General features: G+C 45.7%; 1 protein-coding gene and 1 long non-coding RNA gene across 6 annotated transcripts in view; one reads left to right on the top strand and one right to left on the bottom strand.

The window, feature by feature from the left end:
- Positions 1-53796, top strand: part of LOC143302461 (uncharacterized) — a 95071-nt gene extending 41275 nt beyond the window's left edge. The window contains exons 1-5 of one of the 2 annotated variants that reach the window (XR_013057991.1): positions 23825-24358; positions 24427-24523; positions 24643-24920; positions 44246-44346; positions 52745-53796. This is a non-coding gene — a long non-coding RNA (uncharacterized LOC143302461). Of the gene's footprint in view, positions 1-23824; positions 24359-24426; positions 24524-24642; positions 24921-44245; positions 44347-52744 lie in introns of those variants that run through there. The other variant, XR_013057990.1, reaches the window with a different exon arrangement.
- A 28017-nt stretch (positions 53797-81813) lies between these two features.
- Positions 81814-139453, bottom strand: LOC117154093 (transcription factor hamlet). Of its 4 annotated transcripts, none has more exons than XM_033328773.2 (8): positions 137334-139453; positions 105067-105450; positions 104528-104724; positions 92823-92954; positions 91406-91532; positions 86913-87012; positions 84950-85106; positions 81814-84868 (listed from the first exon to the last, which is right to left on the bottom strand). In XM_033328773.2, exons 1-8 carry the CDS (start codon positions 137368-137370, stop codon positions 82865-82867), a joined length of 3138 nt encoding a protein of 1045 aa, XP_033184664.1. In that variant the 5' UTR covers positions 137371-139453; the 3' UTR covers positions 81814-82864. The 4 variants fall into 4 exon arrangements, with proteins under 4 accessions (XP_033184664.1, XP_033184663.1, XP_033184665.1 ...); XM_033328772.2 differs by lacking the exon at positions 137334-139453 and adding an exon at positions 108772-109180; XM_033328774.2 differs by lacking the exon at positions 137334-139453 and adding an exon at positions 108772-109180 and having other exon boundaries at positions 81814-84853.
- Between the last annotated feature and the right edge of the window lie 4726 nt (positions 139454-144179).

The following is a 144179-nucleotide window of genomic DNA, read 5'->3' as shown; positions in this document are numbered from 1 at the left end:
GAGATAGGTTAGTTACAGATACGGTCGCTCCCTCGAGTGACCACGAACCTTTTATCCCTCACTGTCAAAATAATCTTTCCTCGGCGATCTCTGGACGCCGATGGAAGAGTAATTGGTGGCCCATTCACGATCCCGGCTAAATTGTTTTCGGAGCGTGAACACGCTCCGCCTCGTGGGGTATCGAACGCGCACACAGCAAACACCGATATCCTGCCGGCATCTATCGGTTTCTAGGCAGGGTATATCGGCGCTCTCTCGTATATAAGTATGTTCCGCAACGGCGGCAAGTTGCACGTTGCATCGGTTGCGTTTCACGTTGCCCGGAGCAAGCGAAGCCGAGTGGAGCCTGGCTAGGGCGAGCGTTGCATTGTACGGCGTGTCGCTGCTCGTAAGGCGTGGCTCTCTCTCTCTCTCTCTCTCTTTCTCTGATTCTCTCCTCTTCGGTTGTCCGCCCGTGTCGGAGAAGCACCGATACGGCCGTCGTGATATCGCCACGCTAGAGAGAAAGAGAAGAGTTTTAACTCGCTCCCCTTCTCGTCGTCTCCTTTAAGGCGCTATCGTAACCACCGCTGCACCGGTGCGCCCGCTAGAACGTTCAGCAAGGACGGTCCCCGGCTCTCTGGGCTTCTCTCCTTTTACCGTCGGCGACAATGTCGCCATGATTCTATATAGCTGTCCTTTTATCGGGCATCCGCGTTCGCGGAGCCTTGGACATACGCTCGATCGCTATTAATAATCGCTGGTTCGACAGCCGGAATTCGCTGCGTCTCGATCGAGGCACCTGTAGCTCGTTAATTACTCACTGAGTCATCGTCGCGAAAAATCTCAGACGAATAATAATTGCGAAGCGACGAACGTTAACTGCCGATGACATCTCCGCGTGGACTATTTATAACGGAAGCGAAATGTTAAGAAACTGAATGCTATGTAAAACGTGGAGAGGTCGTTTCCTTGTTCGTTTGGCTATCGTGACGTTCACAACGTTCGTGGCTGTGCCGCGAGATCTGAAAAATTAGCCGAGACAAGCATCAAAGTCCATTGGTAGCGGAGTTAATTCGACTCAATAACGATCGTCTTACGATTACTGGTCGTGCAGAGGCAATGCATTGTGTGTTGCGTGGACACAAGGCGTGGGGAAGCGTTCGATAGTACGTCGGTGATACGGCCACGCGAACTCCTTTCCAACTCGACCAAGCTGCTCGAGTTGTCCCATGCCAGCGACGTATTCCTTCGACGACCAGACACGACGCGATATACTGTTGGCCAGAATTATTTATACGTTATATTCGATGGTATTGTTCCGGGAAAAAGGGGCGAAACGTTTGTTGTCATTAAGCTCCGTTTCTTCTTGGCTGAAGTGGAGAAAGCGACGAGGGGGACGAAGAAGAATGGACAAGGAGAAAGTGAAAAAAGTAATAGAGCGGACAGGTCGAGTGTTTCCTCGCAACAGCATCGAGCGTCCAGTAAATTAACAATGACACACGGAGTACGTGTCTCGCCGCGACTGACTTTCTTTCCGCTAGATCCAGTTATCTCTCCCATATGTTCCAACAGAATGGTGCAATAGGAAAAACGTTCGCTATGAAACTACAAGCCATACTTCTTCCTCGTACGTAGGAAAAATACGATGGAACACGATGGACGGATAGAACGTTTCTCTCCTATGACACCCTTGGCTGAATCTCGAGCAGGGGTGTAGGTCGAAAAATGCCGGATGACGCGATAACGCGGCGGAACCGGTGTCCTCGCTCGCGTCTACTGGTTCGTCCATCTTCGCTATCTCTAACTGTAGTTGTAAAATAAGCCGCACGCTATCGTTGACCCGCCACGCAAGTCCCCGCGTGTCTCTACTCCTCGTCCCGGAAACCGAAGAACGAACGCTGCCGGTTCGACGACATCCTCGACGATCCGTCCTCGGATATTCTCTCGTTCTCTCCTTCTCTACTCGACCTCATGAGGGAACCACGATAGAGGAGCGCACTACGTGTCCTTTGATGTATTCACCGGCGTCTGATAGAAGCGGCCGCGTCTTCTTCGCCGCGGCGTGGCTGCTCCATCGACCGTTTCGATTCTCACGTCGAGACCTTCGAACCCGAACGCGCTCGGTTCTTCCTGCTTCGTCTAAAATCATGCACACGTGAGCACAGGGATCGCTTTGTTCGGTTCCCATGACGGGCCGGGGCGCTTTCGAACGCCGCCTTCCTGCTACGAGCCTCCATACCTCTCCATACTTCTCCATACCTCTCGATAGCTCGATAGTTCAGCGATTTTAACAGCTTCGGAAAATACTCGTACGTAGAAAGCGATTTTAGTTCGCTGAGAAAATCCTTGACAATGTCCACGATTCGTAGCGTTTTTCTTCTTAACAGTTCTTCGCAGAAGTATCGTGTTGCATAAAACGTGGTTCCAGCTCAAAAGCGGCTAATCATTCGGGCGGAGGTTTTCACGTACGAGCTCGTGCACGCCATTATGTCTCGTTATTAAATCGCTCCTACTTGTTAAGACCATATATTGCTGACAATCCCCTGGCACCTATAACCGTCCATTACAGGATAGCGATATCCCGTATGGGATATCCGTGTATTATAGGTACTTCAAAGAAATTAGTTTCCCGATTATGTCTGCGATTTAATTCGCAACAAAGTTGCACGAAGAACCTGATCCCATCGGACGTTCAACGTAAGTACGTACAGTCGTTTCGTCATTTCGTTCAACTTGATCCCGCCGAATTCTTGTCGGATCTGCGAAACTTCTCTCGCAATCAGTGATCAGATGCCAAGTCCGAATTGATCGCGTATCGATTCAACGGATCGGTTGCAACACGCGGCGCGAACTTTTTGCTCGTGTTTCGCAAAACGTCCAACGCTATAACTGGTCACGTCGATGATCGCGTTACGATTAGCCGTGCTATCGCAATAATGCGTTCCTTCGCGCGATCAGCCGCGATCGACGTTATTCCGCCGCTTTTTCTCCCCTCGATTACACACACCCAAGTTAATATCGACACCAGATGATTCACGCGTCACACCATCGTTCCCCGAGCTTCTTTATTTCTTCTAACGGGTTGATAAAGCTTGTCGCTCGTCTTCTCTTTGCCGGCCCAGTTCTCACGCGTCCACGTACCCAGCTCCCATGCCGGGATTCTATCTGAAAACTGTATCTAGCCCCGACGAGACTCGCACTCGTCCGGCGACTTGTTCTTCCGTTGCTACGAACGCGTATCTCGTATAACGCTCTACCGCTCCTTTTGGTCGATTCGACATCGATTCCGAATTTGCGGAGGTCAGGCTCTCACGTTGATCATTCGCGTTGATGTATCGACATCATAGAGACTTTCTATCTGCCCACCGATGGACATTAAAATATGAAGCGAGGACAATGGTCGATGGTTTCAAGTACGTTTAACACGCCGCACAGTAAACTGTAAATAGCGTAAACTGTATGTAACAGTTTAGATATAGCTGGCATAGGCAGAAACAAAAACTAAGGAAGGAGTCGGAGTTTCGGAGCACTCAGTAGGGCGATACGATTTCACTCGTTGGCTCTCCACGTCGATCACGTACTCTTCCCCAGGAGCAAGAAAACCTACCAACTATCGTTTCGAGCGTTGGTAGGATGTTACGCACCACTCGAAAGCGATCGTGATTTCTCGTTCCGATATTTCTAGATTTTTTAGAGAGTCGGATCGTACGTTTCAGCTTCTTTGGAACAGGCCCCCGTGCAGGCTAATACTCTCGTAATCGGTCCTGTCGTAAATTTCCTCGCAGTTTCGCGAGCACAATGCATCCGGTTGGCCGATACTTACGTAATACGAATTCGAGCCAACGTGCCGCTCGAAGTGCTCGTTCCTAGAGCTGTCGCTGTCGGGAAAACCAACTGCGGAAAGAAAAAAGAACGAATGGAAGAAAGAAAAGGGTGAAATCCGACGTCCGCCGGTTCGCCTTTTGCTCGACCAGTCTCCGTAGCAACGCTCCTTCTCTTCCTTCGTTCGCTCGTGGGAATGCAATCTCGCGCCGATATTAATATATCCGGTGAATTTTTAAGGACACGTGGAAACGCGAAGGAAACGCTAACCTTAAACCAGTGCTGGCTCGTCGACGAGTTTTTCACCTCGTTACCATAATATGTTTATACTGTCGTGTTTTTCTACGCTTATAGTCAGTACGTGCTATTGGCGCGTAAGCTGCGATTGGTCAGCTTGAGAATAATAGAGAAGTCTACTAGATCGAGAGGTTTCGTCCTGGTGTAAGAAGAGCGAACGTATCAAAGGCAAAAAGAAGACAAGATTTTCTTTAAACGTCGATGGGTTTCACCGGATTCAATTTCCCTTCGGTAGAAAAACGAAGAGTATCTCGAAAGGAACAGTACATATTTCTTCGACTCGTTCGTTTTTCCACTCGGCCACCTCTATGGACTTTATTTACATTTCGTCGTTCTAGTTTCTCCTCGTTCTTCCCCATAGCGAACGTCTCTGTCCACGGAGGGTGAAATGAAAACGCGTGTGATCCGATAAAAATGGTTGGAGGAAAATCGTCGAAGAAAGAGATTACTAGAGAATCGGAGGGCTAGAGGGGAACAAGCTAGAGGGGTCAGACGAAGGCGGTAAGTTGGTTGGTTAGCAAAGTCGAGGCTGCCAGGGCACGACTTGACACCGGTGACCCGTGCCGTTTCACGATACATGAAGAGGTCGCTGAGGAACGTCGAGATCGCTACTTGAACGAGCGTACCGGCCGTTAAGTAGGCGGCACGAACGATCCGCGATGGATTAATCACGGAAAGTGTGAAGCGATCCGAACCGCACGGTCAGCCAATCCGGCAGTGAGCCGTTACTAATTCGTAACCGACCGGTTTGTCCGTGCAAGATTACTTCGTTCCATAGATTTCGTCTACGAAATCCATGTCCATGAAATTTTTGCGAAAACAATTTCTCTTTTTAACGTCGATCGTTGGATCGATCGAACTAAGATTAGGTGCTACTTGCTTTGCCATTTTTATCGAACCAGACATACATATACGCTGCATCTGAAGCGTAAAAAGTCTCGCCAAAGACCCCGACGCGTAAACTGCCAAGATAAGGAAGTCAATTTACCGCGATTCAAGGATACCAGCGATCTATCACTCTTGTTTTATTCGGCAGGATGATTACAGGTTTCAAGATGCTGCGCGTCTGGTTAATCAGGGGAACCGTTGCAACTCGAAAAATAAAGTGCGAAAACACGGCTGCGAATCGATCGGGTTCGGTCGGTAGAAAGCAACGAAGCGCGGCGAATTCGTGTTTGTGCAACAATGTCGGTGTATACTGGTAGTCTGGGATCGTTAGCGTGATCGAAAGTGCATCCACGGGATTTAATCTGAACGACGTGTAATCGAATCTCGGCCTCGTCAGCTGGCAATCTTCATAATGCGGAAACTCGTACGATTAATAGAAGCTAAACGTAGCCGAGTTCAGGGTACTCGAGGAAATCGAATTTTAAATCGAAATTTATTTTCGGATCCAGAGCTATTTTTGGTTCGTGCACGTATATCTATAGCTTCGTACGTCTACCTATGTTACTTGCATTATCAGCTTCTTCGGCTTCTCTGCTCGTTTATTCTCGTAAAATGTTCGAGATTACTTTAGCAGCGTGTATTAAGCTTATACTCAAAATATCGAATAATATCGATAAAAAGTTCAACGTATTACACCGTGTTAAGCGTGGAATGTGTTATGTACACTGATATATTTTTTTAACGGCATACTAAATTTCGTTTCGAGAGAAAATACCGTAATACCGAACATTGCGATAACGTGAAACCAGCGTCGATTAAAATCAACGTTCGTTCGTTTCTCGAACGAGAGCGCAGGGAATCCGGTGAAATTCGGTGAACCGAGACCGAAACCACCGCTGATTTGTGGGGCGTTACGCGCGTTCTCGCTGCCGCCTTCACCTGGAAGAGTGGACATCCTTGAAGACCTCTCGCTCCCTTTCTTTTTCTCTTTTTCCCGACGACGTGTCAATTATCCCGCACCGGTGGACTCTCGTGGCTCGAGCTAATTTGCGATCGATTTAATTCTCGACGTACGACCACAGCCAGGAAGAACGAAAACGAGTTGCTACAGTCTCACCGTTAGAACATCTCGATCGTAAATTATCAATTATGCTCGTCTTCTTCCGTGAACGACAAATCACCAAGCGCTTCTATCTTCGAGCTTTCATCTTCGATATGATACCGTGGAAAATTAGAATTTTACGCTGCCATCACTGAGAAAATTTAATCGAACGATACGAACGTATCGAGATTTCGTAATTACGGTTGCCGATCCAGAGAAAGGTTGGTAGATTCATCGAGAAGAGAGTAGAAAAATATTTAGCGTAACGTTTCACCGTCGACTTTCGGTTGCTAATTATTGGGCCACGCTCTTCACCGATTGTCCCCGCGACTTTTTTTCTTACCAACATTTTCACTACGCGTTCCTTTGCTTTTCGTTTCAATCCGGTCTCGCGAGGCGCTTCGAGACGTCAAGTCACGAAGGCCGGAACGGCGAGTCTCGAGTGACGTCGTTGACCTCGTTAGTCCTCTTTTCGAGTTCCTCACCGTGCTGTTTTTCTGCCGTCTTTGTGCAATCGTAACGAGATCAACTGCCTGTAATGCATAAATTATTATCCGCACGCGAAGACGAGCTTACCATCCAGTTCCAACCTGTTCAGTCAACAAACTCCTCTCTTTCTATGAATGTCGAGGCGTTTCTATGAAATCCAAGCGAGGAATGTTTTTCTCCTATCTACGTATCGAAAAATGGTTAAGACGTAAAGTGCGTAAAAATGTTTCAGATTTTTACGCGATATTTAACGATTTCTCTGGCAAGGCAGATCGTTTTCACTTCGTACGGACGTTCTATTTGAAATGAAAACGTCCGAACGTTCGATCGCGTATTCGAGAGCACCTGCTAGTTAATCGAATGCTGGTCTGGCTGCGATTAATTCCGCGAGTCCTCTTTCCTTTTGCTTCTTCTCAATTTCACTGCTAAGGAAAGCGGCAGCGGCGGCGGTGGCGGCGGTCTCTTCTTTTTGGAGGACGAGCCTAATGTCGTCGTTCCTAATAGAAAGTTCACCGCCGTGGTTTCGTTAAACGCGATACATTTCAAATTCTTCGAGCATCGTCGGCTCACGACGTCCACTCTAATCGTTTCCGTCTTCCTAAAACGAGATTTCAGATCTCTAGCCGAGAAAGCAAAGTGTACGTCGATCCAGCTTCTACGTCCACGTTACACATATAACGCAGAAGACCGACGATTAACGTATCCAGGAGTAAAGTCCGAAACGAGGAACGGAGTTCAGTTGGAGAGCTCAATCAGCGCTACCTGAGATCCGGAGACATCAATGCCCGAAGGAAGGGACGGGCAGCTCGTAAATCATTCGCTGGATCTGGCTACTTTTCTCCTGGATCCTTGGCTGTTTAATTGGTCGAAGACCGCTCGGCTGTCAGCGCGGACATCCATTATTGATTTCGCGATAAAGAATTCTCGCAAACGTTATTTGGAGAACGGAGTTGTACGTGGCATTAATAACAATTACGCCCACTGAATATCGTTCGTAACTAAACGCGTTGCAAACGAGTTTCGAACAAACGTTTCAATGATTTCTAGAGTGGAGATGAGAAATCGACGATTAATACGAAAAGTTTCAAGAAAATTCGCGGAGGAGAAAGACGACGAAGGAACGCCTTAACGCGAGTAAGCCACTTTTCTCCGTGGTTTCTCGATACGTTCACCGATCGCCGCGCAGATCCTTTTTCTAGACGAACGCTGGTCCTGCGGATAGGACTGGTAAGGCTTGGACGACTGTTCCTTTCGAGAAAACCTGCAACGCCCTCGTACGTGCGTTTATGCCAAGGAGAGAACCGCGATAAGCGTCGACAAGCCGCACGATGCAATTACCGATACACGGCCGGCTGCGCGGACACCGCGGTGCGAGCTGCGTTTTTGCAACCAGCTCGATCATAATCGATCGGTTTATCGATCCTCCCCCTACCGATCCGTTTCTTTTGTCGGTAGAGCGCTTGAGAAATCCATACCGTACGCAACGCAAACCGGGGAGAAAATCGACGCCCGGCGTCGGGTGTGGGGTCTCGCCTTTGTTCCGGATTCCATCGCGAGGCATTCGCTCTTTCTTGCTTTTTATTCGATCTTCGATCGTCGTCTATGAATTTGTAACTATCGTTGAAATTACAACGGGAAGCAAAGAACTAGAAATCTTTAAGACTAGATCTCATCTGCTTTTTATCGAGATAAGTACGTAGGTACTTGTTTCAGCGTCAAAGGATCGAGTGAATCGATTACAAGAAAACAGGTTGATGTTTACAATGACGAGGACTTTGCCCTATTCTGTCAAAGACCGGAAACCCGTTCCTTGATACGATTACGCGACTACGGTGTCGCGTGCAAAAGGTCGCGGCACCGCGGCTCGAATCTTTCGCAATCGCGGTGACCGTACCACCACTGCGTGGCTGTATAGCACGCGGAATTTACGGTCATTCGCGCCACTTATCGTCGAACCTGTGAGAACCGTTTCGTTTTCGTAACTGTCCGACCAGCGCGGCGACTGAACGATAAAACGTCGCCGGCGCGTTAATGAAATCACTCCGGTTTCGCGTTTCCGTCGATGCAGTCGGAATAAATTAGAGTTACCGCTTGATTTCAATCGATCGACCGCGTATCGTTGTGCAACCGTTGAAAAACCGCGTGGAAGAAGTCGAGACTCGTCGAGGCTCGTCGGGGCTCTTACCTTTTCGAGATTGGTGGACATTAGTGGAGTCGTTCGATTGACTGTTTCACCGACCCGGAAACGAGACGGTTTTGACTGTGTTTACGAAAGTTATGAATATTAATAACGGCCATTTAGCCGCGAGTGAAAAACGGCTCGCAACCTGAAGAACGCCCACGTAAATCTTCGATCAGTTGCTCGAAGACGCGACGAGCAACCTTCTCCTTCTTCGAAACATCCTTCGATGTTACCGCAAATCATGGACAAATTTGGCGATTGTTTTAAGAAAGAAAAGAAGGCACGAAACACCCGCTACGACGAATAATCGTGCACAAGCGTGTGTCGCGTACGGGTGAAAAAGAAACGATCGAAATTAATCGGTCGGCTTTGAATTTCGTTTTTTTTTTTTTTTTTGCCTGGTAGAAAAAGAAGACTCTGAGAGAAGAAGAAGAGAGAGGAAGAAGAGAGGAACGGAACGTGGGATCGCAGCACGAGTTACATATATCTGCCGCGTTATCGCGCTGTTTATCCAGCTTTTTACGGATGCGACGCGCGCCTCCGAAGGTGAGAGGTTAAGAAACCCTCGGATCTGTAATGTCGCCACGAAATAATTAATCTGCCGCTCGTTCGGTGCGACTCTTTTTACGGGGGAACGGGATCCGCGCGCTTTTTACGCGTCGTTCACGAGCGTCCTCGGTCCAGAATTAATCGGCTCCGCAACCTTGCGAATATTTATACGCGCGTGGAAAAAATTCGGCGAATAGCAGCAGGAAAAAAAAAGCGAGGAGGATATCGTTCAGGGTCTTCCGACTCGATAAAGTAAATGGGCCTGTCGCGGAACGAGCTCCCTATGGTCGAGGATGTGTCGGCAGGAAGATATGCCGCGAAGTACATAATGCGATTTTCTGCTCCTTTGCCAACCGAACGACACATCGCTTATTCGTTGTTGCTCGACAGCGATCCTCGAAGCTGTTCGCAAGGCTGCGGAATTTGGATTACCTTGCCCCCGGCGGTCGCAGGCCTTGTTGAGTCTTCTTGTCCTCCCTGCGGAGACTTTCGAAGCCACCAACAGTTCCTCCAATCGCTTTGACCTCTCGCAGTTACGTTTCTTAAGCGGTTCAAATTCTCTCCCCCTTTATTGCCATGGAAAACACAAATACGAGACAGTGACAAATTCGTGAATTTAATCAATTCGATAATTTTATTGGCGGATCACTTCGAAATAGCAATAAGAAATCCGCGTCGAAGTTTCGTCTGAATTTTTACGTTCTTTACCTCGCGAGGACCATAAAATCCGAGGTTGACTAGTAGATCTTATTCAAGCTTATCATTACCGTCGATGCTGACCTAACGTAACTAAAGAATCAAGCCCATTGATTAACTGGTCGCATCGTTTTCTTAATTTCCCTTTACGATCGCCGCAATTGCTAATAATAAGGAAAAGAAAGAAAGAAAGAAAGAAAATAGAAATACGCCAAGACCGAGCAAAAAGCGATGGAATTTAACCAGCCTTCCCTCGATTTCGTCTCGAGCGGAATTAGCGTATTGAAGCGCTTTCTACCTTAAACGCTGGCGTAAATATCGAACAGACGGAGACGTTTTAATTCGTCGACGTAAAAAAGTATGCGACCGAACGAGGTCTGACTGGTATTGTTGAGAAGATATATAGCCTACCGATGGGATCTGTTTTCGCGCACAAGGACGACTCGTTAGGCAGAAAAACGCCGCCGCATTCTCGAGATTTACGCTCGAATTTCGGACTAACGAAGCGACGTTTTTCGACCGTGTCGCAACGTAACACCTCGCCCTGGCGATTTACCATCCCAGACCCAGGCAAATCGTCGATTGTTTTTCAGAGGTGAAATTACACCGCTGCCGTCTACTCCGCGCTGGAATTCTCCTCGCGCAGTTTTCTCTTTGCTTTTTTCATTTCTTTGGTATCGACGCCTCGTTTCGTAACATCGGTATTCCTGAGGATTACGTTATAGCACCAAGTCCTGCCTTTTGCTGCTTTGATCGCATCTGATGCGACGACTCAAACCGAAAAATTGATATCGTACGGTATTCTCTCTATTAGCCGTGCAATGTATCAGAATTGAATTGAACAATTTGAGAGGAAAGTTGCCGTGACATAACAAATAAGTCCGCGTAGAAGCGAAACTCTGTAGCTACAGAGCTCGTGACACGCGTAAAATCCGAGTCGATTTGATTGTGGCGCGAATTCGCCAGACAGTCTGCAACGATCAACCCGCTGGGTGTCCCGTTGATTTGTCGCAGTATTTGTAAATACGGCGAAAAGCCAGTCGGAGCTGTTAACATAGTCGAGTTCGAGGTAACACCGTAGTACGTGCGCCGTGAGATCTATCCGTCGATCATGTTCGATCGGTTCAGCCAAGGTCGATCGTGATCTGCACCCGTGAAATATTATCCCATTGTGCTCATTTTTTTTTCGCTATCCTTCGACCTGTTAGAGGCGCCTCTGGCCTCCCCACAACATTGACACGCGCTTGATCGCGCGTCGTGGGCGCGTTCGACGAACGGCAAAGAAATGAGATTACGAAACCGCCTTCCTCTTTCACCGGAATCACGTTCTCACGGAGTCTTCGCTTGATTAGCGATTCGCGGATAACGAAGCGAAATGCAGCTCGCCAACGAACTAGTGCTACGTGGCGAGATTAATTTTGCAATAGTATAGATTCTGCCGCGGAGCCAGGATAATGCTAGGTTCCGCAGTGTAGGCTCAGGTAAGCCAAGTGTAACCTGAACTTACCATAACTGATGCCTACGGTGTTCTCTGTTTGCTATAACTTAGCTTCATCGTGTCATGCTGAAACTCGACATTAGCACTCTCCGATAAACACGCCTTACTATAATCGATGCCGTTTACATCCATTAGAGCGATCCGATGCCAAACGAAGCAAACTGCCGCTATAAAAGTTACATGCTAAATGCAATCGAAGAAACATCGATCCCGTCTGTTGTCGGTAATTACCGATTGAAACAAGCCTCGTCTATAACGCGGGCAGACTCGCGTCACGGCGGACTTTCCACTTCCTGTTTGCAAATTAGCGTTCGTTGGGTTCACGAAAGCCGCGCGTAAGCACGCGAGTTGTCAACCGGTGTGGCGCGCGATGCAGATATGCACGTACACGCGGAGTTGGCGGACAGTTGGTGCAGGGGTGTGCGATACGTGCGCGCCGCGGCGCAGCGGTTTGACATCCGCTATACGTTCACTATTGCACAAGCAATAGATACCTCCTTGCACCGGTATCGCTGTCTCGTGCAGAGCGAATTCTTCGTTCTACGGACTCTGCACACGCCTTGGTACACACCCTCGCGAGTAGGTGAACACCACGTCTGACTCTCTTCGATCTCTCTGCTCCCATCTTGCTTGCGCACGCGGCCAGATCGCGAGAGACGGAGGACGCACGAGAAGGAGAACGAGACAGAATTTTTTGCCTCGTGTGTTGTACCAGCGAGCCGAACGGAGAGAAGTTCAGCGACGTGTGCTACACCAAGCACGAAGGTGCCGGGATTTATGCAACACGGGATTTATTCCTGCCACGAAATTGCACTTCGAACTTTCGGTATCGGAAACTGCACGTGAGCCCTGCACGCACGCCCAGACTCGTCTCGCTTCGAGTCTTCCGTGGTGTTACTTTTTCTTCGAGAAGATGAATTTTCCTGATACCGAGTCGCAAGCTTGTGTACTCGCGCCATAAAACAGAGTAGACTTTAGACGGATTTAAGACATTGTAATTTTCTGGTTCAAAGACTTTACGCGACTTTGCGTTTCTACAGAGATATCGGTAACCGGCATTATCAAGGAAACGGATGAATCGGGAGCACGCTCCTTTCCCAACACTCGTTTCGCGTCTGACCCTGAAATATTTCGAGGCCCGGTAACGAGGGTAATCAACCTAAATACATTCTCCTGTCTCCGGTTAATTTCTTCGAGTATCTCGAAGCTTCATCCTCTAATGGTAGATCCATTAAGGAACATCGATCGAAAAGTCAGGATATGCTCGAGATCCATTAAGCGAACCGGCGCTACCACGTCCGTCAAATTACATTTTACATTGTCTGGTCGCCGAAAGGAGACAAATTCATCGTAATCGTACGTAAAACGTCGATCAAAATTTATCGCGACATGGTGCGAAACAATTGCTGTATCGACATTTCCTTATCAGGATCGTAAGATCGTCGTGTTGCGTAGAAATGCCAGTTATCGTAATATACGAAAAGCGTGCAACAACGTACGACGTCGATGGCGTGACATCGTCGAACGCCATCTCACGAAGGACGAAGAAACAGGATCTCTGTTCGATTCGTCAAAATTCAGCGGCTGTTCGGAACGAAAGGTCAGATCGCTGCGCGGACAAGAGCGTTATCAGCCAGCGGGGAAAAAGTCAGACACGCCCAACGGTAAATTTTATGGACCCCGTATATCGGGGCACGGATTTTCTCGCGTACGTCAGCCAAGTGAAACCCCAGAAAGGTAAAAACGAAAGCGATCCTCCCGCTCGTAAAACACGGTCCGCAACGGTCGTTACTTTTTGCAAAACGCCGTCCACTTGTGATGCACGCGCCATTACGCGAATCCGTCGCACAACGCGGTTAATTACAGCGCACCGGGGTCGTTCGTTTCCTGCGTCATCGTGCACGCTGCCTCTGGTTTACGACACTTTCTTTTCCTGAACGCGCGATCATTCCGCGCAAACTGGCTCGCGATTATCTCGCTATATCGTGCGTGCAGCGACGCCAACGTCCCCGAGCGTTCGCGTTTTTCGAATCCGCTTCCGGAACCTGCTGACCACCTGTGCGCGCATCAACAGCAGCAGCGTTCCAAGTTTTCGAATCGGCCGCAAAGTGAAACTGGGTTATCTTAGAATCATCGGCTGCTCGTTGAGTTTCTGCATTCGTAACGAGGTGAGAAAGTTTCGAAAGATCGACGTTAAAGACCGCTTCGCGAGAATCGACGATGAAGTTATTCATTTTCTTTCGTCAGAAACGAAGGATATGTAAATATGGCAAACTACCGTTGTTAACCTTTCTTGCGTATGGATCGAGTTTCTTCTATCGACAATTTCATTCAGCGTCCAAGTTATAGCGCCGTTTTATTATACAAAGCTGTCATCGATGACACCGTAAATCCGCGCACATTCCGCGGCTAACGGCCGAGTTTAACGCGCGAGTCACCCGGTCAATTTACATAAACTATAACGAATTCTGCGCGGTGGTAGGTACGGTACTGTGTAACGCGATACGCACTGTATATTGTAAGGAAATCAGATCTTACACACGAGGAAGGAAAGGATAACAGGGCCAATGTGCACCGTCGTCACACCCATATATCGATCGGCCGCGATCCAAGAATTCGCCGGTTCTCGCCATAGAACGATACGAAATCTATGCTCGTATCGTCTTATCTGCGCGACTTCGATTCGAAACCGATCCGCTGCTATGAAATTTATATTCCTATTCTTACTGAAACCGTTGTTTCTCCGAGCTACGTCATCCACCGTGCTTTTCGGTGATCTCGTAACGTTCCTCTTCGTCATCGGTGCATCGTCCTAATTGCACCACGTCGCGTACACGTCTGACACGTTTCAGATCTTTCCGGAATGTCCGTTTACAAACTTTTGTACACGGTACGCATCTATAGGGCTTCTGCACGCGTTGCGCGTCAATGGGTCTTTATCTCGTCTATACGAGACAGGTAGACGAATAAATAAATAAACGAATAAATAACTTGGATCTTCGACGAAGGAACGGGTCATGAAAATTTCGCGATTTTCCACGGAAGAACGACGCGACCGCGCCCCTATGACTTCCAACACCGACTTTTTTACCTCTGCTCGTTCGTTACATGTTTATCTCTAGAACTAGATCTTCGTTACGATCGTGATCGTTCCATATGCGGAGCAGCGTTCGTGATCTTCGCTTCTGGGTTATTGCCCAATTATCCGTTTACATGGCCGCCTTAACGATCCGATACTAATCATTTCTCTACGCTCGATTCATCTCGCTCCATCTCCCACCCGGTCGCGCATCCCGCTCGAGGAGATTTCGCACGGATGTCTATATATCCCTTTTTTCCTCTTCTTCTCCTCTACACGGTCCTAGCACCATTATTTCGCTTTCTATCACTTTCACTGAGCCGATCGGGACAGGGGGCGCTCGTTAAAATCGTATCAGCGCGCACCTTGCGTTGCTTTGACCCCGGTCTAACGGGCCGGTGTTGCGACATTTTCACACCTGCCTGGTAATTATTGATGACTTTTAAACGAAATCAGCGCAAGAAATTAATGATTCGCTGTACCGACTGGAAGCACTTAGTCTAATTTGAAATAAACGTCATAAACTCGATTACCATCGGCTCCTCTAATACTCTCGTTACCCTAAATTATCTCTACCAAACACATTTTTCACGAATCAGGACTTACCGATACTTTCACGCGGCTATAATTATCGGTTTCAAAGAACTAGTAGTGGAACGGATCGCGCTCGCTACGTCGAACAATTCTGATGAATCAACGATGGACAGAATCGATGGATGGACGATAGAGGCGTGTCAGTGGGTGTAATGGCGAGGCAAACTCGAGGCCCGATTTACAAGAGAACCGCGATGCAAGGGAGTGTAACGGCTTCAAGGACGACCGTACATACACGTCGGCTCTCCCAGGAAACTGCTAACCGACATCCGCGAGGACACAGTCGCGCGCATCTGACTCTCTTGACTCGGTTGCATCGGCAAAAACCAGTTGGCGAGCTGCGCGGCCGAGTGGCGATGGCCATTCGATACGATTTCTCGCCGCCATCCGAACCAATCGATCTACGAACAGACTTTGAATCATTCTTGAAAGCGTTTTAGATCTATCCTGAATCATATCCTGAGATTCAACGGCCTTCCGGAGTGAACAAGTCCACGGAAACGAGTGAGAAATTATTGAAATTTAGCTTTGCGCGTAACTCGCAGTACTTGCGAAAGATCTTAACTCCACGTGGTTTATTCGTAAACTTCCTAATTTTATTAGATCGTTAAATCGCCGTTGAAATCAAGGTAAAATACTTCCATAAATAATTTAGATTCGTCATGGGACAAAGGTGGCTGGAAACGTGTCGTTTCCGTCCTTAGAAGCGACACGAATGGTCGATTAAAAAGCGGAGAGGAGCGATCGAGGAAGACCTTGGTGTCGCGCGGACGAAGAGGGATGAGGGATAAGCCAGTCGCGTTCCTGACCTAAAAAGCATCTTCCTTTTTGTCGAACCGATGTACGCACGCGAGCACTCGTTCCGCGAATTGCTTGAAATTACGTGAGCTGAATATGCGTGTTTACGACGGTGTTGAAGTACGGAGTAGCGATAAATGTCCACGATGTTTCCTCGCGTTCTATTTTATAACGCTAAACCATGACGTAACTCCGTCATTGTTACGTATCCCTTTCCTGCGTTTTTCACAGATATCGAGAAGCGTGTTCGACCGATCGACTAACGATCTCTCGAAATCACCGTCGAAGCGTTGTCGATCGCAATATTCCAGCCACGTTCGCTGAATCGTAATCGTTTCTAAGGAAACGGCCAGACGAAGGAAGCTAGTCGAGAGACAACTTTTCGCGACGTCCTCTCCCTCCGCGTGGTTTCAGCTTACCACGAAACGAAAGGCGAGTGCCGAATGGAATCGTTACGTTCGCCGTTAACCGTTGTCGTTCAGGGAAGAAGCCATAAAATTCGTTCCAGTTCTCTTTTTCTGTCGGAGAGAGAACGTGCTCGTGGTGGAGGATCAATTAGCGGGGTTTGTTACCAGACGTTTTCATTACCGGTGGAAAGAGAGGTAAGAAGATACGACGGGAGAAAGCGCGCTGTAAGTTCCAAGAGATTGCAGTAGGTGAGTTATGATTAAACGAAAAATAAAAATGATCGTTGAACTATGGCGCGGTAATGATCTTTAGAGTTGCGCGATAGGCGTACTACGTTTAGTAGTAGCTGCCTTTTCGTCGTGTATACATCGTGTCGTGCTAAGAAACAATTCATTGATGCAACGAGGTCGGCTAGGACTTACCTTCCTCCATTGTAATGTTCTCAAATCAGTGGCGCAGTGGCGATTCTTTTTCGGTTATCGATCTTTATAATTCTCTGTAAATTCCAACGATTACTCGATACCTCTGGCTACTAGAACCGGAGAAACAACGTCCAAATTCCTTCTCTAACCGCACTTACGCGATCCCACCGACAACAACGTATAACAAATACATCTGAAATTCCAACCAGTGAAATCTTCGAACACATATTTTTAGCGATATCCTTCGTTTCATAGCTTCGGAATTTAGCTAACCTATAACTCGTCAGCTTCGTCTAGCGAGCCGTGGCCATTAAATCGCCATTACGTCATTATTGAATTCCATGCTGCGGCGGTTATCGTGGCTGCATCGGTTCCAATAGAAACATCAAACATCGGCGATGGTTTGGAAGGCCGCGGGCAGCTTTCCAGCGGATTTGCTACGCCAGTGCAGCTGGCACGCAACAATCCCGACTACGGTAATTTCGTGTTTATGAGCGATCGGTTTCACGATCCTCGAGAGCGTCATGACGGACACGGCGCAGAAACAGGGACGTTCCCGGTCCCCGCGAGGCGAGATCTCGAAACGACTTCGAGAACCGCGGAATCGGCGACGTTTTCACTCGCGGCAAGGACTTTATCAGTTGCACCATCGAGCGATGCCGTGACTTTTTGCGGTTTTAGAAATCGGCCTTAAGGTCGATCGAACGGCTGGCGGTTTCGAGCGGAAGGGTTTCCTTGGACACGATGGATACGTAGCTACTGATGATTGTAACTGTCTCGTATAAAAACGTTTATACCAGGGTCCTCTTGCTCACGATTGAACTAATATTATTAGTGAAATTTGAAGTCGCAAGTTGCCAGTCATCGGTGTTAATAAAATCTCTTCTAGTTTAACAGTAACCAATTTCTACAAATTATAGCGTGATTATACACCTTTATAAATAATTTGACTGTAACATCTTCATATGATAAAAAAAAAAACTGCTTGGTGGACAGAAGTCTGCAACATACACTTGTCACTTGTCAATTTGTTAACGTTATTAGTGGTTAAATTATCGCGCAGCAGAGCTCAGAAAATTAATAAGCACGAGATACGATCATCAAACGTTACACAAACTTTTCACTTCTCGCTCGATCTGATAATAAAATAAATAACAAATTAGCGTCTGCCGTCGAACGACCAAACCCTACCAGATATTAATATCGAGCAATGCAGGAAATTAATATCCTCTCCTCATCTTCTACATTCAGCGATTTAAATCATCGCGTCACGAGGACCGATAAGTGACGCAGTTTTTAATTATGTCTTTTTAAATCGGACGTCACGATCAAGGTAAATCGGTCGGGTCCTGGACACCTTCGTCATATTCACCGTTGGTTAACGTTGTCAAAACATCTTTGGAGGTGTCGCAGTTTCTTAATACGCCGTTAAAGATAGCGTAAATCACGAGCGATCGCCTGAGAAACTAATGACCGTTGCGGCGTCCGTGTCTCGGCCAAGTCGACCAGTCAATTATTTTCGCGCGCCACGGAACCTTAAAGCTTTTGACCAAGCTCGATAGACGACCGGTTCCGAGCGGGTCGGTCAATTGTTTCGCGATCGAGCGGGCCGTTCGTGTGCAGAAGATCGGAGCTGGTCGCGCGATAGCTATCTCTTGTGTCAAAACGGAAGGGGGTCAGATATTTGCAAGAAAAAGATCGTCGATGCTCATCGCGGATCCGTTTGGACGCGTTTCTCGCGTGCTCGACCTTGCGACGACTCAATGCGCCTGAAAACGGAATTAAAATAGCATGCGCTACGTATAACGAATAAGAATGCCGAGTGACTGGTTCTATCGAGATATTCCACGTAGCTGTCAACTAATTCTAGATATTTAAATCGTAAAATAATTTGTCCAACGAGATGTTCAATTTCAACGACTCCTTGTTAGATCATCGACAGATTTCTTTCGATCGGCTACCAGCTAGTAACCGTAACTTTATGAGCGAGCGCAGCAACGTCCGTTTTTCGCGTTCAGACCCGCGGTACACAATTAATCGTAGCTCGAGGGTTCGATAAATCATCAGGGTCGGCCGCGAGTTTTTCGAAGACGTTTAATTTAACCAAGTCCGTTACACATAGCGTTACGAAGCGATCTACTTATGCACGAATGACTCTGTCGAGCTATTGCAGAAAAATTCAGTTACGCAAATGATACGATAACAATGGTCGGAGTGTCGCGGTGATCAACGAACTAGGAGACGAAGGCTACTTTTTGTCGAGCGGCTTTTTTTGCCAACGACGAGCCATTTTCAAGCGGTTCTTGCAATCGGAACTGCAACAACGTCCAGTTAAGAGAAAGAGCGTGTCCTTCGTATCACGGTCGTTACTACTCGAGATCCTCGAGCTTGAGAAGTCCTGCCTTTTTGCTAGCGTTCTTTCGTCCTGCGTTCGTAACACGGGCTGGCCTGACTTGTCTTGCATCGTCCGAGACTGTATATTAAAGTCCGCGATTCGACCCCTCGCATATCGACGCGAGACCGCTCAACGATCCATAGCGTGTTCCTCAATCGTAACTACTTGTCGTCCCACGAGAAACATCTTATCGGCCTGTCGATGCTTCCTGCCTGGACCTCCAATAATTGCTTGGAATAATTGACGGGGCTGGTTAATTAATAAGAGTGGTACACAGTCGAGTACGAGGGGCGATAAGTCGGCAGCGATAAATAAAGTCGTTCCTATTCTTGTCTGCCTACCTGTCCCATCTGGGCTATCCTCGCAAACCACGCTGATATTAATCGTATCGCTAACAGGTTTATTGCGAAATACAAAAGTTATACGTCCATATTGCAGCTATCTTAACAAAAATAGCGTTCCAAATTCCGAATGAAAATATTCAGTCACGATGCACGATATAGATCATCTTCCACTTATTTCGCAACGAGATTTTCATCCTCTTTAATTACACTGGGCTTCGTTCGAGCGACAAACGTAGACTCGACCTGTTATCGCGCAGATTGGATAAGCGTATCGTGTCGTCGAACGAAAAAGAGGAAAAGGAGGAGGAAGAAGGAGTACGGAGAACGACGAAACTCGGCCGATACCGTTCCAGGGACATCGGACTCCTACGCGCAACACACGGTACAGCGCAGCGCGGAACAGGAAGAAAAGGAAAGGAAAGGGAAAAAGAGACGGTCGGGATCGATGTAAGAACGGAGCTGGAATATATATCGACGCCAATAAAGGATCGATAACGATATAAATCGAGATATACGGATGGGTACACGGGCGGTACTTGTACGCGGAGGATCCGACATGAGCGGCCGCTTATTATGAGACTGAAGAGCAGTCCGTTGGCCGCGCAGGGTCGTAGCATGGGTGGTCTGTCTTTATGCTAATCCGCGGTATCGCGTACTTCATCGCACGGAAAATTGAGAACCTGACGGAAATTTCGACGAGATTCGTCCTTCCTCGGATCTCGTGCAAATCGGGTCGATGATCAGGCCGATGTCCTTGCATAAATTTTCTGACAGCGGCGCCCGATGAATCGCAATTTCACTAATTTGTCCGTTTAAGAGATTCGAAGGACGTGTAATGTTTTAATTAATTTCCGATGACGTGGCACAGCGGGTGTTCCCGCTGAGTTATCTCCAATAATTACAGTGCTCGGTCTTACGTTGTCTCTGTTTTTGGACGTCTCGGTGAAATTGAACGTTAAAACTGCACGCTATAGATGCTAATTGATCTCATAACTTTCGATCGCGTTTTAACTTTCCATTCATTTTTTCCCCGTCAACTCGGCGATTTCGTTTCGAACCGACTTGACTGTGGTGACCTCTCGAACATTTGATTTTCGAATTGCATCGATGCAGCCATAAGTGCACACACGCGACTCTAGTCCTATCGACTCTCTCGCATCGGCGTTTCCTGAACGCGTTCGCCTCGGCCGTTACGTAAGCAAGGCGTTTAAATGCAAATCGCAATGCGATGGGAGACGCGATTTCCAACGAGAGAAGCGGCCGCGTTGCTCCAGAATCGATGGAAAAGAATGTCGTCCCGTAGCAGCTGCTTTCGAAAGCAGCTCGGTGCCGGTCCGCGCGCGGAAAAATCGACGCGGACGAACGCATTCGTCCCTAGGCGTCGCGGACGCCGTCGTCCGGACGTCGAGAAAGTCAACGAACGTCACCGTCGTCGCGGATTCGCGTGGGGGCCCGGTCTTCGGAGAACGAGGGAAACGTCGATAATTCGCGTCCGGTGTTAAACGTGACAAATAATATCACGGTATACGACGACCGATGTATCGTATCTGAAACGCGTTTATTTATCCAGTTACTCCAACGAATCGTTACAGACTCACTCGTTGCTGCTTTCCTCGAGGCTCAGGCATAAATAACAAACTCGTAAAATCCTAAGACGTACGTAGAATACAGATACTTCGCCTGTAATCACAGCGCGGCCGCAGTTACAAGTATTTCAATGGCGATTAAAACGTCGTATGTGGAGCAGGAGAAGTTTCTCGTGTCTATTACACGACCTTAAGCGATTCTACGAGCAGATAATCCTTAATTACTTCTGATCGTCAGGAATGTTCCGTCTGACTCACGTTAGTCGTTGCGCGAACCGCGTCCTCATGATAACGAAACGATGTTTTCGCAGCGATTTAATTAAGTCGTTGATTTCATCGAGTCATCGTCAGGGTTGAACGTGGGTCGAACAAAAGGACGACGCGTCGTCTTGGAACGCGGAAGGATGTCGAAAGATCGTTCGCTCGTAGGAGGATTACCTTTGTCGTCACGCTGTAAAATAAATACACCTCTCTGCTAAAATGGTATCGTTGAAAAATACGGTCGAATCGATCGACTTATGTAAATGCTACGAGTGTACCGAATTAGACGAGGCATTATGTCATGATCGGATCTCGATAAAGCGGTGTCTGCGTCAATAGTACGAATATCCGCGAGTATTGCTGCGGACGGGCAATTTTCTGATACGAAACGATCGGTTGCGAAACAATCAGAGGTGTGTCGTCGATAGTCCACAATTTCGACACATTTCGTATTTGCGTCAAACTTCGCGCTACGCTTGGAACCGGTTCGCGCTCGCGCATTATGATATGGGCGCCCGCGCGCAAGATCCAGTCAATCCGGTGGCTCGATAAATTCATCGATATACTCATAATTACATTCACGATGTACCGTCGTCGCTCGTCCGGCTTCTGTGCAAACTCTCTTTCACTTGCACCCGTTTCCTTTTGCTTCCATTTCCTCGCGACAATCCGCGCCACCGTCTTGTCATACAGTGATTAAGTCAGTTGAACAACTTTGTTGCCGACTAATACAAATTAGCAGTCGATGGCTAGCTGGAAGGAGTCGCGCTTCCGATCGAAAACAACTTTTATATACTCTGATCGCTTCAATTTCACAACAGTCTTTTTGGAAACCTGTCCATGTTGTCAACAAAGAGCGACTCGATCGAAAGCGAGGGCTACAAGCTTTCCTTACTGGCTCGTTTTCGCTTATTTTATTGAACTGTTCCAGCATACGTCTAAACCTATGAAAGTTTCGCTGAGTATACAGTGTGCTTCGAGAGCCAGTCGCGACTATTGTAGCGATAATACATAACAATAATCTCGACTTACTATGAACTCGACTTACATTCGTACTATTGCATTTATCGTGTACAACACCGCGACAGTGAGTTGAACTGCGCATCCATTGTAAGATTAGATATATCCTGAATATCTCCGTTTAACCGGTGCCATCTTTTGCAATCAGGCTTTCCCGCTTCCTGCGACTTCCATATGCGCGCTCCGCGGATAACTAACGGGTTTGAAACGCTCTTCTCCGCCAGGCAGTATTCTGGTTCTGTCGCGAATCCCGTCTACGCACAGCTCGCGTTCCGAGGGCGGAGCAGTGACTCAGGACCGAAGGAACCGAGCACGAGCTGTCCCGGACCGGACGATAATCTCGAGTGGTCGAGGGAAAAAATGGTCAGCCCACCGTTCGTTCAGCACTAGGCGCAGCGCAGCTTGGAGATCGTGTAGGCTGCAGGCCAGGCGTTTCGATCGGTTTGGTATCGGATGCTACGGACACCGATCGTAATGTCCTGGCCTGGTAATAGAGACCGGTCGATGGAATCCTCTCGTTTCACCTTCCAAATTGTCACGTGGGTGGGAAGACGATAGGATCTCTCGATGAAGCTCGACTTACGGCTTACGGCTTACGGCTTACGGCTTCCGTCCCGTTCGACGGTGACACCATGTGTTCGACGCCCGCGTCCGTGGTCGCAGCGGCTTTCAACGGAACCTGGCATTAGCTGAAATCCTAGATCAATCGTTTGCAATCGGAGAGACTTCGCGAGCTTGTCGTAATAGGTTAATCGATCGATTCCCAACTTGGCTATCTCGGTGTAAATTTCAATCTTCCTAGCACGGTAGAACATCGATTCTTTTAACTCCATTTTAGTTAATGCTCGATCGAACGAACGTCTGTCCATTGAATTCGCTGGTCTGAACGCGAACTCTTATTGTACAAACGAAGAATCGTAAATGGCGAAGAGAATCGACGAATTTCCATCGTATAAATCTCAGATGTATCGAGTGCTTGGTTCCCAACTTTCTATCGCGTGCTTTCGAATAAAAATGTAAGGATACACGACGACACGTGCTGCGAAACGTGCTTTCGAAGTGTTTAACTCGATCAATCAAACGTACGAAGAGTTTACACCGGAATGGTTTCGATCTCGATCGAGAATTTCGAGAGACTGCAGTCCACTTGCGAAAGAATTGTTTACGAGCGTGGTCAGAGAGGCGGCTAGCTCGCAAAGGGGACTCGAAAATGGACAATGAAAATTTCGCAATCCAGGGGCGTGTAGATCGGCCAACAGCGAGCCGGGGGCGAAATCGCCCGGTGCTACGCCGCTGTGTAGTCGTTCGCCTTTTGAATCGCTTTTAATTTATAACGCCGACCGAGCCCCACCAACCGCGAGAGCAACTCGTGCTCCGTGTCACTATCACTTCTGACGGAGGCGACGAAACTCGCCCGCAGTCGCCACTGCATCTGATGTGCGCCGCACGTGCCGCCATTCCATGTGTCACCCTGCAACGTTTATCGCTCCTGACTGCCGATCTCACCAGAAAATCCTTTCATCGTATAATTGTTCTATGCAAAAGACGAATTACGAGATAGCGATGCGAACTACAAACTCGATATCACCAGCGATTTCTCTCGATCACACTAATTCTTGATTATATTGGAACGTTGGACAGAGTTAGGATTGCGAGTGTTCGAGGTCTAACTTGGGCTGAACGATACAGGGACATGTTAATCGCAAGAGACGCTAGAACTAAGTTATAGTCAGATAACATCGAGCCTAGCCTCGGACACTTCCTGGTTATACTAATCCTAGTTCATGCTAACCCAAGCATCGCCGATTCTAGCTATCTCGAGATATACATTGGACTTGTACCGATCTTAGATTGTGTTGGACCTACAGCCACAGGGATATAACGTTGGACACAAAGCGACTCGAGTTCGCATTGATTCTACGTTACACCGATCAAGCATTATAACGGTCTGTAATCGCTATCTTCGTACGAAAACCTTGCTAATTCTGATAGACTTATATTATACCACTTGCAGAGTATATCGCTTTCGAATTACGGGAGCAACCTGCAATTTCCAGTTCCACGAATCATCGACGACTTCGGTGAAACCGCTCTGTTGTCCGATAAGAACGGTGCGTATCTACCGGCGCAGACGCGCGTTTAGACGAAGCGATCGAGGCGACGCTTTCTTTCTGTCGACGAAGTCATCGTTATGCAACCGAAATTGATCGATTCTCTACTATGTGCTTAGCGTAAAAGCAGCGAAGAACGCTTACCCTTTGACATCACGGAGTTTATACACGAGCACTGCAATTAGCGCGGTTCGAGAGCTCCTCCATGACGCTGGATACGCTCCGGTATTCGCCAAGGATTCTAAGAATGAACGGTGGTATGCGCCGTTCTCGCGGCTAGGATCGTGCAAAGGAGGAACGAAGGAGGAAGCGGTAACTGGCTTGAGAAATTATTGTACAAATTGGCTGCCCAATAAGCTCGCCACTTCCGCTATTTATCGACCTCATCCTTCTCGACGTAAGTCTTTTATTTAAGTTCGTATATTATGAAGTTTGATTGATCGATGGAGATTTATCGTCTTCTAGTTTTGAAAGTAAGGCGAATTACACAGTTCCCGAGAATTCGATTAGGTTCGATTTTGGCATGAAATATGGTCAGCGGAAACGTTCCAAATTACCAAAGAGATCTCTTGTTCGCTCCGATCGTTATTTGCCGCTTTCCGGTACTTATCTTCGTCAGCTTGCGCAATCGAAAGTTCCGCTTCGGCTACGATTAATACCGTAGCATGTTGGATTGCGTCTAGATTTCATAATTATACCAGAGGATAATCTATAATTAAACGGTTGATACGGCATATTCGGTCTCGTTATATGTATATACCAAGGTTTGGGTTAGATGACCACACGATGAGGCTATGGAACGTATTAGAAGTAATTCGACCAATCTTCTTTTTTAAGATGGATATTAACTTCTGCTAATTACACGTTGCCACGACTATCCTAATGATTCAGATATTTCTATGTAATGTTAACCATTAACCCTACGGATTGGTCGTTTTTAATGGGTTCGATCGATCCAAGGCGAAGAAGCCATTAGTTTGCGGAGCGATAATTAATGGGAGCGGGTCGAAATCAACCCCGCCACTTAGTTACGCATCGCACGCGTTCCACCGAGATCATGAATGGATCGTTAAATCGTCGCTGTATATTCGTGCTACGTCTTAATCCATTCGATTGTGTACTTCGTCGTTTTGCAACGTACCACCGTGGAATCTTCCACGTCGATGAATCGAGAGAAAAGAAGCTGACCAAGATAAGCGCTCCAACAACCGTTGAGTAACGTTTGCTAGGGAATATCGGTATGAAAATTCGACGCGTTACACAAACTCAAGCACGCGTGGAGAAAATTAGAAGATCGCGCGTTCTTCTTTTGGAAAAGTCAGAGTTACTTTCTAAACCAAACGTATCACGGATCCTTCACCAAGCGAAGTCCATTGCATCGGTCTATCGATTCAAATCAATGGAAACTGGATCATTGCCGATTCGTTTCATTGGCGTTACGAATCGAAGAGAGCAAAAGTGTTACCAATCGAAAGTTCTCGTTTTACTGGCTATCCGCGAATCGCTTCCTCTTGAATCCTATTTGATATTCCATGCGTTTTTTCCCCATTTTAACGAACCACGACAAAAAAGGAACGATCCCATTCTATTTGCTCGAATCGACAAAAAACGAATTCCTCGAGTAGCCGACAAAGCTTTCGATTGCCATAAAGAAAACGATCATCGTACGTGCTAATTAAGCAAAGCGTATTATTTGCAAATAGACGATGAAATCGAGGTAGGGAGGAAATCGGGGGAATGAAAGTTTGATGTACAGTAGCCAGCACGTTCGGGAAGGCTCTATAAAACCAGTTCGCGTGTCGTATGCTTAAATATCGTGGGCCTTATCAAAATCGAGAAATTACGTTGTGATATGACAAGCCGAACATGCGCGTGCTCTTTATCAACTGCAATTCACCTGTTCCGTTGGAGACTCGCTTTCTCGCGAAACCGTGCTCGTTACACTCCTACCTTTCGCGATCGTTGGAACGTTAAGTGCACCGGCTCATTTTCTTTTCTTTCTGGTATGAACTTTTATACAGTCGAGGCTTTTGGCGCGCACGCGCTACGACATTTACAACTGGTATATCATCACGATAACGTCGAGATTTCGTGCGAGTCGTGGCCTCGTTCAAATTTTACGATCCATTTAGTTAATAACAATGATAATTCGAGTCCTCTTTAGGCTATACAATTTGATAAAAGAAATATTTTAATTGAAAAGTGAAATTAATTTCGATACTGAGTTATACATATTTGGCAATGGTCGGCTGTTCCGCAGGGTCTTCGCTAATAACAATTGCGCAAGACGATTCAGGTATGTAATTAAAAGTTTTCGTGGATAGCTGGAAGCAACGGGACGTCCACGTGCGTGTACGTATACAGCGTGTACGAGTTCCAACACGGCGGAGAAAAGCCGCGTTATGCGCGGGTAGGACGCGTGGCCGAGCGTTACTTTCACTGGTTCTAGCTTGCTTCCTCTCGACTCGCCCCTTGTTCTTCTTTTCGCCCGAAGCTCTTCTCAATGATCCCGATTAACGTTGCGATCTACCTATATCTTACCTAAACCTAATTATAATTGACGTCTCAACAAATACGCAACCTAAGAGTATCTTTCCAAAGACTAGAGAAAGAAAGATCTAACTTATCGAAACAGAGAAAACACCCTTACTAATAGCGTATGTATTATGCGTCTAATAAAAGCAGCTAAATAAACAGTTAAATAACGATAGTAAAATTATCCAAGTTGCAGACTTGGTTTCCTACTGTTTGCGTTTCTGCTTTGTACCGAGTAGTTGGCGACGCGCGTTAATTTCAATTACCGTCCCGCTGTTTCTGAGGTGCGCGCGCCAGTCCACGGAAGCGCAGGCCATCGACTCGCCGTTTAGCTTTCATCTGCGCTCGCCTTTTCGTTCTATTTAACGTTTTCGCGATCCGTCGGTGAAATCCGCCAGTTAATTGATTATCGGTGCACGTGTTACGCGTTCGCCTCTCGAGCTGCCGCGAACCACCACGGCGCCGTGCCTCCGTGCCAATTAATTCGCGTCGATCAAATATTTACCAGACCGATATGTACGATTAAAGCATTCGTTATTTTATTAAGCAATTAAATGCCACGGTTCGTGAATAATCGAATATCGGCTGCATAAAATCTAACCTAGAAGTTGCGCCACGTTTCCATCTTTACGATCGTATAAAGAAATGATATCCGAAGGCATGGATACACGCGCGGAGAAGTCTCCTATTCTCGGGCGTTAACGCGTCGCCTGGTGTGAACGCCGCCAATAACACCGATTCCTTTCTCTCTTTCTACTGTATCACCATCGTTCTGGCGTGGTCGACGCGACCACGTCCAGAAGTGATCTAGTTTTGGTCTTCCACCGCTTGTCCAGTCGCCTTCGCGCCGCTCGTGAAGATCGAAAGTTCCGATGAACGCACTGGCCAACAGCTCTGCCTTCTTTCCTCGTTACTTATAGCATCGCGTCGTTGCTCGTTAAATATAATTTGAACATCGATGCTTCTGTCTCTTGAGCAAAATTGAACGACGACGCAGAACACTGTCAGCTTCTCCATGAGTATCGTTCGATTTATCTAGTAAAAATTGTAGGTGATAGGAAGACGAAGGGACTGATAATTGGAAAGAACAGACTAAGATTCGACTCGAATAAAAATGGGAAAAATCGGTCGAAGGTTTCGAGAAAGACTAGTTCGATCTCATCGTTGCGTTGATACTTTTATGGCAGCGTGTCATTGAAAAATGAATTTCTGGTATACGCGAGCGCTAGACTAGAGACGCGATCTGCCGCGCGCGTTTATCGCGTTACCGCGCTTTGAGTTTCTATATATAGGAAACGGGAACAAGGTTTTCATCCTCGGCGTATCCTGGTACCAGGCGAGTGTGCATTCCGCGCGAGCTGCGAAATTGACATCGGTGACATCGAACAATTTCTTAAAAATAGATCGCCGTGTTCTAAACCGGACGTGAAACATTTCTTATCGTTACATTCGATTATGCTGGATCGATTAGATAAAAGGTGAAGTCGGTCAATTTAAACTCGAATTGCCAAAGATGGTAAAGCCAACGAAAAGACCAGCAATCTACAGCAGTCAGCCGACCTGTTCGCTAACGAGTTACGAACGAAAAATCTTGGTTTCCAGAATTTCCGGTACGTAGCTCGATCGTAATACTCGTCCAAGGAGTCTGTGTGTATCGCTCATAATACTATGGAGAAACGAAGACTAAAGTGTCAAACCGGACAACGCAAAGCCGGTCTATTTAATTGTCCATCGGCATGACGCGAGTCTAACGGCGAGTGGACACGAAGATCGACTATCGATCGACAGGGATCTATGATTGCTATGTAGAAATGGGAGTAAACCGAATTCGAGTTTCCAGGGGTTTAACACAATTCTTCTTATTTACGAAGAAAGTATCGATTATCTGTGTCTCTAATTCTTTTTCCTTACAGGAAGGAATATTTTACAAGAGGAAATAGAGATATTTAACGTAGCATATCCTTACATACGAGATTAATCGTTTCAACTATTTATATCTTTTGAATAAAATATTAGCGTAGAACGGCGACTAACGAATGTCGAGTTACATTTAACATAAAAGTTTCCGCGAAGAAAGTTAATGTCGAGATAAACTCGAGGAGTTCTCCACTCTCTAGTTAATTTATTTTATATCTGTATAGCTACACTACCAAATACGCGATGTGTAAAGAATCACAAAGTCTAAAGCGGGGTGATTGTCCGTTAAAATTTATTACGATCCTTCGTAGCATGCAGAAAGTTGGAAGTTTCTTGTTCTGAACGTTACTGGTGATTCTATCGAAGCGCTCGAACAGTGAGTAACCACTTCACCGGTGGCGCGATTCGCAGCACGACTGGCGCGCTCCGCTCGCGTAGATCAGCTAGCTCGATCCCATTCCTATCGAGGAGCGCGTGCACAGGCTGGTATACGGTACACGGTGTACGGTATATGTTATACGTTATACAGATTGTGGGCGGGGTGGTCCAGAGAAAGCCTCGACAAGGCTTGCGCGGACCGCTGTGCTCGCTCGTTCGATTTTACTCCGCTCGCCACGGAAAATATACACGGTCGGTGTTCGTGCCACTGCGAGGCGTGTGCCGTTTTTTATTTGCGGCCCTCGTCGGTTGCCCATTCGGCCGCTTACTTCGCGTTTTAGAGTTCAGCCGGGGAAAAGGAGAAGTTACACTCCCGCCAAACACGAAGATAACGTCGCAATAGTGCCCACTTAAATGTCATTACACGTTCTCCCCTCGCGTCGCGCGCCTTTCCGCGCTACGAGCCTCAGCTATCGTCTTTATCTGGGCTAAACACGGGTTTCTTAGGACCAAACGAGATCACACGAGATCACAGGAATCCAAACGACACCAAACGACACCAAACAGATGCCAAACGACACCAAACGATGCCAAACGACACCAAACGATGCCAAACGACACCAAACGATGCCAAACGACACCAAACGATGCCAAACGACACCAAACGACACCAAACGATACCAAACGACACCAAACGACACCAGACGACACCAGACGACTCGAGACAGCACCAGACGACACTCAACGAGAACAAACGAGATCTAACGAGATATCGAAAACTGAAATTCGAGCGCCGTTATCGGTTTTCTAGCTCTTTTACGTAATACTCTGCCTTTGAAATAACCTCGATTAACGATCTTGTTGATGCTGTGAAACTCGTCCTTTCGATCGAGTTTTGGTACCGGTGGAAAAAGATTAGCAGGTTGTCTGTTCGCTCGATGTATGCAATATCAACCATCTTGATAGATATATTAGATTCTGCTTGAAATATAAAATATTGAGATTATATAAGACGACCTGGAGCTATCTATAGGATACGTATACCGTTCGACATTTCGCCGGTTATCCAGTCTTTATCAAAGATACACGATCGTTTCGTGCTGAATACGCTATCAGCCAAGCCAATGTTATAATCCTCTACTGTGTAAGTAGTGGTAGCTACAAACGTCGACTCTTACGTTCGTGAAATACGAGTGAAAAAGATCAAAGTAGATTTTGTCAGAGAAACACAAGTACCGATCATGTATGTGAAATACGCTGAAATTCGCCGATTCGCTGTCTCTTTCGATTAACGAATGGATGGCGGCCACTGGTCGCAGCACGGAAAAGTGGAGATCGTCCAGTCGATCTAGTTTCTTCCTCGACTTACGTCCGCGCGATGAAAGCGAAGAGACTCTCTCGTTTGACCGTGGAAGGATCGACTGATACTGGATACGTCGCCGGCCTCGAAAGTAATATCGAAAGTGAAGCTGCCAACAAATAACAAAAAGTATCCCAGATACTCTCCGGGTCCGATCATTTTCATCGACGCAGGTTTAGAACGTTCTCAGATAGGTGCGTTCGCGACACGACTCGGAGATTGCAATTTGAGAGATGAAACAGAGAGCCTACTTTTTGCGTGATACGTCGCTTTTTCAATCTTCGAATGGTCGACACGAGATCAAATTTATCTCTCAAGTGTGTTTTCATCTTGTAGAAACTCGAAGAGAAATTCACGAAGGACGTCGATCAGAAGAAGAACACACAGGTGCAGGCACTTAAAGCAGAGTGGCGTTGAAGAGTCGGCGCCATCACGCACGATGGTCGTTAAAGCCACTTATTCCAGTCGTTAGACGACTAAACGATATCGCTTGGATTATTACGTTAATTAATGTTTCCACCTATATTAGAGGATAATTTATACCAAATACGATCTTGCCTCTTTGCGTACATGCTGCAATAGAATTTCCAATACAGAAGAGACTCTGGTAACAGAGACTATTCCAGGGAAACTAGATACACCACGTCGAATTCATTCCTCTCGAATAGCTATTCAAATGCTCTCGGAAGTAGTTTGCGGATCGTTCAGCGAACGGATTAACAGAGGAAGCCGAGTATTTTCCGCGAACGTGCCTGTCTTTGACCGACCTCGTTTCGAGGATGGAAAGTGAAAAGCGGTGTGCGCGAAAATCCCCCCAAGCGATAAATCTCTTCCCCCGAAACCATTCGTACGATGTCTCAAACGTTACAAATTAACCTTTCTAATAATAACTCAAGGAAGAGAAGCAGGCTTTTAGCGTACGATTAACGTCCGAGCAGCTCACGTTCTCTTCGGATTCGTTCGACACGCGGTCCGCACGTGCAGCCAGGTGTGGACGAGCCTTAAGATAGTATTAGCGTTTGCGGTGCGCTGTGTGCTCGCGTGGCGGGCGGCAGTCGCGACCCACATCCTGGACTCTGGAGATAAAGTGCTTCGAGAGTCCGCTCCCCGTGCAGTGGTTCTCATCGCGACCCCGCCTACCGATCCCTCTTATCACGACGCTATCAGCATGCCTAGCGAACGGCGATTTGCTCTTACACAACTTTCTTTCTTTTCTTTTCACGGCGAATCCCTCGATCGCCTCTGACTCTGTGATATCATCGCCTCTTCGAATCTGGTAAAGTAGCAGAGCTTCGACTACATACGCGAACGATGAGTTTGCAAGGAGCGAAGAGAGTCACGGTTTTCATTGATACAGTGTCAATACGCGGCGAAGGGTGTCGGACGAAAGAAGGATTCAATGAATCGTTCTATTTCGAGAGGCCAACGAATTTTAGCGAACTTTACACGCGCAACCTTGACCAACAGGAGGTTGGTCGGCGTCGGTCTAGGCGCGAAAGTGGAAACGTATCGCGATCCGGTGCGGTGGAGCGACGCTGAACCGCGAGGTCCACTCCCCACATTTTTGAAGACGTCGGCCAGCATCGAGCGGCCAGACCGCCCATACGTCCGCTCGCATTCTCCCGGCGCGCTCGCGTGCACGCACGTTCGAGGAAGAGAAGTAGAACTACATAGTAGGAGAGAAGGTGGAGGTGGAGGTGGAGAAGGTGGTAGAATCTCTGGGTCGTGTGCGTGCTGTGCACCGAGACCGAGAGAGGCTCGGAGAACGCTCCTGGAAATCAGTGGTAGTCGAGTTCGCTGGCTGTTCGCCGCTATCGATGCATCTACGCCTCGGATTACGCCTCGGTTTCTCAACGTTCACCTCCTCTTCCTTCTCCTCCCCGGCCGTCTCACCCTTCCTCCACCTCCACCTCTTTCACCACCGGCAACCACTTCCATCGCAAGCCGCTTCGTTTCATCGAGTGTCCCCGCGAGCGTACGGCCGTTTCCCTTTTCGATAGAACGTCGCAGCGCGGTGCAGCGTGGCGCGGAGCGGCATTGCGTTATCGATACTCCCCGCTGACTCTCTGTGCGAGAGGAGCGTGCCCGACGCGAGCAGACAGCTTCCGGAAGCCTCGTGGAACGCCACGCGATTCAACCACCGACGTGATTTATCTCGCGAAATTTCAAACCGACTGCTTCGTTTGCCAACCATTCGGGATAGATTCGCGTAATCGAGCGAAAGCTTGTAATTAATGAACTAGCTGCTCTTAATTTTACATCCTACGCCGCCTTTCCTTTCCGTCTGCGAGCATCACGACCGTATAATATGTCAGAAAATTATCCTCTCTTCGCCAAGTCGTTTTTTCCCAAATATTCCAAGCACGTAGAAACCGGACTACTTTCGATTTCGAGACATCTCGATTCTGCCCATCCCACGGTCCATCAAAGCAAGCTCGACGAACGCGCGCGAGCGCGTTCCATTACTTTCTCCTTTTTTTATTTCCGTTCGTATCGCCTCCGTTCGCCGCTTCTCCTCCCATTTCCTAGATCGTTCCATCTGGCGAGTGCGAGTCTCGCTTTTTGTACACGCTGTCGGTCCATTCTCTCTTTTTCGGTGTGCCGTTTCAATTATTAACGGTGTCTATCCGCCGACAGGAAGAGTCAGCGTGCGCTCACCATCGGTCGAATGCTTCCGGGCCCTGGCGGAAGCGACGATCCGGGCTGCGGTTTTGCGTACGCCGCGTATCGACTTCCGATGGTTTTCCGTCGGCGATCGATATCCAGATTTTTCGCAAGCCTCCTGCACCGGATTGATTCGCTTCCGGTTTACAGTGCGGCACACGGAAGCGTTGCGTAACTTTTTCAACGGCGATGAATGTCTCGAAGATAGTTCGAACGCGTCTTAAGCTGCCGCAAGCCGCTCTCGGAATTATTCTATTGTATTTTAAATATACTGCCGGTTTCATAATTCCCCGATCTTTCCAATAGTCCGTTCTAGATTTGGGAAAAGTGAAATCTATCTATTTCCGATCCAGTTCTTCGACTATTCCCTCTATACATATTATTTCCAATTTTTTATTTCACGATTCGAGACCATCTACAGATCATCGAATGCTGTAATATCCGAACTGAGATTATATTACGAGCTACATTCGTCATCAAGCTTCATGAATGAACATCAAGTAATCGAACAATATAAGTCACTTTCTACGGAATATTCGGTTTGATATCGGACGAACCAAGTTGTTACAAGAAGAGGACACCTTGTTAGAAAAAACGAGAAGAGATCACACGCTTCACGATATTAGATAATTGTATCTACGTTTTTGTCGTTATCCACTTACGATTCCTCTGGATGTGTGTTCCGTTGTCCAGTAATTTCACGGAGAAAAAGAAGTCTTGCTTCGAGAAGAACGCAGCAACACAGCCGCGTTCCTCTTCCATCTGCTCAGAGTGGACCGATGGGACCATAAAAGCGATCGCGGAGAAATTACAGGAAAGAATTATCAAAGAGAAACACAAGGTGGTATGCCCAGACGTACCAGAAATTATCTTACCGGTGGAATCCGCTGAAGGAAAAAGAAGAGGAAAGAAGGATGTAAACCGTGAACGTAGTTTTTCGCGACGAGATGGAAACGGCCAGCTGTTCGCAGTAGGTTCCAACTATAACTAGCGCTATTAAATGGATTTTGCTAATTTCACATTCGTACCACTTTATTCGGATTCTGTCATCTGTAAATTAGCATAAACCGATGGAAGTTAAAAGGTCTGCTCCATCTATCAAATAGAATGTTCGATCCACAGTTCTATTCGTTCGCGTTACCCGCGAAATCTCTGTAATTTTATTGCAACGAAGAGAAAATTGCACGCTGCTCCTTCGATTTACAACCCTCGAGATTTTCCATGGATCCAACGATCATGTTGTCTAGCCACGTCGTAAGAATCGTTTCCGAGAACGGAATAGCTTCCGATGGTACGTACGGCCGATCGTCCAGAAATCCAATGCAATTTCCCCTTTTCTTCGCTCGGAACTCGCGGCCAGCTCCGAACACGAATTACTTCGCACACGTTAGTGGCGTCATTACGCCCGTTTTATTATCTCGCTAACTTTACGAGCCTTCTGACCTTTCCTTTATTGCGATGCCAATTTGGACCTCTCCGGTTTGTCATGTTGTAAAACTCTTCGCTACGTCTCCGTTCACTGTTCGGAGTCTGACGAAAAAAAAAAAAAAAAAAAAATAGTGGGTGGTCCCGCGACAATCGTATCTCGTAATAAACAGGCAAATAACAGCTGATTAAAAGGATTTCACGAACGAGAGAGAACGTAATGGGGACGGCGTTTGGCGTCTTGACGCGACAACTTGACAAATCGTTCGTAAGACGTTTTTACTTCTGATCGATTTTTGCTTTATAGCATTGAAAGTAAGTCAGTCTGTAACGAACGGGATTATACTTTCGATCGGACGTGTCCATCCACTTCTTAACAATTTATTAGCGATGACGTAATTTAAGAGTGTCGGGAATCGGGAACGAACGGCTCTCCGAAGTTCGAAGATAGCACCGTCATCGAAACTGTGCAAAAGAAAGAGGAAAATGCAAGTAGAGCGAAACGAGATTCGCAAACTATGGTTCATAGAATATGAAGAAGCAAGCCGCGGAAGCTCACGAAGTTGCCAGACCCGTGCCATAGATCAGAGACTTCCTCGATCACCTTATGATCCTTCTATCTCCCGCATGCTGTAGGTAGTTGCGAGATGCGCCCTTAAGCCCCCTTCACAACTCTATATTATGATCGGTATTCCAAAGGTAACAAGAAAATCTCTATATTTCGTACGATGAATCAAACGGAGCGTTTCTTTTTGTATCGAGTCGCGAGAAAAAGTTTCATTCATATTCCAGGAAGAAATTAACAACTATCGACGTAGCAATCGCTTTTCATTTCGTTTAACAGAGAAAGCGGTATAGCCGCTGTGAAGGGAGCTTAAGTCCAAGGGAAGCGATTCGATAGGCAAGCTGGATCGGTGATCCAGTTGAGGCTTCAGCCGGGCGCACACTCCCATATTAGTCGCGCGACCGGTCTAGGCGTACACGCTTTAAGCGACATTCTTACGTAGGAAGGCAGCGAGAGAGCCCGGTTTTGCGTCGCGGAAGATAGACAGACGCGTGCTTCGTTTACTCGCGAACCGCTCCGGACCTTAAACCTAATGACACCGTAAACTAATTAATCGTCGTTTATGTCCCATACGTTATCGACTGATTCGTTCTCCTGACATCCAACGCATTGATAGGGAGAAAGAAACTTCGAAACGAGGAAGAATTGCGCGAACCATGGTCGAGAGAATGGTAGAGAATATCGAGCGAACAACGTTGCTCGATTCTTTCTTGTTTCGAAAAATTTCTTCGATCAGGAAACGACGATTACGAGCAACCGACACAATAGAAATTGACGGGATTCGTATATACCAAGTGCAATCTACCATATAAACGCCCCTGCCGCGAAACCCTATTATTACGAGGAAACCGCATGACTCTCGAATTCAAAGATGCGTTACGATTTCGTGAATGAATTGTTATTATTAATTATGCAATGCCGTTTATTTTCGTGGCAGCCCGAGTCACTTTCGCCGGTGCGATAATTAGGGAGCGCGAGATCACCGCTCGATAACGGTGGCCCCGCTCGTAATTATAAGAAACGAACGCATCGATATACTCTTTTAACTCCTCGTATAAGAACACCGGTGAAAAATTGCGAAACGAAAGAGTGGAACCCTTCTCGCGGTAATTAACATACACATTAACCTCTAACAGGATACTATATAGGTTTAGCGATATAAAAAAAGGGTAGTATTAAAAAATAACTCCGTGTCTGAATCACAAAGGCGAGAAACGAACAAAGAGCGCGCGCGCGTATTGCATGTTCGCATTCCTCTTCGCGCTTTTATCTCTTCCTACCATGATTATTATACCGGTGGTGCTGCCGCGAACGTAGAGCTGGCGTCTCCGCAATGGTAACGGTACTTCATCCACTGGTGTTCGATGGCGAGCTAGCAGCAGCTCGGTGATCGTTTCGAGCGCATCGATCGCGCCAAGTGCGCGTAAAGAAAGCCACAAAAGTATATCACGAGTAAAAAAACGACATTCGACGCCTACGAGGCAGAATTTCTGTTACGTAACGTATCCTTAAAACAAAGAGCTATTAATTTTCCGAAAAATGATCCTCCTTGATCGCGCGTTGTTTGGCCTTTCCATGACCAAAGCGCCTGTTGGAAATCGAGAGCTTCGCTGTTCCTTATCGTTGGTGGATCGATTCGGGTTCGATGCGCGGTTCATAGAATACGAATCAACGTCGGAACGACGCGTTTACGTCGCCTTTTTCCACTTTTCTCCCTTTCTTCGTCGAATCACGACAATTTTTATTGAGTCGTGATCGTAATTGGCCGTGACGTTCCATGCCGGAATCCACCACGGAAAAGAACAATCGTTGCGTTTCACGCTCGTCATTGCTAGGCACTGCCACGTTCGGCGACTGGCGAAATTAAGAGAAGACGTATTGTATACTTTGCGAAATGTTCACCGGGTCATCGGTCGACGCTCACCCCGATTAAGCGTACCACGCCGCTCTTCTTTGGCCGGTTCTCTTCGAGCCCATGACCCGTTTCGAAACTTTTCGACTCCGTGCACCTTCCTTTAATATCCAATTCGACGGCCCGCTGTGCGGCTCGTTTGTTCGTTTGTTTATTTACAGATGTGACGGCATCTCCCGTGGCTGCGATGAAAAGACTTCATGCATCTCTGTGCGAGCAAGTTTCACCTTAATCGCCGATCCTTTTACGTAGATCGTTCGGTTCAAAGCGAAATCCATCATCGTCTCTCTTCGTTGTTCTTGCTCTTCTTTTTCTCCTCCCCGTTCTTTGTCGGTCAGTGCGCATTCGTTACAAAACGAGATGAAAGCAGTTATTTAATCATTCGTAAAATATCGTTGGCAATTTGCGGCAATAAATACGTAAGCATACATCAGGGAATCTATTACAAAAACAAATTTAACACTACGATATCTTTAGTGGTTCACGAATGTTCCACGTCGATAAAATCTTCGAAGAACGTGAAAATCTGACTGAAATCGATGCGCGACGACGCTGGTAACCGCAAATTGTTCGATTGCGCAAATCATTGAAACCACAGAGCGATAAATGGTGTCGAGAGTGGTCCACGAGGTCGTAACGAGGAAACGACCGAGCGATAATGCGAATCGACGTGCCGCTTCGAGTACACGATTGTTCCGATCAAAACATCCTGAACCACCGTAACACACCGGTCCCCGTTCCTGTTGTAGGACCGTTCGCGCCGAATTATACGAAACTGGTTTCGTATAAATGATTCGCGTTGTCCGCCTGTCGTCCGTGCCCCTGTGACACGTTCGATCATATTGCAGCGCAGAGATGTCGGAATTTGAGTTGAGGAAGGCCACGGTTCGCATTTTTCCCCCTCGTGCAGAAATAAGCTACGATCAAAGTTCATCTTTCCTCGAAAATTGAGTTTACGGTCGACTTTCAAAATCGTCTTATTTTTATAACCGAAAACGTTTCGTCATTTGATAGAATCCTTCAAACAATCGAATAACTTTGGTTTCATATGACAGGAGATTATTAATTTTACAGATTTTAATCGACATCGTTACGTTAAGCAACATTCTGATAATCCAAGTTCAAACGTACTTCAATGGTACTCGAGATTATTCTCGTGGTAATAAGATTAAATCAGAGAAGAAAGGTCCAATTTAAGAGCAACGAAAATATCGCTGTCTCATTAGCATAGTAAGATGCTAAGACGGTGACAGGAATCGTTGGAGGAAGGTAGACGAGCAACTCGGCGAGGAATGTTGAGGAAGGACACGGTCGGCGCAGCTGCGGTCGCCGGTCCACGGACCCGGAAAGAGAGCCTCCCATGTTGAACCATAGAAATTTATGGAGGTTCGATGAAACCGTGGGCCGCGTCCGCAACGACGATATCCGAGCTGGCAGTTCACAAATCAGCCGCCCATTGTCGCCTGGCTCGCTCTTCGCTTCGAGCGCGCGTTACTTTGTCATTCGGTGACATTCTTCCACCTTCGACCATTGGTTCTTTATCTGTGCTGTTGCTCCGTCCTTTCTACCTTCTCCTTCGTCCGATTCGACGCGCCTGGTGCAACAACTTTCCGCGAACGTCCGTCGGCTCGGCTCCATCTCCAATCTTTTACCTCCGATAATTCTCTTTGAATCCTTATCGAAAAACTCGATATACCATCGAGAGGTTGAATATTTCAAAGATCGATTAGTCAAAAAAATTTAGTATTTTATTAAATAAGATATTATGCATGCTACGAACTTTTCCAACAATTCAATAGAAACAAAACAGCAATTTAATTTAAGCTTCGAGATTGTAAAAAAAAAAGACGATAACACGAGCAATTTCACGGAAATTTATGTTCGTTCTTTTTTCCCTTTTTCTAAATACACCTGGCACGAGTCAATATGAACCGCGTCGATTGCGATTCGTAGCCGGTAAAACATCGAAAGTAACGAAACGGTACCAGAGGCGCTACGAGTATCGCGCGTAGCAGGAAACGGGACGGACTGATCGTAAAACGTTGGCTATCGATCCGGTAATACGGCAAAATCGCGGCAGTGGCGAGTCGAAAAATCCAGCTTCGGCGCGGCGATCTAATTGCAGGCGGTCGACGTGGTGCAACGTCTCGCTGCAACGTGTCCCCTTTTTTCCCTCCGTCTCGGCCACCCGGTGCACTTTAGCGACGAAGAGAGCCGCTATCTGTGTTCACGGTTGAACGGCCGCGGCTGAAAAATACGCCAGTGTAACGTATAATTATTCCAGCAAAATGCCAATTGGTTAATCGTGCATCCGATATATCCACTCGCCGGTGACGAACCGACGGAAAAATCTCTGCCCGGCGCTTGCCACCGTTTTTCTGCCTTCGACACGACGTCGACGTCGCCTCCCGTGTAACGTTTCGTGCCGAGTTTTAGGACCGTTGATCGAAGCTTCTTACCTTTCACAGAGATAATCGAATCGCGTGTAGCAACAAACATTGTAATATATGGAAACGGCAGTCGAGGGAATCGATGAACGTTGTTTTTAATTACTACGATTCAGATAATCGCGTTGCATAATTGGTGGCGATGAATGAAACTTGCCTCTTGCAAAGTATAACGCGGTAAACATCTAAATGCGATCGTGCAACCTCTCCTTCTTACTCGAGATTCAGGGTCTGATCTTGCGTCGCGCGATGGAAAGTGTTGCTCACGCCGTTCGATGCACGTTATGCGATTAATAAAAGAAGAAAAAATATTCGGCCGTAGGAACTCGTTGATTCTTGCTAAAAACTTTTACCGTATACGCGTGAATCGTTGCTCGAGTGGGTATCGCGATAAAACTGGGACGTGCCTGGTAATAATGGTAGTGTCTGGCGTGGTCGTTCTTTTTCTCCTTTGTGGCAGTTCGCGGAGTTTGGATATATCGCGGCCATCCCTGGCTTCGACTCTTTACGTAACTCCGAATCCTGCTAATTAAGCACTCCGACGACGTGCAAGAACGAACGATCTTTCCTCGAAAGTTCCGGTACCTGGTTACTCGCGGACGACAACCAATTACGGTTGATTCTTCTCTCTTTTTTCGTTAAGAAATCTTCTCGAACGAAGACTCGCAACTTTTATGCGATGTAACGCGACCGGCGTTAAAACGAGGATACAAGAGATACACGTGATTACTATCAACTTCTTCGAATGTACCAATTACATACTACTTTTCACTCTCGGGAAGATCGCGAACACATAACCGGTAGTTGGATTCATACAGAGATGAGATAAAGATAAAATAGCTTGTAATCGTGCATCTTCATCTGTCACTGCTGAAAGTATCGCATAAATATTCCCGAATTCATTTATCGCTCGTGACTTGCGCTTCCGCTCAAGCTTCCACGCTGTGTTCGATCGCACCTGACTTAGCAGGTCCTGAAACGAGGAAGAAGTTTCAGTGGCGAGATTTAGACGAACGGAAGAGCGGCTACCTATTAGCTATTCAATCGATTTCAATCGGCCATAATTCATCCTGTTAATCGGTTAGTATCCGCTGTGACCGCGTGCGTATAGTTTCCCTTTCGTCATCCGCTCGACGCGACGAGCCGATAGAAACGTTAGAAAGAAACATCCTTTCGAAGATAGACGTCGTACCATACGTAGATTCGTTAAAAAATTTTTGCAACGTTTCGATAGCGAACTTTCGCAAGAACACATTTACAACCAAATTGCATTACGAAATATACGCGTATTCGTTCGCTTGCCACCCCTTTCTATCTTCAAATACCTTCTTCTTCGCCTATACCTTAACCACGCTCCATTCCAACAATTCGCAAAGATAGTCGTCTACATAAACGAAACAAAGCGAACGAGTGCGTTGTGTATCGACGAAGCTTGATCTCTGGCGCGACGTCGCGTAGTGTGTTGCTCTGGCGAAGCGTGTTTCGTGTGCGTGCACGTTCGGCGATCAACAGCCCCTCTCTTTCTCTCGCCGCATGTTCTCCTCGATCCTCGTCTGGCACCGCGCTCACGGTGAAAGTGAGCGCATTCCATGGCCACCGCGACCACGCCCGACCAACACACTCTCGCCTGGTCGTTGGTTCTCTCGCGAGCGAGAGATCTGCGAGAACGTGGCCGAGCGGAGTCGATTTGCGGGAGAGTGTCCGTGTGGTTGCTCGTCGTGCCGGTGATCGTCGGTAGGAAATTCTCGAGTACCCTGCGCTCGCCGTCTCTCTACTCCATCGGGGTCCAGGACGGGTTTCCTATTTACGTCAAGACCACCTAGGCGGTACGCGTTTAGGAGCCCTCATCCAGTTCACCGTTGCTCCGATATATGATTTTTTTCGATGCTCGCTAGACCCTGTCCTCTCTCTCTCTCTCTCTCTCTCTCTCTCTCTCCTTTTCTCGTTGCGTTCCTGCCGCACGGCTGGATTCGAGATTTGCTCGCGTTTCTGTCAAAGCAGTTACGCTCGATTTCCGCTTCTTGCAGAATTACCTACTCTTTTAGCTAAAACTATTTCCATTTCTCCGGTACTATTTCGCGTCAATTCTTGCGAAATACTGCAACTTAGCGATTGGAATGGATGTAAAAGCGATCTTCGTCTTTGATAGAGGAAAATGTGGCGAGAACACGTTGAATTAGCTGTAGAAGAAGCGTAGATAAAATTAAATATCTTCTGTCTGAGTTGGTATAGACCGTCGTTCGAACCGATCGAAACATCTTCAAACGGAGATCTGTAAATAATCTCCATTTTCATTCTCTTTTGCTCGACGATTCTCCTCTCTGCGTACCTCATCGCACCGTGTCTTTCGACATCTTTTGCATCTCTATGTTCGCTCGGTATCCTCCGATCAAGCATCCGCTCTTGTAGCCGTCTTTTTCGTGTCATCCGATCCCTCGTCGCCATATTTCTTCGTGACGTTTCGCGAACCACGAGTATCGAGAGATTAAATGCTATCGATGCGGGGCGGTATTTATGAACCTGGCGGAACGCACTTGGAAACGTTGGAATTTTTCACGAATCGGTACGATCCGGACCACCGCGTCGCGAGAGTCCGGTCGCTGGCCGCCCGTCCAAGTTTCTCCCTGGTCCTTTTAATCGATCCCCGTTGCCTTATCGGCCGTTTTTCTACCCGATCGAAGCTCGTATTAGTAGAAAGTCGGATCGTCTAGGTTGCCTCGTAATTCCGCCACGCAGGAAGTGAAATATGAACGTTCGCACTCAGACCAGCCCGTCTCTCTCGTTGTGCATCTTGAGGTTTCACCTCGGGAGCTTTCGAAAGCCCGGGAGTAGCGGCGAATTCTTTGGCGTGCGTTACTTTAGAACCGTAAAATGTGCTTTGAACTTTCCAGGAATTTTCGAACGCGTAAAGTACATTTATTACGTTGTAAATTGTTTCATTTATGATACTTTGACGCAGAACACCGCACACCCTCTAGATGTTGTTTATGCGTGAAATATACGTTTCCCAAGCTGGTACAGAAGCCTGTAATTAAGCACGACCGCATCTGTCGTCGCTTTTTGCTCGCGATCCCTGTTTTTGCGAACGAGGAGATTGCACGCTGGTGCCTGGAGGCATAGGAGGCATACGACGGAATTTATTAATTACCCGTGATTTATCGTAACGCGCTTTATGACCGGCGGTACTGTTACTCTCTTCCCCCCTACGGATAGATTTTCAGCGCTCGCGCCATCATTGACGCTGCGGACCGCGTGCCAACGCTATCCAGCCAGCTATCAGAAATTTATATCGTACGTATGCACGCTTTATTATTGCTCCTTTTATGCGCCGGTTGTGTAATTACGCTGCACTGTTATAATTAGAAAGCAACGCCGCGCTACGATCAACGCGCACAACCGTTAGAAACGCCGCGTTGCCCGGTGCCCTCGCGACTGACCAGACCTTAATTATCGTCTCTTTCTCACAAATTACACCTTTTTCCCCTTCGCGTGGAACCGATGGTCCGGTAGCTCGTACCAATCCACGTCCGTTCTCCGTGGCGGAAGCGTCGTTTCGTAACCTGCATGACTAAGACAAGGACCGTCCTATTCTACTTAGCGTCGAAGACGATTCTCCTGCTTTTTCAAACAGATCGAATAACTCAGATTTTACTAACGATCGATGTTCTCCGGGGTTACACGTACCGACTATCTGCAACGTTAGATTTTAGATAAAAAAAAAAAAAAAAGAGAACGCGAAACAGTCTCGGAAGAGTCTGTTTTATGACGAAATCGAATCTCAACTTTACATCAGACACCCATTCCCTTCGCGTCAAACCTATCGCATTGTAATTCAAGATACGCGATTCTGAATACGAAGGAAGAGTCGCAGCTTCTCCCAAACGCAACAGTTTCGCCAACACCTTCCTGTTCTCTCTGAACGCGCAAATGTCAAGAACGCGTCGAATCGAGCACAAAGGAACGGGTTAACGGTGTTGGACGCAGAACAAAGGATTGATCGACAGGTTCGCGCGGATCAAGGTCGTCGGCCAATTTCGCGATCCGATCGTCCGAGTAGCAGCTATGTGCATCGGTCCCGAGTGAAAACGCGGCAACAGCACCGTTGCGTTCGTAATGGCGGAGCATCCTTTCGTAGAAGAACCGCAAGAGTACGCGCGATCTTCACCGATTCGTCCTCGGCTCTGTAACGGTAGCTAACGCGGAGTGGATGCATTTCTGCGAGCTTTGACTTGATACAGTTATGCGAACAGCCGCGGCAATTTTCAGCTGAGCTCGGAAAGGTGTGGCGCGATCAGGAGGATTCAGGTTCAGCATCGAAGAGGTCGAGGGCGAGCATTTGCGAAGCAGCCGTTGCGGAACGAGCCGGACTCTCTCGGATTCTAGCCGAGGATGAGTAGCGGTGCCTTGGAATTTCAGACGCGCAACTAGCCACGACCCCTGCAACACTTGCGTTAATCGCGCAAATTAATCCCTCTTGAGAATTTCTCTCCAACCAACGAGTTCGTTCATCTTTTTTCAGCTCCACGTTATCCGACCAGGATAGAAGATAAACGCGAGAACAAGACACGAACCAACGAAGCTCGATTTCATCTTTAACTCGACGTATGGCGATTGAACTTGGTACGTATCATTTTTTCCTACGATCGATGGTGCGCGATGTAAGCGACGATAACGTAATCGAACGTCGATTAACATCGATGTGACTTCGATTGATCATCGATCGGTAAGATAATAACGATCGGAGAAAAGAGATACCACCTCGATGAAACGAAAACAGGATGGCAGTGTGATTTTAACGTGGTCGAACGAGTCGTCGGGGAGGAAAACATTTCGTGTAATGGACCACTTTTCACGGTCTATCGATCGGAAATCTTCCGTAATCGCGTCTCCGATCGAGAAGGAAGGCTCGTGCGATGGAGATCCGACCTTCCGACCAACGTAGCCCGCGCTCCGTTTCACTTTCGTAATGGCAGCTCGATTAATCCATCGTCGAATTTCGAGGACGCCCTGTTGCACCCGACCTCGAACGTCGTCTGTACCAGACGGATATTTGAAGAATATCACCGCTACATTTATATTTCGCCATAGATTCCATCTGATTCGAAATGCTATGATATCAAAGTGCGATATTTTCTGAAAGCATGTGAAAATTCAATTTCGCTGTGACAGTGACGGAGAAAATAATCGAAAACGGTGTAGAAGAGCGCGGAGGGCGAAGCAGAACTCGATCGCGGCGAAACGAAGGCGGAGGGTCGAAGAAAATCGCGGGAAATGGACGCGCGGACGTGGTCGTGTAATCGACAGGAACGTTCGCGAGGGAAATACCAGGTCAGCTGTCCGGATTGGTCGAGATAGGATCTCTCGAAGCGTTTCGAGGATTTAGCAAGCTGCCGGCAGACTTTCGTTCCGGTGCCCTACGAACACCCACGTAAGGTAACGCCACGGAGTATCGATAGGAGAGGGCACGGTACCATAGATCGAGCTAGCTATCGACACGTTTCGAGAGGAGCACGGAGAGGCATGGGATACACAGGTACACGATCCGTGCACGTGCACACGCTTACACGGGCGCAAGAGCACGTTTAACGCTTCCACGTCTACGGTTCTGTGTACGTGTGTGACTAGGCTAACGTGTAGACTGAAACATAGTCTGGCAGGGCGTGGTCGGTTTATGTAAGGCGTACACGTTTTTTCGTCACCCGTTTCGCGGTCCTCGATCTATCTCGAAGCGCTACTCCCGCGCTTCGGCTCCGCTCCGCGCCTCTAACGAGCCTCGTTAACGAGCGAATCGGCGTTTTTCCCTTTTTTCTTCTTTGGGAAAGATCGAAACCGGCTGGCTCGCGGCTCGTTCCACTTTCGTCCGCGACATTTGCCACTAATTTGTTGGCTTTGTCTCGCGTTCGAGCGTACATCGATTTCCTTTTAAAGCTCGTTCCCACATTCGATAAGAAACTCGATTTCAAAGTCGCGACCATGGTACAGTAATCGAAGAAAAATTTGTCGATAGTAATCTCGTTATAGGTATAGGTTCGTAATGACGTTCGCAGATCGATCAAAAGAAGAAGAAGAAGAATAAGAAGAAGAAGAAGAAGAAGCTAGGTTTGACATTTCCCCCTGTAAGGATGTCACCCGATTCGCTCATGTGAATGGGATGATCTTCGTTCGCAGGCTCGATTCATGGGATCTTCTGACATTTCGCCCGTTGATAAATGTGGAAGAGGCTGGTGATCGTGTGTCAGGTACTACGGTGCACGCGCGCGTATATCGTGCTCCTCTACCCACGATCGTTTCCCCTTTGAACCTTCCCTCGGTCTGTGAAAAGAATCGAACCAGAGAGAGAAAGAGAGAGAGAGAAAGAGAGAGAGAGGGAGCAGTGAAATTGATTCGCGATTTGACGAAACGCTCTCTCGTTACGTAACCTGTGCATCTGTCATAGATAGAAACCTCCTCCTTCGAGGTTCGTTTGAATTTTCAAATAAACATACGTCCATCGATCGGATCACAAAATGCGTTTTTCATAGAATAGGTAATATCGATCGTTACTCATACGCCGTGATTATCAGAACGCAAAAACGATTTTACTGCTAATTTCCATTCGATCGACTATCTCGGTCTGGCTCGGGTAGCACGGATTCCTTGAAACGCTTCATATCGACAAGGCTACCGTCTTCGAAGATTTATGTGTCCGCGACTCCAATCGCGAGGTTTATCTGATCTATTCGACACAGCCCTGAGCTTATGCCTTCTGCTACCGACATCGTCGTCATCGGCGATGCTCTCCTGCTCTGTGTGAATGGAAGGAATTCTCCTTCTTACTATAGAATCCGATTCACCACGCTGTCTGACATTTCACTGCGCCGACTAGCTATACGCCATTCGCATATGTTCCACGTGTGCGTCCGCACCACCGTTCTCCGTCTAATGCCACTTTGACGTGTTCCAGATACAAAGCTCGGTGAAATCAAATCTTTCGATTTTGATCGGGTTACGAATTTTTAACCGTCCAACGTCGTAAGAGACAAGCAGTACTTTTTATATTCGAATATATCGTACGACGAGAAGTGCTTTTGGCGTGCCTCGAATTTCCAAACGATCCAAATGTCTCCTCTGATCCTTTGGCATTTGCAAAGTAGTTCTTGCGCGTAAAATCCGCGTAGCTTACACACGTGTCTCCGCATCCTGCTCTTCCGCCCAATGCCAACGACTCCCACACTCTGTTTCGTTCGCACTCGGGTCACGCTTCGGATTCCTCGAGCTTCGTCCGTAGGGAAACGTAAATAGAAACGCAGTTTGCGCCAGTGTCATTGCCTGACAAATTCAATTTCCGGTTACATTAACCTCGCTGTACGATACGTCAAATTAAAATATGACGGACGCCAATCCCAAGCTTCCATTGTTCGTCTCTGTATTTCATAGTTTCAATGCACAAAGAAGATCGCTCAGTCAGATTGGCATAAATTAAGTTTTCAATTAGATCCACGCTCGTTCGCGGAGAGACAATTATTGAGACGTTATAAACCGCAACACCGTGAAACACAGGCTCTCGCGGACGAGTCCTTACGACGCTCGAACCGCCCACGCGCTCGATAACGATCGCGTCGCGTCGCGGGCGAGGACAGGCGCGATCGTCACGAGGTGATAGGTCGACGGATTCTCAGGCGGCAGCGTGCTTTTTCATCCGCAACCGAGAGTCCTGCTGCGCGAGCGCCGATAATTTGTAACGATCCGTGCTCGCGATAACGGCGATGGAAATTTCCCGATATGCGTTCGTCGATTGGCTCGTGGACGCGCTTCAAGGCGCGTCTCGGTGCGCGTCGGATAAAGGATTCGTTACATAAAGTACTTCTACCTCTTCTTTTGCATACGACTATAAACGCTACTAAGGACAGCTCGCTTTACAACGACGTCTCAACAGAGACAATAGAGAGTCCTTCGGGTTCGATCCTGATTAAGACAATTTTTAATCCACGTGTTCTTCTACGTGTTTCTTAACGTTTACGTTTCTTCCTATATCTTCTTTCGTGGAATATTTTATTCACGGCAAGCATATATTTTAACGATATCTGTCGAAATATAACGTTCAGTTTGAGTCGTATAGACCATAAAAGAACATCAGGGTTATCTAATGAAATCGTGAGATATAAAACTGGGGGAAAAATTGCTTGAAACGCGTGATCACAAATTTTGGTGAAACTCGACCGATGAAACTGTATAAATCTAGGAATTTCGTGCGATTGGTTCTCAGGGTAAGAAAGGATCGCGGAATATTTATTTGCAGAAAGCTCGAGATATAACGTTCATTTCCAGCCGTATAGACCAGAAAAGAGCATCAGGATTATCTAATGAAATCGTGAGATATAAAACGAAAAAAATTGTTTCAAACGTGTGATCACAAATTTTGGTGAAACTCGACCGATGAAACTATATAAATCTAGGAAGACGAATTTCGCGCGATTGGTTCTCAGGGTAAGGAAGGATCGCGGAATATTTATTTGCAGAAAGCATATATTTTACCGATATCTGTCGAGATATAACGTTCATTTCCAGCCGTATAGACCAGAAAAGAGCATCAGGGTTATCTAATAAAATCGTGAGATACAAAACGAAAAAAATTGTTTCAAACGCGTGATCACAAATTTTGGTGAAACTCGTCCGATGAAACTATATAAGTCTAGGAAGACGAATTTCGTGCGGTTGGTTCTCAGGGTAAGGAAGGATCGCGGAAGTGGAAGGAGTCAGCACAGCTTTTCGAGTAACTGTGCATCGCGTTCACGGTGTGGCGTGCATCCAGGGAGAGCGAAGATGACGGCGGCTTCGTGTCGAAACCGACGCGCAGATAAGCTCGTTTTAGCGCGAGATAGTTAATCTTCCGCTTAATCGGCTTGTTTATCTCGACGTGCTACAACCGAAGGAACGCCGGTAATGGAGGACAGCCGCGAGAAGGATCGCGCGGGCTGCATCATATTCGAAGTTGCGTCTTGCAATTTGTCCTGTGTCTATGCGATATTTCAATCGACTTTATCTTTCGTCTGCCCTTGCGTGTTTTATACGATACACGTTTACGAAACGACCCAGGATAATCGGTGACGAATCACGTCGTCGCTTGTCATCCTCGAATAAACAAAAATGTCCAGCGATATCAGCTTCTATCGAGCTTCGTCAAACAGTGAAAGTAATCTATATTTAGCGTTTGGCGCAACCAACGGAGCAAGGGTTTCGCGTACGCAGCGTTCAACGTTCCGGTGTAAACTCGCGAGATCGCGGATCGATCTTGGCACGGGACGGAAGAAGAAATCGACCGCGATCCTCTTTCCTGGCTCTCGTTTCACGATCTCTTGGAAAGCAGTATTGCGAGCTGAGAAAAGCGAACGAAGACAGATTTGCGAATGGCGATCGTAAATCGTGCGAGTTGCGCGTTTACGCGTTGCTATCTAACGCGTGTGGGTAGCTGGTAGGTACGTTAGTAATACGTTCAGTGCAGAAACAAATTATTACTAGTAATTTCCATTACTTTTTAATATAACGAGTAAATCTTCGGTCGTAATAAATCTTTTTAACGGCCCAACTGACTCTTCGTTTTACACCCTTGTATGCTTTTCTTCATTTCCTTGTAACTTGTTGCGGGAGATATCGTACAAACGAGTCGATTAATTAAAATACTTTAGTCGGAGTAGTTCGAGCGTTCCGATTGACCGGCAACGTCGACGAAAAAGTATCGGAGAAGCGGCGTGTGCAGCGACGTTTTCTATTCCGGTGAAGCTGGCGCGACGGTGCGTAGAACAGCGCATTAGAGATCGGTGGGTGTGTTGCGCGTTCGAATCGGCTGCGCGATCATGCGTTAAAATGAAAGGAGACGCGACGTGGCGAGATGAGAGACGAGAAAAACATGCGCTGCCAGCCTCTCCGCTCCGTCTCCTAAACGGACGTTTCGATCGTTTGCAACCGGATGCTATCGCGGAAACCACCGCAGGATCGATCGAGTCGGTAGCGCTTCTCTTCTTTTTCGCATCCCAAATAATATATTCGGTGTACGTATATTCACAGTACATTCAGAGATCACCGACTCGGTTGTCCAAAGTGCACCGCATAGCAATCTTACCGGAGCTCTTTGCAAATAGAATTTTTTCTATTTTATTTTATATGTCGCTCGTCTTATCTGGTGCCTACTTTCTATAGACGCTCGATCGTTCTTAGACACGAATTAGCTGCTGTACAAACGTCCAAGGGAACAACGGAAAAACACATGATATGGAGAAAATACGCGACAGACACGGAGGAGGGGTGGTTTTGTCTGAATGACAGATATCGATGGAGATGCGACAACAAGCGAGGAACAACGGTAGCCAGACGAGAGATCAGCGTGCCGGGTAGCAGCGAATCGACCGCTATGATGGATTTTTTCCACTTTCTAAACGCGGCCAAAGAGCGCGCAGAATTTCGTGATTAGCTTAAGCGTTTTTGTCAACATCACGTTGGCAATAATGTTCGTTCGCGCGTAGAATTATTACTTCACCGTTGTTCAGCTACCGATCGCTACTTGCTGATCGCTCGCATCGCGATCGATCGTCGATAGTTTCGTGAATCGCCGTAGATCTTTCGTGGACCGCTCCTTACGTTCCTTTCGCAAGGATAACCAAAGAAACGGGCCGTCCTCTTTTTCTACCAGCGCATTCCGATTTCTTGATCAACCGAGCTGCTCTTTACAAGCAGTTCGGATTCTTTCCAGTCGATACTGGATAATTAAAAATGTGCTGTGCCTCTTGGGAACGCTTCTCTGCCTTATACAGCCTCGAAGTTCGATCGAACCTTCGGAGACGAAATATCGCTAGAGAACGAGTGTTCGCGTAGCCAAGAGTTTTTTCATTTTTATTAGCGGCGCTCGATATTGAATAGACTTATACTTGGTTAAATTACGATATAATTGTTTCAATTAGCCAAGTAATAATTACGGTTGAACCAAGTTCGGAGAATCACGTTGGCGTAATTAGGTTATATAATTGGACTAAGAAGCGCAGCATCGTCGGAATCAATTGGACTGGAGTCGAAGCCGTAGAGACGAACGATTCGATCTGTATCGACTTACGTTTTGTTTTCCTTTTTTAAACGTAACAAGGCGAATCACTTGTCTTCCTATTTATCCAAGCGTGAAATAATGCAATGACTTCTTATCGTGCGTTCTTTCTGTTGCCAGCAGCTCTCTCAATAACTTCCGTTATTATTAGACAGACGATCACCAAAGGGTTTCAAATAATCACGAATGTCAGAAATATCCCATTAAAGTTTTCAATAATAATAATCCGATCGAAACGAATCATTTATCATTGATTTTCCTTGCAATACGGCTCCTTTTTGCTCGAAAGTACATAAGGACGCACGATCGTTATTAATCTTCGATCTTCCTCGATGTTTCGACAGTGGAAGAACTTTCGTACCTTTCCCTTTTACTTTCGATGCCTCTTTTCTTCGTTTTCTTTCCTTTGTTGTATATTTCAGTAGCAGAATAGAAGTCGTCTCGCTTCTGTAAACGTACTATGAATGGTGCGTTAGACGCGCGTGTTAATTGTTCGATCGGACGATGTTGAATGAAAAGTCGAAGCGTACTATAATGCAACGAATTGAGTAGGCGTCTGAATTCGATCGAAACAATTATAACGTGTGTAAAGGCAAAGTTCAACGCTCGTTAATTCAACGCGGGACACCGGCAGCCAATTAGCTCGTTATTGTGCAACTTCGTCCGTTTTGATCGTTTCGATCACGACACGTTTAATCGTTCGTCCAACCGCGATTAAATCTCTTATTTCTACATGTCGTGATTCTATTATGCATCGAGTCGTAGTATAATAAGAATTGATTAAAAGGATGCAACCATTCATTTCGTAAATTTGCATTTCTAAAAACCGAGACACAAGTTGAAAGTATTAAGCAACGCGATCTAGCCGCGCTATGATGAAACTGAACTCGTGGAAATCGACCATTTTATTTAGTGTCGATAATGATAAAAATCTGAATTGAAGAACTTGAATCTAAATTTGGAAATTAGAAAATTTGAATTTGATTTTACGTTTGAACATTTGAATGTAAATTGTAATATTTAAGAATGTACATTATCGTAAATTTAGTCTGATAAGCTTTTAGATAGCATATATACAAATTATGTCGAAATACATATTATGTACCAATCATATTTATAGCGTTGTAGATACTAAAAACGTTCTGCTGAAATGTTAAATTATGTATTACCGCCGATGGGGTATAGTTAGTCAATGATATTACGTAACAAGATTTATTTAAATCCTAACTAAATTCGGAGTTTCGACCCGGCCATTGACTTTTGACTAAAGACAGAATAAACGTGACGTTAAATGGGTTTATGTGTCTCACGTTTTGAGATACCGACCTGGAAGAAGATGAGTGTTTCGTACCATTGACTAAGAACAGGATAGAGGGCGCCAGTGACTAGTACTCGTCCGCGTTTATACTGTCCGAACTTTATCGACCGCGGAATATAACTGCCGCGAAGTCATCCCCTACTGTACCGATTGACTGATTACTGATTTTGATGTAAATGTAGAAAAATGAGCAATCAAATAGTATTTAAAAAATAAAATACTTCTCATAATATAATCAAATGAAACACGCATATTTTTAAACGGTATTTTAAAGAATAAACGCTCTAGCATTAAAGAATGCTGAAAAAGAAAACAACCCAGTAGCCAGAAGAGCCATCTACTCTACATAAATCCGAACAACAAATCGTGAGAGGAACATCCTTACTATTACGCAGCACGAATTTGGGAAATTTAGCTATAAAATGGAAAATTCTCAAACTGAATCGCGGAATGTTTTATTATATTTATTTGTAATACTGATTTATTTATTATTGATAAAAAAAAAGAGGTGGGAAATTCCCGACGGTACATACCATAATAGGACGTTTCAATTATTTACGCAACACTAAAAAATACTAATTCATGCATTCATATGTAAATGTAAGCGACATTAATATCGAGATCTTCAGTTCCAGCCATATTCGAGACTGCTGACCACCTCTGAGCAACTGTCTAAGTCGGATCGGGTAATCCAGGATAAGCCGGTTCCTACAATTACAGTGGAAGATTTATGGGACAATTCATAAGGATGATACTAATTCATTAACGCAACGTTAACTGTAAATGTAATTAAGACAATCTCTAAACAATCCAACTCTTAAAATGAAATCAGCAAAAATGATTATTCTTATCTAAATGAAAAGTTACTTCATTTATTCGTGACAGCTACAAATCGCAATATTAGAAAGTCAAATAAAAGTTGATGTTAAGCCGGGCGACTATCTACCTGGACCAGGGCATAGACCGCGGGCCGGACGGACACCAGAAGTCCGCTCCTTCTTACGGCGTACCCTCGTTAACCTTAAACCTCCGTCATAAATCCCATTAATTTGCTTGCTAAGGTTCTACAGACCGAACGAATATCTTTTCTAAATCACCTTCTAAAGAATATTATTTACTACGGCTTGAAAAAGGAAAGTTGGGTTTCCCGCGTACGATGCTTCCTAATGACAACTTTCAATCAGGGGCAGCTAAGACCCTTCCTAGTCCACCAGCCTTCGTTTAAACAATTAAAAACGAAGCCTATGTCCCTCACTCTCTTAGCCAAAATCGTCACGAACAAATGATGGTCCCGTGCTCCAGACACACCCATCACACATAGCATCGTCACTCTAAATTACTGCTCCTACGACACAGCATCGTCATTGTAACTTACTGCTCCTACGATCTCAGGAGAGTCAATTCAAACTTCTTCTACACCGTTGGAAGAGTCAACTACTTCTTCTACACCGCTAGAAAACTCACCAACTAAGTCCAAATCTAACGCCTAAGCACGAACACTCACTTCCTCTACTAAGTATCCTCTAGTGCTACGTCCACTAACATACGAAGTTCAAGTCTAAGAGCCTTGCTCTAGCGTGCATATCTATCTTACCTTCGGGCGACAAGTTGTCATTAAGGAATTATATCTACTCAACAATGTAACTTAAGCGTTGGAAATAAAACCTTACAATTCTGTGAATCACAGTGTTATACTAACTCAACCACCCCTATTATCTTAACGGAAATCAGGGGATCGATCAACTCGTGGTGTCGATTGCTATAATCGTAACGGGAATTTACGACTCCCGTTGATGTCCCTCCTCACGAGTTCGTCTCCCGAAAATACAGTTGACGTCTCTCTAAACCAGATTAAAATAAAACAAATTATTACCACTCCTAAGATTATTTTTCTAGAAATTAGAATAACTAACAATCAAAGATACAGTGAATCAAATACGATCATCATTTTATCATGATACTGATTCAAACCAAAGTCATTCTTTCGCAACTCTACCTCAGGCTGCAAAAAGATAACTTCAGGATTCTAATTTAAATCGCAGTTAATTACTCGCAGCACTAATTAAAATAACCACAGTTTTCTGGTGGCCGACATGTACATCGAGGAAAAAAAGAAAAGAAAATACTACAAATACAGATACTAGAAGACAGCCTAGCGATAAAGTAGAAACAAGATTGACTTGTCATACTATTTTAATAATGTTTAATATCGTAAGATAAACTTCAAGAAATACAATAACAATTTTTAAAACTTTCGAGTATGATATTTTACTCAAAAAGAACTACGAAATAAAGACCTATGTCGTCTTTAACCGCACTCAAAATCAACGAAACTATTTAATAAAGTTTACCACAATCGCGATCGCAGCTAATCAGCTCGTATTATTTCTCATATAATTAATGACTGTATCATGTACAGTAATGCAATTAATAATAACATATCAAATAATACTGATCGCCTAGGTCTCACTAGCGTGGAGGTAGCTGCGAATGGAGACCCACCCTATCCACAATCCCATCCACCCTCCCTCTGTTTCTTCGACCTGTCGCGGAGCAATAGCCATAAGGAACCTCTTGACTCGAGGATGTTTTATGCCACTTAATGGCCTCAACGGTAAATCAAGAAGCCTCGTTTTATGACAGTTCCTTGGGATTCGTCAAATTTTTGGAAAGACTACGCTCAAGGGCTTGTTTTCAGTAATGGGCAAATTATGTTTCAAAGAAAGAAACAATACATTATACTTTAGTTTTGAATCGATATAGAACACGATAAAATACAATTCTAATGTGAAGTGAGGTTATTATATTGGCACGTAGGATTAAGATAAAATCCTACTGACCTTCCTAGAAACTTTTATCGTATACAAGATGTTGGGCTACAGATGCCGAGACATTTAAGAGGTGATTTTTGAAACCGAAATAAGACGAAAAACAGGAATGAAAAAGTTGCGTTTTCGACTTTGTCTTTTTGGTTCTTGGCAATTAAAGATCGACCCTGTACACGAGCAAACCTTCTTACAAAAACGAAAGAAAGTCAGCCTAAGCAGCGGATGGCTTACCTCGTAGAGAGAAGATTATGATATTCGGAAATGATATGATACTCATTTTGCAAAAGAAATGGTAGATCGAACATTAAACCTGCTTATACATAGAAATGCATAATATAAAAATTCATCGGATTGATCATTAATCATCTTTGCGTTTATTAGTTAATATTCCTGTCACTTTTATACTATTATTGCTATCGATAAATAACTTCAACAAAAAATAAAGAGAAATTAAAACAAATGTATAAAATAATTAAATGAAATCACACTCAAACTTAAATTTTATTATAAAAGTTTACGAAAAAAGCTAATAATAGTATCATTTTGTAAATAGACGACTGAAGGAAAATTAAAACATGAAGTATCAGAAAACCACTTAATTTCATTATCTTAATATTCAATGAATCATTAAATAAATGTTTATTAATTAAATGATATTAATACCGAGATATAAACCATAGTCAAAAATATAGCAATGAATAATACGAAAAATATAGTAATGATAGTAATGAAGAATTGACGTCACCAATAGATTAGACTACGTTACAAATCTGACGCAACGGGAACCATGCTATTCATACGACAAGAGACGACTGAATGACTCCTTGCACCTTAATTTAGAAGGGAGGGGAGACACACGAGCCGACGATACAAGAATGTATACAGTTAACGATTACGAGCAGTTACAGATTAACGATCTACACAAAAACATATATACAACAACGAAAACATTCATCTTCTACGCAACGCTTACACAAATCATTCAAAATATCAAACAAAACATGCACACACGCAATATCTACATCCCACACAGTGATTACATCGATCATTATAAATATCGTAGAATAATTCATACCCCTACTAGCAACATTTGGTATCAAAGACACATTTGTCTATCTTGTTGAAACGGTGTCCCACGGTGTCCAACGATGTCCCACGGTGTCCAACGATGTCCCACGGTGTCCAACGATGTCCCACGGTGTCCAACGATGTCCCACGGTGCAGTCCAGTCTAGATCATTCAAAATTCTCTTAGAGGTTTTTGGTGATCCAAACTGGACTGTTGCGTAGTTCTTGGCTTGGTATCGTTTTCCAAAGATTAATCAACTGATTAATTTTTGGAAAACGATGCCAATTACCAGGTCTCACCACGAGGAGGTGACTACGCAAGAGACCCGCCCATGGGTTATTTAACATTATGCATCGGTCTCGACATTCAACCTACTGGCAAGAATGTCGAGTTCTGACTCTACTTCATGGGCCTGCGTAAAGAGATAGTTATTTCGTAACCGTGAAACACCTATCTCCTACGCAGCAGTTACACGAATCTTTACAAACGTAAAACAAACCTTACACAACGCAACATCCATCCCCCACACAACGATTACATCGATCAGTACAGATATCATACAATAATTCGCATCCCTACTGGCATCATTCGGTATCAAACACATATTTATCTAACTTGGAATTAAAAAAAAGAAATGTAGCTACTGACACTGTATATACCATTTCGTGTCTTGCAGAAGGGACATACGAGTCGCTGTACTAAACTGCTTAAGGTTAACTTTTGCGACACTATAAGATATTCAAGATATTGAAAAGTTATAAGCTCTAACGTGATCTCAATAAGTTTCCCTTAAAAATGGGAAAACAAGAAGATGCCCGATTAATCAGATGATAAAGGAAAAAATCGCGGCGCGCCCGAAACGAACGAGATCGCGATCTCTCGAAAGAACTAACAAACCTACGCGACGTACCCCCGTACACGAGATAACCCCGAGGTTCAGCGGAAAGCCCAAGAATTGACCGTAACTCGATTCCTGTTTCGCCGTTCGAAACTTACACGAGTCGCGGTCGATGCCGCCGACCGATGATGCCAGTGATCCACGGGTAATTCAGCCGTGGATCCAGCAAATAGGCCAGCAACTTAACCCACTCCAACTGAACATGTGGAACCCGGGGATGGATCGCTGAACAGGATTACGAAGGCAAGAGGCCTCAACTGAACAGTGGGGTCCACTCACGGGGAGGGACCGCTGAACAGGATTACGAAGGCATTGACCTCAACTGAACAGTGGGGTCCACTCCCGCGGGCCCGAACAGAATTACGGAGGACGTGAAATTGCAGGTCCCTGACCGAGTACCAAAGTACCAATCGGACAGGACTGCAGATCCACGACTGAATCCCCAACAGATTCGCAAGCATCACCGGCGCGACGACAACTCCCGCGATCCGATGCGAACGTCGAGCAGTCGTCGAGCAGTCATCAAGACAGAGGTGTTCTTGGGGCGACTTACGAATCTGAAGAGTTGTCTAGTGCACGTTGACCCGCACGTACGCGGAATACGCGCGAGCGAGTACGTCACGCTACGGTTTGAAAGAACTGAGTGATCGCGAACCGATAAATCGCGAGTACAATAAGTACTGTGTGGTAAGCGAGTGGAGGGAGACGAGATTTTTCTTTTTTCGTTCTAAGGTGGATAAATATCGTTGTACAGAATGAGCTCACAATACACTTAACATAGGTATCTACCTTACGATTAATTAAGACTAAAACGTACGCATCCCACGGTGTCCCACGGTGTCCCACGGTGTCCAACGGTGTCCAACGGTGTCCAACGATGTCCAACGATGTCCAACGATGTCCAACGATGTCCAACGACGTCCAACGATGTCCAACGACGTCCAACGACGTCCAACGACGTCCAACGACGTCCAACGATGTCCAACGATGTCCAACGGTGTCCAACGTCGTCCAACGTCGTCCAACGTCGTCCAACGTCGTCCAACGTCGTCCAACGTCGTCCAACGTCGTCCAACGTCGTCCAACGTCGTCCAACGGTGTCCAACGATGTCCAACGGTGTCCAACGGCGTCCAACGATGTCCAACGGCGTCCAACGATGTCCAACGGCGTCCAACGATGTCCAACGGCGTCCAACGATGTCCAACGGCGTCCAACGGCGTCCCACAGTGTCCAACGTTGTCCAACGACGTCCAACGGTGTCCAACGATGTCCAACGGTGTCCAATGACGTCCAACGATGTCCAACGACGTCCAACGGTGTCCAACGCTGTCCAACGATGTCCCACGTTGCAGTCCAGTCTAGATCATCCAAAATTCTGTTGGAGGCTTTTGGAGACCCAAACTGGACCGACGGTATCCCACGGTGTCCCACGTTGCAGTCCAGTCTAGATCATCCAAAATTCTGTTGGAGGCTTTTGGAGACCCAAACTGGACCGACGGTATCCCACGGTGTCCCACGTTGCAGTCCAGTCTAGATCATCCAAAATTCTGTTGGAGGCTTTTGGAGACCCAAACTGGACCGACGGTATCCCACGGTGTCCCACGTTGCAGTCCAGTCTAGATCATCCAAAATTCTGTTGGAGGCTTTTGGAGACCCAAACTGGACCGACGGTATCCCACGGTGTCCCACGTTGCAGTCCAGTCTAGATCATCCAAAATTCTGTTGGAGGCTTTTGGAGACCCAAACTGGACCGACGGTATCCCACGGTGTCCCACGGTGCAGTCCAGTCTAGATCATCCAAAATTCTTTTGGCGGCATTTGGAGATCCAAACTGGACTGGTGCGTAGTTCTTAGCTTGGCATCGTTTTCCAAAGATTAATCAACTGATTAATTTTTGGAAAAGGATGCCAATTACCAGGTCTCACCACGAGGAGGTGACTACGCACGAGACCCGCCCATGAGTTATTCAACATTATGCATCGGTCTCGACATTCAACCTATTGGCAAGAATGTCGAGTTCTGACTCTACTTCATGGGCCTGCGTAAAGAGATAGTTATTTCGTAACCGCGAAACACCTATCTCCTACGCAGCAGTTACACGAATCTTTACAAACGTAAAACAAAGCTTACACAACGCAACATCCATCTCCCACACAACGATTACATCGATCAGTACAGATATCATACAATAATTCGCATCCCTACTGGCATCATTCGGTATCAAACACATATTTATCTAACTTGGAATTAAAAAAAAGAAATGTAGCTACTGACACTGTATATACCATTTCGTGTCTTGCAGAAGGGACATACGAGTCGCTGTACTAAACTGCTTAAGGTTCTACTTTTGCGACACCATAAGATATTCAAGATACTGAAAAGTTATAAGCTCTAACGTGATCTCAATAAGTTTCCCTTAAAAATGGGAAAACAAGAAGATGCCCGATTAATCAGATGATAAAGGAAAAAATCGCGGCGCGCCCGAAACGAACGAGATCGCGATCTCTCGAAAGAACTAACAAACCTACGCGACGTACCCCCGTACACGAGATAACCCCGAGGTTCAGCGGAAAGCCCAAGAATTGACCGTAACTCGATTCCTGTTTCGCCGTTCGAAACTTACACGAGTCGCGGTCGATGCCGCCGACCGATGATGCCAGTGATCCACGGGTAATTCAGCCGTGGATCCAGCAAATAGGCCAGCAACTTAACCCACTCCAACTGAACATGTGGAACCCGGGGATGGATCGCTGAACAGGATTACGAAGGCAAGAGGCCTCAACTGAACAGTGGGGTCCACTCACGGGGAGGGACCGCTGAACAGGATTACGAAGGCATTGACCTCAACTGAACAGTGGGGTCCACTCCCGCGGGCCCGAACAGAATTACGGAGGACGTGAAATTGCAGGTCCCTGACCGAGTACCAAAGTACCAATCGGACAGGACTGCAGATCCGCGACTGAATCCCCAACAGATTCGCAAGCATCACCGGCGCGACGACAACTCCCGCGATCCGATGCGAACGTCGAGCAGTCGTCGAGCAGTCATCAAGACAGAGGTGTTCTTGGGGCGACTTACGAATCTGAAGAGTTGTCTAGTGCACGTTGACCCGCACGTACGCGGAATACGCGCGAGCGAGTACGTCACGCTACGGTTTGAAAGAACTGAGTGATCGCGAACCGATAAATCGCGAGTACAATAAGTACTGTGTGGTAAGCGAGTGGAGGGAGACGAGATTTTTCTTTTTTCGTTCTAAGGTGGATAAATATCGTTGTACAGAATGAGCTCACAATACACTTAACATAGGTATCTACCTTACGATTAATTAAGACTAAAACGTACGCATCCCACGGTGTCCCACGGTGTCCCACGGTGTCCAACGGTGTCCAACGGTGTCCAACGATGTCCAACGATGTCCAACGATGTCCAACGATGTCCAACGACGTCCAACGATGTCCAACGACGTCCAACGACGTCCAACGACGTCCAACGACGTCCAACGATGTCCAACGATGTCCAACGGTGTCCAACGTCGTCCAACGTCGTCCAACGTCGTCCAACGTCGTCCAACGTCGTCCAACGTCGTCCAACGTCGTCCAACGTCGTCCAACGGTGTCCAACGATGTCCAACGGTGTCCAACGGCGTCCAACGATGTCCAACGGCGTCCAACGATGTCCAACGGCGTCCAACGATGTCCAACGGCGTCCAACGATGTCCAACGGCGTCCAACGGCGTCCCACAGTGTCCAACGTTGTCCAACGACGTCCAACGGTGTCCAACGATGTCCAACGGTGTCCAATGACGTCCAACGATGTCCAACGACGTCCAACGGTGTCCAACGCTGTCCAACGATGTCCCACGTTGCAGTCCACTCTAGATCATCCAAAATTCTGTTGGAGGCTTTTGGAGACCCAAACTGGACCGACGGTATCCCACGGTGTCCTACGTTGCAGTCCAGTCTAGATCATCCAAAATTCTGTTGGAGGCTTTTGGAGACCCAAACTGGACCGACGGTATCCCACGGTGTCCCACGTTGCAGTCCAGTCTAGATCATCCAAAATTCTGTTGGAGGCTTTTGGAGACCCAAACTGGACCGACGGTATCCCACGGTGTCCCACGTTGCAGTCCAGTCTAGATCATCCAAAATTCTGTTGGAGGCTTTTGGAGACCCAAACTGGACCGACGGTATCCCACGGTGTCCCACGTTGCAGTCCAGTCTAGATCATCCAAAATTCTGTTGGAGGCTTTTGGAGACCCAAACTGGACCGACGGTATCCCACGGTGTCCCACGGTGCAGTCCAGTCTAGATCATCCAAAATTCTTTTGGCGGCATTTGGAGATCCAAACTGGACTGGTGCGTAGTTCTTAGCTTGGCATCGTTTTCCAAAGATTAATCAACTGATTAATTTTTGGAAAAGGATGCCAATTACCAGGTCTCACCACGAGGAGGTGACTACGCACGAGACCCGCCCATGAGTTATTCAACATTATGCATCGGTCTCGACATTCAACCTATTGGCAAGAATGTCGAGTTCTGACTCTACTTCATGGGCCTGCGTAAAGAGATAGTTATTTCGTAACCGCGAAACACCTATCTCCTACGCAGCAGTTACACGAATCTTTACAAACGTAAAACAAAGCTTACACAACGCAACATCCATCTCCCACACAACGATTACATCGATCAGTACAGATATCATACAATAATTCGCATCCCTACTGGCATCATTCGGTATCAAACACATATTTATCTAACTTGGAATTAAAAAAAAGAAATGTAGCTACTGACACTGTATATACCATTTCGTGTCTTGCAGAAGGGACATACGAGTCGCTGTACTAAACTGCTTAAGGTTCTACTTTTGCGACACCATAAGATATTCAAGATACTGAAAAGTTATAAGCTCTAACGTGATCTCAATAAGTTTCCCTTAAAAATGGGAAAACAAGAAGATGCCCGATTAATCAGATGATAAAGGAAAAAATCGCGGCGCGCCCGAAACGAACGAGATCGCGATCTCTCGAAAGAACTAACAAACCTACGCGACGTACCCCCGTACACGAGATAACCCCGAGGTTCAGCGGAAAGCCCAAGAATTGACCGTAACTCGATTCCTGTTTCGCCGTTCGAAACTTACACGAGTCGCGGTCGATGCCGCCGACCGATGATGCCAGTGATCCACGGGTAATTCAGCCGTGGATCCAGCAAATAGGCCAGCAACTTAACCCACTCCAACTGAACATGTGGAACCCGGGGATGGATCGCTGAACAGGATTACGAAGGCAAGAGGCCTCAACTGAACAGTGGGGTCCACTCACGGGGAGGGACCGCTGAACAGGATTACGAAGGCATTGACCTCAACTGAACAGTGGGGTCCACTCCCGCGGGCCCGAACAGAATTACGGAGGACGTGAAATTGCAGGTCCCTGACCGAGTACCAAAGTACCAATCGGACAGGACTGCAGATCCACGACTGAATCCCCAACAGATTCGCAAGCATCACCGGCGCGACGACAACTCCCGCGATCCGATGCGAACGTCGAGCAGTCGTCGAGCAGTCATCAAGACAGAGGTGTTCTTGGGGCGACTTACGAATCTGAAGAGTTGTCTAGTGCACGTTGACCCGCACGTACGCGGAATACGCGCGAGCGAGTACGTCACGCTACGGTTTGAAAGAACTGAGTGATCGCGAACCGATAAATCGCGAGTACAATAAGTACTGTGTGGTAAGCGAGTGGAGGGAGACGAGATTTTTCTTTTTTCGTTCTAAGGTGGATAAATATCGTTGTACAGAATGAGCTCACAATACACTTAACATAGGTATCTACCTTACGATTAATTAAGACTAAAACGTACGCATCCCACGGTGTCCCACGGTGTCCCACGGTGTCCAACGGTGTCCAACGGTGTCCAACGATGTCCAACGATGTCCAACGATGTCCAACGATGTCCAACGACGTCCAACGACGTCCAACGATGTCCAACGACGTCCAACGACGTCCAACGACGTCCAACGACGTCCAACGATGTCCAACGATGTCCAACGGTGTCCAACGTCGTCCAACGTCGTCCAACGTCGTCCAACGTCGTCCAACGTCGTCCAACGTCGTCCAACGTCGTCCAACGTCGTCCAACGGTGTCCAACGATGTCCAACGGTGTCCAACGGCGTCCAACGATGTCCAACGGCGTCCAACGATGTCCAACGGCGTCCAACGATGTCCAACGGCGTCCAACGATGTCCAACGGCGTCCAACGATGTCCAACGGCGTCCAACGGCGTCCAACGGCGTCCCACAGTGTCCAACGTTGTCCAACGACGTCCAACGGTGTCCAACGATGTCCAACGGTGTCCAATGACGTCCAACGATGTCCAACGACGTCCAACGGTGTCCAACGCTGTCCAACGATGTCCCACGTTGCAGTCCAGTCTAGATCATCCAAAATTCTGTTGGAGGCTTTTGGAGACCCAAACTGGACCGACGGTATCCCACGGTGTCCCACGTTGCAGTCCAGTCTAGATCATCCAAAATTCTGTTGGAGGCTTTTGGAGACCCAAACTGGACCGACGGTATCCCACGGTGTCCCACGTTGCAGTCCAGTCTAGATCATCCAAAATTCTGTTGGAGGCTTTTGGAGACCCAAACTGGACCGACGGTATCCCACGGTGTCCCACGTTGCAGTCCAGTCTAGATCATCCAAAATTCTGTTGGAGGCTTTTGGAGACCCAAACTGGACCGACGGTATCCCACGGTGTCCCACGTTGCAGTCCAGTCTAGATCATCCAAAATTCTGTTGGAGGCTTTTGGAGACCCAAACTGGACCGACGGTATCCCACGGTGTCCCACGGTGCAGTCCAGTCTAGATCATCCAAAATTCTTTTGGCGGCATTTGGAGATCCAAACTGGACTGGTGCGTAGTTCTTAGCTTGGCATCGTTTTCCAAAGATTAATCAACTGATTAATTTTTGGAAAAGGATGCCAATTACCAGGTCTCACCACGAGGAGGTGACTACGCACGAGACCCGCCCATGAGTTATTCAACATTATGCATCGGTCTCGACATTCAACCTATTGGCAAGAATGTCGAGTTCTGACTCTACTTCATGGGCCTGCGTAAAGAGATAGTTATTTCGTAACCGCGAAACACCTATCTCCTACGCAGCAGTTACACGAATCTTTACAAACGTAAAACAAAGCTTACACAACGCAACATCCATCTCCCACACAACGATTACATCGATCAGTACAGATATCATACAATAATTCGCATCCCTACTGGCATCATTCGGTATCAAACACATATTTATCTAACTTGGAATTAAAAAAAAGAAATGTAGCTACTGACACTGTATATACCATTTCGTGTCTTGCAGAAGGGACATACGAGTCGCTGTACTAAACTGCTTAAGGTTCTACTTTTGCGACACCATAAGATATTCAAGATACTGAAAAGTTATAAGCTCTAACGTGATCTCAATAAGTTTCCCTTAAAAATGGGAAAACAAGAAGATGCCCGATTAATCAGATGATAAAGGAAAAAATCGCGGCGCGCCCGAAACGAACGAGATCGCGATCTCTCGAAAGAACTAACAAACCTACGCGACGTACCCCCGTACACGAGATAACCCTGAGGTTCAGCGGAAAGCCCAAGAATTGACCGTAACTCGATTCCTGTTTCGCCGTTCGAAACTTACACGAGTCGCGGTCGATGCCGCCGACCGATGATGCCAGTGATCCACGGGTAATTCAGCCGTGGATCCAGCAAATAGGCCAGCAACTTAACCCACTCCAACTGAACATGTGGAACCCGGGGATGGATCGCTGAACAGGATTACGAAGGCAAGAGGCCTCAACTGAACAGTGGGGTCCACTCACGGGGAGGGACCGCTGAACAGGATTACGAAGGCATTGACCTCAACTGAACAGTGGGGTCCACTCCCGCGGGCCCGAACAGAATTACGGAGGACGTGAAATTGCAGGTCCCTGACCGAGTACCAAAGTACCAATCGGACAGGACTGCAGATCCACGACTGAATCCCCAACAGATTCGCAAGCATCACCGGCGCGACGACAACTCCCGCGATCCGATGCGAACGTCGAGCAGTCATCAAGACAGAGGTGTTCTTGGGGCGACTTACGAATCTGAAGAGTTGTCTAGTGCACGTTGACCCGCACGTACGCGGAATACGCGCGAGCGAGTACGTCACGCTACGGTTTGAAAGAACTGAGTGATCCCGAACCGATAAATCGCGAGTACAATAAGTACTGTGTGGTAAGCGAGTGGAGGGAGACGAGATTTTTCTTTTTTCGTTCTAAGGTGGATAAATATCGTTGTACAGAATGAGCTCACAATGCACTTAACATAGGTATCTACCTTACGATTAATTAAGACTAAAACGTACGCATCCCACGGTGTCCCACGGTGTCCAACGGTGTCCAACGACGTCCAACGATGTCCAACGATGTCCAACGACGTCCACGATGTCCAACGATGTCCAACGATGTCCAACGACGTCCAACGACGTCCAACGATGTCCAACGACGTCCAACGACGTTCAACGACGTCCAACGACGTCCAACGACGTCCAACGATGTCCAAGGATGTCCAACGATGTCCAAGGATGTCCAACGTCGTCGAACGTCGTCCAACGTCGTCCAACGTCGTCCAACGTCGTCCAACGTCGTCCAACGTCGTCCAACGTCGTCCAACGTCGTCCAACGGTGTCCAACGATGTCCAACGGTGTCCAACGATGTCCAACGGTGTCCAACGGCGTCCAACGATGTCCAACGGCGTCCAACGATGTCCAACGGCGTCCAACGGCGTCCCACGGTGTCCAACGGCGTCCCACGGCGTCCCACGGTGTCCAACGGCGTCCCACGGTGTCCAACGGCGTCCCACGCTGTCCAACGGCGTCCCACGCTGTCCAACGGCGTCCCACGCTGTCCAACGGCGTCCAACGGCGTCCAACGGTGTCCAACGATGTCCAACGATGTCCAACGATGTCCAACGATGTCCAACGATGTCCAACGATGTCCAACGATGTCCAACGGTGTCCAACGGTGTCCAACGGTGTCCAACGGCGTCCCACGGTGTCCAACGGCGTCCCACGGTGTCCAACGGCGTCCCACGGTGTCCAACGGCGTCCCACGGTGTCCAACGGCGTCCCACGGCGTCCCGCGGTGTCCAACGGCGTCCCACGGTGTCCAACGGCGTCCCACGATGTCCAACGGCGTCCCACGGTGTCCAACGGCGTCCCACGTTGCAGTCCAGTTTAGATTATCCAAAATTCTCTTCGTGGCTTTTCGTAATCCAAACTGGACTGTAATAGCGTGGTTCTTAGCTTGGTATCGAATTATTGTGCAATGTTTGTACTTATCGATATAGTGGTTTTCCAAAAGTTAAGCAACTGATTAATCTGCGAAAACGATTACATCCATCAGTACAAACATTGTACTATAATTCGCAACCGTACTGGCAACATTCGGTAACAATGATACATTTGTCTAACTTGGAACGAAGGAATGGAAATGAAACTATTGACACTGCATATGCAATTTAGAGTCTTGCAAAAGAGAGATACGACTAGTTGTACTAAACTTATGAAGATATCGAAAATTTATATACTCCAACGTTACCGGAATATGCTTCTTTTAACAATGGGGAAACGGGTAGAAGCCTGAACAATCAGACAATGGAAGAAAAATCATTTGGGTATCTAGCATACATATTTAATATGCTATGAAATGTTCATATATGTAATGGAAATGTACTTCCTGCAAATGGATAAATTTGAAACAAACTCATTTACTTGATTTGGTATATGAAAGAAACAGGTATCTTTAAAACGAGAACGTTTTATACATGAACAATAAACTACTAATAATGGTTAATTATAGATCAAATTACTATTGATTAAAGTTTAGCAGATATAGAGAATCATTTGTATCTTTTTAATCGAAACTAGGGTTACGTTGAAAACAAGTATTTTAAGTAATTGAATTTAATCTGAATTAAAAATGGAAAAGTTCATTTGGAATAACTAAGATGAGGGGAAACCCCGATTATTATAAAATCACCTGCCTTATCTTTTAACTTTTAACTTTTAAGAATATGTCTTATAGCAGTATTTTCAGTAATAAACGTAGTAATAAGGGGCGCATTAATAAGGGGCGCTGAAAAAGAAACATAGCAGTAGCCAGAAGGGCTACTAAAATTCGATCGTGTTCCACTCTATATAAACCCGATCAACAAGCCGAGAGTGGAACTGAATATTCTTGTTTCGCAACGCTAATTTACTATTAATATTTATGAAGCAGAAAATTCTCAAAATCAAACACGACGAGTGCTTTGTTATATCTGCAATATCAATTAATCTACCATTAAAAAAAAAAAGAAAGAAATTCTGAAAATACCCGAAATTTGATACGCAACGCTAATATGTATAAATCTATGCACTCGTTTTTAAGCAATACGCAACACTAATAGCGAGAGATCGAAGTGCAACCATTTGGGAGGTTGCCGATGAACGATCACACTTTCACAGCTCTTGCAGCTGTATCGTGTGATCCAGGAGCAGTGTCCGACAAATACAGTCGGAGGGTTTGAGCATTTTGTAAACGCAACTCTACTTAAGAAGACGCGATCATTCATTATCGCAACGCTAACTCTTAAAGTGAATTTAATGAAAATTATTATTTACTATATGAAAAAGGTACTTTAAGTATTCTGCTATTGCTGCTTGCAATACTATAAAACTAATTGAAAACTAACATTTTTATAATCCAATTTTAAACAATAGAAAACAGGAAAAATTCTAAAAATTGCAAAAGACAATCGCGATATCGTAATTCGCAACTCTAAAGCAAACGCGATTATCATTTTATCGCAACTCTAATTCAAACCGTAATCATTCTCTCGCCACACTAATGAAAAACCGCGATGTTATTTCGCAACTCTAATACAACCCGTAATTAATTCATCGCAACACTAATAAGAAAAATCGCGAGTGGAGGGCTGACATATCGAAGTGCAACCATTTAGGAGGTTGCCGATGAACGATCACACTTGTACAGCTCTTGTAACTGTACGTGTGATCCAGGAACAGTGTCCGACAAATACAGTCGGAGGGTTTGGGCATTTTGTAAACGCAACTCTACTTAAGAAGACGCGATCATTCATTATCGCAACGCTAACTCTTAAAGTGAATGTAATGAAAATTACTATTTGCTATATGAAAAAGTTACTTTAAATATTCTGGTATTGCTACTTACAATACTATAAAATTAATTGAAAACTAATTCTTTTACAATCTAATTTTAAACAATAGAAAATAGGATAAATTCTGATATGTATAGTTGTATAAGAAATTCAAAAAATTCATAATAAAATTTGCAAAAGACAATCGCGATATCGTAATTCGCAACTCGAAAACAAACGCGATTATCATTTTATCGCAACTCTAATTCAAACCGTAATCATTTTCTCGCCACACTAATTAAAAGCCGCGATGTTATTTCGCAACTCTAATACAACCCGTAATTAATTTATCGCGACACTAATAAGAAAAATCGCGATTTGCCCAATGGGACGATGGACCGATATATACATCGGTCAAAAAAGAAAAAACTACTACTACTACTACTACGACTACAAATACTGAAAGCGAGCATAGTGACAAAGTAGTAACAATAATGACTTCCCATGCTCTGGATGACCCAGAGGATGGGCAGCCATTAGTAGTTGCCCTCTTGAGTGGCAGTTTGCCGGGCCTCTTCGGCTTATAGCCTCTTCTTTCTTCGAGCGCAATGCCCGCTGAAACTTAAATCTAAGCTCGAGACTTCTAAATCGCAAACAAAAAAAAAAAACTTACCAAGGTAAAATAAAAATATAAACCGCGGAAGCTGATTGAAGTGCACATGGACTGACCAACGATCACAGCAGTGATCGTTGCCCACTCGCATGTGCGTGCTCGAGCAATAAACGTTCGTTTCGACCCATTCGCGACCGCGACCGCGAAATTCGAAAAATCAGAAGGCAAAACCAGAGACGAGTGCATGCTCTACTCGTGCCAGTTTCGTCGTCGATTTTTCAAATTAGATTTCCAGAAACAGGTTGGTCACACGAAAACGCGCCTACCCGACCAGAGACTGTGCCAACCTGCCCGGTCCTACCTACTTATAATTAACAGACATACCAGAAAGTATACTACCTATCCTACCTAGCCCTATATTTAAAAATGGCAAAACAGGCACACCAACACACTCGCTCCACGGTTCTCACACAAACGCTCGGGCGCAAAGGTCCTACACTAGAGAGGACGTCCCGGGACGCCTCCGACACCCGAGCTTAACACACACCATGCACACTCTAAGGTACGTACCGTTTCCCTGAAATCGACTGACGAAGGCTAGTGACCATTGCGTAAGACGTGATAAAACACGTCTGAGGAAATGATATCGTTAAAATAAATGTAGGTAAACTTGGAATTGTAATTGTATTTTACGGCAATATTAAAAGCGTGGTTACACTTAACCGCGTGGATGATATTATCAGAAATTGTGATTGTAATGAGACGTAAATTAAATCGATATATGTCTCGATATTTTTAATATTCGAAGTTTTAACGAATGAGAAAAAGCGACGCAATTCCACGGCCTAACAACACACACACACATAATGTGGAAAATACGTCGTGCACGATACACTAACGCATCGTCAGTCGCTGAGAAATTATTACATTACTTAATTCTAGATCATCGTGCCCAATGTCTTTCTCCCATTCAAGTAGCACCTGGGCACGTGAATGAGATCCTGACAATGGGCACGGAAAGGGTTAAACCTGAAAATCCTAATCTAAGAAGATGATTAGTTCGTGTAATTTTTATTTAACGGACTAACGTTCTTTGATTTTATATTTTACTACTTCGTTTCTGATTAACTCTACTTTATTAATTTAATAGTAACTAAGTAACTCTACTTTATTAATTTAATAAATCAGAACAAAACTTTAATATTGCAAAAAAGGTAGCGTTAATTGAAAAAGACTGAGATTCGATCAAATGGAATAATCGACTCTAAATATATTACTAAGAAAGAAATATTCTCAGGCGATCTCTTTATCAAAGCACATACTCGAAAGTGCAGAAGCAGTGTTCAAAATTATTGCTTTGATTCAAAAATCTGCCTGCCGCGAAGTGTCTTCTTGCACGTAAAATTTCACACATTCTTGTACGGGAAAAAATGAATTTTGACTCATATTTTAAATTCTAACTGAAATGAAATAAACGAACGTGACTTGATATTGTCACGATTAATTCATTGCTTAAAATCAAGTATGTTAAACAGGTATATTCGTGTACATATTTGCCATTTGCAAATATTTATACGGAATGTTAACATGCATATTTATAAATAACACGAATATATTCTCAAGTGTATGTATTTAAACTAATTATTATAATCGCGCTGTGCAAGAAGACCTATCCTAAACTAATAAATTTAAAAAAAGAATGTTACTACTCACGGGTATAAAATATACCCGCGGTCACTATGCTCGCAAAAAATTCTACGTAATACAACCGGTCACCCGTGCCGATTCGGACCTTTCATCCTACGACATGATTGAGTGACCGGAGGAACAAAAATGCATGCGACTCACCGTTCGATGCGGAGAAACAGAGGACGTACCATGGATGCTGCGCCACCCCAGCGAATATCATCAGGGAGACTAACATCAGGCAGGAACCGTGTAAAGTCCAGTGGTGGAAATGGTGGTTGTTTAAGGGCGGGGGGGGGGTGTTTGAGAAAGAAGCGAAACGTCGTTTCGACAATTTTCTTCTTTTTCCTATCGAACGTTTATTTAGAAAATACTGCTATTTTTTTACGCTTAAAGATTATTATTAAGAAATTGGAACAAGTTTGAAAAATATTATTTAGTTGAAAATTGTGAGATATTTTTCGATAGCAAACAAATGCTCATGAATAACGTGAATGCAATGCAATCGTTTGCAAGAATAATATTGTTCGCAATTAGAATATATACTGTGAATTTTCGTTATTAGAATACGAAATATACATTCCAAAAATACACTACAGTCGCGTGTTTTAAATAATGGAAAATATTTGCAAGAATTCAAAAGTTCGCCACTAAATATATTTAAAGAATACTGTGCAAACGCGCGCGAAACCTTGTTTCGAGGTATTTGAATCTACCTGTTACTAATTTGCAAGTTTATGACGTTATAACTCACTTTGAAACAATAAGATAATTCGTTAAAAATTGGTTTGAAATAAGAGAATGATTTCATACATCGGGATCTTTCAGAAGAATCAATGGACTCACGCGACGCACTCCTGTGCACAAAATAACCGCAAGATTCAGTAGAAAAAAAGAATAGATTTTTATATCTCGTTCCAAGTCAGATAAGTATCATTGTACAGAATGGGCTCAGAATGGATTCGACATAGCCAAGACATATCCCACGGTCTCCCACGGTGTCCCACGGTGTCCCACGATGTCCCACGGTGTCCCGCGGTGTCCCACGGTGTCCAACGGTGTCCAACGGTGTCCAACGGTGTCCCACGGTGTCCAACGTTGTCCCACGGCGTCCCACGTTGCAGTCCAGTGTAGATCATCCAAAATTCTTTTCGCGGCATTTGGTGACCCACGCTGGACCGACGATGTCCCACGTTGCAGTCCAGTGTAGATCATCCAAAATTCTTTTCGCGGCATTTGGTGACCCACACTGGACCGACGATGTCCCACGTTGCAGTCCAGTGTAGATCATCCAAAATTCTTTTCGCGGCATTTGGTGACCCACACTGGACCGACGATGTCCCACGTTGCAGTCCAGTTTAGATCATCCAAAATTCTGTTGGAGGCTTTTGGAGACCCAAACTGGACCGACGGTATCCCACGGTGTCCCACGTTGCAGTCCAGTGTAGATCATCCAAAATTCTTTTCGCGGCATTTGGTGACCCACACTGGACCGACGATGTCCCACGTTGCAGTCCAGTGTAGATCATCCAAAATTCTTTTCGCGGCATTTGGTGACCCACACTGGACCGACGACGTCCCACGGTGTCCAACGATGTCCCACGGTGCAGTCCAGTCTAGATCATCCAAAATTCTCTCAGAGGCTTTTGGTGATCCAAACTGGACTGTTGCGTAGTTCTTAGCTTGGCATCGTTTTCCAAAGATTAATCAACTGATTAATTTTTGGAAAAGGATGCCAATTACCAGGTCTCACCACGAGGAGGTGACTACGCACGAGACCCGCCCATGGGTATATGTAGCACTACACATCGATCTCGACATTCAACCTGTTGGCAGAATGTCGAGTTTTGACTCTACTTAACCATGGGCCTGCGTATGGAAATAGTTGTTTCGTAGCCTAACTGCGAAACACATATCCCCGACGCAGCGCTTACATGAATCTTTACAAACGTAGAACAAAGCCTACGTAACGCAACATCCATCTCCCACACAACGATTACATCGATCAGTACAAATATCGTACAATAATTCGCATCCCTACTGGCATCATTCGGTATCAAACACACATTTATCTAACTTGGAATGAAAAGAAGAAAATGTAGCTACTGACACTGCATATACCATTTCGTGTCTCGCAGAAGGGACATACGAGTCGCTGTACTAAACTAGTTAACGTTCTATTTTTGCGACACTGTAAGATATTGAAGATACTGAAAAGTTATAAGCTCTAACGTGATCTCAATATGTTTCCCTTAAAAATGGGAAAACAAGAAGATGCCCGATTAATCAGATGATAAAGGAAAAAATCGCGGCGCGCGCGAAACGAACGAGATCGCGATCTCTCGAAAGAACTAACAAACCTACGCGACGTACCCCCGTACACGAGATAACCCTGAGGTTCAGCGGAAAGCCCAAGACTTGACCGTAACTCGATTCCTGTTTCGCCGTTCGAAACTTACACGAGTCGCGGTCGATGCCGCCGACCGATGATGCCAGTGATCCACGGGTAATTCAGCCGTGGATCCAGCAAATAGGCCAGCAACTTAACCCACTCCAACTGAACATGTGGAACCCGGGGATGGATCGCTGAACAGGATTACGAAGGCAAGAGGCCTCAACTGAACAGTGGGGTCCACTCACGGGGAGGGACCGCTGAACAGGATTACGAAGGCATTGACCTCAACTGAACAGTGGGGTCCACTCCCGCGGGCCCGAACAGAATTACGGAGGACGTGAAATTGCAGGTCCCTGACCGAGTACCAAAGTACCAATCGGACAAGACTGCAGATCCACGACTGAATCCCCAACAGGTTCGCTAGCATCACCGGCGCGACGACAACTCCCGCGATCCGATGCGAACGTCGAGCAGTCGTCGAGCAGTCACCGAGACAGAGGTGTCCTTGGGGCGACTTACGAATCCAAAGAGTTGTCCAGTGTACGTTGTCCCGCACGTACGTGGAATACGCGCGAGCGAGTACGTCACGCTACGGTTTGAAAGAACTGAGTGATCGCGAACCGATAAATCGCGAGTACAAGAAGTACTGTGTGGTAAGCGAGTGAAGGGAGACGAGATCTTTCTTTTTTTCGTTCTAAGGTGGATAAATGTCGTTGTACAGAATGAGCTCACAATGCACTTAACATAGGTATCTACCTTACGATTAATTAAGACTAAGACGCACGCATCCCACGGTGTCCCACGGTGTCCCACGATGTCCAACGATGTCCAACGACGTCCAACGACGTCCAACGACGTCCAACGACGTCCAACGACGTCCAACGACGTCCAACGACGTCCAACGACGTCCAACGTCGTCCAACGTCGTCCAACGTCGTCCAACGTCGTCCAACGTCGTCCAACGTCGTCCAACGTCGTCCAACGTCGTCCAACGTCGTCCAACGTCGTCCAACGTCGTCCAACGTCGTCCAACGTCGTCCAACGTCGTCCAACGTCGTCCAACGTCGTCCAACGTCGTCCAACGTCGTCCAACGTCGTCCAACGTCGTCCAACGTCGTCCAACGTCGTCCAACGATGTCCAACGGTGTCCAACGGTGTCCAACGGTGTCCAACGGTGTCCAACGGTGTCCCACGGTGTCCCACGGTGTCCCACGGTGTCCCACGGCGTCCAACGATGTCCAACGGTGTCCCACGTTGTCCAACGGCGTCCCACGGTGTCCCACGGCGTCCAACGATGTCCAACGATGTCCAACGGTGTCCCACGTTGTCCAACGGCGTCCCACGTTGCAGTCCAGTTTAGATTATCCAAAATTCTCTTCGTGGCTTTTCGTAATCCAAACTGGACCGACGGTATCCCACGGTGTCCCACGTTGCAGTCCAGTCTAGATCATCCAAAATTCTGTTGGAGGCTTTTGGAGACCCAAACTGGACCGACGGTATCCCACAGTGTCCCACGTTGCAGTCCAGTCTAGATCATCCAAAATTCTGTTGGAGGCTTTTGGAGACCCAAACTGGACCGACGGTATCCCACGGTGTCCCACGTTGCAGTCCAGTCTAGATCATCCAAAATTCTGTTGGAGGCTTTTGGAGACCCAAACTGGACCGACGGTATCCCACGGTGTCCCACGGTGCAGTCCAGTCTAGATCATCCAAAATTCTTTTGGCGGCATTTGGAGATCCAAACTGGACTGGTGCGTAGTTCTTAGCTTGGCATCGTTTTCCAAAGATTAATCAACTGATTAATTTTTGGAAAAGGATGCCAATTACCAGGTCTCACCACGAGGAGGTGACTACGCACGAGACCCGCCCATGAGTTATTCAACATTATGCATCGGTCTCGACATTCAATCTATTGGCAAGAATGTCGAGTTCTGACTCTACTTCATGGGCCTGCGTAAAGAGATAGTTATTTCGTAGTCTAACCGCGAAATACCTATCTCCAACGCAGCGCTTACATGAATCTTCACAAGCGTAAAACAACGCAATATCTATCTCCCACACAACGCAAAATTCATCTCCCATACAACGATTACATCGATCAGTACAAACATCGTACAATAATTCGCAACCCTATCCGCACATTCCGTATCAAAGACACATTTGTCTAACTTGGAACGAAAGAAAAAAAATGGGGCTACTACGGAAAAGGAGCCCCAACAATCAGACGATGAAAGAAAAACCGCGGGGTGCCCGGAACGAACGAAATCACGATCTCTCGAAAGAACTAACAAACCTACATAACGTACCCCCGTGCACCAGATAACCCTAAGGTTCAGCGGAAAGCCCAAGCATTGACCTTCGCCCGATTCCTGTCACGTCGTCTGGATCTTATCACGGTCGATGTCACCTACCGATGATACTAGCGATCTAGCAAATAGGCCTGCAATTTAACACACTCCAACTGAACAAATGAAGGCCCGGGGAGGGACCGCTGAACAGGATTACGAAGGCAAGGCCCCAACTGAACAGTGGGGTCCACCCCCGCGGGTTCGTCACTTGAACAGGATTACGGAGGACGTGAAATGCAGGTCTCTGCCCGAGTACCGAAGTACCAATCGGACAGTATTGCGGATCGCAGGCATCAACAGTGCGATGACAACTCCCGTGATTCGAGGCAAACGACGAGCAGTCGTCGAGTAGTCCTCAAGACAGAGGTGTGCTTGGGGCGACTTACGAATCCAAAGAGTTGTCCAGTGCACGCTCGGTAACTACGCTCGGGTCCCATTTGCATAAACAGTTTTTAAGCATTGGAAGCAGAGATGTAAAATTATTTTATAATAAAGCAACATTGTAGCGGCGATATGGTTTTGCCCGCAGTGTATTTGTTCTTACATTACTTGTAATCTAACGGTCTTGATACTCCGAGGCAAAACAACAACATGATTGAAATGTCCTCTGACTCATGTGCAGCTACAAATAAGATGCCGTTGCCTTCGGTTAAATTGCACTTGCTTCCTTGATTCCATGAATATGGTGTTGTTTCCTTGGTTTTGAGCAGACATGGAAAATTACATCTTAAAATTGCACTCTGTGTTACCACAGGTTTTATACGAAATAGTGAAATGAGAAATTAAATACTGTATTTAAAATTAAAAAATAATGCTATATAGAAATAAAATAGCACTTCGAAGACTTGATAGATTCTGTTAATAAAATAAAACAAAATAAATCATTAATTCACTCACTACGAATTGATGGTATTGATTTAAATCAAGGAATGTAGAGTTACGTCCGATTAACGGTGCAACTGTTATAAATTAAGAGCATAATTACTTTGAATTAATGCGAGAATGTGGTTATAAATTATTGGTATAACTGTTAGGAATTAATGGAGTAATTGTTTTAGATTAATGGCTCAAATGTTATAAATTAATGGCTTAGATGGTATAAATTAATAGTTTAAATGTTATAAATTAATGGCTTAAATGTATAAAATAACAGTTTAAATGTTATAAATTAATAGTTTAAATGTTATAAATTAATGGTGTAATTGTATAAAATAACAGTTTAAATGTTAAAAATTAATGGCTTAAATGTTATAAATTAATAGTTTAAATGTTATAAACTAATAGTTTAGACGTTATAAATTAATTGCTTAAGTGTTATAAATTAATACCTTAAATGTTTAAATAATGTAAAATTGCAATAATGTAATGTAATAATGTAAAAATGTAAAATAACAGTTTAAAAGTTAGAAATTAATAGCTTAAGTGTTGTAAATTAATGGTTTAGACGTTATAAATTTCTAGTTACAATGTTGTTATTTGATTTTTTTTTTATTTACCTTTTATTTAAATTCTTCTTCGATGTTCACTCTCCGGAATTTCAGGCACAAATGAGCTCGCGCGCGACTTCCATGTTCCTTATATACATTGACAAGATGTCGGTTTGTTAATCAAACGGTAACGATCTTTTGACATAGCAAAGGACGCTTTTTCCATTATAACAAAATCAAATTGAACGATTTCTTAATTTTTATCGTAAATTGGCGGCTTCAACGATTTAATACGATATCCATTTTTATCATTTTAATAGTTTCTGCAAACTAAGACTAAATTCACACTTCTTTCATATTAGTTTTCGAGTATCAATTAGTTTGAACAAAATTCTCTTAGAGGCTTTTGGTGTTCCAAACTGGACTGTTGCGTAGTTCTTAGCGTGGTATCGTTTTCGAAAGATTCATCAACTGATTAATTTTTGGAAAACGATGCCAATTACCAGGTCTCACCACGAGGAGGTGACTACGCGCGAGACCCGTCCATGAGTTACTTAATATTCGACAATCGGCCAGAATGTCGAGTAATCTACTGGACCATGCGTCTTTAAGCTATCCTTTTAGATAGTTGTTTCGTAGCCTAACTGCAAAACACGTATCTTCCACGCAGTGCTTACATGAATTTTTACAAACGTAAAACAAAGCATAGACAACACAACATCATACAAATACACTCCCACACAACGATTACATCGGTCAGGACAAACGTTGTACAATAATTCACATCCCTACTGGCAGCATTCGGTATCAAAGACACATTTGTCTAATTTGGAACGAAAGAAAGGAAATGAAGCTACTGACACTGTATATACAATTTCGTGTCTTGTAAAAGTATCATACGAGTCGTTGTACTGAACTGTTTAACATTCTATTTTCGCAACACTGAACACGGTGTCCCCGTAGGGCGGTATTAGTCCAGTCTAGATCACCAAAACAGATTTGGATCATCTAGACCAGACTATATTAAAGTCAAATTACAAATTAGTTGAGTGAAATATTAAATACTGTACTTAAAACTAAAAAAAAGAAACTGAATAGAAGTAAAATACTATTTCAGAGACTTGAAAGATTTCGTTAATATTAAATAAAGCAAAATAAATCATTAATGTAATCGCTATGAATTGATGGTATTGATTTAAATGAACAGTACAATTGCTACCGATTAATGGTATAACAGTTATAAATTATTGGTATAATTGTTAAAAGTTAATGGAGTAATTATTTTACATTACTAATAGATTGTTATAAATGAATAGTGTAACTATTATAAATTATTAGTTTATTTGTTAGAAATGAATGGCTTAAATATTATAAATTAATAGCTTAAATGTTATAGATTAGTGGGATAAATGTAATAAATTAATGGTTCAAATGTTAAAAATTAATACCTTTATTTGAAGTTCTTCTTCGATCCTCACTGTACGGGGTCCCAAGCACGAAAGACGTCGCGCGCGAGACATGTGTTCCTTATATACCTGATGACGTCTTTCCATTAAAATACAAACAAATTTAATCATTTGAACAATTTTATTGTAAATTGAGGCTTCTAACGATTTATTACAATTATCATTTGTATAATTTTAATAGTTTTTACGAGCGAAAACTGAATTCACGCATCTGCGATACTAGTTTTTGGTTTAGAACTGTGTTATTTTATATTGAATACCAGTTCATGATGAAAATAACTGTACTGCTATATATTTGTTATATATATATGTTATATTTTTACCGAAGTTTCAAACTTTCAATAAGAAGTGATTAAGACAATAAAAGTTAAGATGAATAAAAATTCGTACGTCGAAAAATACCGACAGTTAATAAAATGGAGAACACAAAATCGCAGCCTTGTCAATGGAACAAGGCGCATTATGTAATCTACCTTATCCATAGAACGTGGAGTATAATAACTGATCGTCGGAGGGAACGTGGTCGCGCCAATGATACCGACTGATAACTTACAACTACAATATGAATCTGTCTAATAACTGTTCATATTAACGCAGAAGTAAATGCACTCTTTTATAGTATAAGATAAACTTCAAGAAATACAATGAACACTTTTTAAACTTTTGAAAATGATATTTTACTCAAAAAGATTCGTATTTTATTCATACGCGTACTTATATCCATTGACCGATATGAATATGATATTTCACTGCATTCATGATCAATCATAATTAATTATTCAATTACTAACATTACATAGCATTGTTCATGTTATTAAAAAAAGCGATGTGCAAGGAGATCTATCCTGAACTAATAAATAAAACATATAAAAAGAAAATATGTACTACCACTCACGGATATAATAAATACTCGCGGTCACTATGCTCGTAAAAAATTCTACGTGATACAACCAATCACCCGTGTCGATTCGGACCTTTCATCCTACGACATGATTGAGTGACGGGAGGGACAAAAAAGCATGCGACTCGCAGTTACATTTGGACGACGGACGATGTCGACAATTTTGACGTACTTCAGAAGAAACCATCATGAAGGCTGTCATCCCAGAAAAATTATCAAACCTTATGGTAGAAGTACAAATTATGAAATATCTGTAACAAAATATGCAATAGTATACATATAATTTATTGTTGAAGACAAAATTTTACAGTTTATTAATGTAATAGGCAAAAATACAAATTTTCAGTAAATTTTATTCCTTGATTAATTAATTATGGTTAAGACAAAAATGAAAGAAATAGAGTTAATTGAAGTACAATACTTATATTCTTGGCTTTTGTAATACCGTAAGATTCTATCCAGAGGACACGAGGAAGTGGAGATTGTGGGGAAACTGTAACAAAATATGTAACATTATAATTTATTCTTAAAGCCGCAGTGTTGATTGTTTGATTGTTTCACAAAAGTCCAAGATAATGAATCATAAAATTCTATTAAACTTAATAAACTGTAATTACTATAAGAATTGAAACTTTAATAGAACAATTTCAAATTTAGATTTTATAATTCAATATAGAGAAACTTTGAGGTTTCATTCCAATAGTTAATAAAATAATTCAAGCAATATACAAAGAATAAACTAAATGGATAAATAATGTGCAAAAATACTTACACTGCTAGGCTCCAGAAGATACTTTATCCTCTTGAATACTGACTCGAAAATTGAAAACGAATGTTCAAAAAAAAAAGACTATATACAAAAAGAGAAATAAATAATTACTATTTTATTTATTTTACTAATTTTACTAATTTCGCGTATAACTATTGCAATTGGTGCTAACAAGAGATATTCTATTCTGAGTAATATTGAAATTACAATTACGAAACAAACACTGACTTCACTAATCGCATTGCACGCAATCATAGAAACATTCTCTGAAAGTAAAACTCTTAGAGGGAGGAGGGCCGTTACATGCCGTTATATGCTTTTCTTCCTTCTCTTACCGAGCGTTTGTTTTGAAAAATACTGCTGTTTACTGCTGTTATAAAGTTACATGTTAAAACGACGTCTGGGAAAGCGTAAAATATTATTTGCGAATGTTATAAAATATGTATCGCTACACTGAACATTAACGAATACTCTAAATGCAATATAACTGATTTTAGGGATTATATTGCGTTACCGAAGGCTGAGACGTATCTTGTAGTAATAAACCGTATCACATTTTATAAACACTCGAAAATCTTTGCAAAAAATCCAGAATTTCTTGACCAAACAGTTGCTGGAAGAGCACGATAATGTTACGCGCCAAAATCTGAACTTGTAATGGCGTCTTCTTTAGAAACAATAAAAATTATTGATAAAAGTCGTGAGATGGCGATACCATAGAAAATTCACGCGGGAAATGCAACAAAGTATGACTGCAATCACTTAAATGAGATTAAATACATACATACAATAAAATCAAGTCATTCGATTTGAAATTTAAAAATCTATTAAAAAATATTTATTACCAGTCTATTAAGGGAACAATACGAAAGAAATAGAAAAGTTTATTAAGAACGTTCATTCTAACCGTTTAGAATTCTATTTAAGATATATGTATGATCAAATGAAAAAAAACATTTTTGTAATCTTTTCCAATTTCATCTCAGTATTCTTAATAGCATTACATACCATCAATTATGAATCATGCGTCTAGTATATAGTAATTGTTTAGTACATACTGTTTGATACCTCATTGAATTAACCATTGATTGTCATCGTATCCATTAACCCTTTTTCCATTTTTTTTCATTCAATCAATTAATAATCTGCATACAGGAAAGCCACAAATTCGAGTTAAATGTTAATTAAAAAGTTTTCAAAAAGTAAAGTATGAATATCTTATGATGATAAAGTATGAAAATCTTCGATTAAATATCCAAAATAATTTGAATGTTTTACTTTTCTCTCGATAAATGGTACCTGTATGTACATAGATAAGTAATTTCCAAGAAAATGTGAGCATTCTATCAAATAATTCTGCAATAAACACTTATATATTTGTACATTTACATACTTGTATCCTATACTACGAATTTTTATAGGCAGAGGTGTTGGGTAATTAATGATGAGGTAATTAATAGTAATCATCATATTTGAAGTGTAATATTTTAATAGTAATTATAATGAAGTTACAGGATGCTTTTATACAATATGTATAGATAGATTCATAATATAATCGTTCTTAATTAGTATGATCGACGTAAGTATGCTTAATCAAACTGTAAGTTTGTTATCGTCTATTAGAGAAAAGGATGAGAGAAGAAGAGATATGTAGAGCATGTATTCGTAAACTTTTACGTGAAAAAACAAAATAACTTCCTATGTTGTCAACGCCATTATCAAAACGCTATTCACAAACATTGCCTGGGAATGATCAAAAGAAAAGAAGGTAAATAACTTTATTTTTTCTTTCTCTTTGCGATTCCGTACACGCCTACGCCTGTACAAAATTCAAATGTGTGTTTCGTTGAACATTCACGAGCATCATTCTTAAACATCGAGAACAGGATGAAAACACGCGCGATCCGCTTATTTATTATCCAGTGAAATAAACGTAACAATTATGCGTCTCTATAAAGTACTTCTCGTAACCCATGTCACAATAAATTGATAAGATTGCATATTTATAATATATGCATATGTATAATATCTATCTATATATATATATAAATATATATATGTATATGTATATATAGATAAATATATAGATTAATATATATATGTATATATATATTAAAAATCGCGGAGAACTTCTGTATTCTTCTTCTTTTTTACAAACGTTATATCACCTAATAGAAATTTGTACACAGATTCTCATAAAACGTTACTCTTTTAATTACACGTTCACTTCAATAATCGTCATCCTCGTCGCTTTGGCTTCGAGCCGACTAACACCAGACATATGCACGTACTTTTCTACCTATTCGAGCACGAGCTCCACGAGGTTCCTTGAATTCGCTTCCGTCGAGAATTGCAACCATCGAACTACTCTCTAGAAAGAAAAAAACGTCGATGCTTAATCTTCTCCCGGCTCTGATATCTTTGAATCGTTGCACGATTAGATCGTCTTGTGTAAATATACATACTATTAAAGGAGGGTAATCGAGATTTAGAAACTCGAATCGGGATCTGCCTTTCGCGTTAGACAGCTTCGCACGACGCAAAATAACTTGCAGTAACTTGAGTAAATGATACTACAATTAGCGACCGATAGTCAGGTCGTCAAAGGGAAAAGAGGGAAAGTTCGAACGATTATTAATTACGTGCGCGTGTACAATGAAAACGAGCCTGTAGGAACTACGCTATTGAACAGCTTGTCCGTAACGAACGTGAATATGTGTATATGTGGGTATGTACGTGTATATGTATTTGTTCGTGTATGAGAAAGGACAGTGAATTTCGTTCGATCTCTCTTACATTCTCACTCTTGCGGTGCAAAAAGAAAAGAAAATAGAAACTTGGAAAATAAAAGCCCACCGAATCCAAAAATGTCTGCGAATTATTATAAACGCACTTTTCTTTAGCGTCTTTAACATCTTCTTATCGTACCCCGAAGAAAGTTCAACTTCAAAGAAGTCACGGTGTCAGCGACGAAATTCTCAAACTGACACTCTTTTCACGACGAGTTACTTGAAAACACGATAGATCGAATTTTCCTACGGTTATAACAGTTACATCAAGACGAACACCTTTGTAACAGTTCTATGTGCGTCACTAAAACAGCATTTCCGCGATTAATTTCCATCTTCTTCAAACTATCCGACCTATGGGCTATGTGGAAATCTCAATGACAGGCTCGGCCGTGTTATTGTTGAGCAGTTCCTGCTTCTCCCTCAGCTTCAGATCGTATTGCGGTGGTGGAGTGGATTCTTTAGCCTCTGCGGGTGACAAGCCATCCGTTTCATCCAAAGGAGAGACTCCTTCCTCGCTATCCTCGTCTTCGTCGTATTCCGTTTCCATCTTGGACTCGTGCATCTCGTGAAGTCGACTAGGTAAATAGGCCGGGTGTGGGGGCAATCCATAGCCAGCCTCGCCACCATAAGTCACTTTTCCCATGAACGATCTGATTTCGTCGAAGTACGTGTCCTCTCGTTCGTTTTCGTTGCTGCTTCCCGGTGAATCCGCCACGGAAACAACGCCACTACCGTCGTCGGCTTCGTGTTTCTTCAGATGTCTGTCTAAATTTGTCTGTTGGCCAAAGCATCTCTCGCAAAGCGGACACTTGAAAGGTCTCTGTTTGTCGTGGATATTCCTCACGTGTCGCTGAAGATTACTGGAGATGCTGAAGGACCGCTCGCAATACTTGCATTTGTAAGGTTGTTCACCGGTATGTGTACGCAAATGTCTGGTCAAATTAGCGGATCGGGGGAACACCTTTCCGCAGAACTTGCAGGAATATCGGTCTTTCATTTTGCCGTGGGCGTGATGATGATGATGATGGTGATGGGGCGCGATCACGGCCTCTTGGAACGGCTTCACGCCTGGGAACGGTCCCAACGGCGGCCTGGCAAGCAGGTCGAATCCTCCGCCTCCTGGCCTAGCGCCGCTGAGCCCGTTCATAAATGTCCCTAAAAAAGGAAGCCCACGCGGTGGTCCGAAGGGCGGTAGCGGTGGTAGCAGTCTGGATTCCGGGGTTGCACTACCAGGAGGCGGTGGTCCACCTGGAAATCCTGGGAAGGAACTAGTTGGTCCGCGATACATGGCCTCCAGCAACATCGGGTGAATCGGTCTAGGATACGCCATGTGCGGTGGTGTGGTGGTAGGTGGTTGTTCCGTGGGTAGGCTGGTTCTCAGCTGCGGGCTGTTGGGCACATCCTTGGAATCGACCTCCATTGGCACGGGCGTCTCTTCCTCGGGTTTTGGAGGATCTGGAGGAGGTGGTGCTTCTTCCATCGGCGCTGGCGTTGGTGACGGGCTACGACTCTTTCTCTCTGCGGTGTTCGAATTCGTTCGTTGCTTCTTCGTTTGGACTCTCAGATCTAAAGGTTGATCCGTCGTCTCTTCGTTCGTGATTGCCGGGGCATGTTCAGAATCCGTCTTTTTCTCGTTGTTTCTATTGGTCTCCCGTTTCTTAGAGGGATCGTCGTCGCTCTCGGGAGTTGGCTGGACAGGTGGCCTAGCTGGAGATGGTCTGAACGAGGAGGTAGCCTCCTCAGCAGTGGATGGAGATACTTTACTATGCTGCGGCAGTACTCTCGGCGGGGTGAAGCGCTCTTTCTTTGGACTGTCGCTCCTTTTCTCAGCTTCCTCAACTTTTGGCGGGAACAAGAGCGGAGTGTTCAAAAAGTTAGGAGCGTTCGGGAAAATTCCCGGATAGGGTCCCATCAAACTTGGTGGGTAGAAAGGCAAACCTCCTGGGAGACTGACCGGAGGTCTGGGATAGACCAGAAAAGGACTCGGCGCTGGGGTTGGTAACTGCGGCATGGCGCCAGGTGGACCGGTCGGCGGTGTCGAATCGCAGAATCGCTTATGCTTTGATAACGAGGTGACCGTGCTGAAGGACTGTCCGCATTTAACGCATTTGATCTGCATACGACAATCAGCGTGCATTCGTTTGTGTCGGCATAGGTTCGAGAACTGCGTGTATGCCTTGAAGCAGACCTCGCACTGAAACGGTTTCACGCTGCTGTGAATGTGAGTATGCTGCTTGAGACCGGAACTGGTGGCGAACGTCTTTCCGCATTCGGTGCACGCGTGGCTTCTCGCGCCCACGTGGTGAGTCCTGATGTGACGCTGGAGGTTCGACGGGTCCGTGAAGACCTGCGGTTTGTCCGACTGTTAGCGAAACTTTGAAGATGTTACTTCAAGGAGATACGTGTCGTGTTTTGTAAAGTTTGTGTCAAAGGTGATGCTTACCTTCGGACAGTTCTCGCAGGGGTAGTTGCGGAGATCACCGTGAACGATCGCACGATGACGAACCAACAGTGGTCGCCAGGCGTACGCACGGGGACAATTGTCGCAGCGATGCTGTTCCGCTGGATATCTGTGACACGTTATCAGGTGACTGTCCAATCTGAAAGAAAAGCACCAAGGATCTCTAAGAAATTCATCACACTATTCAGACATCTGTCACTAAAGTCCTACACTAAACCATATGTCACATCCTCGTTCCGTCGATTTAGCGATTCAAATCGTCGATAGTTTTCCCACTCTCTTAAATTCAATATTCAAGAATGACAAGCCCGGCTAGAAGAACGGCGCTGTGTTGTCGGCAAAAGCCCTGGAAACTGGAGCGTAATCGCGGCGAAATCTCAAAGCGGGTCGAACAAGAAACCTCAGATATAATCGATCCGGGGCAGCGCACCGACGAAGACTGCGCTCGGTGCAGTCGAGGATGATGACTAAGTGACTCCGGTAGCGCGCCAGCGGACAAGCTCTCTCGTAATAACGGTCACACGCCCCCGAAGGAAGAGGGTGGTCATCGTATACACACAAAGAAACGAAGAGAGAGAGAGAGAGAGAGAGTAAGAGAGTCGCGACAACGGTGGCGATGGCGGGGTTCAACACGAACAACGCTCGTTGTAAGAGCAGGGTGTCGCGAGCTGGCCACGGGTTATGGTCACAGGATGTGCCATGGTGTGGTGGCGGCATTGATTTTACACCCTCGAACACACGTGTCGCGTGAAACCTATTCGTGGTGAGATAGTAGGTTCACGGTGACGGTGCGCTGTGCCAGATGAGCTGCGGGCACGCGACGCCTTCGATGATGCATAAGGGGGTGGCTCGATGCAACCAAATGCGGATCTCGCGCGTACTTTATGTGCTACAACAGGTGACTCTGCCGAGCCGAGGCTCACGGAAGCGGCTGGTGTTGCGGTCTGTCGCCAAACCGGGAAACAGATGCCGGAACGGGCCAAAATGGATGTCCGAAATTGGACCAACTGCGGTTACGTAACACTGAAAAACTTTTCGCCAACTTAATTACGAAAACTAACCGTTGCCTAACAAAAATGTTTATGGAATAACATTGGAAATGCATAATTGCAAATACTAAGAAAAGAAGAGTATTTATTTTTAATTAGAAGACTCGATCCTCTGTAAGGTAATTAGGACAATACCTTTTTACTTTGGTCTTGTAAGCTCGTGGGAAGAAATTAGAAGGCAAATAATCCAAGCTTTCATACGGCGATCGCATCGGTTAAGTATTTGACTTTTCGTTTAATAGCGCTACGCAAACAATGTCGGCCCCTGAAAAAGCTATCGTAATTCTGAAGGCAACCCTCGATATGGTTCGCGTGCTCGGGGCCCCTCTTTTCGAACGGAGCGCAGCTAACGCTCAGATTTCGAGTGGATAACGCGCTTCTCGTTTCTGTATTTTCCTGTCGATTAATGAATAACTTATCCGTCATATCAAATTACGATTACCAGTTCGCTCTGTTGTTTCTCTCGAGCACTAATGCTAGATATGAAAATACGACCGTCCGTATCTGGTATCGATGTAAAAATTAATCCTCAAGGTGATAATATAAGTAGATGGTTACGAAAAATATATCAATCTCGATCGCGATTTGTCGTCGATGTGTCGCTAGAGGGGACAATTCCCGACGATCTGATTTCAACAGCGTATAACGACGAGTTATTTATAAATCCTTCATGAACCAAGCTTTAGTATCGTCGACTTTATGGTGATTTCTCGCTTCATAAAACGTAATAATAAATCTATTGCTCGTTGATAAAGGTTCAAGGAGGTCGAGGAGGAAAAGATATGAATTTTAACGATTTTGTTCAAGCAATCTTATTTTTAAGAGCGAATCGATTGCCTAACGAAATTACTGAAATTTATTACGATCAAAGTATGATTTCTTTTTAAGATACTTACAGTTCAATATCTTGAAACGGTTTGTCGCAGACAGGGCATCTGGTCTCCCCTTCCTCCTCGTCTTCTTTATCTTCGTCTACGGTCCCGCTGTGTTGCGAGGCTACAAGCATAGAAAAGAAAAGACACATGAAACGACCCTGCAGAAAGAGAAACGAAGATAGACTGGAAGTCATAATTCCGTTCCACTTTGTGACGGGCTGCGGCTCTATAAATTACAACCCCGAGAACGATGATACGTGACCCGTCCTAGTGTGGGCGAATTACGTGATCGAGAAGCGCGCGGGGAGCCAGCAGAGAGTGGCGTGACAAGTGGACGCCGGGATTGTTCCTGAATTATTAAATCAAACCGGCACTATCGGTTTATCTATCCGTGGAAGAACTCGGCCTGTCTACGAGCATCCTATGGACGCGACAATTTTTTCCTAAACGTCGCGTTCCTCCGTTTTTCAACAGAAACGTCGAAACACTGCACTCTCAAAATTACAATTACAAGGTCGCCCTTTCAGCCTTTTATTTTTAATCGCGATGAATATTTTGAAAAATCGACGACGATTTCTTTTTAAACTAACTACGAGTAACTAACTAAACTAAACGAAACTAAACTAAATACGATGGACGAGTGTGAAAGGAGCGAAGAAGAAAGTTAACACGAGAGAACACATCACGATCACTATCAAGTACCTTTTCCTATCGTTAGTCGGCCACGATGCTGCAGTCGACGAAGACAATGGACACAATGATGCACCAGTTAGCTGGTAGAATGTTATTCTGCAACTGAAAACGCGAACGGGGTGTCGGGGACCGCTTCCCATTGGTAACAGCGAGGTCGGAATCCAACCAATCACAGGTGAGACTCGTTTGCCCCCTGCGGCCTCTGTTCACCCCCAACTGACAAGAGCAACGGCAGGTAAAATCAGGAGTCCGTGAACGAGACAGCGTGTAATTTTTAATGATGGAGATTTCAGACCGATCCAACGGCAAGAGTAACGTATTCTTTCTAAAATCTCCGCAAGTAAAAAAATACACTTTTTAAATCGATATAAGCAGTGTAATCTGTCGATAGGTTGAATAACTTAGCCTTTTTGGTTCACTTGCCTAAATACGTTATCTTTTAAATGTAAAAGTATAAGATAGAAATCAATTTTAAATCGTAATTTAATCGTAATTAACGTCATTTCAAAGCTAGACATAGACGAATTAAAAATATGGAAATAGTTGATCGATCGATGTACGTTGATCGACTATTAGCCGGACGAATGGCAAAGTCGAAACGATACCCGTCCACCAACGGTTATTTAAATCTGCCGCTACACTTGTCCCAACCATATGGTCGAGCGATGGCCCCCAACGGACCTTCATGGGAACCGGGCACGGTCCCTACGCCACCAACTACGCCCTTCGCCACGCAGCCAACCCCCCATAGAACGTTAATCGTTCCTCTATCCACGACTAATTTGAAGCGGCACGCCGTGAATTTAAACAATGAAGGATGCGGTCGACCTCGCGATCTGCTAACAGGGTCGTGCACTGCTCTTTCAAAAAACCATCGCATAGATCGACAGTAGATAGAGACAAAAAATATGTCAACGGTTTCGTGGAAGGAAAAATTTGAAAATATAAATAACAACATTGGGAATATTTTTTCGTCAAATTCAACCGACTGTTGTCGTCGGATGATTATAAACGTTTCTGATATATTCGTCGTGGGGCAAGATATATTAAATTTTCACCAAAAAATGAGTATCGTGTAGATCAATCTTGGTATTATGCATCACTATCGAGCACGTTACGAAAAAACCTGGCGGAATGTAACGTCGCGTCGTTGAAAGTCAACAGGTGGGATCCATTGGTAATACCCCCTGCAGCCGTGTCAGTTGGCGGTTACATGGGAAAAAGTAACGGAAATCAATGTTTCCGTGGCATCGTGACGGACCAGGACCAAGTACATGGCCCCGAGGAGTTCGAGCGGGATAACGGACACTTCGAAGCAAAACGAACAGCTCGTCATCGCTAATGCGTTATTCGTCGGCGTGCGTTGTCCACGAAGGTTTAACGGAACAAAATTTTCGAACAGGGAAATCGTAATTCTCATTCGCAAATTCCACAAGCACTGCGTTGCACGAGTATCGCAACGCGAGTAAAATGTCAAGCAGAACGTGTCATTAGTTCGATGAATCAGATAGGGTTGTCGTCCATTTTCACCGCCCTCCGCGTGCGCGTGGCACCCCCCTCGAAAACAGCGTCGCGTGCCCTTTTATGCGCGGATACCCCTTTTTTTAAGCTGTGCCCTTCTTTTTTTCCTTCACCGACCATGAGGCGAGGTTATGCGCGCGTTAATCGACAATACCAGGCCATAAATTATCTACAACCTTAAATGGAGCCATCCAGAGAAAAAAAGAGATGCGTCTCATGGTTGGAACGAAAATTGGCGGGGTAAGCACCACTAGGTAATAGAGGAAAAAACTGAGCGCCGCGAAAAATCAAAACCATAACTCACGTTAACTGCCGCAGCCCGTTGCATCTACGCCCCCCTGATACGCGCTTCGTGCAAGCGTGGTTTACCGAATCGTCGCAAAAAGTCGTGCCTGTCTCGCCAACGTAAAACGTCCTCGCTCGTCATTCGACGAAGCATTAGTTCGCGTAACTGCCTATCGAGAACGGTTTCGTTCGCGAATATATCCAGCTACTTTGATCGCCAGAGACGGCGCGAACAATCAAGCGCAAATAAAACCGGATATGCTTCCGGAAAGCTTCCCAGGATATATCGGTATTTTCATCGTACAGAAGAATCGTGTAAAAACTGATTTCCAAACGTTTCAAACGCATAAAAGAGATCTTATCGCTGTTTTAATGCTGTTCCATGCATAGTCGCACCCTCATGCAGTCGCGTTAAAGCGATTCCCTTAGCATCCCTCCGCACCAGTGAAAAGAAATGATCCGCTGAAGGGAGACGGAGCAGAGATGTCCCTTGCAAGGGTTGCAACGGGGTGTACGCCGTTTGTTTGACATCATTATTCTCGCTGAACGTACCAGATTGCCAGGGATTTCTCGTAAAAATGGTTTCGCTGGATTAACGGCGATTCTGTTGTACATTTTTCCATGTCTCATAGGCTGTAGTCTTTTTTAGCTTATTACGATCCCTAAGGGGGAGAAAAAACACGAAGAACACGAATGATTTTGCGTAGGGATGGCGTATCGTTGAAACGATCGAAGAAAAAATGAAGTAGTATTTCTAGCGATACGAATTTTTCGATGATCCTTGATTCTCTGATCAAACTTGCATAATTGCGAATAAACGTCAGTCGAAAACGTTACAATGAACCTCTCCGGGAGTTGTCAGGCTGACTCGGAATCGAGAACGGAGTTGGTAACCGAAGAAACCTGCCACCCCTTCTTCGTAGACGATTTATAAGTGGAATAGAAAGTGGGTTGAAATCTTCGAAATTTTAATTGGCTGGAGGGTGAGACCGATTTAATTAAGAACGAGTCGGCTGCGCTCCGTGTCTTCTGTCCTCGGAGGAGACGTTTACGAGTCGGTGAAATTACGAGGAAAAATCGCCGGCGAATTAACCGTAGACACCGCGCCGCCTCCAACTTTCATAATAATCCCGCTTTTAATTACCGCGACATCTGGGTGTCGCGTATAGCCCCCTTTAATCTCTGCCTAGCAGTCATCGGAATCCTGACCATCGTGCAGGAGTTACAACCAGATAATTGTCGAGCAGTCAGGCACCTAGGTGGCAACCCTCTTTGCAAATGTCTCGTATATATTTCTCGCGCTTCACCTAATGAAAGTTGAAGACAAATGGTCGTGGAGAACGAAAGTTTCCCTTTCGCTATTGGATTTCCAACTTTTTCCGTAGGAATCGAGGCGCAGTTGGGTGAACGACGATTTAAATTGAAATTTAAAGCGACTCGAGGCGAAGTAACACGCGGCACGAGTACGTCTATCTCGCGATAATCAGCGCTTATTACGATAAAAAGGGGTTAATACGCAACGGCCGACCAGGTGAATCACGCCAGAATCACGGGTGCATGACGAGCAGCTCGTGCAATCAACGATTCACGATTTACCCTCTGTCCTCCCTCGCATCAGATCGGTAATTCCGCTTTCCGAAGACACCTGCCTCCTGTCATTCCGACTTTTACGCGCGATCCCGCACAAGTGCGCGCAAGTCACGATGTGTATCGGCCCGAAAAGTCGTAAAGGCAGCTTGCCCCGCATGTTCGACGATTGGGAATATTTTAATGGGTTTGATTATCTGTTCGCTTGCCCCGTGCTTCCGTTATCACGTCAGTTGGCGAACACTCGCTGGCTCGCGATCGATCTCTCCTTCGATGGAAAAGCAAATTTTTTAACGGGCCCGGTTTTTGTTCGACCGAGTAACCGTCTCGTGGGCTAATAAAACGGTAACAGCCACAATAACGCAACGAGAAAACGATATAGCACGCGTCCTTTCTTGCGACAAGATCGCAGCGCGTTTGATACTCACCGGTCTCTCGATCGCTTCTGTCCTCGGTAGTATTTTCACCAAGCATATCCTGAAGTTGAAGAGGTTCTCGAACACCGAGAAGCAGCTCTTCACCCGCCGCTATATCCCGCACCGCTTCGTACACCATCTGCGGACAATGACACCTCCTTGAATCTTCCGACCCTCTTTCGTTGCCTTTCATCGCGAATTATCTCGAGCTTCTTCGAACAATCTCGAGTACCGCTCAATGACAATATCGAAATGATGCTTCGACAATTACAAAGGATACAATTCGACAATTACAAAGGTTACAAAGGATAAAGATCGGTTAAATCGCAGAGCGAATCGTCGAGTGAACCAGCAAATCGAAATTCCAATAATTTCTAATTCCCTCGCCATTCGTTAATATCGTAGTTTTCAGCGGTACAAATTTTTCAGCGAGTCCATAACAGTCGAACGCAATGAAAGGATCTTTATGATATCGTCAGAAGGTCCCCGAAAAGTCATTACAACGGCGATTCTGTAGGGCTCTGATAGAGCGGGCCACATCCCCCATTCCCACAGCGATTGCAAACAGGGCGTATAGGAAGTCACCGAAACGACCCCGTAGGGTGACTTAATAACTAAACACCCTGTATACACGTAGCTTAGGGAGCGCCCACAACGTAGCCAACGCCATGTGCCATGGTTCACATAGATAGAAAATGCAAAGGACGGGAGGTCAGGATCAACCTCAAATTGACACCGCGACCTCCAATGTCTCTGTCCAATTTATAGAACCATCCTCCAAGTTCCTGAATAGTTCAATGCGTAAAAACGCTGCTGCGTTGAAACTCGATACGCGTTGTCTTCCACGAAATAAATACGATTATGGTGAACATGACGGTATATCGTCTATTTATTTGAAGAGAATACCGCTGGCCTAGTGGTTGAAAACAACGACTCGGCGACTAGCGTAGTTGCGTGCGGAAGAACAAGAGAGTTAAAATTTTGAAGTAGTGCATTTGGCAGTTACAAATCTAAACGTAAATCTACAAACTTGGTCGCGGTTTCCGTTCCATCGTCGTCTCATTAGCGAGTCACGGAAACATGGCAGTGTGGGCGCGTGTTTTTTTTTTATTAGTTTCGCTAGCACACGTAGAATTAACTACGAGTGCGTCTGACACCGTGTAATTAGTCCTTCCTATTAACTGCAACTGTCGATCCAGTGTCAGTTGCGTTCGAAATCGAATTCGTTAGTGGTCAATACCGAACGCCACGCGCGAAGTTACTATCGACTTGTAAAACAAATTGTCGAAGCTCGCACGGAAATGGAAACGTTCGTGGTGAGTGGTATTTGCGATCATTACATAAACCGCTGGCAAAGCCGAACGAGCAATCGTTACGTTTTATGTTTGTAATGTATCGAATTTTTCTTTTTTTAATTAACGGTTATTACCTGTCCACCAATAAGCACGTGTCGCATATTAACGGTGTGCGGACTGCTAGTGCTTCGGACATACTTCAACCAATTATTTGTTTCGTGGGATGCGTCCAACCATCCCCTGACTCCACTTCCAGCTGTACGAACCTGAAAAAAATCATTTCCCCATAATGTACCACTACAGAAACGTTTTCTTTTTTGTTTTAACGTCATCCATCGCACCTGACGTCAGTATTGACACTACGAGAATCGTATTCGAGTATCGTTAAGAACCAATAAATATCTATTGGGAACACGATGCGGCCAGTGCACGTGCTGAAAACAGTATGAACGCCAACTTCCGGAGGCGAACCGCAATGTTTTGGATCCGGGACATTGCGTTTAACGGACTACCGCTCACGGATATCGCCCTCTCATCACCCAGTGTTACTTGCCGTTCCAGCATCCACTAGGGTCTCCACTCTCCCTACTTTTAGGGCGAGACAAGTGATTTTTTCAATTGTCTCGCGCGACCACGCTTCGCTCCGAGACGCTTGGCCGACCAAGCGTCTCACCCTGATACGCCCCTGGACAGCCCGCCTTTCGATATGTTTCCCAACCAATTCCCACCCTCGACTCACGCTGTAAACACATTTCACACTTCTGTCGAGAACTTCGTTGTCTGTAGCCTTCTTAGAAGAACCGTTTAACACTATCAACGTGCGATTTAATTTTAGTTTCGTTTAACGTTAAAAGTGAAAAATGAAAGAGTTTCCCTTATTATATAAATTCCGAGATATCCTTTTATATTTACAAAAGGATAATGGATCGCAAATATAACGATTCGTCTATTACTGAAAAATGTCACAGGAGTTCGTCGATGTAAAGCTTCTTCCTTAAAAGTAAAGGAGGTACTCGATGCTTTCGTATCAGAGGTATCTAAGAGCGTTTCGTCACAGACGTTCGTCCGTTGGTCGGTTTTACCCTACCACCTGCCGGTCACGAATAAAACTAGGTGTGCCCATAAAAATCAATGAATCTCGCAGGTGGATAAGCGTCTACCTTACAGGTAAGTAATTACGATTACCGTGCCTTGAAGGGTTGTTTCTTACGGACAATGATCCGTAGCTTGTGTAAAGTCTGAAAACATGGGATGAGCCTGCCGGAATTATTTACGTCTCGGCGCTTCTGTATGTCTGCATCACGTTCTTAACTGTCACGCTTGAACATTAACGTTAAGAAGGCGATTCTTTCCAAAATATCAGTACGTTATTAAAAGATATCGAGTGTTCGATATGCAAAGACGGACATATAAATTTCTAGGATTCGTAAAACTAAATGATAATGTTCGCGACAACGTGTCGCGCTCGATTTCCCGTTTCGGCGACTTCAATGATTACGTAGGACGCGTCGGTTGCATCGGATATCATTGATGGACACAGCTCAGGTAGGAACGGTAGGACTAGTAATACCCTATAATGCTGAAATAAGAAGTGGGACAGTTTGGCAGACAGGAAAGCGAAGAAAGGAGAGCGAGATGGCAAAGATTCTTTCGGCACTCATAATGGCCAGTTTAGCTACCGGGCCTGGTAAGGAGCGTTTCTGGAAGATGGGCACGAACGAGCCATCACAATAGGGCTTCTAGTTGTGTAGCGCGACAGATTAGGATCTCAGGCTAACACCTTTCACCATGATGCGCCAACTTGTTACTTACTCGTGCAGCAAAGAGCACTTTTGCCGGGAAAAATAGTAACTTGTTAGAATTCCCACTTCATATTCAGGTCCTCGAGAATTTTTCTACGAACTGCAACATCATCGCGTCCATTCATAAATTCGGTTTTTCCACTTACGTTTCTTCGTACGAAATCGTAATTCGATTAGGTATAATTACGATAATTTAATATTAAAATATCATTCACGATTTGAATTTTATTTTCGCAGTGATTCGTATCATACTCGAGCGGTTGTCGGAAAGTGACCGTTCAGCTGACGGCAAAGCACGCAGCAGGATTTCTATTCGCTTTGTCGGCGAGCGCGGACATGTGCTAACAATTCGAAGGACAGATTTGTCTAGCCGTGGATCTCGTTCATTCCCATAATCGTGGCGCAGAAAGCAGCGGCAAACGAGGGGTTGCGGCTCCGAGAGTTCTCCCGTCGCAACCGGAACGCGCATTAACATCGGAACTCTTTGAAATTAAAAGCTGAAATACCCATTCCGGGAAAGACGAATAGGGATACTCGAAATTTTGACGTTCTCCACGACCTCTGCCTGCAGATATTGTTCCTTTTATCGAATCGGAAAGAATTAATTACGAGCCGCGCATTATCTTTGTACAATAACGACGAACACCGGTAAAGCCGCTGAAAACTGGGCTCAAAGGAAAAACGAGAGTACGAGTTAAATGGAAAGCAGGAGTAGAGGAAAGGAGGAGAGAGAGGGGAGGGGGGCGAGCGAGTCGACGGGCGACACGCGAATAAATTATAATTGCATGATTCCTTGAGCTTCTTTAGCGGCACGCCGCGCGTCGCCGCGAAATTGCTAAAATTGGCAGAAATACGCGACCATTTTAATTACATTCCCGGTGTTCGTGCTGATTTTTCTCTATGAACCTGCATCCTCTAGAACACCGAGCGATATTCACAGTTCGACGAGCAGAAGGCAACGATGATAATTGAACGTACCGGCGTTGACTTTCACAGCAAGGGAAAACGTGGAAAAATAGTATAATAGACGAAGGAAATGTCTATAAAAGTGCGCCCGCGAATATTTCTTTGCTTCTTACTTTAAATTTTCGAGCCGTTAGCGACCCATTCGAGCTATGCACCAAGAAAATCCTTCGAAACCTAATTTGTTCGTTCGCGCGGGCAAGAAAGCTGTGCACCGGCTGAAAGAAAAGGACGAGAAATCGGAACAAGCGACAAGAGGCGACAAGATGTATCTCAGGCTTTCGGTCGTTCTGCGGAACACACGGTCAGGGGATTCCTCGTTCGCCCGGCATGAGGCCCACAGGACACAGTCGTGTCGTACAAAACATGCGATCTCTTCGTTTTCCCTTTGTAATCTCACACCTTCGACAAAACCGAACCGACGAAAGATCTTTCCACGTCGGCTGGATTTTACCGAAAATACCCCACGAGAAAGGAGACGAGGTCAGACAGCGCGCCAGATCTTCGTGAATCTTCATCTCTCAATGGACCCTCATAATCGGCGAGGTTCCGCGTCGTTTTCCACATTTCTCGAGGATCAGCCGTCGTACGAGGGAAGGAACGATCGCGATCTTTTGCTGTCCAACCCGGCGTTTCTATCTGGTGGCGTTTCGTGGGGAACATCGTCCATGGAACGTGTCCATTCATGAATTAAAATACCGTACGCCCAGGTCAGAGCTTCTCGCGTCGATCCTTTTTCGAAGCTCTTAAAAGATGTCCTTTCGGCTCGAGTGAAACGTTGCTCGATGGAAATATCGTTAAACGTGTAACGCTCGATGGTATTTAATTTGAATCGTGAAAGGAAAAATAAGTCGGGTTGAACGGACGAGAATGTAAAAATAAATGAAAAATGTTGTCCTCGCGTAATTTTAATGTACAACTATAACGGCCACAGAGAAAGGGGATGAGAGAGAGAGAAAGGGGGGGGAGAGAGAGAGAGAGACCTGTGCGACGTGGTAACGAGGGACGAAAGTTATGAATAAAGTGGATCGATAGCATATGATAGTACCGTGATGGCCGACGCAAAAATGCTTTTAGCCGACACAGCGTGTCCGCCCCCTCCTCAAAAATCGACCTCGCAACTTTCCTGATTCGGCAACTTCAAGGCATCGCAACGTTTCCATTCGTGCTTTTCCTCGTATAATATTACCAAAATTTTTCCACCACACGACTCTTCGCCTAATTCCACAAATACAAGTTGACAATGGTCGATGACAAGAATCCTCGGATCCTTCCGAGTTGATCAGAGTCACGGGCGACACGTAGATTACAACAGCGACAGTGAACCGTCATTATCGTCCTGTGACGCAACAATGGCATATCGAATTCCATTTTCATCCCTCCGCTCGTCGACACCGGGGCGAAAGAGAGACTCGTAAACATCGTGTGCCCCGGCACAGCGGTGAATTTCCCAGAGTTTCGAGAAATTCGTTGGGCGTCGCGCGCCAGGGAGACTGAAACGGTCAATTATCATCCCCTAAATAACAGGACTGTTTACGATTTCAGGCGTCGTATAGCGTCAGCGCAATCCCCCAACCAAATGCGGCATTAGCCATGGCGACATCTTTGCTTAATTTCCTCTTAGTTTAAAGCTCGCCCCTGCGAGGAGATCGTAGACGACTCGAGCCGACTGCCAAAGTCTCCTGCCGCCCTTAATTGGTCTGCGATTAATTTCTGTCGATCGTTCGAGGATTCGTCCGTTTGCCACGCAGAAACTTTCTGCAGAAACTCTCGCGAGTGTTTCAACGGCGTGTCCTTTTTTTCACGACTGTCAGAAGCAATTTATTGTATCGAAGCTGCCGTTGGAGGAGAACTCGCGCGACGGTCGGTCGAATTCCCAAACGGAATGAAATTCGAATGAAGCCGATATCAAACCGACGGACCAACTTTAATTACGTTTTTGATAACGAACCATACGTGCGATAAAGAGACGAAGCACACGAGCGCGAATCGTAAAATCAAAGCGCGCGTTACGCAAGCGCTAGGATATCGGTGTCTAATCGCACGGCTGCGTCCACTTCCGGACAAAGACGATCGAGTTTTCCATTTAAACGCAGAATACGCTAAAGAACGACTCGTAAGTACGACTCGACAAAAGGTAAGCCTGGTTTTTATGTCAGAACGTCGGTTCTCTGATTCATGCGCTGTTCGCCGATCGAACAGACTTTTCTCCCCGATTAGGTACATATTTTCCCGTACTTGACCCACTTGACTCGTGCCGGAAAAGTAATGCAAGTAATGACGAAGCAAACGGTGCCCTTCGACCCGTGTCTAACGCGCAGCAGATGCCACCCCCGACGCGCGTTCACGGAACCGACTCCGAACCTCTTTCTCTCTGTATTCCATCGTGTTTCTAAGGGAAGCTACCCTTCGCGTATCTAGCGGTATAAATTATATCCGAGTCGCGTCACTGCCAGCCCCTTATATGATCGATCATTAGAGAGACTAGCCTGCCAGAAAATTTGCCAAAATCGTTCGACTCGTATTTCCTCGAGAAATTCCGCCAAAGGAAAGATAACGAAGTTTCCTCGTTTGACGAATGATCTTTGGTGTTTCGAAAATTAACGACGTGGCCCGTTTCCTGACCGTTTCGTTTCGGACGTTCAAAGGACAAAGTCAGAGTTTCCACTTCAAATTACCCATATATTTTTCCTTTCCATCGAACAAGCGCGATAGAAGGCTGTTTTATTTAACGAGCAACATAACATCTCGTTGTTGGAGAGAGGTAGGCCGTTCGTCGATGTAAGTGCATCCCAATTAATGAATCCCTGGCGAAACAGGCGGGACAATTAAGTTGACGCCGGAACTCGTGTAGCTCGGGCCTGCCAACGGCGTCGTGATTAATGCAAGCCAATGGTGGAAGGCATACATGAAACGCCTCCAGGCTGCAGTGTATTCCTGTGTATATTGAACTTAGGCTACCTTCCCGGACCGGACCAGATTAGTTCGGTCATTGTGACGGGGCCTGCGCGCTCGTATGCACAATCTGTCAACCGTTCGCGTACCAAATTCTGCCAATCTCGGACTAAGTAGACCTATGTGCGAAACCGTTCTATGGATAAGCTTGAATTTTCCAGCGAATTCCAATAATCCAATGAATTAAATCGTCGCGAACGAATCTCTGATTACGCGATGGAAGGAATTATCGGCAGGTACGATGGTTCGATGATTTTCGCTTTCGGCGACGATCAGTTCGTTTCAATATCGTGGCTTGTAATTCCATCGCGGCGACTGGAAATCATCGAACTGATCAAACATTCGACCAGGCGGATCAAAGCGTCGCGTCGCCATGAAACACGATTTCCCTTTTTTTCAAGCCACTGGAAAACAATAATTGCCATTGATCGCTCGTCGATTCATGGTTACGAAATTGAGTTTACATTTTCAATGCAGCGACTGGTGTGCGTCGATGAATATTGCAAATAATACCGAGCTGTTTAACGATAGATTCGTTACGCGGTACTTTTTTAATGGATGAAGCTAAAAATTTCGTTGCATTGGAGAATAAAATTACCGATTTCGATTTGCAGGGAGGTAATATCCAACGATATTTTTGCCGAAACTAATTTCGAAAAATCCAACGCGATTCAAACTGCCGTTTTGCATTCTGCTCGCCCTCGAAAACATTTTCATGGACAACACGAATTTCGAACTGGCGGGGTAAAAAGATTCGGTAAACGTTCTTTGGATAAACGTAATCTCAAGAAGGTGTTTTCATTTTGCTCCGGGTCACCCCTAAAGAGTAACAGTTTCGCAGATTCCAGACAATTGGCGGCACATCAAAGGCGTCGATTGTTTCCTGTAAATTATAACTAGGAGGGCACTTGCATGACTTCTCGTTATGAGTTGGCGAACAAGTTCAATTAAGTTCACGCGACGAAAACGAGGAACGGCTTCCTACACACGCGGAGACCTTATCCGGCGTCTGTAGCACCATCAACCCCATGAAACTACCCAAACGGTAGAAACACTGTTCCGAGAAAGAGATCCGGAGCTAGAGAGAGACGGAGAGAGAGAGAGAGAGAGAGAGAGAGAGAGAGAGAGGAAACGTCGAGGGGAAGAGCGAAGCAGGACGTGGTGACAACGAGAAACCAGGAAGGCAACGAGTTAGTTATCAAGTCGTAAAATTTTAACTGTCGTTTGTATCTCGAGAACGTTTTCGATTCGTGATATTGCACTGGCACGAACTATCTCGACGATTCACGAAATTGAACTGAGAACGATTCGAACAAGGAACGAATTTCAAAGAAAATTTAATAAACTCTCGGTGTGTCGCAAGATCGAGGGATCCTTTTTAGGTTTTTAGCCTTTGGTCCAGAAATGAGCGTAGTAAATCGTAGTGGTTCGAAGGGTGGCCGGTCGAGGGACGAGAAAACCAGCGTGCAAGGAGCGATCCTTTGAAGACGATGATTCCGACGACGCGTCTCCATTGTACCGGATAGCCGGGTCAGCCTGACGACCGGGCAACACGTGTCTGTTATGTCTATTATCGACAGATAGTGGGGTAACGAGCGGACGAGATTTATCACCCTCCGTTGCCACCCTAGAGAAACGAGAAGCGGAGGGCTGCGATGGTAAAGCGAGAGAGAAGGCCGGTTTACAGCTGGTTTGACAGAAAGAAAGGCCAGTTAAAGCCTTACAGTCGAATCTCGCGCGACGCGTGCTCGTTTCGGCCAAAGTATACAAACGCCTTTACCCGGAGGAAATTTATTGGCCTGCCGAGACACGTGTACGTAGCATCTCATCTAGACAAACATGAAGAATTATGTTTTATTGGACAAGGAATTTTAACAACCACGTTAAACTAGACATTTGGGCGAACGATATTTTCAAATTTAGTACTTTCTACCACCGTAACTTTTTGCTATAACCAGGCGAGCGTTTACTCGAACGACTGGATCATGGGGCGAGAGTAAAACTCGTTGGATGTAAATTTAATTGTCAAAATATACACGTTAACTATTCAGGTCGCGCGAAGCTGTATCATAGCTTTATTAACATAATAGGAGAAGGTGCAGCCGCAAACAAGCCTGGGCAAACCTGTCAATCAAAAACCCGATCCACGAGAAAAGGGTTAGTTAGCCGGTGGCCTGTGCATTCTTGGCTTCACACAGGATAACGTATACGATACCACGGTGCATGCACAGTTAAATATTTTCATGCCTATTCCTAGACTTATTTGCCCCTACGTAAGGTCTTATTGCATCCCGTATTATTTATTATTACAACGATCAAACGATTCGAGCTACTTCAAAAGGTACGTTCTACTTTCGATCGAGCTTCTTGAGAAACGCGCGCTAGCCCCATGCAAGGGGTGCAAAAGTTCGCGTTATAAGACCGAATCACCCCGTTGACCGGTAGATTCGCATAGATGGCTATCAATGGGGATCCTTTAGCTGGGACACGTCTGACCGTCTGACAGGCCTCACAATGCCAGATATTCCCCGCGTCACTGATTGTCACTTGTTTCCTGCCGATTTTGTCCACCGCGGAACTTTTCTCTCGCACCGTTTCTTTCTCCGATTACAAATTCAAATGACGAAAATCACCAACCGCGTAACCCTACGCCTTGAGAAAGCGAAGGTCACTGCGTTGCCTTGAAGCACCATTCCCTTCGTATTATGGCGACGAAGAATATGCACGGCATGTGGAATGCGAAGAGGAAGAGAAGAGAAGATTTGAGAAGAGAAGAGGAGAGAGGAAGAAACTGCCGTCGCGTTGCGAATCGCGCGCTTCGCGCCGGCCAGCTTAATAAGAAGCTGAATCCGAAGGAGGCTGAATCGAGAAGAAGAGAAGGTGGAGAGAAGGAAGGGAATGGAGGGTGAGCATAATGTGGCTCATTGTCGAATCGCTTCCGGGGCTTGACCTCCAGCAACGCCCTAAAGACCAGTTCACCTGGACAATGTCCACGAATAATGGGCACCGGTGGCGTGCATTGTACGATCGGTAGGTACGACGGATACGTAGATTGTTTAGAATACGTGCTTCCAGATAGAGCGAGAATTTAATAATATCCACAATAAGATCCGTCGGCACCACCTACATAGACCTCTCGATGGTTCTCTCGATCCTCTACATCGTTTTCGTCACTCGTAAGTGGTAGGCGTAGAAGGAATACCCTCGCTCCATTGCGAGGACATTGTTATTTCAATGAAGATCGTCTCGAACGAATTCGAGAAGGGTGCGTTGTTCGCTCGTTGACGGCGATTAAGTAACGTTTTGAAAACCGTTCGAGCTCGATAGAGGCGCGCCACAACGGGGAAACGGTACGGGATCGCCCAGCACGGATTCTCTGTTTCTCTCTTTGCGACGCGTCACAATTTGTCTCATTACTGGACATCGGGGTGGTTGGTGCGGTTCGCGCGAGGACACGTTTCGTCGAGAGTCGCCATTTATATGATTTGTCAGCGACATACGTCGCTAATGGCGCAGCTTTCCAGCCGATTTGTCGAAAAAGTGGCCCGTACGATCAACGAGGCGCGTGTGCCTGCTTCAATATGAAAAACAACCCATCTTCCGTTCTTTTTTCTACTCTCCCCCGTGGCCGCTTGAAAAAACCAGCCGGCGGCTCGTACTCGAGGACGACGAGAGGGGTCGTCAGCGATCACGTGGAAAAATTGACGATGCTTTCAATATGTCGATGAGCGAACGACGCGAGGAGAGCAGACGCGCCAACGGGGGTGGATTCAACCCTCGTGTCCCATATGGAAATGGATGTGTTACAAACAGAAATGTCAAAAATCAGGATTAATATAAAACACCCTGTTCGATGCAAAATACAATCGTATTCAAAAGAATATGAAACATAGGAACATCCCCTAAGCGCATAATTAACGACGTCGTATCTTCCAAAGACTAGATTCGAAACAGGAATAACGAGTAACGCTATAAACGCGACGAGATTGATCATTTAAGACGGATTCTCGAGATCATTCGGTAAATTGGAGCTGTACCCTCGACACGAGGGTCTCACGGCCGAACGAGCTAAGCCTAAGATTGGTTTAGTCGCCGCTATGGCACGCCGCGAGTCGGCTGTTCTGCGGATCACGCGTCACCGACCAAAACGCAACCGGAAAAGAGGATCCCCTTCTGGTTTCCTTTGGTTTTTCATTTCGTACCCCTCCACGAGTATCCGAAAAACGAGACCCGGCCAGTATGGCAGGTGGGGTACCAGCGATACCTCGAACAACACCCCTCGATACCACGACCTTCTTTCCTTCGTTCTGCTTCAGGTGTGTACGCGGCGAATAAGTGTTCACAAAATTTGAGGAAAAATTTCGGTTTCGGCTATTTTTTGCCTCTTTTCCTCCGACATTACAGCGAGATGCTTTCGCTCCTTGTTGTTTACCTCTTTCCTTTCCGTTCTATTCGACACTCTTGTGACGTTATTGGCTCGATGCATTATTAATATTCGAAATGATATACCGACTCATATTGATAGTGGTTTATCGGTAATCCAGTTTCCATCTTCCCTATCTCCCCCTTTCATTTTGGAAACGCCTTTCCCCGAGAATGTGAGAAAAGGATTAGGATTAGGGGATAGCGTGCGAATCGATGGAAAGGGATCCCTCGTAGATTTCTCCAATTTCAGAAAAGGATCGCGCGGTCTGTTAACCGTTCGATTGGTTCGTTACTACACCACCGTAACTGGTGTATAAATCGTATTGTCAGTTATTTCACAAACATTCGGATCCTCGAGTAATACTATTTCACAAACGAGTAAAAATATCCGAAATTCATCCCGATCGATCTTCCCTCGACTCTCGTCCCCGATTTAAAGGGACATTCGAAATTCTGTGAGAACTCGAAGCCAGACCTCTGTGTCGCGATGTTTTCTCCGTTCGTGCGCTCGCACGTTTACGCGCGTGGGGTTGATAGATCGGCCCGACGAAACGAAGGGGTAGTTTGGCTTTAATCGATCCTGTAATCGCCGGTCCGACAGTTGGCCCCGGTTGCCTTTTTGTCGGCAGTTAGATGGATGGCGCCATTTACATTTTGTCAGTGCGACATGCGCTAACGTAACATAACGTTGCCGCTATCATATCTATCACACCCTCTGGACCGGTACACGGCCAGTTTCCGATTCTCTCCGCGCCGTAATCTCGTTTCGAAATGGATCAAGTTTTTCCGCGAGGCTGCAGACAGAAGATTTTAAATCATCGCGAATATAACTCGGAGACGAACGAACCTACGTTGGCTAGAAAAATACGTGTATTTCGCGAATCACACGGATGAAAGATCCTGGACTTGTAGCAACGATTTCACAGACTACTTCTTCGAGTTTGACTTTGTGCGCCGATTTTACGGTCGACTTAAGAACCAACAGAGACGTTCGAGCTCCGGACGAGTATCGAAAGAATTTTAGGGCAGAACCAGAAGGAATAGAAAGCAATGGAAAGAGAACTGTCCGAGGCGAGTCAATTGACGGATCTGTCAACATGGATGACACCTTCGGCGTACGAGTCGACCAGGTGTCTACTTTCCAACCGAAGAGACGATTCCGTCTATCCTCTCTCCTTTTTCTCCCCTATCTTTCTCTTTTCTTGATTTTTCTGTCTTCCGCATCTGCCGGATAATACCGGGGATTATAGCAGGAGGATAGCGAACCCACTGACACTGGTTTCGAGCAAAGTAGTCCTCTACTGGATCCCGAGCCATAAACAGATCGATCATCTTTCAAACGGATTCACCAGAACCCCTGCGAGATGATATCGCGTACGAATGCCTAGATTCGCGGAAAATCCTCAATGTATCTCTTTCCAGGTATAGTACAAACAAGTATATTCGAAATTCCGGTTAATATCCTTGATTATAGTTCGAATGTACAAAACGCGTCGATCGAACGAGTTGCGATCATTTACCGCAATAGCAAAGAGTTATCGAGAATTTTTTGAATTTATCTAGAGAACGCTGGCTATCGTTGTTCGATCGAGCATCGATTCGCTCGCTACGTTTACCTACGCTCCGCCTTCAAATCCCATCGAACGAGAACGAAGCGATAAGCACGCTCGTGTATCGTAAGAAATACAACTCACCTCCCACGCGTAACGGGGGTTGAAAGGCTCGCTCGCCCATTTTCCAAGAAAAGGGCCGAATCTCGCACCCCGTGGAATGTCCTTCCGCGCTCGAACCTGAGGGCCACCCGGTGCCGAACCTCCCACCTCCACTTCCGGTACCGGTGATACCCACTCGCGGTTAGATTGCTCCTTTTGTTCCTGTTTGGTCGCGTCCTCTGCAAAAGCCGAATTGAAATCTTCAACGTGGTAAACGAAGGTAAGAAGGTAGAAGCTGCGTTTCGCGATAATTATGTCGCAATTTGACAGATTAAATCCTCTCGATAAGCCGCCCATGGTACGGTAGATCGTTATTGCGTAACCTACTATTCTAATCCGGACAATTAACCACCACGTCTCCCGATAATTTACACCGTAATTCGTAACATTAAGCGACCCGCGCGGCTGACCTAGTATTCTAATTTACGCAATTAGCTTGCGCCATTCACGACGATTCGAGCGGTAGTTTAAGAAGAAAGACGAAGGAAATAAAGGGGGAAAAATGGAATTTATTCACTCACGATACGCTTCGTTCCTGTAGACGGCGTCTCGTGATCTCAAATACTCCTTCCTGTCAGCCTTCTCGCCGTATTCCCACGAAGATTTCTCCTCGTCCCTGGATGAAGGTGGTCTGTGCTGGTCCTTTTCGTAATTCTGATGTTGTTTGTCCATGGCGGGCGAATAGCCACATTGATAAGCCGGCCTCGATTGCGGATTATAATCCTGAGACACGTCGTGGACACTGGTCGCGTGAAGAGCCTTCAGATCTCTGTATACCAGATTACTGGCAGAGTTGCTGCCGCCACGAATCGAACCGTTTTCCTCCATTTCTTGATTTTCGCCGGTTCCCCCCGTACCTCCACCGGCCGGCGTGCCTGACATCGACTCGCCTTCGTCACTGCTTCCTGAAACAACGCCAACGTAACTTGATAAAACGCATGCGCGTTTTAATAACACGTTGCTTCGTGTTATCGACGACCGAGAAATATCTTAGCGTTCTCGAGCAAGATCGAAAGCGTAAAAGTCGATCAGTCGTCGATCGTCGTTCGAGCGAAAAGTCAGGACACCCATATTCGCGAAATAAGATGCATTCGTTTCAGAATAACTTTATATCGAAGTATCGAAATTCAGTTTGTACGCGAAGATTTGCTCGAAGAAACTCTTGGTACAAGATCAGAGAAATAAGGAAGAACGTGTTCTTAAAACGTAACGATGTCGGTGATGGTCCTTAATTTGCAGAAAAATCGGTACTCTGGAATGAAGTAGCCTCGTCGCCGATCCTGCGTTGTAAAGGTCACGTTTAGCGAAGACAAGGCCAACGACGAGGAGCGAAATTCGTAAAATTATATCAGAAACTCTGGAATCACCGGAGAGAGAAACACGGAGGAGAGAAAGCAAAGGAGGTATGCTGGTTCCTGAGAAACAGCAAATTTATCTGTCCCCTTAGCGACTGGTCGAGATCCTAGGTACACAAGGACAAGTGGCGATCGAACAACGCTATCTCCTCGGTCCGTCGCGTCGGTCGTTTTCTCAGTCACAGAGCTACGAGTGTACAATGCGACACCCGAGCCAAGGATGTTTGACGCGATAAACCGAGAACTTTATTGTTCCCCTTACCCGGCTCTTTTAATGCGCCGTGAAACAGTCTCGTGATGCGACAAAGTGATGCGTCGCAGAAACCGAACGTGCGACCATAGAATCGCGACACGTAGCTTTTGGAGCACGTAGCTCGCAGAAATTCGACGTGTACTCCACTATCTTCGTTTTATCTCTTTTGTAAGACCTTACTCACAGCTTTCGCTTTCTTTTGGCTCACGCTATCGCGAAGAACCATCCTCCGAATCTGGATTTATTTGTATAACTCCGGACCGAATACGACGGGTCATTCTAATGCCGAACTTATCTTCGAATCGAACGATATCTCCGGCGTTCTATCGGCTATCTAAAAACAAACTATAAACCGTGCGCGCTCCTAAGAATGACGCGGAGGGACCTGCGACGATCGAGAGTCCTCTGCAAACGTTGTAAGCCCCGTGAATCCACGGCTAAGCAAATTGCCGACAAACTCGCAGGTGCATTCGAGAGGAACTCACACCTTGGCACGTTTCCTCGTCTGTGGCGTCGATCTTTTATGATCCACGTTCTACCAAAATTTATCTCTTACCTACATTCGCGATAACCATTTTGGGACTACAGTTGCGACAATCGAAACTTTCTTCGATCAAAACGGAGCGCCATGGTGTTTATAGAATAAAACGTTAAAAGCATTCGTTTTACGATGGCAGCTTCGATTCCATTCTAATCGAGAAAGTCAACATCGGATTAAGGATCCCGCGAGTCACGTTAACGCGAGCCAGTCGTAAAAGAAAACGGTGATCCCGCGTGGTGGGTCGATCGACACGAAATTCGCAGCCGAACGTTAATACGGAGATATCGAGACGCGCACGCGTTGTTCCTAAGAACCGTGTGTCTCGATTCGAACGGCCATCGAAGAGAACCGTAACGTCTTTCTCGATCGTGCTTACTCCCGGATCGAGGTGAAATAATCGTAAAGATACGCCTTTGGAAGCTGGAAGGGATGATCGCGCGGTGACGCTACGAAGTCGATAAACCGAAATCCGGCCTGATCGATGAAACAAACATGATCGCGTGGATTTTAGCTCGGCTTCCGCGGAAGATCGTAAAGAAGAACTCTGTGCGCGACTTAGGAGGGACGCGCAGGGGGCTCGAAGACCTCTCGCGCGACTAGTCGATACCATACAACAACAATATTTGGAAAACTCTCGACGTCACAGGGGTCTTTGACTCCTACGGGACACGAGTGCTCGAGCACTTTCTCCCTTGACAGAACCACGAGTACTTAAACCATACGCGATGTTATCCACGATGATAGCGGCTCGAGAGGCTTCAAACTCGATTAGAGTAAAGTGCCGCTTTGCCGCGACTCAGAGAATCGAAAATTGTTCGTGGGAAGATCGACGTGACTCCAGCTTTTTTTCTCCTCCTCTTTTTCTTTTTTCTTTTTTTTTTTTCGTAGTTAACCCAATTGAAGTGTTATTAAGGTACTTATGCTTGAGAAAATTAGTGTACCCATCGCATACACGGTACATTTTATACCATTAATTTTAAACGAAAGGTTCAATGTGTAATTTAAAGTTATTTCCGTGCACAGATTCGAATTACATACGCTATACTGATAGAAAAAGAAACAAGTTTGACGAATTATGGTAACCGACGAACGATGAGTTTAAATCATCGCCAAATATTGCGTTACACGTACAAAGGACAAACTGAACGTGAAACGACTTACTGGGTCAGCTAGACTTGGGTGCGAACGCGTTGTGCGTTGAAAAATAAGAAACCAGTAGACGGCCGGAGATATTCGTCGACGAATCCCGGAAAAGATAATTAAGCAAATTGGCAGGCAAGCAACGGGGTGTCGGAAGAGCGATTGCATCGTAGACTATATTCACACGCGCGTAAACCGCATTGCTCTGACCACACAGGATGTCCTGGCGATACGAAGATCCTGATGGAAAACGGACGCGTACCTATTAGCGTATATCGTAAGCGAAAACGAAAAGAATTTCCGCGATCATCATCTAATCACGGCCTCTTTTGCGTTGAACATGCGATCAAGGTTAATACAATATGACAAGAATGGTTAGAACAACGTATATCCGAATCCTATGTGAGGAATATTTTGGTGAAAAGAGTATCAAACTCGTCGCGGATTACCAGTAGATGCAAACCAAATTAGATACAAGAACGAATCTCTGCAGACCAGCTTCCGGACGGGCTGCGGTTGAATTTCCTCGTGTCGGTACTCACAGATATAACGTGTTTGCTCGGTAGTTTGAATACAATAAATTCAAAAAACCGAATACATAACCGACAGAAACTAAAAAAGGACCGGAGAATAATATTTTGCAGATCGCGATATCATCGACTGTGATTGGAAGAGGCAAATCAATGATCGTTAGATTAAATCTATCTAATCGTCCGAATACACGATAAAAATAGCGCACGCTGAATATAAATTTGACGGTATTTAAAAGTTTGCCGTATACATCGCATAAACAGTCTCGTTTTATCGGCACACTTCACCTTTGCTCGTTTCTATTGCAGGCTTTTAAATTACTCGACACACCTACGACGAGTGTACGATTCATCGTTACTCCGATTCTCTTATCAACTCCTTTACAACAATTGTATATAAAACTTACCGTTCATCTTGGAGTCGACCGTGGGTCGAGACAAATCGAGACCGTTCATAGGTGTCGATCGAACAGCCCGATCCCGGTCAGTCGTATAACGTAAAATCACTGTCTGTCACACATGCTATCACCAGAAAGTCTCACGATGACACAAAATCATTAACACAATCCAAATAGCAAAAGAATCGGACGAATTTCTTGGCCAGTAGTAGCGTTCATGATCGATCGATCGATAGGCATGATCGTGCTGCGATAAAAGGCAAAGTAAATGTAGGCGCTTGGCTTGGGCGGCGGGGGGCTGAGATGTTCGCAGGGGGTAGCTCGACGTGGAAGATGTACGATATCGGAAGGCGTGCGCTGCCCGGAGAAAACACGATCGAAATAAGAAACGGATGACGAGAAGAGCGCTGCTCCGCGTCAGCTGGCTCTTGGCAGACTAGAGGATTCGAAATCTGTTCAGAAGAGGATGGCACAACGAGGGTTCCCAAGGGAAGCCAGAGACGATCCATGGGGTGTGGCGGATCCGCTTCCATCGAGACCTCTGGTTGGCTCACGGGCGGAGCAACCCCTATCGCATTCAGATCCCCACCAGTTCGCCACAGCATCCCTCGAGAGAGCGAGCAGGAGAGCGAGCTGGAGAGCGAGAACGAGAGACGAAGCTAACGTATACGCTGGTAGAGGAACAAGCTGCGGCTGCCTGACTGAGTCCGAAAGACCGCCGCCTCTGGGAGGGGGTAGGGAAGAATCGGAAAACGTGACTCTGATAACGAAAGAGACACGTTGCTGCCCCGAACATTAAACACCGACTGATTTTTCTTCGCACGATTCATAGTTTCTTACAGGATACGATTTCTATCGATCGATCTATTCGACGTACGATAACCATATCTTTCCTTTCTTTTCGACGATCTTATTTAAATCAAATGGAATTGTACAACTTTTTTATAATAATAGCTTGACCAAGACGAAGCATCGTAGAACGTACTTCACCACGTTGAAGAAGATGTTTGGTCGTTTTTCTCTTGAAATTTCATTCGACGATTTTCGATACGATGTAGGGTATATGAAATAAAGTCGAGTCTTCGATTCGCCGGCGACCAAGGGTCAGATGTCAGCGTGCGAAGAAATTTTTTCCATCGCGCGAACCCCTCCATCGAAACGCGTGCAAGTTGGAGAGGACCTCACGCAGAGTCAGGGTCAGTGGAACACCTATCGAAGTCTTTATTGGACAGGCCCGGTCACCTTTTTCTTCGGAAAGTAGCTGTCACGGGGTTGTCTAAATTTTTTTACAGCCACCGTTCACAATACGTTTGCGGTCTGTACCTCGGACAGATTGACTTTGAAATCAATCGAAGTAGTAGAATTTCGAAAAACGTCACTCCCGTTTTTTCCCTCACTCTTTCGTTCGTAGCCTTTGAATAACTTTTCTGCTTAACGGAAACGTGTAACTGAATCTACTTGAAGGCCGTTGCACCTTCGTTATAGACGTCTAGAAGCCAAGCTTGTGAAAGGAAATTCCGTTACTCCGTTTCACGTCGTCCGACGTTTCGGCTGTGTAAAAAGTCCGATGTCAGTTATTCTTTCGTGTCGTTCCATCAGCGAGCGGCGTTCAAATTGCAACGATTTAAATCCGCCGAGCGCCAGGGAAACGGTTGCAAGAACGAATGGCGGTGCAAAAAGATGTCGAAACAAATCTTCATTTCCCGCGAAAATTGGCGGAGAAGGAAAGTCGCGGAGGCGATATGAGTGCGTTCCACAGGCAGGAAGACATGTGTCGCGTGCAGTTATATCATTCTTTATGGCTGGCTATGCCGGAACCCTTCGCTCATTCAACGCGAACGTCGTCCGCGCAATATTTGGCCGGGAGCCTTGATTTACACCGGCATAAAAATGTCCCGCTCCCCTCCCGCTATCCTACGACATAGATATCACCTTCTTCGCCTACCTTCGAGTCTTGTTCGTGAATTTTCACGCCCTTTACATATACTGGTCCGTGATAAACGCGACCACGAACGCAAAAGCGAATCAAACACGTAATTTGCAGTACGTCTATAAAATTTCATTCTGTTTCGTACAATCATATTTTCGTTCGTGAAATCGATTAATTAGTTCGGTCGATAGTAACCAACGTAAATTGTCCAGGATCCATGTACTAGATTTATCCTCTACTTGTGCGCGCACCGAGGGAGAAAAGGGTGATCGATTCAAAGACGTTGGACGCGGGACGTCGTCTTTGTCGATGATGGCGACGGCGAAGGGGTAATAAATAACGGGAGTATCAAAGGGTTATCAGATCTAAGCAGAGCTTCTAGGTCTAGCGCAACTTCTGACACGTAGAGTGACGATGCCGTAATGTCGGTGGCAAAGTGTGCGCATGTGGGGTGAGTCCGTAGGGCAAAAGGCGGAAGGGGGGAGGGGGAGGCGCGCGAAGCTATTAAACTGACAGAAACACTTGCCACCCCCTCCTCTGACCCAGCCACCCCCTCAACCTCCGACTCTATGCCATCCCTTACTCGGAAGCCCTTCGTCCCTTACTGCAACACCGGAGTTATTAATATTTTTCACACCCCCAAAAATTGTCTCCTGTGTGCCCGGCGAACCGACAACTTTCGCTGTATCGGAGAAGCAATTTTACAGGCGTGTCACCGCCTGTCGCTGTCAAAACGACTACGACAAGATACACGGCAAGTCTCGACCCCGTTATTGTTGCCCGTGATCGTTCGTGATTACCGATAAACTGCGAAATTCCTTTCCGAGTTTAATTACCGGTTCTCCGAGAGAAGACTATTATTTTACAAAGTCACGAGACGCGTTCGATGCGACGTGGATTCGACGGTAAAAAAACGTAAAGCAGCCAGCGCGAGTTCATCGTTACGAGTCTCGACAAGGCTTATTATGCCGATATAAATCAGATAGACGAAGTTCGAGTGGCACGACGAGGAGACTCTCGAGATCGGATCGTGGTGTGTTTGAATCGAGAAAGGACGAACACTTCTTGTCAGCCGAATTCGTCGACCGTTAACGGTCGACGGAGTAAGAGAAGCAGCTAATGCAGAGAAAAGTGAGAGAGAGAGAGAGAGAGCAATTCTCATCGAGGACGAAATAAGAAAGAAGTCAGCGCTGGATGAGATCAAACAATCGGCTACTGCTCGAGTGGTCTTCCAAGAGCCCGCGTAGTCGACTTCTTGATCTACCCCAAAGCGATTCGCGCGTCTCTCGACAAAGACGCGAGAGAGCGAAAGAAAGCGCGAGGAGGCAGAGGCAGAGGCAGAGACGAGGACGGGGACAGAATGAAATAATTCGAGCGGGATACGCGAGCGCTAAGGTGAAAAGGATCGAAAAGGATCGAAAAGGATCGAGAGACGTGCGTGTCCGTGAATGGCTTGTTGCGTACCCTTAGCAACGGAGCACGTATGTCCGTGAGTACCCGAAATAGCGATTGGTGAATCTACGTCGGCTGGAGTCGCTTCAACGGTCGTGCCGAGAGTCTATAATTTGTGTTCGAGTCGAGTTGGTTCTCCGCGTTGTGTACGCACACGCCTTGACTGCCTTTCGAACGCGCTGCCCTCTAATGTGCCATTGAGAGCCACGTTATGTGGCATAAGTAGTCGAGCAGAAGAAAGAAACGAGAGAGGAGAGGAAAGGAGAGAACGAACTCTCTATGAAGCTCAGGAGCACCGCCCTCCTGCCTCGAGGAACTTGAGACGCGATTGTTGTGCGCCGCGTGCACGCCGTGTACCAGAAGCATTGTCCCTCGTTAGAGGCCACCGGAAGTCACCGGAAGACGATCAACTGACGGAAGACCCTCTACCTTCCAACTCCTCCTGCCGACGCCCTTCTTTTCGACAGACTTTGCAGCTTGTCTTTGCTCTCCCCCCGCGGAGACGTTCCGTTTATTACGACTTAACGATTTTTCATCGCGTGCGTCATCGCGTTAAGGATACCCAACGACTTCGCACGGTTCGATGACTCGATTCACGAAATTTCTCATTTTGAACGCGATTTATATTTTTGGCTGGTACGGCGAGACGTAAGAAGCTACGATACCAAACTACTCGTCGAACCTTTAATTCGGTGCACGTTAAAAACGCGTTGTACGTAAGCATACGCTAGCGCGGTACGATTCTCCTAACAGAGGTCCGGGTTACGGGGTCAAGATCGACGAAACGTAGCAGAAGATCCAGATGTGGACGATAGAATTGTGGCACGCGAGCGACCGGAACAAGCTGAAGTAGGGAAAATCCGGTATACGTTGGGGCCTTCTCGTGCGCGTGCAACACCCTCGTTTCTTCGCCTCCGTACGGCCACGGTTCCTTTTTAGCCATCTCCTTAAACGGAACTCTGCCTGCCTTTTTAACGCAACCAGCGAAAGAACGATCGCAATGTCTGAACCGGATCGTAGTTTCCCGTCATGCGTTCGACGACTATTACGTATTTACAATTTTATAAAGGCTACGATCCTATGGGCGAGTGCATTGTACTAATATAATCTCGAGCAAAAGTAACAAAATTATGGCTACAGGCGCGCGATTGTTATCGACAAATAACGTTCCGGCCTGGTCAAAATTCAGTGGCGAATTAAACGTTGGGCGTGCACAATTCGTCGATGAACTGCGATTAATTTAGGAAGGTTTGTGCATCAAGTTTACATCATGAGGTCGAACAACGAGCCGGAGTCGAACGGGTAGGTACGTCGTAAAGCGTGAACCGCGCAACGCGGAGAGGGGTGGACACAGTATATTCCGTACAATCGACAGGCGCTGGGAAACAGGCAGAAAGAGACAGGAGAGAAAGCAATAGCGGGAATCAACAGCGATATTCGCGTAATATCAACGCAACAAAGTGCAAGCTTATTGGAAAACGCGTAGCGCGTACAGGGACGGGAAGGTAGGACAGTGTGCAAATATTGATGCATTAACAATGCAGGCTAATTATGTTTTGGTACGAGCATGGCTTTCCCGTCGACGATGGTGTGGCGACGACGATAGCGGAGGACGGTGGTGGTAGCTGAAGTTTGCAGTGCCCACCAGCCCGACCGTTTCGCCATTGTGATCCGGACTTCAGTATACAGCCTCCGGGCGGTTCACAGGCGCAACCCGCCGTTAAATTAATTTTATCTCGTGTCCGATATTAATTTTGTATACACGGTTACCACGATCAGTCTACCTCTTGACTCGCTACCCTTTGATTTCTCTGCGTCCCCTGTTTTCCTGATCGTACAGCTCGAGTTTCTCATAGAAAAGTCAGCAAAGACGTTTGCAAATTTCTTGCCCATTTTAAAGAAAGTATCGCACAATACGCCTAGGCGTAGTATTATCCTCGTAACGTTAAAATAACAACCGGTTTGTCAAATACAAAAGCACAGCCGATTGCGGCTCGAGGCGAACGGAATGGTAGTCGGGACGATTAGATTCTAATTAGATTCGCATCGTTCGAGCTCCGGGCTGTTTAAACGAGGCACACGTCCTCAACGAATTCTCGACGAGCTCTTCTCGCTTGGAGAGGAGAAGATCGAAGGGCAAAACCCCTGCGGATATCAGCCCTTAGCGGGAGCAAGCTGCGTAAGGGTAAAACTCGTCCGAAGGAAGGGGAACAGATGTTTTTGAGCGCGAGCCAACATCATAATCTATGTTTCGCAACATCGTAATTAAGGAAAAATAGATGTTCCTCCTCTCCACTTCTTCTTCTAATCTTCGTGCATCAATTTCGATATCTTAAGCATTAGTACCTTTCACGTTCGAGTATAAATGTTAAAGATAATGCGAGACCTAGCATTCTTTTGAAGTAAGATACGCGATGTGGCGATTAACGTTTGACAAGTTGCCCGAATAAAATCATCAGTTACTTCGATCGCGATCGTTACGCCGATATGATAAGCCGTAGAAGGTAACGAAGCTTAAAAACTTATCGTGACATGGCCGTTCTATTTCGAAGCCGAATAGATTAGAGCTCGATTCAATTTTCGCATGGCTATCCGCGAGAGTTCTTCGATGCCGATAAATCGTTGAAAGAATCGAATCTTCGTGCTTGAATCTCACGCCTGGCTCGTAAACAAAGCCAACAATGCCAACTGACCGTCCCTTTCGTGATCGTTCCCGCATTCACGTATCTCTTACGTCGGGCCGTTTCCAGCCGTAGAATCGTACCGTACGAGATAAAGTGGATTTAAAAGTTTAAATCCACGGCCACCGGCGGCCCAGTGGCTTGCCTTTTCCACGGGCAGGAAGAGAAAAACGGCACGACTTACGGAGGGTGGCCACTCTCCTCCAGATAGATACAATCTAACTGTTTACACCCTCGTTTACAGAAACCGTGCTGCCGAATGGAAATACGAGAAAGCCAAGAGTGGCCCACACACCGCTTGACGAACGCGCGGATCGTCTTCCCCTCTATTCTCGAGAGAGAGAGGGGGAGAGAGAGAGAGAGAGAGAGAGATGGCAATCGTAAATACGTGATCCTCGCAATCACGACTTTCGTTTGATTTTTATCGGTGTTTACCATGACTACCATTATTTATCGGGCATCATTGTCATTGAATCGTTACCCGAAAACAAATGTATCTGGCATCTGCCGTAATTTACGAAGAATTTGGTTCGCGTCGCATCAAGCGACAACGATAACGAACGAGTTTATAATCCATGGAAGTGTTAAGGCGATTGCCTTTTTCCTGCGTTTCGGTGATAACGCGACAGAAAAACAAAGCAATCGTAATCGTAAATTGTCTCCGATGGAGGATTTTCGTTCATTTATTTTCTACGGGAATATGAAGACGCGTTCGAGGCCGATCGATAATTTCGTTATCCGGTCGATCGGCAATATCCGACAGTCGCATTCGCAATCTAGCAGATAAGAGCTCAGATATCTCCTGGCAGTCGTCGTTCCATCACGTGCGAATAGACTACCTCTGGCTCTATTCACGGTGCCTGGAAGAATAGCCCCGTGATTCTATTCAGAGAAAAGAGAAAAAGGAGCGAGCGAGAGAGACGGATAGAGAGAGACGACGAAACGCGCGGAGAACTCTACGGTATCGGTACAAGAGAAATAAAACGGGGGTAAGGGAATCTAAAAGAGGGGCATTCAGCCATCTGGGAATCGAATATCTTCGATCCAAAGGCATCTTTCCATCGAAATATCCGCAATTGTGGAAGAGTAATCGATGGACAGTCGGATACGTGAGTTTCTCGGGGAAACTCGTCATGACGCACCCTTTGGTACCATCCGGGGGGGCACCGGTGAAAGGGCGCCGAACGACTAAGACGTTTTCCAGCCTTGCGAGATCGCGCCTCCAGTTAACCTGCACTCGTTTTGTCCTATGGAAATTTTTTATGGAGTCGAACCACGCGAGGGGATGGTGAGAACCGTGAAGTTTGACGACCGAGGGTGAAGCAAGCGCCGCGGTGACACGCATCGAAATGTAATTGAACTTTTATAAAGACACGTTGGCATTCAAAAGTTTGATTATTTGAAAACTTGCAGATTTTAAACAACATGTACTTTCTAATCAGATTCGAACGAACTTTTCGATATGAACCGTTCTTTTTTTAGAACAGTGGTGGTACAACGAACCTTTACGCTCCACTGTTACCTACACTTTACGTACCTACGAACTATAACTCTTGCGAAAACGGTATAGGGTACTCGACACCAGGGTCGAAAAGTCAAGTCACCCTTTTCAGATTTTTGTCAAGCACAAAAAGTGGAAAAGGCAAAAAATCAACGAGGGGGCTCCTCTCTGTTATTTTTTTCATTCTCAAGATTCGTGCTTCTCGTAACAGCTACTCGTCAAGTATTGTCTGCGGTTAACCCGTCGCCGACTTCCCCGAAAAATTTCGATTATAAAAGTTGCGGCACAATCGCGAGCAATTTGGTTCGAGGCGTGAGAAATCGTCTTCTCTTTCGATGATTCGTAGCCAATAACGGGGAATCTATAACTCATCCGTAATTGTTCACCGGGGAAGAAACGAGCTCTTCCTTCCATCCTTCTAATTCGATTTTGATCGCGTCGACACTCGATGCTCCACCGAAGGAAGAACAACCGAGTCGATAAATAACTGATGCGAATCGAACTGGCGCGAATAAAAAATTCGCCACCCACGTGCCGGAAGCGCGAAGAGATTCAATTTCGTCGCCGATTCGAAACGAACGCTCATCAAATACGAATTCGAAGGCGTTGCCAGCCTAGGGGTTGCGACTCCCTGGATACTGAGAACGTCTCCAAGCCGCGATAACTTTTATTAAAAATATTCCTCGCGTGCCCCTGGAAACCTAACCCCTGGTGCTGTTGCACATAGAATGACTATGGCCTATGACTAGTTTTCGATCAAACGAGTAACCGTCGAATAATATGCGATCGTGACGTTGTGCATCGAAAAACAGTATCCGTAACAAACCAGTGGAAAATATTTGTTAAAGCTTATCCGGCAGCCAGACGCTGTCCTATGGAAATTCAACTTCGATCGTGAATTTGAATTCAGTCAGTGGTGGACGGTTTGAAATGGTACTGCGTGCGTCAGACATCAAACGCCTGGCTTGGCCCTTTGATCAAGCTCTGTCATTCAGATGACTCTTGTCGACCATGGCCGATCAGCATAGTGGCACAAGCGTTAAAAAATTGATTATTGTGTCATGGGCACCGCGCGAATACCTATTGACGCTTTTCGCGCATGCACGGTAGCGTCGATTGACACGGATCATTTTTTCATCGAACTCACGACACCCGGCGATGGATTCGTTCGATATAGCCAACGACCGAATTGCACGCGAAATCCCGATACGGTTCCTCGGAATGTCTTTGACAGGAGAGCTCGAGATCTCCCATAGGGGGGTAGGTAACTTTCAATCCCTTCTACTCCTCCGAATGTCCCGCGATCATTAACATTCATCGTTCGGGAACGTGGACGAAGCCACAGAGCTCTCTCAGAAATTGAAGCGGCGAGCAACGAAGTCGACGGTGGTCTCGGAGTTTCATCGGACTTTCCTCCGCTCCCTCGGAACTTTCTTTTCAGCGGGCAAAGTTTTGACTGTTGGTCAGAGAGCAGCGATACCGAAGTTCGATTACGTCGACGCCACGTACTCCCCCGAGACTCAAGGAGACTTCCGATTAAGCGACCAAAGATGGCAATGACGTCTCGACGTGGACGATTAATCGTTTCCAACCATGCCTGTGCTCGTGTAATATCTGTATATGTATATATATATATTTTATATATATACACATATATGTATGTGTATATATGTATATACATAGAGAGAGAGAGAGAGAGAGAGAGAGATGGAATATCGCGAACGTGTACCTGGATATAACGATGCCAATGTCCGATACCCACTGCTCAGCGAAATAGCTTACATAGCGAAGCACTCAGAGAGGGTTTCTCGTTTTTGTTCGACACTAGGCTAGGACAACACGATATAAACAGATGTCTGCTTTTTGCTACATTTTCGACTTTACCCTATTGCTTGGTTTACCGCATTACAGAGTTTTAACGAACTTCGTATCTCGTGAATACGAAGTGATGTTGGCGAGCGGTTATTTGCAGTCTTTATCGTCGTATTAATCCGTTTGCTCTACTAAATGTTAATTGCAATCTAGAACGCGTTTAGACGAGAATCGTAAAAAACCGACGTGAAATTTCGAGGAGGAGGAGAGTAATGGCGCAGCCGCGGCGATCGGTACTACTCGCGATTTCGAAAATCGAGCCACGCCGCGTTAAAACATCCCTCGGCTCTCATCCTAATGGGGACCCGTCTCTAAGGGCACTTGAGGGTGTGTAATTGCTAGAATCCACGGCCCTGCTACCACGCCGCATTTACGCGTTATGCGGGGTGCGTGTTGGCTACGGATCGACCACCTACTGGGTGTCTCGTAAATTTTGGCCCGCGCCGACTTGCACGATTTAGATCACAAAAGTTTAGATTGTTTAGCTTCTGTTAAAGAATCTCTAGATTTCCCGGTAAGACAATGTCGTTGAAATTCAACGAAATCAATGTACGTGATCGACAGACTCTAAAACGATATGTTTCAACGTATCTAAAAAATTGGATTAAAAAAGCAACGATGCGTATTCCAGGAGACACGGAATAAGGACCGACAGAGTTAAAGAATATTATCGACAACCCTGTCGAGACCGGGGCAGCTCTCGTCGCGAGGAGAAGATTGGAGGGGTTAAACGACGAGCCACTAGAAAACAATCCCTCGGTCGCATTTGCGGATGCTCTTTTCTTCCATTCTCTTTCCTCTCGTCGGTGTTTTTCGCTCATTTCGTCTCTTTCTCTCGTTCGCCCTATCCAACTACCTCCCTCCCTGCCTCTCACTCACGCACACGCGTCCGTCGAGCTCGACAGATGGCTCGGCCGCGTTTTTGTTTCAAGGCTCGCGCCAACAATCGTCGCATTACCGGAACAAAACGACTCGACGATCGGCCCTTTGAAAAAAAGAAAAGCTGCGAGAGGCTCGAGTAGCGCTGTTGGGGGAGGAAAGGGATCATGGTGGTTCAGGAAGTCCTGATCGACCATATCATCTCGTTAGAAACAGGCACCACATGTCCAAACAGAGAGACATAGAGAAGGAGGAACGGAATTATTACGTAGCCAGGCCAGAGACAATGATTCGATTGGTCGAACACGCGGCCACGAATAATAATATTCGTAGCGCTCCGAGTGTACTTGTACACGATGCCTGTTGCAAGTGCAACGAGCCGACTGGACCGCGGCGATCGATTGTCTTTACGACGGGTGTAATCGTTGCCGATTGTTCTGTCACCAATGGACGCATATGCTCCGTTTACGATTTCGTTTCGTGCCTGAGATTCTCAAGGACAGCGATACGCATCTACTACGCGACCAAGTGTCTATATTATCGATCAGAAAAACGCCACGGTTTGTAACTTTTACGGGAAATTCGTCGAAGAAAGTCCTCTTTTGAATAAATAATTAACGATTATCAGTTCTCACTCATCGAAGGCCACTAATTTTCCCCGAGGCGACTTTTACGATAAACAAAGTATCGAACGACACCGTTCGAATCTGTCACGTTTCAAACTTTATTACGTACGTTTGTATACTCGAGACTCTTAGAGTAAACCATCCACTCGTACGTATTATCGTACAATTGAGAAGCAATTATTTTTACGATCATTTCCATCAAAATGCTTTCTACGGATGGCCCCTGCGCTGGAGCTCGCCAGGGCGCGCGCGCAAACTCCAACTCTTTACGAGCTTCCTTCTCCTTAAACAAACATAGATAAAGCTGTGCGCGAGCCTATACAAAACACCGCCCACCCATCGTGCTCTCGTTTCTTCCTCGGCAAATACGAGTCGTTCCGTTTTCGATTCACGTAACCGGAGTCGTTCGTTTCTCTCGATGGCTAGAAGTCGAAAAACGCATTAGCGATGCACGTGACGCTGCAGTTGGGACACGAAACTACGCCGCGGTGACAAACTCCCATGCGTCAACCGTACATACGAGTTCCCATCGACTTACAATTCATACGTACGCGTGTGCAGACACGGGACGATGTCGCACTCGCGCACGCCGCCACGGCTGTGAGCGTCGATCGACACAGGTCACAGCTATGGAATCTCCCCTCTAATGGATTTCACTCATTTTTCTCCCCCGACAGCCCCGCGACCGACATCAACCCCTACGACATCTCGAACGCCTTTAAGGTTTTATTCATTCGTTCGTCTCGAGCCGAAGATGGCGATGGTGGTAACCGCGTCGTTCGGACATTTCACCTTTTCTATACCGTGCGATATATTTATCAAATTGTTATTTTTCATTAGTTACTAAATTTTACGGTTCTCGGATAGCACAAAGAAAACGATTACGAACCATCGTACAATTCGTCCACGATTCTCTCCTTGCGCGATTACCAGCGATAACGAGCAACCGTGACGATAAAAATGAAAATGCAAATCTTTGGTCCGCGTAATTTCTGCTACCATGGTGTGACACGGAAATTCGATGTTTGATCATTTTTATTCGCTTGGATCGCGGTTATAGTAAAAATACAATCGTCGGTTGTTTGATAATTCTCCAAAAGCGAGCATCTTCGCAATTAGCGAACTCGGTTCGTTAGTTTCTAAACCGATCACGAGTTGGCTAATCTTATCGTATCCGATAGACGGGTGGTTCTATCTGCGCGATCGGGATATGTCTTAACAAACCCGAAATAAACGTTTGATGCGACGGATAACGCAGACAGTCGAAGATTAGTACATATATATAAAAAATCGAAAGACACCTGATTTTCCGTATCCCCGATTCCCTATCAATGAGACGATCTATTGGGATTTATTTTAACGACGTCGACTACGCGAAAATCTATACTTATATAGATTACCGCTGGATTTGAAAACTTTCACCAATCGGAGCGTCGTTCGATAACTCATGCGACTAACGAACGAGTTACTACATAGAACAGGAAAACGTTCGTTATCCCTTCAGAAAATTAATTACTTTCCACGGCTTTACTTTTCTGCGACGTTTTTACTACGCGGACGCGAATCGAAATAGACATACCGACTGGAATAAAAGTTTCAATCGTGTTGAAAGGGCTTGTGGAATGCGACGCGACGAATTAAGTCGAAAGCAGACCGTCGAATAGACGGCTGAAAAGAATGTAGGGCATCGTGCTGAGACCTAATCGGCGATCATCTAGTGCGGCGATTATCGGCATAATTCTTCCTCCTATTATCAAGATGCCCATGGAGGACTTTTTTTTTTCTTTCTACGTCGAAACGCAGTGAAAGCATGCGAGTAGCTTTCACAGATTGCGTGCCGCGGCCTGTTCTCTTCCTGGCAAGGACGACTCGAGCCAACTAGAAGGCAGAGAGTGAAAAAAAAGCGAGCAAGGCGAGAAGGAGGAACGATAGAGGGTGAGCGTCGATAAGGCAAATGGCCACTTGGTAAAGTTCGCCGAACAAGAAACGACACAAATTACAGTTCTGCTTCTTTCTATCTCTTCCACTCTCTGTATCTCTTCACTCCTCGGTTTTCTTTTTCTTCTCTTTCTCTTCATTCGTAACCCTAACCGTAACCCTCTTTTTCTTTTATTTTTTCTTTGTTCTACGCTCTAACGGCGAAAATCACGTTTTCAAACGCGGAACAGCGGTCGCGATTAAGCTCGAAAATCGTTCTAAAATCATTCTCCAAATATCTGGCACTTCCTTTCCATGGCAATGAAATTATAGAAATATCTTGTACGAGTATCTTACAACGATAAATATATTTGAAATCGGAAAACATTTATCGATAGATCGCTACTTACGAATGGTCTCGAATATCATGTTGAAAGACAACGGTCATCGGCCAAGTAAAAGTTGAAAGGTTCGTACTTGAAGTTTAGACACTTTGTTAGAGGCACGCTTAGAATCAGGTGTGTCCGGTACAAAAGATACAGAAACGGCATGCATAGCGCCCAAGTATTTACTGAGGAATCAGCCGAAAATGTTTTCGCTGGAAATCGAATGGAGGTGACGATACGTTCCCGTTATCTGATTCTATCTGTTCGGCCACCCTTTGTCATTATCATGTCGGAACAACACACGACGAAATTGACATAAGTACTCCATCCGCTGTTCACTCGAAAATTCATCGAATGACGCTTACTTGGATGATTGATAACACCTGTCGTACGGTGTTACGTCACTCACGCGTGTGTCATAGATTAGCCGACAAAAGAATTCTTGTGTAACGATTGATTTACCGGTATTATAGCATTTTTCTATCGTTCATAAAGAATTCTATCGTCGATAGGAAAGAAGAAATTCGAAATAAAATTTGTTCGAAACGGTATGGTCGTCCGAAAGATGTCTAACAAGTTGCGACGGTTGCGATAAAGTTTACCGGAGAAGAATCTGGACCCGGAAGATAAATCGTATCGCGGTGACGTGGTCGTAACCGCAAGTTGCTATGACACCGAGAACGTATGGTAATGGCAACTAATGAGCGAGATATGATAGCGAGGCGAACGTGTCAGTAGCTCGCGGTGCAATTAGACTTGTGTACAATGTAATTTGGTGCATGATCGAAAAGTTATCGACGCTTAATCTCTGAATCAGAATCGGAGATATCGTTCGTTGATGCGCAGTTTATCGATACTTTTCGTACGGAGTTGAATCGATACACAAAACTCAAAGTTGCAAACCTCGAAGACAGATCATATCGAGAGAGTGTGTTGATCAAGGTCCAACAATCGAACGTCACCTGCCGCTAAAGTAAAGCAGTCGTAACAATGTAATCGTGTCTTGTAATAGAGTACAGTATAGTCACAGGAAGTGTTCATATTTTGAAAAGGTTAAAGCAAACACGGTTGAATGATAATCCAGGCCAGTTCGTAGTTAAATGAATCGCTCCAAAGAGAACCTCTAATCCATGGACCACCTGTGCAGCGTGGGATAGTCGGATTCCTCGTATGATGTTCTTGAATGTGTCACAAGGGCTCCAGCAGCCTAAACAACTCAACGAGATAAAGAAGCACCGGCTTGTACTCCGAGAAGCCTTCGGAGATACTCGTAGCCCTTGTATGCACTGTGCCAGATAAAATTGAAGAGGCCACAGTCGATGACATCCGGGATCTTGGCAGACATCGGTCCGGTTTCCTGATTACTCCCCTTGATGACGCGCATTGTCTGGAGATATCGTGTGGCTTCCTGTTACTCGTCGAGCGCAATTTCGTCGAGCTCTCTTCTTTCTCCAACTCCGTTTCATTCGAATGGTTTCCTTTTCTTATCGGTAATCGCGCGTCGCGAACGTGATCAATTCGATGGAAGTGGTTTACATTTTAAACGATTATAACAGAATTAATGTTTAATCGTAGAATGAGAAATCTCGTCGTTCTCAGATAGACAGACATCCGCCTTCGTCGAGATAGGAAAATTTAGTCGTCGCCACCGACGACGCGGTCGAAAATATTTTGGGGCAAACGCCAAGTATCGTGGCGAACGCAACTGTCTGGTGATTGAGTCACGTTCATGGCCGTAGTATCGCTCGATGATTTATGCGAAGGACTCGCAGGACTCCTGGTGATGCTGACCGCGCAGTTGTGCGGCAGGCAGGCGTGAAATGAAGCTTCGAATTTGAGAGGTCGTGGTGCTCGACTCTTCGGTGACACAGTAGCTCGGCGGGCCAATGAATGTCCGAGTTCTTTATGGAGCAACCTGAGACTGCAGAGACGAACGTAGTCAGAGAGGACGTCCATCAAAGGGTTCCAAATAATTACCGCCTCCGGGTCGCGCAGCTCCGAAAAGCGAGCTACGAGTCGCCGAAAGGAGCGCAACATCTCCACGAGACGGTGATAAGTCAGGGAAACGTATATTTTTTTTTTTTCGTCACCGAAAAAAGCCTCCTTTCTTGACGCGGCTATATATCAGATCCTAAGTCAATAACATCGACCAATAAAATACTCGTTTGTAAAAGGGAAACCGAAACGATCGGTTTTATTAACCTCACGATCGGTAATGCTTTTGGAAAATGGTAAACAAGATAAACGAACGTTTAGAAAGAAAAAAAGAAGAAAAAGTATCCGATATACATTTCGATGTACGCGCTTTGCTTTCCTTCTTTTCTCCATCGTCTCGTCTCGAAGAGGTCGTTTTTCGTAAAACACCGCTGTACGGATCGATCGCGTTAACGAGAACAAGCAGGACACAGAGAACGTTCGGATATCTCTGCAGGAACTTTGTAGCTTCTTCGAGTTCCAAAGTGTTTGATCGATGGATCCTCGAGCCTCGGACCGGAAATTATGCGTCAGCCTATCGTCCGCGCCGGAAGTGACGGCACGGCGCCACACCGATCACGCCACTATCTGCCGTTTTGCTGATTGCATTTTCTTTCGTGCGCTGGGAAAACTTCCGGCGTGTTTGTTTTTCGCACGGTCAGCCATCGTCGAAGGACTGGAGACAATTTCCTTAGTCCGCGACGAAAATCTCCAGCTCTCGCCTCTAGAGCTGTGAAACGTTTACAAAGGAGACAATAAAAGACGCCACTTGGGTTTGTTCCTTGAGAGTTTAACGATATTCTCTTATCTTTCGTTCCTACAAATATTCGATTCACCAAAATAATTCTACGACAGATGCAAAAACTTGAGGATCTCGAAAGTCGAATTGTAGTGAAATGCGTCGCGTGCCGTTAAGACACGCGAGTTTTAGCCGCATTCATATTCTAATAACGACATTGTGAGCGAGGTCAGATGTTGGTAACCGTATGCCATTGTATTCGATCTTTCAGGTTATCGTAACTAGTCGCGTGTACCTTCAAGAAGGGGGATCCGCCTACGAGAGATCAGCAGGGGACCTGAAGAAGTCTTCCTCAACGAAGAAACTGGATATCCTGGGGTCCCGGCGAAAAATAACCGTTGATATATAGCGACTGATTTTACAAAAAATCTATTTAAGAAAAAAATGTTCTAACGTACGATCCTTCTATTTTATCATTTTACAATCTCTGTTGATCAGTAAAACGGAAGAAACGGATTATAAGGAAAAGCGAATTTTTTAGAAAATAGACGAAGCTTACGTTGATAATTATCATACGCAACGTATCTATCATTTTCATCGCGGCACAATCTTTCATCCTTCGTCGGCTGTCGATAATGGAACGCAATTAAAGTCGACTCGTTTCCTGAAACGAACTTCAAATTCCAGAGCCCGGTAGCTCATCAACATTTCAATTTCCGTCGACGAGCATTTCGATGAGACAGCTCGTAAATAGTCGGCACAATTTCGGCGGAAAGTACAATTTAAGGGTGAAGCGAAGGTAGATATAAACGCGAACGGGGTGAAACGAATTTGCTCGAGGCAGCAGAAGACATGGGGAAAGAAATCGCGCTTCGAAGTTCGAAGGGTGGGCGGAATCTCGGTAACTGGACAGGAACGAACTTTCGGATTAGGACGAAATAACTGGAATTACGGGCAATCCGCGAGCTTCGAAGGACCGATAAATCAAGGGTGGAAGCACGAGCATCCGGTTGCTCGTGCCATTGGCCCGGTACACGCAACAGAGAGCTGCTCGCGACGCTTCAGCCAATAACGCTTGCCTGACGAAATGTTGGAACGATCGAATTGGAAAAATTTCCCAGATGCTTTTCGGAAAAATTCCGCTGCCCGAAGAGTATCCAATTTCTCACGTATTCTCTCATCGAAAAGAATTACGCAACTTACACAGCGTTGATAAGAAAGTAACCAGTTATATTGACTTTCAAGCGGAACTAGTTCGTCGACTTTCTACAAACCAATTTATGCAATCTTTCCCGATTCCCGGTATCGAGAGGCATTTACCACTATTCCGGAAGCGCATGTTTCTCATAAACAATGGCCCACAGCCAACAATGGAGGCAGCTAGATTGGCATGCTCTAACCGTAAATTACGATCGGGATCTAAGTCTGAAAATGCTCGGCGCAACGACGCTATCTATGATCGTGAACGAAGGACGACGAGAAGGAGAAAGAAGAGAAAAAATCAGCAGAGAATCTGAAACGCCCAACGGAGGGTAGATATGTTCCGTTGCATCTGTCGTCACGCCCTTTCCCGTCCGTATACGTATGTATTCGCAAATATACTTGTGTGAGTACTCGCGTGCGCGCATACGTGCGAAGTCACATGTCGACCGGTCGTATGGAGATGTATAAGCAGCATCGAGGGATGTTTTTCAGTTTGGGGTCGCGGGAGAAGGGCCTAAATGTTTTATTACTTAATCATAACGTTCGGGGGCGGGTTGTCGGAGAATCTGGTGGGGATAGAACGAATAGAACATAATGCGCTGGACGGGGTGGGATCGGATGGAATTATTCCGCGACCCAATTATTCATACGTGTCGAATGGGCTGCGGAGGATAAGACTTAGGTCCTTACAGAAGAATAAATCACGGAGATATCTCGTGGGATAAGAGGAAAATGTGACACGAACCAGACAAGCTTCGTTCGTCAAACACGCTGCTCAACAATAGAGAAAAATGTATACCGTTGTTTCTTTCTTTCTTTGTGCACCGTTGAGTCAATCTTGTTACATTGTACCTAGATTTATTGTGAAATTGCAATCAAAATAATATTCTGTTAAAAAAGTCAATGACATATTTATTGCTCCTAGATAAAATATAAATGGTAAATACACAGAAGGGAAGCACTGACTGTGTTATAAAATACCATCGTCTAAAATATTCATCGCTGAAACCGTAAAAGTTTATATCGGAATATATATTATTTGTCAGGAATTGGTTCTTTATTTTTTAATTACTGATTTTCTTTATAATACTGCAGAACGCAAGTGGCGAATTATAGGTCGTGATTTTTGCGGCAGATACGTTCGTGGCCTGTTTCCGAAAAGCATATTTCTCGCCCCTGAAAAGCGCGAACAACTCAATTAGCCGGATGAAGAGGTGACTCGTGGTGTTGCCGTTTTGCGACGTAAAGTAGGGAAGCCAAGAAGAGGAGGCGAGACAGAGGGATGATAAAACGGGCGAAAGATTGAATGCGCATTGACGCGAGAACCACCGTGACAAAGGGGCTGAGGCATCCCTGCTTATTGTCGTTCGCACCGCGTGAGATTCCGCGCGTGTATGCGTGCCCGGACGCGTGTGTCTGCGTGCAGGAAAGTACACTATATAACTACATTAGGGGTCGCAACCTTTCCCCCGTAGCACGCGCCAGCTGGCTCATTGTTAAATTACGGCCCCACCGATATCTGTTTGTCAACGGCGTAGAATCACGATCGTAAAAATTTATTAACTCCTTTTTATCCTCTCCTAAGCGATAACGTGACACGAGCCTGTCCATTAACGTTTGGGATTGCTTTAACTCTGATCTTATCATAATTTAACACAAAATATTTAGACGATGTTTCATTGATCTATACGAAGTTACCAGTTTCGCTATATTAAAAAGATAGAAGTTGGCTCGACCAAGTAACGTTAAATACAGTCAATGAATAAGAAAATTTCCGAAGTGGTCCACGCCAATGAAAGGATCATCCTCTAATGTATTTACACGGGGTGGAGACAGTGCCGGGAGAGAGATGTCTATGGGGGGGAGGGGGGAGATTTGTCACCCTGTATACGGAACGATACGTGTCGTACACGGACCACGTTTGTATCACCATTGTCATCCGAGCTGAAAGATTAAGCTAATTTCACACATGTCCGCCCGCTTCGCGCCATTCACTTACATTCACGCTTGACAGTTGACAGTGTCGCGTGACATAATATGAAACTATGTTCGCCTGATGAATGACTATATCAAAAGAAGACGTTCAAATGACAACCATTATTCTTCGGGTAAATTAATACATTTGTTACACCGAGCAAACATACGTCAGAGTTCGACGTTCCTTGCACGTTCATTTTTCAATACCTCGTGGAATTCGTGGAATATCCAACTTCGTTTCACTTTCAGGAAGCAGCTAACGATGCTCAGATAAAATCAAAAAACGTCGACCGGACAGTTGTCCGTGGAAGATGGCAACATCTGCTCGGATGTGCCGCTCGATTAGTTAGGTTCTGTCCGGCTGATCGGTCGAACACGCGCGAGACACGGCTACTTGCTTCTGCAAGAAGATCCCGCCCACATCCTTCGGGGTTTACGATTACGTAATGTTCTACATATGTCCTATGAGGACGTCCACACGTGTCCCTTTCGAGTCACATATTTTTTTCTTCGTTTCCACTCTATATTAGTTCATCTCGCTCTACGCTACAGAAAAAGATATTACGAAAGATCTGGACAAGCTTATTTTCCATTCTTCGATATTGTCCACCTGAAGAAATCAACGACTTACAATTGTCGAAGCTCGCTCCCACCACTCCTTGTATTTCAATATTGTCCAAACACGGTGTAAAATATGTTTGAAGATGTAAAGATTAAGAGAAAGAAAGTGAAGCATATAGGACCGTGTAATCTGGCGATGGAGCTCTGGCTCACGGTGCTTTCTTCATTCCCACGGGACCTACGACCTGCACGAATCCTTCGTAACGTCCCATCACGGTTTCGAGCAAGTGGCAAAAAAAAAAAGAGAAAGAAAGAGGTGTTGGTACGAGGATTTTCGAGACCATCGTTGCGTCCTGGCAAGAGTGTCATTTGACACAGTCCTAAACCTGATTCGCGCCACAAGCTGATCCTCGCTCTTCTTCTCCGTGTCCTTTCCTTCCTTGTTCTTTCTTCCCTCCTACCCACGTCTGTCTCTTGCGAACTGCCAGTTTTTGTCTCGTAGTGGCCGTTCCCAAGCAGAGAACAAACGAGAGAACCATGTATACATGGATGGACTTACGTAATTGTGTGCCCACGCAAGAATCCAGAAGCACGCGTGTAGGTAAATACTTGTGACGCGTACAAATACCATGCACGAGCGACCTGGTGTACATAAATAAACTTCCATGTACTGGCATTGACGTATTTCGTCGTACAGGTACACATACACCCACGGTTTCAAACGGGCACACGTACGTTCAAGGGTTGAAACGAGTTTGTGCGAAAATACACGGTCTGCCGATGTGTTGGGTTATACGGCGATGTGTGCGAACACGCACGAAGTCTGTGAGCGAAACTGCGAGAGGCGGGTGATCACGATTCCCAGAGCGGAATTCAATTGAAAGAGCGGTCCGCGAATCTCTCGTAAAGATAAGGAGACCACCATTCAAGGAAGAATAGAAACGTGGCGTAGAAAGACATTCGAAGCCGAAAGACATCTCCAAGTCCACTGAGAAGATAATCAACTCCCTTTTGTATAAGTTACTCGATAAAGTGGACTCTTTCTCAGGGGCAACGTTCTTGTTCGCAAGAAACTGATCTTCCGCGTGAACGTATTTAATAAAACGATTGATTTCTAGACATCGTGAAATCTTTCGATAAAAAATTGTCCAACAGGAAATGATCAAAATTGTGATTCTCTCTCGGTTAGACAGCAGTTCTTGCACACCGCGCGTCGTAACGATGAACCTAGATGCTTTTCATTGAAATAAATATGTATTTCGTTTCGAAGGAAATTCTGAACGAAGCCTGTACTGATACCAAATTGAATTCCACTGCGCATACGTATCCACCTTGCCAGAGGAGCATTAGCCTCGTGCACGTACCTCTGGGAGGACAAAATAGACGCAACAGTCGTACGTGCCTTGAAATGGCAACATGTTTCTCGGTATACGTGTTTATTCTTTCCTCTGTCACTATACGCTGGTTTAAATATTGCGAGGTATATTCCTCTGGATGGTTAGAAGATCGACGAAAGCGAGGGGAGACGCGTGAATTGGCAGAAAAAGAGACGAGAAGAATTTTCGAGCGAGCGAGCATGGCATTTCGTTTTAGAGGTTTTTCCGTGTCATCTCGTTCCCGTGAGATCATCGAGGGGTAATAAACCACATACTTGAGATAATGCGGAATGTACTGTATTGCGGTAGAAGTGGCACTAAGAAACCAGAGAGAGAGAGAGAGAGAGAGGGGGGGGGAGAGGTACCATTAAGATACGAAAAAAATAAGCTATTGGTACGGAGCACAAGAAAGATCGTTTATTAATCGAATACGAACGTATCGATTTTAAAAGCAAAAGGCTGTCAATCTCGAAAAACTGCGTAACATCATCCTCGCGCGCGTAAATTTTCAAGCATCGTAAAAGCCGAAGTGTCTGGCGTCGTGATACACAAACAGCGGGATACAGCCACAACTATTGTACTGGCTGTGACCAGGGAATGATCGTAAAATCGTGTGGTTATCGATAAATCTTTCGAAGCTGTCTAAACAAGATCTACGATCGACCGGGCGACCACTTCTTTTTCCAGGTGGAATAAGAGCGATCGGGGCACGAGGTGTTCCTGGCTCGACAAGGACAACCGGGGATAAGCGTTTCTCTTTAACCGCGAGCGAGCGGTAATTTAATCGCCTGCCTCGCAGTCATTACGATCCAAGCTGGTTTATGCAAAATTATGCGTCGGTCCTGCTCCAATGAAAATTCACATACCTACGCACACGTCATGCATTTCGTAGCCGATGCGGTACAACGTGGTGCAGCAACAACGTGGCAGCGCGCTAATGCGATAGACGTGCTGGAGGGTAGGGGGTGGTGGTCGTGCGCGATGTGTCGTGTGTCGTGTGTAAGAGGTTTTCCTCCTTCGACGTTGTCGCAGCGTCGCCGACTAGAAGTGGCAGCGCGAGGGAGACGAAGACGGAGGCGTAGAACACGGAAAGCAGAAGGAAAAGGAAGGTAACGAGGGGAGTACGGAGAGGAAGAAAGATAGAAGAACCGAGAAGGGAAGGAAGGAAAAGGGTAGAAGGAGAGAGAAGGAAAAAAAGGAAATCTGTAGAGCTAATTCGCGTGCGAGATAACGCGGTGCCCGAGTAAGGTTGTGTGTGCTATCGTTGAAATGGTCTCCGTCGAGTCACGGAGGGGGTTGGTCAGGGCAGGGAAAGGCCACTGTCGACTTATGCCAGGGGGTGGTAAGATGATCTTATCGCGTCCTCTCTCCCTCTCCCTGTCCTTCCTCCTTCATTTTTTCCGCCACTACCTTTCACTCCCCTTCTTTCATCTTGCTCCTTCTTTCACCCCTTTCTCCTTCCTTCTCGCTAACTACTTTTATCCCCTCCTACCCCTGATGACAATATCGCGTGGCCACTGAGATAACCGGTCGTGTCATTCCTACATCGACTACCTACTTCTCAGTCCAACTAACACCGAGCAGGTTCTTCGTGTGACCGGTGTACTCTCCTCGGTAGGGACACTTTTGCGTTGCACGAGAGCCGAGTACATGGTCGAAAGCCGATTGTCATCAGGAAAATCTTACGCTTACGTTGGACACCAAGGAAATGAGAATGGAAGTTATTATGTTACGGAACAGGGGGAGGCGCTTGACGTTATCGAGAATTCGATTCCCTTTAATACTAGATTCATTAGACTGTTATCTGATGGAAGACTAGGGCCCACGTTGTTAAAGTTATCTGCGAGCGAAAAGAATGTTACGTCTAAATTACACCACATTCGTGGTACCCGCGAATTATACTCCCATGTTTTACATTTTATATCGAGAGAACTGTTAATGCATTTTTACCTACCGCGTATCTATATTTTGCCATTTATCTCCACGACGACATCCATAAGAATATTAACCCTCGAATCTTAGGCGATCAGTGGTGGGACGAATCGGCGCGACAATTTATGCTATCGGTTACTAATTTTTCTACGAGTCATAGGAGGCGTCAGATCGATTATAATCCTAGAACTCTGGCCCAGTTCAATGGAAGCCGAGATTGTGAACTGACCAGCGAAAAGTGATGGTAACGTTGACGGGAGTAAAGCGCTGGTGGTAGTGGAATGACGTTGCGGGAAATGAGTCTCGTAAAACAATGCTAGACACGCGAACACTTCGAGAAAGTGGCCCGAGTTCACCCTTCCAGCAATCGTGAACTCGCTTCTGAATGTACGTTCATATCATCTCGGCCAAGTGTCCTCGACATTAATTAATGTCCTATCGATTTATCTTCGTGATTCTCGCGTTGCATGTCCCCGGTTGGTGCATGCATTTCAAAGTTATAAATGCCGCCGGCCAACTAAAAACTTTTCTTTCCACGCACAAAATGCATTCGATCTTTACGCGAGCATGGGATAAAATCAACGTTATTCGCCGTGACAACGAAGAGTTAAAAAAATCGTGCGAAACCGAGAAGAGTGGACGTTCGTTACGGCAGAAGACAAGAACGACGAGGATAGCTCTTAATGTATGAAAGTTCATGCACGAACACGCGTGCTCATCCGTTACGGTATTCTACTCTTTCTGGCTTCGCGTACGTACGCCTCCGCCGAACGCTCGTTTCGCCTTGGTTCTCTTCACGCGTGTGAATGCCATACCGAGAACCGTCGAAATAAAGGAAGATTTTTTAGTTTCAATATCTCCGTCGCAAATACGACCGATGACAGTCGCCAGTATTATCTCCTCTTATATAATAATTGTGTAACGATCTTTGGTAGAATATTCAAGTAACTCACCGAGCATCGAGCGAATGAAAAAGCATCGGCATATAAATAACCGAGCGGACGTCGTTATTTATCAGTACCATCGTCATGTACCAGCTTTTCTTTGTTACAATACGTCGATACTTACGTTCTACGCTTCTAAAGTATTTTGTCTAACGCGTAAAGTCGTGCAATATCTTCTATCTTCCTTTACGTCACTTTCCGCGAATCTAACAGAGAAATAGGAGGAGGGTGGAAAAAGGGAGATAATAGTAAAATAGTACAACAGATCGAATAAAATCACTCGAATAAAGTTTTCATATGCATGGATAGAAACAAGAAGAGTGTATTCGACACGGCTCCTTTTCAGGCGGGTTCGAAATATCGAGGCGAATAAACGTTGACTTTAGCTCGCTCTAGTACTCAGGCAATCGCGTAGCTCGCCGGTACGACACGTCAGTCGTATTCAGGCGCTGCGCGAGTACCTGTCTGCCGCGCGATTCGATGCAGAAGCCCGGCAGTCGATTCGCAAATCGAGAATTCGCGCACTCTTCGTGATTTCTCTACTCATTGAACGTCGACCAATGGTGAACGAGGTAACGAGAACGCGTGAAACACGGCGGATTGGCAAAAGTTTCGCGCGGGATTATGAGTAAGAAACGGATATTTATCAGGAAAACGATCGTTGTGGTGGAAAGGAATCCCGATAGCGGCGGTACGGCACGATGGATGCCTAATTAGATGATTAATCGTTCAATAGCCAGCTCCGGCAACAATGGCACGCTTATCGCTCGATCGTGCTTTTGGATGGCAACATACGGTACCCCGAAGCCTAAATTACACACCTACACGGAGGACGAATTTTGTCGCGAGCCTAACTCCGATCGAAAAATTGTCAGATTTGTCGATCAATAATATTTACGCGGATCGTGATGGCTACGTTATACTGTAGATTAACGTTCTAGCCGAAGCGTAGGGCACGAGGAAATTCAGCACGGAAACAATTCTACCTTGAACGACCAATTATCGGTATTATCGCTAGTGGAAACGTAGCTCGATGCAGAGGGATCTAGTCGCTTTCGATGCGTTTGTCCGTCGCGGCTGATTGGCCGTGTTTGTTTCACCCCGGCCTGTTTGCATTCCACCGGAAACGGCAAACAAATGACAAACAGCGGCCTTATCGTTAATTGGCGAAGGCGAGAGCCGGAAAGAAAAGAGTCAAGGAAGACTTGCGGAATTATTGCCGAGCGTTGTTAGGGGGAGGGAGCAGAGGCTGGAAGAAAAGGGTGAAGAGGAAAACCGAAGAAGGAGCAGAGACGATTGTTCGTGCTTTCTGTTATCGGATTTGCATGGCCGCGTGCAGTTATTCGAGAGGGTATTGTTGGTATTTTAATTCATACAGCTCGAATCGATCACGTCCAGTCGTCCAATAACCGTGCAGTACTTTCCCGAACCTATGACGTCACGACGGATTAGTATCCTACGATTTCATTATCACTCTCTGCTACCCCTTCGCCTATCCTTTCGCGACGATTCCATCCACCGTCCCGTAAGGGCTCGTTGCTCGATCGCTGGACAGCACGATCGTGACTAATTAACTTATAACGGTCGATACCTCGGTCGCACGAAGTGATCATTTCATTAGTCGACAAGCCGGCATCGTTAGGAAAAATTCAAACTGCTTGGAATTGTTCGCGTGACTTTCAAACGTATTATGCATATGTTGTATTTGTATGCAAAACGTAGGTACGTGACAGAAATTTATTGGAATACTGTGTCACCGGTGAAACGTAATGCTTAAGTATCCTTAAATCCATCCCTCGCGAGACTTTCCCGTTCTTGACGGAGCAGCTGAACGATAACAGAAACGACAGGAAATTTTCGTCAGCGTACCGAGATATAGCGAGCGACCTTATTATTCTCCACGTAGGTCGAGCGAATCGAGAAGGAAGACGTTTTTAATTGGGACTGTCCGGGGTTGGAAGCACACTGTACAAGGTACAAGAAGAAGAAGAAGAAGAAGAAGAAGAAGAGGTGGGATCGGAGGTAGCAGGAGTCTCCCGCAAGACGAGAATGGACTGACCTACCTTAGGATCATCCGATCTATTCAGGCTTTTTATTCAATCGTGCTCTCTCAGGATGCGAGACAAAAGCACCGATGAAACAGAACCTCTCCCCCACGCTGCCTACCTCGTTCCACGGCACTCTGTGCGTATGTTTCGTTGGCTTTGTCTCCTCTCGGATACGACTTCCGGTGCCGCGGCTAGACTCAACCCTCAATGGGATGATGCGCCTTTGAAACGGGTGGTAGGTGGATTCCGCGATTATTCCTGCGGTTTGCCCGAAATGGCTCTCTTCTCTTTCTGCCTCCTATCAATTTCAAAAATTCCCTGTCTGTTTTCGAGCACAATGCACTTCAGAAGAAACTCCGCTTCAACGAATGTTGAGTCGGAGGAACCGATAGCCCATCGCGATCGGATATCGAACGACTAACGGGAAATCTTTTCCTTTCGACGTAAACTCCGAACTTCCGCCGTCGTTGGCAATTCTTACGAGCAACCGTAGACGAGAAGATGCATTTCGTATAGTTCGTTATAGCAGAAGTACGCGGTGAGAAGTCAATTGTCCTGGTACGCCACTGAGTCCTCCCTTTTTCCACCTCTTTCCTTTCGTGTCTCGTCCGAGTTCGTTCTCGGCGAAACAGAGGGTAAGCTCGTGGATGGATGGTCTATTGTTTCGTCGACTCGTGAGTCAAGCGTTAACGGATTTTGTCTTACAGATTACTAGATCCCTTGAAACTGCCTACCGTCGTCGGAGCGTGGCAGACCGTGGGAAGCGGGAGCTTTATTATAAATCGCGAACACGATATAAATCATCCCCGGTGCAAAACGCTCACCCCGACAGCCATTCCGGAGAAGCAAAGCGGCAATTCTTACTTCTCGACAACGACGTCGCTGGATTCCTCAAGTTGATACGGTTTTTATTATGAAATATGAATCTTACGCGAAGCTTCTCATCGACGAAATTGAATAATCTTTCGGCTATGATTTTACAAAGTAACATATGGAACAACGTAAGGGACTTTAGACACAAATACCTACACTCTTTGTTCCCTAAAACGAGCTATCAATGTCAAAATATCGCGTAGGGATACCGAGAGGGAAGGAAAGGGAGACCGAGTGATCGCGTAACCGTCTTTCATCAATTTACCTATCGTTCCATCCACGGGCTCCGATAAAAATTTAGCCGCGCGCCGCCATTCAAGATACAACAATAAATTAACATTGGCTCGCTGTACGGTCGAATCTTTTGTACACGAAGCGATGCTGCATTGTTAACCGTGGAACAAAGGAAGATCGATCCGCATTCTTATGGGACAAATGTTCTTTGACCGTTCGAAACTATTCAAAATGTTGACCCTTGGTTAAAAAAAAAATACGTGCGTGAACACACTCAATGACCATGTTTCACAGAAACTCATCGAACTTGTTGACTTTTTTTCAACGAGTTACAATTTGGAGTACCGTTCTGGGTTTGAGTAATTTTCATGAAAAAATTGAGAATGAAAAGCCCCAGTAATTTTTCGCGTGATTTTCACAAACTATGGAGAGACTGGCGAACATGGTGACAGGCAAGAATGGGCGGGACTTTTGAAAGGAGATATCAAGGAGGTGGAGGCGAAGGACGAGCAAAGTGACTAGACAATACAGGAAAAGAAGAAATGATATCGACGTTGTGAGTGCGCCAGCGCGAGGACCGCCTACTACTCTTTTCCGTGTCGTTTTAACGACACGAACGATACCATTGTGAACAATGACACGTTAACGTCGTATTTTTATCAAAACTACAGTACATTCATTGTTTGTCCAATGTTTACAAGTAGTAAGGAAGAGCGTCGAAGTATTGTTTTATCGCTCGTTTTGAAAATCGTACTTTAAAGTTTGAAAACTCGAATTCCCGTTAATTTGAGAAAATCTACGATTTCGAGTTCGTATCTTCTCACGGTTACCATTTAGAAAAATGCGCAGGGTTGAAGCGCAGGCTCAAACAGGTCCAAATTATAGGCAACGAAACAAGAATTGGAGATGTACATTTTGCTGTTTAACATTTTCTATTGACCACTCGATCAATTTAGTAAAAAAAAAATTGTCAAACTACTGATGTTAACATTGCGAAATCGCGAGCTGCGAACATACAAGTTCGTTTTGATACGATAGTTCTGAGAATCAGTGTTATATAGGTTCTTAGGTATAGTTTTATAGTCTCGTCGAGTAAGTTCCGCGGAAAGAACTAATAATGTCTGCCGTTTTAAACATAGCAATTTTCAGAACTAAAACGAAATAAATTCTTCCCTCTCTGTCATTTTTACGAACGTGCAATATCCAATCTCAAAAATAAAGAATACTTTTCAAATTATTAGAACGCATGTGGAGTCGATGACAATTACTTAATAACAATTACTACACCCCGCGAAGCTCCGAAATTTGTTTATTTACCCTACCACGTGCGTGGTATTCCGATAGAATTTCGACCATCGTTCCATCATTAAAATAGCAACTTTATATCGGAGTCCACTTTCAAAAGATATTTACCATCGAACGTTAACCCTCCGAGAAGACGAGAAGCACGCTGACAGATTACTTACCCTGTGGCAATCTTCTAGCCACCGGCTTGGATCTCATCGCTGCACGGCGGATGATGAATTCAAAAACAAAACACTAATTGTAAGAACGCTGACAGTCCTCCGAGCCATGCGAGTTTATGCACGATCGTTTTATCCTGTCAATTATTTCACTCTATCCAACAACCTCCTTCCTCGTTCGTAGAAACAGTTCGTTCGATTAAACCGATCAAAACGTTGTCTATACCACAAGCTTCTCCCTTTTCTTTCTTTCCCGGTTCACTCAGATCGATGATAGTACGATAGAATTCTCGGTGGTGGTTCGAGCCGGACACTGCGAAGGGTGCACAAAGAGAGTCCATTCCGTCACGCGGGTTCCGGTACACCGGGCCCCCCGGTTCCTCGGTGATCCGACGGCAGCGTCAGTCCGTCCGACTGGGATCCTGACGTGCGTTGGATCTGTCCTCCGACAGTGGAGGCTTCTCCTGTCCTCCGCGTCTCCTCCTTCTCCACCACCTTGTCCTCCACCCTCGCGACTCTGCCTCTCCTCCCCCTCTCCTTCCACACTCCCTCCAATCTCTTTTTCTCTCTTCCTCCGCCTCCCCCGCTCTCTCTCTCTCTCTCTCTCGTTCCTCTCACCCTTTCGCTCTTTCCCTGCTCTTGCCGTCTCTCCCTCGGTGCCACGGTTTTCGCTCCGCCGCTACCTCTGCCTTTACACCACCGCTTCTTCCACCCCTTTCTCTCTCCTCTTTCTCCTGACCGTGTTGCTTCGTGTTACTCTACTACTACGGGCCACTACTACTACGATTACTTCGCCTCCACCTCCGCCTTTTCCACCTTCTGCCTCCTGGCCTTCCCCACCTGCGGAGTCGACCTGCTCGCTTCCCCACTACCTAAGCAATCCGGCTCTGCTGTCCACCAATGATCAGCCGCTGTCTCTCCACCGCGTTCCTCTCTTCCTACGAGAGCGCAACCTCTCGTTTCTTCGCTCCCGGGCTCCTCTCCTATCGAAACCTCCGTCTAGCCGAAGCTACTGTAGCCTAGCGTATGAACGAACAAAGATGAAACTCCTCGTTCTAGTTTCTCTGCCTAGATCCATCCTGAAGGATTCCTGGTAGGCGAAACTGTCGTCGGTATACATAGCGATATAATGGTCCGTCAGTGGCAGATTGAAGTTTTCGACAGACGCAATGCTGGACCTCCCATGCAGACTTTCGGATGCGAAACACGTGTCCGTAATGTTTGTATTTGATTAACGTTATCGATGTTTATGCCAGGTTCGAAAAAGGAATATACGATTATATTATTTCTTTGATATCCTCGAGATTGCATCTTGTGCAACATTTTAAACATCTCGCCACTTTGCTCGGTGCTGGTCGATGAGCTTGTCGGATGCTGCGTTTGGTCTTTCGCCGAGTTAAAAATTCGAAACTCGATGTATCGTTTGCAATAATGACGGTGACTTGGTAAGGAACAGGTGTTCACCGCGTGCAGTCTCTTTTGCTGACGATACAGATCACCGAATCGCAACTTTGTCCGGCTGGAAGCTTATCGCCTCTTGCTGCTGACGTGTAGTCTGTAGCCGTTCGATACGAAGTATCTAACGTGTGCACTGATTATAAACATTCTTGTCTGATAATTTGGTTATGTCTCGGTCCATGCTCAAGTTCAACTTTCACATCGAGCGTTACGTAACGATATCGTGGTGGTCGCAATTCGATCTCGTCGTCCAGATTTCTTCGACGGTAGCAACGCGTGTTAAAAGAGTAGGAGAAATCGTCGGAAGCACGTTGCCGAAAACACGTGGCGACGAATGGCGCCGGATCGATAACGCGATCAACGAGAGAGAAGGACACTTTCCATGACGGGTACACGTAGCACTTGTTTCGCGAACCGCCGCGCCGCTTGGTATCCGCGAGAATCGATCGATCCGTGAATCGGTCCGTTCGATCGATTGCCCGCGGTCTTTGCAACTCTTTCGATCGGCGCGAATCGCGTAGCGGCGGCCGTCGCGCGATGGACGACGCGACGGAGAGGAGAAGCACGCGTGGTGCGCGACGCGTCACCAAGAAAATGAAAATCGACGAAGGGAATGCGAATAGAAGTGCCGCGAGTGCGTCGACTTGGAGGCTCGCTGGCTGGCAACTCGGTTCACACCGACACTTCGACTTTGCATTTCTGGGTACGTTCGCTCGGCTAGGCGCCCCTCTTCTCCGTCTTCGTCGCACCTGAATACGACCTCCGACCCCACGGATGGTGGTTCGGCGTGAAACGCGCCCGCGCACCCTTCCGAGCGCAGCTCCGCCCTGCTTCTTCGCCCTTTCGAAACCTGGATCGGCACCTCTTCTCCCTTCTTTTTCAGCGTGTGTTTCCATCGGTACGCGTGGAACGTGGAAACACGGCACGCGCGAAGAAAGAAAAACCAACGAGAATTTGGCTCGCGTTGAAAGCGCGATTCGAGAATTTTTTACTTTACATCGCGGCCTTTATAAACTCTCGTTTGCGAAAATGCTGATTTTTTTCCATGATCGTTTCTTTCTTTCTCCCGAGTACCTGCTAATCAGGCCAGGAAAATTGTTTTTCAACAAAAGCTGAACATCTTATCGTAAACGAGTGACAAGCTACTGAAATGACAGGACATTCGGCTAGGTAGCGATTTAGAAAATTTTAAAGTGAACATTTTAAGTGAAACAGTTTCACAGACTACTTCGTTCGTAATGCAACTACGTATAGAGTAGAGTAAGTAGACATTATTTTAATGAGAACTACGTGCAGCTCGCACAATCTGCTTATTGGTGACGGTCTGACCGGAGATTCTGGGTTTCGACTCGCTAGGAACGCTACGACGTGTGCGGAGTGCAGAAATATCACGACGTATCGTTGTACGAGCCGCACGCCAATATAGTTCAACGTTTATTTTCATCGCGGGAAATCATAAAAGATTGCTCCGTTCTTTTTGTCGAAAACGAATATTCAAAAGCACATTTCAAACACATATCATCGTCGTCTAATTTTCATGCATTCTTATTTCTTTTACGAGAACTGCGAATAACATAGATCAGTCGAATTGGTATGAAACAGTTGTTCCAGTTTAACACTGACTGAACGTTCCTGGCAAAGTCAACTCGTTCGCCAGTATATGCTAGCTCATGTAAATTCTTTTTCTTTTCGCACGACGATCTGTACCCTTTATTTTCACCTCCATTCCATTTTCTTAGACGCTGCCTCGTCTTGCACAACGACTGGGACTGTTTCGCAGCACACTTTCATCTGGCCCCCCACACTCCTTTTCGTTCTCCATTCTATTTTTTCTCCGCTCGTTCTCCGAGTCACCTTCTCCGTACGTTTCTCGCCGGCACCCGCCTCATCTCTCTGGCTTTCCTCCTCCAATAACGCCTTCCTCTTTCGCCAGACTTTCTTTGTTTCCCGCTGCACGTGCTCCACCCGCGGTTGTATACGCATAAAAACGCAACCAGTCCCTCGGGGAGAAGGAGAAAAAGGAGCACCCGGAGGAGACCGAGTGCGGCCGAAGGATATGTGTAACTTCGCAAGGCATCCATGTTTTAAATGGATATAGTATTTCTTACGCGGATGCACGCGCGTGTGCACGCTCGCTGCGTTACGTTATGTTACGCTTGCTAACGCGAGGCAGGTGTTGGCCGCGTTAGTTGGCGAGGGTCAACCAAGGAGAGAGAAAGAGGGTGGAACGAAGGCATATACGCGTCGTACGTATCTACGCGAGGTAAACGTGCACACGTTTTCCGCACAAATTGAATACGTGCCTGTCAGTGGCGTAGGAGTCAACGATAACCTCGACTGTCGCACCGATACAACGTATTGTACAAGTGCAGCAATTCTTTCGACCGACTTCTTCGAGGTAAGATTTCTGAACGAACGAACGTACGAGAAACGACTGCTCTCTTTCTACGTTTCGCGCGCGTAACTTTCGCCACAATGATTTCCAAGCGATTCCGCGTAACGATCGAAGCTTTTCGGGGAAAATAATTGCCAGCCTTTCCACCTTTGTTATGCAATTAATCTCACTTTCATCGTTTGTTCGATCTACGATCCATGGAGCACGTAACCAGATTGGATTTAGATTTGAAAAACATATTTAATTTTTACAACGCACGACGTATGATCAGGTACCATCGAAAATGAGCGGGCAGAAATGTATATCATTCGATATAGGAGGGAAAGGAATCCGGAGGGTGAGGATCAATCTCTAGGGTAGTTGTACAAGGCTACTCGAGATCTCGAAATCTATAAAGAGAAGGAGGAAGTAGATTTGGCCACTTCTGACCAAAAGGAGAGGTCGCTAGAGGAAGGGATGTAGGAAAGTACCGCTAACGGATGACGTATATTAGGGATACTCTGGTCGAGTAAGGCACCCGAGGATTCCAGGACCCTCCCTGTCCTTTTGCTGGCTATAAAAACCACTCGCCTTCCTTCTCGACCCTTAGCTAAAAGGCCAATCCGCCCTACCACCCTTATCGATCCAAAAGGAACGAGCGTTCGGTTACTCTTCGGCTTGTGGACTCGACTTCTTGCGCGCGACCACCCGGCTTCACCCCCTACCGTCTCTTCTAGATACATCTTTGCGAGCGTAATTAACAGCCCGCTGGTTTTCTTTCGTTCTAACAGGGCAAGACATTTCCTTCCTATTTGACAATTACAACCGTAAAGATGAAATTTTCTATTTATATTCAGGAGGCAATTTGAAAGGGTTTGCTCGATACGAAGAAAATCAAACATCGTACATCGTTGATCTGTCGAAAATGAGATTTGAACGAGGGCAACGAGCATCGTACGATTTCTGAATGGCGATTCCTAAACGAGTCTACTTTCTTCCACTGCTAATCGATACCGTTTGAGACATTACCTGACGAAGATTGCAGAAGAGGTGGTTTACAGCGGCTTTTACATCCGCCTGTTTTCCGCTCTCGTACGACTTCACGGAAGCGTGGAACTCCCAAATGCTTGTACATCGTTCATGCGCTTAAAAGTTTTATCGCGCGACTCTCCATATTCATCGCGAATTTTCACTGGCCGTTTTTTCCCCAGCCACGCTGCCGAAGTATCATGCCGGAGCTCGCGACTCATGTTTTTCAATTACGCCAACATTTCAAAGCAGCGAGATCTGCCGGATCGATTTGAAAGTTGTAATTTTGCAATATATTATTAGTTCAGCCGTAATGCGGCGCAGATTATGAAATAATGTTTCTCATGCGTGTATACGCGATTATCTTAAAAGTATCTGTGAATAAGAAGAATGAGCTTTTACTCTTAACATCCATTAACATTGGACTCCGAGTACCATGAGTACATAACTTTTTTTATTCGAGTGCGTGACGCACAGCTATGCAGATCTCCGGCTGGATAGCACACCGAGCAAGACGAATCGAATCGCATTTACCTGCAGTAAAGTACCAGCAATAATTGCTGAGGAAGCAAAGAGGCGCCTTCCACTTTATTTTCAAAGACGAACGGCTCGTTATTTTTTACATCGTCACGTACTTATTTCAACGTATCGAACAGCGTTGCATTATGGATTCTCCTACTTGTATTCGTCGGATAGTTAAGGCAATTACTCGATGGCAAATCTTGTTCGAAAAGTACCAACCATCGAGTTCGCATTTCAAAAAGATCGTGACTGAGTAAGCTGATTACGCGCCGTTCGAGCGAAGCGTTTTCCAAAGCTGATGGCGAATTACAAGAGGGTGAGAAACGAGGAGAAGGGTTACAAAGAGAGTGGAAGGAAATTGTGATGGAGGGAGAAAGAGAGCGAAGCATGTCGTGCAGCCTATATCTAAGACGGTCGCATGTCATATCAGCAGTCATCGGGCTGGGATATAGGTATGTCTGTATAATGCCGCGATAGTACCTCGACAGTGCCCCTGTGTGTATATTACGGGGATTTAGCTCGGGGGCCCTCGCATGCTCGGAGACTGATGTGACCACGGAGACCGCCTCGTCGAGACATGCGAACCGACCTGTACGAGAGACCCTGTATCGCCTTCCAAGACCGCAAAAAAATATCATAAATGTTCTCGATCGCCTTGCACACTTAACTCGAGTTTACGCAATTCCTTCACAAAACATGTGTCCACCCGATGAAGCGCACCCCCGTATTTTTCGCGGCACTGTATTATAAGAAGTCTTTTGCGCATTGAGGTGATATCGGTACAAGGTTTTTGAGCGATCGCGATGAGAAAAGAAAATCATATTGAATAACTGGCAAGAAACAGAAGATACGCCAATTAGAAACGCACGATGCATTTTCGAATGAGGATAAGGAGCGAAAATGCCACAACGGATCGCCCGGTGTTTGCCTTCTGCCTTCTTTCCGATTAAGTACCATTTTCATTCTGTCGTTAACGTATCTGATTGTTCAATAATCGCGCAGATATACGCGGTGGATATTCGCGTTACAATGTATATGAATGAGGGTGGCGTGTATCAGCGGTAAAAAAAGTAGGTTGCCTGGCTGACTAAGCCGCGCAAAAGATTAAAAGCTTTTGATGTTTCGTATTTAAATTAACTCGTTATCCCGGATCCTTGAGCGCTGGAAAATCGCGAAAACGAGCGCACCGCCAACAGCAGTGTCTTACTCGCATAATTGCATCGTATTCGACGCTGATCTAACAAAAGCAACGTCTGCGACTTCTTATTTATATTCGTTACGAGGACGTGAAAGTGATCTCGTTAGGAAATCCCGAAATCGTTAAACCTAGGACTAATTTATAAATTTCCACGATAATTACGCGAGGCCTAAAACCTCGACTAGCCATTCTAAATTAAATCCGAATGATTAACGAGATACACAGAGTGACCTTTACTGCCGCGTATTAATAAGTCTGTGCTCGGCTT

The sequence above is a fragment of the Bombus vancouverensis genome, chromosome 3, assembly GCF_051014615.1.
Source record: "Bombus vancouverensis nearcticus chromosome 3, iyBomVanc1_principal, whole genome shotgun sequence".
In the NCBI taxonomy this organism is placed as follows: Eukaryota; Metazoa; Arthropoda; class Insecta; order Hymenoptera; family Apidae; genus Bombus; species Bombus vancouverensis.
This window is presented reverse-complemented; position numbering and strand designations above follow the sequence as displayed.

What these genes read in the sequence shown, in the direction of transcription:
- LOC117154093 (XM_033328772.2), bottom strand. Translation starts at nt 108,820, where the DNA reads ATGAACGGTCTCGATTTGTCTCGACCCACGGTCGACTCCAAGATGAAC. An exon ending in CTACAGGAACGAAGCGTATC is followed by an intron (nt 104,725 to 105,066) that starts GTGAGTGAATAA and finishes CGGCTTTTGCAG; the next exon opens with AGGACGCGACCAAACAGGAA. An exon ending in ACCCCCGTTACGCGTGGGAG is followed by an intron (nt 92,955 to 104,527) that starts GTGAGTTGTATT and finishes GATTTTTTTCAG; the next exon opens with GTTCGTACAGCTGGAAGTGG.